The 144,179-nt window shown below is 42.1% G+C and overlaps 3 protein-coding genes across 3 annotated transcripts in view; 1 reads left to right on the top strand and 2 right to left on the bottom strand.

Annotated features, from left to right (window-relative positions):
• kmt2ca (lysine (K)-specific methyltransferase 2Ca) overlaps positions 1–22,755 on the bottom strand; it is a 254,614-nt gene extending 231,859 nt beyond the window's left edge. Inside the window, 1 exon segment of the mRNA XM_037537221.1 lies at positions 22,737–22,755. The gene's annotated coding sequence lies outside the window, so the exon portion shown is untranslated.
• Positions 22,756–75,304: 52,549 nt separating this feature from the next.
• Positions 75,305–82,080, bottom strand: xrcc2 (X-ray repair complementing defective repair in Chinese hamster cells 2). Its single transcript, XM_017704114.2, has 3 exons — positions 82,019–82,080; positions 78,153–78,234; positions 75,305–76,220 (listed from the first exon to the last, which is right to left on the bottom strand). The coding sequence occupies exons 1-3, from the start codon at positions 82,055–82,057 to the stop codon at positions 75,430–75,432; spliced, it is 912 nt and encodes a 303-aa protein (XP_017559603.1). The 5' UTR covers positions 82,058–82,080; the 3' UTR covers positions 75,305–75,429.
• Positions 82,081–82,907: 827 nt separating this feature from the next.
• Positions 82,908–126,812, top strand: actr3b (actin related protein 3B). Its single transcript, XM_017705627.2, has 12 exons — positions 82,908–83,224; positions 87,557–87,612; positions 92,584–92,708; positions 97,298–97,408; positions 98,539–98,634; positions 102,782–102,889; positions 107,705–107,848; positions 110,819–110,992; positions 111,344–111,436; positions 119,448–119,573; positions 124,147–124,230; positions 125,859–126,812. The coding sequence occupies exons 1-12, from the start codon at positions 83,181–83,183 to the stop codon at positions 125,952–125,954; spliced, it is 1,257 nt and encodes a 418-aa protein (XP_017561116.1). The 5' UTR covers positions 82,908–83,180; the 3' UTR covers positions 125,955–126,812.
• Positions 126,813–144,179: the final 17,367 nt, after the last annotated feature.

The following is a 144,179-nucleotide window of genomic DNA, read 5'->3' as shown; positions in this document are numbered from 1 at the left end:
ACTGGCTTCATAGCTTACACTCGTGGGCAGTTACAGTGAGAACCCATGTGTTGTGGAATGAAAGAAGATCCTAACAGACGATTAAAAGTTGGCCTCAAATTCAAATATCACAACTAACGCTTCACCGCTGAGCGTTTCAACTGGAAACGCTGCTCCGTGGATTTAGATGCGACTCAACGACACTGATCATGATACAAGAGTCACGATACACTACAATACTATGGCTTAACACACCAGACGGTCAGATATTCTTGGTCAATTTTTACCTTAAAATTTGCTCTATAATAATAATAATAATAATAATAATAATAATAATAATAACAATAACAACAATAATAATAATAATAATAATAATCATCATTTGTAATTAAATCACATATATGGCAATGTGTACAGCTATACATGCAGCTTTTATTCCATAACATTACGGTACTAAACACTGGAACAGTGCAATACTGTGCCCATATATAAAATGAACACGCTCGGTCGCTCGTTGACCCTGTGCGGGAGGCAAATCCAGCCAAAAGAAGTTAAAATTAAAACCACAAAACGTTTAAAATGTAAACCTCTTTTTGCCATTTCTTTGTCCCAACATCTGCACAAACATCCCGCCAAATATGAAAGTGAAATGCCGACATCTGAAGCCGTTTGTGACAAAAATAAAAGTACATTTAAAACTCATTTCATCACAGTCGGTATTCCGGCGTTTCACCGCCAAATCTAAAACGATGAGGCTAATAGAGAAAAGAAAACCCCAGCGTCGCTTTGGCTGCGGCTTTTCTTCATGAAACGCGGAACACGCGTCAGAACTGAAACCAAAACACACCGTTTGCTTTATTCCTGTCATATCAACTGGTTTCATATCTGACGAAATTAAAATTAAAATGGATAAAGTGACAGTTTGGGATGGTTTTTCGGCGTCGACGTGGCAAACGAACACCGGCGCCACCTGCTGGCGATCTGCTTTTCATTTCCCAAGTTTTAGTTTTCAAACTGACCAACGTGCAAATATATGTTAATTAGTACTAGGCGGGGCTACATTTTAGGAAACCTCAGACCTCTGAGTCAGAACAGCATCATTCCTCAAGGTAAACGACTCGGAGTCTCGAGGAGAACCACCGTCATGTCTCAGATCTGGTGACCAAATGGCCTCAGAAATAACAAAATATTATGCTGGCTTTTATATCGAGACACAGTTCTCCAGGTTATATGAGCCAGTATTTGCTCGACCAGGCTTGCGTTTGGTCTGATGCCTTTTCTCTGAGGCAGTTTGGTCTGACAGCGTCTGCTCTGATGTTCAGTTTCAGCAGATCTGGGACATGATGGTCGTTTTTCTTGAGACTCTAAGACTTTGAGGAACGATGCCGTTCTTTCACTTTTCTTTTTGCCTCCCATGTATCCGAGACGGACCGGTGCAAAGTGGAAATTTGTGCTGTGGCCTACAAGTGTCTTCAGAAACCGTGGCTCTCTGGACCAGAGCGGAAAAGCACTGCCCTGACCGCAAGAAAGCTCAAGGGCCAGCGTCCGTCGTGTTACGGGGGCATTAGTAGGCAACTCCCGCCTCTGTGAAGGCGCCATTAAAGCATTTGGGCGTATTTTTGGAGATTACGCTGCCTTGATGACGCGTCTGTTCGGTCAGATCCGACGCCGCTCGTTTCAGCAAGACAATTCAATATAAACAGCGTGGCCTTTCAGTGAAAGCGCAGGGGTTCAACTGACCGGCCTGCAGTGTCCTACTGAAAAAGTGCGGCACATTGTGAAGCGCGATAAACAAGAGACTCGGAACTGCTGAGCGTCGTAATCGTCATCAAGCAAGAACGTGAAACAAATAAATAAATAAAAATCCACTTTCACAACAACTACTGACGTCTTTAGATCACAACTGCTGATCTACTGAAAAACGAGTGCTGAAAGCTGCTGGGACAGAAGTGACAATCGTCTCCCTGACCCAACTCTGTGGAGAAAAGAAAGAAAATTAAACTAAATAAATATTTAATTTTTTTTATTTTCTTCACAAAGTTGCGTAAGGGAGAGAATATGCACCCTCACACACACACACACACACACACACACACACACACGTTGTGAGAAGAAAACCTCATATCTCCATTTTTTACACACACATACATTATATTATATCACACACACACACACACACACACACACACATACACACACACACAAACATACATACATAAATACACACCCACACCCACACCACTGCTGTTGGAAGAAAACCTCGTATCTCCATTTTCCAGTTTTTGACATATTTTCAAAAGGACCTGTTGCCCTTTACATTCTGTGTAAATTTAATGATGAACGGAGCAAAAGAAACGGCCCAAAATGACTTGGAAAGATGTCTGGATCCATAGACTTGCATTAAAACTACAGTATGTTTTTTCTTTCTCCTGTAAATAAATAAGTAAAAATCAACCCTAACTCATCAGAGCATGTTTACCACACTGGATGTTCGTCAGTGTTGGTTTTTATGCACATGCTCGCCACGGAAAAGTACACTTATAAATAAATATCGATACAGCCATCAATACCAAAACAGACACCACCAAAGCAAAACATGTGCTGTACCAAAAACTCCTTTAAAAATAAAATCACAATAATAACTTCCATAAATAAATAAATAAATAACTGTAAGGTGCACGCTTAATGACAAGTTCATGCTTAAACTGAACCTCATTTGCAAAAAGCCTAAAACAACAATGATTAAAAGAAAGAAAAAACCTGAGACACTTCTGCATCATCACCTGATAGGTGTGGACCGCTCTGAAGGGATAGACAGACCACAGGGAGGAAGCAGAATGAACTTTCTTCCTCTGTAAACGCAAAGGCAGCAGCACAGGTAGCGGTCAGTGAGAAGACACCCGGCCCCTATGTTCATATCCAATACGCACCTGTCCTGCTGTTCATCATATCACAATAACAAGAAACCTACTACTCATTCTGTCTGATTTCAGCTGGTTTTCAGGTGTTTTGCCTGCTGTGATCTTGTGTTTTACAGCAGGATCAGTCTCGCTGAGCGATTACCAGCCTGTCAACTAATGTTGGGACGCAAAAAGGTGCTTTGGAGGCAAAACTCCAGCTCCCGCAGAGCCAGGCTTGCAACCACCAAAAAAAAATGTAATAAATAAATAATAATAATTTTTTTTTTTTTTTTTTTTTTTTTTTTTTAAATGTGGTCAACGGTCATCCAGAAAACACTTCCTGCTAAAAAGTTCAAGTGCCTAACTGGGTCATCCACTGCACGTTCAAGGCAAATACGAAGTCCCTACAGAGCTAAGAGACTTAACATTCCAGCCCTATGTGCTTCACCCCACGTCCAAATTAAAACACGGCTTTATCAGTCAGCGCAGCTTGAATTAAGGACACGGTGGTCCGTAATGGAAAACTGTAATAATCAAAAGAGCAGAAGGGGGAAAAAAGTTGCTGAAAGTGGTCCTGGAGTTGAGCTGATGGCTAAAACCGCATCAGCTGGGTGGCGGCGAACGGCGATTGGCTGATTGGATACAGGCCGATTCAAAAAGATGAATCCGAATTCAAATCAGATGCATTTCACTTGTCAGTCATTACAGATCAGATCAGTGCAGTGAGCTGTAAACGGTTTAAATAAGCATAAAGTTTATTATGTAGTTTTACAAGGTCTCAGTCTGAACCTCCTCCAGCTGTACGGACGACACCAACACCACAGTCAAACTCAGCCCAGACTGGATTGAGTGTTGGGTGTCGCTGCTCTCACGGCTCTTTCAGTGGGATTTCGGAGATCGTCCAGTGCTGTGGAACCAACCACAAACGCTCTGAGCTGTTGGAGCTTCACTGCCCACGAAAGTCACGCTGCACAGTTATGACGGATTCACTCTTATTGACGTGGAGAACGCAGAACGCAGACTGAAGGGAGCCGTCTTCTGACGACAGAAACGATGAGCCCCTCTTACAGCTGGATTGTGATTGGTTCCTAGACGCCTCATGGTTGTAAAAATATGGTGCTTCGAAACCGGATCAATCGTTTTGAGTTACCCTGTAATAAACTGATAAAATTAAGTCAAGACACAACTTCTGAAAAACTTCTGCAGACCCCTGAGTGCCCTGCTGTAATTAGACTAACACAGCATCTGTGATCCAGCCAATGCTAAAGCTTCAGCCGTTACTCTGTACATAAGGGGGATGCGCCCAAATCCAACTAAGTATCGTTTCCTAATATTTGTTTCGTGATTCATCGAGACTGTTTTTTCAGACCGAGTTCAGCTACGTGTTTTTAAGCACTTGCCGATACCAATTTTGAGTTACTCTACTCAGAACTGTAAGCGTAGAAGAGCGCAATGCACCTTTACAGATAAACCAAGGCAGAACGCAGAAGGGCGGACTTCGTTCCACGGGAAAGCGCTGCTGTACAGCCGTAAACACAGTGAGCTCAGCTCTGCGTTCGCAGACATGAGCCTCCATCGCCTACACATGTAACAGCGGTTAGACGGAACCGAGCCCGTCCTGTGATGTTTAGACCTGCAGGCCACTGGATGAGCTAACCAAGCTAGAAATGCTGGTAACCTCAGCTTGGGAAGGGGGCTTGGGATCCGAAGACCACGGAAGGTTTTATTTCCAGTTTTGATTTCAGCTTTCTGTCACTCCAACACCAGCTGCTCGACTTCACTTCCTCAATTTGAGTCGCTGCCACCTAAACTGGCGTCAGTGCGGCTCCCGACAGACGGAACACACCACTTTATTAGGTACACCTTGCTAGTAAAAGGTTGGACCCCCTTTCGTCTTCAGAACTGCCTTAATTCTTCATGACACTTTCAACAAGGTGCTGGAAACGTTCCTCAGAGATGTTGGTTGGTTATTTGAGTTCCTGCTGCCTTCCTATCATCTGGAACCAGTCTGCCCGTTCTCCTCTGACCTCTCACATCAACAAGGTATTTTCGTCCACACAACTGACCGCTCACTGGACGTTTCCTCTTTTTCGGACCGTTCTCTGTAAACCCTAGAGATGGTTGTGTGTGAAAATCCCAGCAGATCAGCAGTTTCTGAAATACTCAGACCAGCCCGTCTGGCACCAACAACCACGCCACGTTCAAAGCCCCTTAAATCCCCTTTCTTCCCGTTCTGATGCTCGGTCTGCACTTCAGCAAGTTGTCTTGTCCACCTCTACATGCCTAAATGCACTGAGTTGCGGCCGTGTGTGTTAACAAGCGACTTAACAGGTGTAACTAATAAAGTGGCCGATGAGTTTATATAAAATAGACACAAAGCTAAGATTTTGAGCACGGACGCCTGTTTCTTAATATCAAAGAATTAAAAGGAACAATATGTAATGTTGTGACTGTATTAAATCACAGAATGACCGCAATCCGTCATTAGACATTTAAGGAAACATGCCAAGTTTAAAGGCTGGCTTCTCCGCTCACAGTGCTACAGCCAGCACGTTCTCCTCTGGAACTTCTCTACCAGAGTGTTTTCGTCTGCGATCCTGCCCACTGCCCATTTCAACACCCTGGGTTGCCAGTTGTGAAACAAACTAGCAGGCAAACACAGCATGCTGCAGTTATGGGAGCAATCGGAAAAAACAGATCCCAAACTAAAGATCCTCATCACCCTCCTAAGAAGCTCAAAGAGCAGAGACGTAGAAGAACGCGAGTAAATATTAAAGGCGCATTTGAAAAGATGGACACAACTCAGAGCTCAGAAGGACTAAAGCGACGTTCACATTACCAGGATGAAGCGGCACAAACCCGATTTTTTGCCTTAAATGTGACTCAGATCTGGTGTTTTCAGGGCATTCATTCATTCACGTGACGTTACTGAGCTAGATGTGCACATGAGGGTCATTTCAGGACACCGGTTTGTCCACATTAATGACATTTGAATCAATTACCTGAATGAGTGTGAACCATCGTGTCCGAGGGATCAGATTTGAGCAAAAAAAATAAATAAATAAATAAATAATAATTCAGGATTTGATCAAGGAGGACTAGTGAACGTAGCCCAAGACAGATGCCGAGTTGGCTGATTTTCTCCTGGACCGGTAAAGCAGTGAGTTAGCTAAACTTAACTAATATATCACAGCTGCTAGTAGGAATGGGCATCTTAAGTTATTTTGACATTCAAAGCTTCTTGCTCTAATTTTTACGTTCCACATTAACTGTTGCTGCAGTAAAATTGAGGCTCCTGATTTAAGGCGGAATGGGGAAAATTCAAACAGGAACCTGATGAATAGTCTGAGGTGCCAGAAGCGCTGCATTACTTATAGTGGAACAAGAAAACTCAAACAAAAAGCTGGCGGACAAGAAGCTGACTTCCTGTACTCGCTGCCTTGTAGACGATGACTCAAAACGATTCACCCGATTTCAAAGCGCCATATTATTACAACCGAGAGGTGCCTAGGAACCAATCACAATCCAACTGAAAGAGGTCATTGAGTTTCTGACGGTCAGTATGGCAGTGAACCTCCAACAGCATTCATTGGTGGTACCAACAGGTCCAATAAAAAGGTCACCAGCATCACCAGATCTCATGCCGTGTGACTTTTTGCAGGGGAACGTTAAGGATTCTGTTTATGTGCCGCCCAACAACACTGGACGACCTCCGAAATCACACCGAAAGAGCCGTGAGTGCATCGACACCAGACATGTTCAATTGAGTATGGGATGAACTTGGCTATGGCGCTGATGTCCGTACAGCTGGAGGAGGTTCACACTGAACACTTGTGAAGTTACGCGATAAACTTTATGGTTACAGTTGAACCATTTACACTTTACTGAAGTGTTCTGCAACGATTTACAAGTGAAATAAATCATTTTGAAGTTGGATGAATCCTTTTAAAATCACCCTGTATTTTTGAAGCAGTGGGCTTTTGTTTTCAGGATAACAGGCTCAGCTTCGGTTAGTGTACGTAGTCACCCATGAACCCAGCCAACATCGACAAAGTTAAATAAATAAATAAATAAAATTAAATAAATAAATAAATAAATACACGAGGAGGTTCACCATTTGCGAACAGTAAAAACATTGCAAACGTACACATTAGCTGACCAACGAACAGCCTATGACTCGCCACCGCTGGTCAACGTTTAACCTTGCGCTTGTTCGCTAGGTCCTAAATCTGGCAACCCGCGTGAGCTTCAAGTCCGAGGAGGAGATAGCGGGAGCGGCCAACTCTGTCCAATAATCTGAATCTGAACCCCAGTATCCTTTTAAAAACACTTGCCGTCAGTATTAGACATTTCTGCTGGTGGTACCGCACGTTGCAGTGATAAGGCACCTCAACACTGCAGTGGTGCGAATCTACCCCCCCCCAACAGTCCAGTGTGCACATACATCACCTGCACACAACCGCTACAGACTATGCCTACAACCATTTCCACATCACACTCGATCAGTCAAAGCTTTTCTCCACTGGTATCCCAGCTTACAGACACACAAGCTCAGAAACACGAACATCTTTCCGTCCTACAAACTGAAATTAGCTCCTATGTGGCCATCCACACACTGGACGACCACACGGAGAACCCTTCTCAATAATAACAGCCGTCTGCTAGCCTCGGGCTCCGTGTCCCCTCCTTCATTTCTTGCCAGATCACACTCTGATAGGCTGTGTTCTGAGGCTGGAAGTGTAAGCCAAGTATTCTCTGTACTCTGCGCCTGCCAGTGGTAATAATCCCACCAAGAGACTCTGACTTTAATAACCAGCCAGTAACACACATTCTATGGATGGCTGACTCCTTCAGTAAGTGTAGCTGGTTGCTTTGATAGGTTCCTCGTGACATGCAGGGGTGTAAAACGCATCTGAAGGTGGCAATTCGACTGCATCGATTTTGCAATGTTAGACCGCAGATTAAGCTGGCCGCGTGTTGACGTTTGGTCACTGCTGGTCAAACTGCATGTTTTGTAGAGTGAAACTACATCAACAGATCCTCCACCGAGAACACACGCCGCATTTTAATGCACAGTTTCTATTGACTTACAGACTTTAACATATTGGAATAAACATAAAACGTAGAAAAGCATTAATACTAAACAGTATTATTATCTTAACGTGTTAAACTCGGCAAATAAACAGAAACTGTGGACTAAACTTTGCAGAAACGTCATTGAAGTCTGTTCTCTGCACAAGACGAGTTCACATTACAAGCCTCATCGCTCAAATCCGATCTCTCCGACACGGCGGTTCGCGCTCGTTTAGGCAAGCGATTCAAATCCGTCATTAATGTGAACGAACCAGCGTCCTGAAACGATCGGAGCGTCTCATTAAGGCCGCATGGCCACAAATCAGATCAAATCCAAAGCCCATATGAAAGTGGCTCAGGTCGGATTTGAAAAGATCAGATGTGCGTCCACACAGCCCTGAAAACATCAGATCCGCGTCACATTAGGGCAAAAAAATCAGATTTGTGCCACTTCAGCCTGGTAATGTGAACGCAGCCTTAGGCCTTGTTCAGACACGCAACTCAAATCCAACTTTTCGGGATATCCGATCTGAGCGGGACACACTTTCAGCAATCGGAAGAGCCGAAAATAAATAAATAAATAAATAAATAAATAAATAAATAAATACCCACATGAACTCCAGATCCCCGACAACAGGATTCAAGTCACATTTGTATGTGGTTTCAAATCCGATTTGACTCTGATATCAGGACATGTGACTCCGGTCGATCGGTCAGATCAGATTTCATGTCGATCAGGTCGCAGCAGTTCATGACGTCTGAATGCGAAACAAGTCAGAGAGTCTGTCGAGCAGGTCAACCTGCACACTTTAAAAAAAAAAAAAAGGTTCTATGTCAAGCTTGTAACAATAGAAGAACCCTTTTTGGTGCTATATAGAACCCTTTCCAAAAAAGGTGCCATATAGAACCTTCTACGACACATTCTCTCTCAATCTGAAGAACCATTTCACGGTGCAACAACAAACCCTTTAAAACCATGCAAAGGGTTCTTTGAGTGTTCATGGTTCTACATAGAACCCCCCCAACTATAGCCTGTAATGATACAGGTGGTATTGCTAATGTGGGAGATCTTATGAAGCAGTCAGTCGTTCTCTGAAACAGGTAAAAACAGGCCCAAGGACCTTTTTGAACAACCACCTTGCAACTCCAAGGTCAGGTGTTCTGCATTATAAGATTTCACGTTAAAATTGAAAGAAGCTGTGTTAGTCAGTCAGAACGGGGAAAAAAAACCTAAATTAAAACTCTTGCTAAAATACAACGCGTGCGGGTTCTACCGGAAGTCACCATGGAAAGCCTGAAATAATGATATACAAATCTGAGGCATCAGGTCCAATACCACAGGAGTGCTCCGGCCCACAGCATACGTCTTGTTATAGATCATTACTTACGCAGTTTTCTTCAAGTCACAAGAGCTGCGATTTTAATACCAGCCTACATTTTCAGCTCGTCTGATTAAGTTAACTTCTTCAGCTCCGTCATGTTCTTCATAACGTACATATTCCATAAGCTCCATTCAGAAGCTGGGCGTCGTGTGAGGCTGTAGCTCTTCTCTCCAGTCTAATAGACGGTGATGTCATTTTAAACCCTTATAATAAAAGAAGCTGAACTTTGTTTTTCTACTGAAAGTCGACCCGTTTTTCCCCAAATCTGGGCTCTAAACTATAAACAGACGGCGTCTCTTCAGTGATCTGCTCTGGAAACATCACTTTTAGAAAATAACACAAAGAGCGTCGGAGATTTTTGGCTTTCAGCGGTAAATTTTAAGCATATAGTGATGAGTAGATCATAAAACATGCTCCCCTCAAATTAACAGAACTTTTAGAAAAAAATTAATAACAAAAATTTGCGTTATTTCATACAGTTAGTGAACAATTTACCTTACGATTTGGACACGTAAATTCAGATGGACAAACCAAAATATACCTTGGAGACTAGGAGGTTAAGTAGGGAAATTTCATGTAGCTACAAAGAGCTTGTGAGCTGGCAGTATATAACACTACATTCAGCATTCAAGAGCAGGCTTGTCACGAGAACCGACGCTTCGGTACCAAGCAGAGGCCAAAATTCTTGACGTGACGGTAGTCGTTTTCCTACTGAGGATGCAATTCTCCCAGCCCCGTTTTTCAGTTTTTGGCATAATTCGAAAAGGCCTTTAAACTGTGTGCAAATTTCACGAGGAATGGACCAAAAGAAACGGCCCAGAATGACATGGAAAAAACTCTGGTTCCATCGACTTACAATTAAAAGTACTTACATTAAAAGTAAAGTAGGTTTTTTTCCTTCTCCTGTAAAGTTACGATTTTAAAGACACGCCTATGAGGGCTGCAGTCTGCCGTTAAATGCCAAAGGGATAAAAAGACGACCTAACGGGACGTAAACAACAGCACGTGGAACAAGTGCTGGTCTAAGAGACAAAGAGAGTGGTGTAAGGAAATGCTCTGCTTTCAATCAAGGCAGACCAACACAGATTAATAACAGATTCACAAAAAAAAAACTGTAGCAAACGATGCCATCAAACCGTTCAGACGAAAGGAGGAAACTCTTCCAACTTCCGACAACAGATATCCATCCTTACCCTCAGAATTCACGGTGAGTGAGTCAGAATTCATATTAACGCCACATTCACAACACACCTGTGTTATCCTTGTCATCCTGAAACACGTCATCATTGTTTTTGCTTTAGACAGCTGGCACTTCTGTGTAACTGTGTTCCACACAACACAAGCAATGGCTAAACACTAAAGGCTACCACTGGGCTAGACGTTAAGATGCTGTGCAAAATGTAAGTAAAAAAACGCAAAGTTGTGCAAAACGCTCATCACATATGCTGCCATCCAGATGACGTCTTTTTCGGGGAAGGCCTTATTCCAGCAAGACAACGTCAAACCACATTCTGCATGTATTACAACAGTGTGGCTCCACAGTAAGACAGTCTGGGTGCTAAACTGACCTGCCTGCAGTCCAGACCTGCCACCACTGCGAAGCTTTGGCACATTTGGAAATGAAAGATATTACAAATGAGACTCTGAACTGTTGAGCAGCTGAAACCCTGCATGAAATAATAACAGTAAAAAATTTCACTCTCAAAACTACAGCAGAGTCTCCTCTGTTCCAAAACGTGGTGTTAAAAGAAGAAGTGATGAAACAAGGTGGTAAACACTGATTTTGGCATCAAGGTCAACATTTGATTTGTTGACTGCTTTAAATGAAATACAGGGTTTGACTGATTTGCACACTGAGTTTGGTTTTTATTTACTATCTGCACAGCATCCCAACTTTTCGGGAAATGGGGTTGTTGTATGTTGCCTTCTACCGTTGGTCGGTCATCAAAATACAACGTTAACGTTTTTAATAAATATTCCCAGACTAATGATCCGTCACCATATTAATAAACCTAAACTACTTCTATGACTACAGAACGTCTGTGCGTTACATTGTGTGTGCAGCACCTACTGCTTTCTTACAGGTCACCTCATAACTGAAATCTCATTATTGCCAGCCGGAGGAGGACGTCTACTAGGAGAGGCAGGAGCAAAGTCAATAAACACAGCCAACCACATCAGAATCTTTTCAGAGGCACAGAAAGTACGTTTTTAATAAATGTGTGTTGAAGTACCTGGGAAACATTGTCTTCTTTGTGTATTGGTATTAAATTGGGTACCAAGAATCGTGGCGTTTCACCGGTATCAGCATCGCCTACTAAACCTCTAGTATCATGACAAATCGATTTAAGAGTCAAGTCCAAAAACACAATGGATGTGAAAAGAGAGGCCTGGATATGCTGCTGCTACTACTACTACTACTACAGCAAATACAACAACTACAGCTACAAAAGCAGCAGCAGCAGCAGCAGCAGCAGCAGCAGCAGCAGCAACAGCAACAGCAACAACAACAACAACAACAACAACAACAACTACAAAAGCAGCAGCAACAACAGCAGCAAATACAACAACTACAGCTACTACTACTACTACTACTACTACTACAACAACAACAACCACTACAACAACAACCACCACAACAACAACAACAACAACAACAACAACAACAACAACAACAACACCAGCAGCAAATACAACAACTACAGCTACAACTACAGCTACAAAAGCAGCAGCAAATACAACAACTACAGCTACAACTACAACTACAAAAGCAGCAGCAACAACAGCAGCAAATACAACAACTACAGCTACTACTACAGCTACAAAAGCAGCAGCAACAACTACATTATTCAAGTCTTAATCACAATTTTGCAACTGCAGCTGGAAATTTTCCCCCCAAATCTATCAGCACTATTAACAGCGTGGGCGTTTGAGGACGACTGCCACTTATTTGATACGCATCAACTGCTGTTATGAACCCTAAAATACTTTCCTTGAAAACAGAAAAATATCTTCATCCCCAGTTGTCAGTTCTATTGCATCTATCCTGTGTATCAATAGGGGGGCAACGATTAATCGCCTTAGTCGACTAAAATCGACGACCAAATTAGTTGGCAACTAGTTTAATAGTCGACCGCTGGGTGACATCATTACGCGTCTCTCTCACGTTCGCTAGGAATGTCCTGATATTACCGCTTACTGGAGAGTTGCCGGCAGCCTCAAGAACAAAATCCTCAAAAGCGTGGGAGCGATTCACACTAAACGCTAAAAGCAGAAGAGTAAAGAACAAAAGGCCGGCGGCTGCACTAATCGAGGCTGATTTGTATTTGCTCTCGGAGGAGATCAAGCCTCTCACAGGAGCACGGAGGCGTGACTTTACTCTGTTTCAGTAAAGACCTGCGACTGTAGACTTCAGCTGTACAGTGTAGACAGACAGTGGGACACAGACCGCACTGCTCGAAATAAATAAACTCTAAATTTAGACAGATTTTTTATTTATTTAACTAAAGGAAAACTGGGGGCAGTCATGGGCTGGAGGTTAGGGAACCAGCCTCGTGACCGGAAGGTCGCCGGTTCAATCCCCAGAGCCGACGGCACATGACTGAGGTGTCCTTGAGCAAGACGCCTAACCCCCAACTGCTCCCCGGGTGCTGCGGATTGGGCTGCCCACCGCTCCGGGCAGGTGTGCTCACTGCCCCCTAGTGTGTGTGTGGTGTTCCACTTCATGGATGGGTTAAATGCGGAGGTGGAATTTACTCATTGAGTGACTAATTAATCTTAATCTTAATTCAGTTCCATTATATTTTATTGCTGCTACTTTGCAGTGAATTCTTCAACATTACTCATCTTCGTCTTCACCGTTAATTAGCAAATGCATAAAAAAAAGCTCAATTTAAAAGCTAATAGCTACATAAAAGCTACTTGGTAATGTAGCGATTCATAATCAGAATAATCGATTATTCGTTTCAGTAATATCTGTAGATTATTCGACTATCAAATTAGTCGTTTGTTACAGCCCTGGTACTCAATGTAAGGGGGAATTCAAAACACTTATGAACATTTATGACACTTTATATGATTGACACATCGCTGTGAAATCAGATTTATGGCCCCGGGTGTCATCACCACTCAGAATTTAACAGGTAGAAGGTAAGAACGCACACGAGGCTGAACCCAACTACGATTGAACTGCATAAGCAGATGGAGTCACTAAACCACGACATAATCCTTTACGACTGGAAACAAACCAAGTGATTTACAGTAGCAGTGAGACTTCTCCCAGAGTTACAGTAGACATGCTCCAGACATCAACTGAGAACATCGCTTTCAGTTTCACGGCTTGTGATGAACCTTCGCCAATCAGGCGACTTTCACGTTACAGGCCTTGCCGCTCCGTTCTGACTTGGCGCTCTGGTCTTCCTGCCTTGATGGCTCACATTAGCATTCGTGACTCATATCGGTCATTAACGCGAAGACGCCTGCGTCCAGAAACCACCCCTGAGCACTTTATCACGTTACCATGGAATTTTTCCCCAAATTTCTGTACAATTCAACCATTAAGATGCAATCAAACTCCGAGTGGTTTGGTGTGAAACGCTCAGAGAAACTGTTCACAGTGGTGGTGATGGGAACCAGACATCTGAAGAGTCTAACGCCTCTAAAAACTCCCTCACAGAAAGTCATTAGAAGAACGCTTCCTGCTCAGAGGGCTCATCTCCTCTCAGACTGAAGAGAGCAGTCTTCCACTGACAGCCAGCAACTCCATGACCCCGTCCTTCAACTGGACTGCGATCGGTTCCTACCGCCGCCTCACGGCTGTAAAAAATAAGGCGCAGTGAAACCGGACGAATCTTTCTGAATCTCCCTGCATTGACCTGGGCTTCAAAATCCATTCATGACTGAGGAAGTAGGTGAGAGGTAACAACACACATCCACACTCAGAAGACTTTTGTAGGTGCACTGGCGGGTTTGCATATTAAATAAAACGGCTGTGTGTATTTATAGGCATCACTGTCCCCCGGTTCCCATCACCACCACTAAAGAACTCCGAGCCGTTTCTCTACAACGAGCCACTTCACACCAAACCTCTCCGAATGGCTTCATATTTCAACCATTTAATTACGGACATGTCGAAAAAGACGCCCCTGCTGTCCACTACTAATGTTAAACGACAACCGCAGCGATATACAAGCGCGGCGAGGTGTGACGAAAGGGAAAAAGGGAAGGAAACGAACAAATTCTGATCCGACCCTTTTCACTTTGATCACTTGTCCATATATTAGACATGCATTTACTTTGTGTGGTGCGTTAAAGCAAATAAACAGATGCCGCGTTCGAGCCTGAACACGGGGGGGTTTTCAACAAGAACGTCTGGGGACAGCAATGAGGAATTGAGCTCGATGTCGGTGGCAACCCACTCGCAAAAGTTTCAAAACAAGCCCAGCAACTTCTAAAGATGGAGCTCAAAGCAGTGGGCGATGACGTGCTCGTCAACGCCGTCCGGCAGAAAACAAGCCTGTTACTCGCCCCTGCCAGCCAAGTTATTATGGCTGAGGAGTTCCACCAAAAACTCCAGCTGAAAAACGCACACAACAGAAATAAAGCTCTTTCTAATTGGCCTGTCTGACTTGTGTTATCACTGTATTCCAGATGTTAAAACAGCATGGACTAGTGGAATCCGGGGACAGGGCTTTGGGGCAGATCGATCGCCAAAAACTTGACAGACCGTCTCCAGGTGTGCATCCTCACTGTGACCTCTCTCCGTCGGACAAATCGCTTCCACGGAAAAATCCGTTTTTTGACAGAACTGCCCTCAGCCTGCTGGCGCCGTGTTATATTTAAGCAACAGAACACGAGAGAGAGCGCGTTACGGCAAAATAACGTCACGGCTGTGTAGCGATAACTCCCTCCTCCAGCGCTCTGCTGCTTTAATACAGCAGTTAAATAAACACAGTAAGAAATGAATAAACTGGCCGTGAACGTGGCGTTTAATACGTTTTAATGTTCAGCTCCTTCCTCCTAATTATAGCTCCTTAACGAGCAGCTTGGTGTTACGTCAGAGTAACGAGCTCCACCCACTCGCCGCTCAGCCGGCAGTTCGTTCTCCAGCTCCTTACACTAAATTCCCAAACTGTCGTCACCACTGAGCAGCTTTTGTTTTTTACTGGGTCAGTTTTACGGCTCAGTCTGATTTGGTCCGACTCTGAAGATCAGACACGTCTGGCGAATGGTGTTGGGTTCATTTCTGGCTGATTCCAGGTTGTTCAGCTGTTCTTCTGTCACAGCTGCCGACTGAAAAGCCGCTCAGTGGTGACGACAGTCTGGAAATTAGTGTCGTCTCGTCTTCAGAGTCGGAGCAAATCGGCTGTCGGTCAGATGAGATCGTAAAAGCGCCCGTTTTCTGTTTGTGGCAAAGTAAGAAGTAAAAACGTTCACATGGCTTGAGCGTCTCCTACGGCTGTCCAAGTCGTTGCTTAGCAACGGCGTCTCAGCCAATCAGCTGGCGTGGCCGGAACTGACCGTTGTATAATAAACCACCACAGTGCTCTGCTGAAGGACCTCCCAAGTTTAGACATCATTTCCTCTTAAAACACACAAGAAGTGCCACCCACAGCATTCGACTGGAGAGGGAGTGCCTCTCCGACAGTGAAAGCGTAACTGCAAGCAGGATGCGGAGCGCCACGGCAAATCGGGATCGTCATCCTCTTAACATGCCAGAGTCACTTTGCTTTTCTGTATCAACTTTAACAACCAGTATTCACAGAAACGCAAACGCACACATTTTGCATCTGAATTTGAATGATGCCTTTAATAATGATGTACACTCGCACGGGAAACGCAACTGTAAAGACTAAATTAGCATTTTCAAATTTGCATATGACTTTGAATAAAGTCCAGAATACGCTGCCACGTGTACATGTGCCTGACTGTCACTGCTGCGAAATTTAAGGTGGAATGGGAAATTAGAAGAAGCCAACATCGACTCGCACATGGCGCAGCCGACACGAGTCAGGCAGTACAAGCGCATGTCCATGTTAAAGTTAAGGCCAACTCCAATTCCTTTACGTCTGCTGCCTCAAGAATTTGGACGAGGGCTGAAAGAGCGAGTCGCGATTTAGGAGAGTGCAGTTTTTAATTGGCTACAAGTGCATGTTTTTAAAATGACAGGCTCCATCATCAAAAACACGGTCTTCAGCTTTAAGAGGGGAAAGTTAACCCTAAAAACCAAACCTCCATGTTTTGTGACATCACAACCACAAACTGCTGGCTTTCTGGTTGCTACATTAAGGGGTGAAACCTCAAGCCAGAAAATATGGATTTCCTGGTTTTCTGGGGTTTTAAATAATAAAAATAAAAAAAAAACGGGTCTGAACTTTCTAAAGTTTTATTTATAGACAATAATCACAATTTAAATCAGTCGCAATATTAGTCAGAAATTTCTACCCAAATCATTCGGCCCTAATTTGGACCACTTCGAACACCACAGACTAGACAGCGGCAGGAAATCGCTGCTGTCGAAACAAAACCTTGCAACGGTTACAGGAGAAGGAAAAAACCCACTTTACTTTTAATGCAAGTCAATGGAACCAGACATCCATCTCCACCCCCCCCCACCAAGTAATTTTGGGCCATTTCTACACACAACGTAAAGGGCAACAGGTGTTTTCAAATTATGCCAAAAACTGAAAAACGAAGTGGAAGTGGAGAAGCGTGGTTTTGTTCCAATAGCAGCAAAACACACACACACACACACACACACACACACACACACACACACACACACACACACACACACCAGATCTGGGCCACTTCAACCGAGTAATGCAAACAAAGCCACAGCAAGATTTGTAATAAATTCAATGTGGTCACCGTTTTTATGAGGCCACACTCCCACATTTGTCGTGCTGGTAGCAGACTTTTCTGGCCCTGAACCGAACTGTAAACTCACTGCCACGTTCACAACACACAACACAATGTATGACACCTGCCGATATCTGCAGGCGTCTGGCGGCAGCTTGAAAAGCAGCCCAGAACGTGCAGCAGTACAGCGCGAACTTAATGGTAAACGTGTTCGTTCTCTCTCATATTAAGAGGCCGGCTGCAGTAAATCTAGACTCGCTTCCTGATCTGAAGAGTGAGGCCACGCTCACACCTGGCTCAGAGGGGTGAACACACGTGCAGCCCAGCCAGTCACAGGCTGCCCTGCACTGCCGTGGAAAACAGGTCCGTTCACCGCAGCCCAGCCACAGCTGACTGCAGCTACAGCAGAGCGAGGGACTTGCTTCAACACCGGGTGCAAGAAAGGCAGAGAGGTTATCCGCAGGTTAAGAGAATGAATAAAAACTTAATTAATTAATTAAACAAACAAACAAACAAACAAACAACAGATTTTACCGATTTCACTAACCCGGCTATGATGAGTTTCTCATCTTTTACTTCACTTACAAGACGTCCCTGTATCAACTAGAGGATCCCCAAATCTTACACACACACACACACACACACACACACACACACACACACACACACACACACCTTCTAAACAGCGGTCATTGGTTGGAAGGCAGGAAACACCCTGGACAGGTCGCCAGTCCATCACAGGGCAGACAGACAGACGTACACATCCATACATACACAATTTAGAGTGTCCATTTATCCTGACTGCATGTCTTTGGACTGTGGGAGGAAACCGGAGTACCGGGAGGAACCCCCAACCAGACACAGGAAGAACAGGCAGACTTCACACTGAAAGGACGTTGGTCGCCCGGCCGGGGAATCGAACCCAGGCCCTTCTTGCTGTGAGGCGACAGCGCCAACGTGCTGCATCTTACACTAGCTCACCTTAGACATACACATTTTATTGGGAAACCTTCTACCGGCAAGGTGTGCTCACACGGTCAAACGTGCACCCAGAGCACACAGAACCGGTCACGTTCAGTGTTGAACAAACACCTGACCCAACCGACCACGAACGGCTCAAAGTTCATGCACCCGATGATCCGTCCCCGATCAATACAGTTACACTGGCGGGCAAACAGAGCAACAACGGCCTGTGGTTTCATCACAAGTGCACGGCTTTCTCCAATGGGTTTATGGGTTAATTTCAGAGCTCAGCCCCCCGATGACGCAGTGACAGCTCTGCAACTGAGCAGGACTTCAACTGATAACGGTTTCTAGAATTGATTAATCCATCGACTGGGGGTCGGCCGATCACCAGCCTGATCAGCGTCTTTGGCTTCGCTCACACAGCAGGTAAAAGTGGCCCTCGCAGCTCAGTTCCAAGGGGTTAGGGTGACACTCAAAAACAAGGGATGTTTCCCCACACACACCTCAGTCTATCCATACACAGTGACAGTCGCCAAAAATCAAGACTTCTGAAATTACTCTGCGCATGTCTGGCTTTAGAGGACATTCAACTGCAGCTCAACCAGCCAAAAAGGCATAAAACTCCTCAGGTGACCTCTTTGGCTGCATTAGCCTGGGATGTGAATGCAGCTGTCACTGCGCTACAGACCCTGATTTTGAAAGCTGAGGATCAAAACTATGAAACATACTTTACTTACATCTGTACAGAAACACTTTTCTGACATGGAACAAAACCAGCTGTTCTCTACTGCAGCGCTACTCCATCCAAGGTAACTAATGCAACGTAACTAACTAAAGCACTTAAAATCAGCTACAAAAGTCAGAGGAGACTCATCGCAGCCGCTCCGTGTTCGGAAAGGTTTCAAACGACACGGCCGAATGTCGGAGGCTGCAGCGTCGGACAACAGTCTAAAGAATCCGAGGGCAAGAACCAAAGGAGTGGCCGTGGCTGAATGACGTGTCCTTTTCACGGCGAACCCCAACACACTGTGGGTGATGGGCCCAGCGGTCAACCACTGGAACTTCATAACCGCTCCTGTGATGCTGGCGACGGCGAAACTGAAGCTCCGGGAGCGACTGGCGTTCGTTGACGTTCGTGGTTGTTTACCTCTGGACGAGCCTCGCGAGGCTCGGTTCTTTTGCGCTTGCGGGTCGGTTTAGGAGCTGATCTGTTCAGACTGACGTGGCAGACGGATCACATTTAAAAGACACTCTGAACAGCCAAACATAAACAACGGGATCTGGTGAGAAAATCAGATTCGGGCCACTTTCACCTGCTGTGTAAACGTGGCCTAGCTGTCAAATACAGCACAGACCCTATTAAAATGATCAGAGTTTGTTAAGTTGAGATGCCAAATTCAAACGTGTTCGTCAGAGAAATCTTATATCTGATATGTGAGCACGGTGAGAGCTGCCGGCTCATGTGGGCCACCGTGGCTTGAAGCCTGACAGCTCCTCCCCCAACTTCAACCGGCCACGAACAAGCTGACTGGTGAGGTTACAGTCAGGTGTGACGGTGGCTTTAAAGGGAAACTCCACCGCTTTTTCAAAAATTATTTCACTGCAAAGAAACTTAACCACTCACTTCTTTTCAGTGGTGGTGACACGAACCAGGGCTCACAACATCTACAACATAAATACAGACATTTTATTTAACGCTCAACATCCCCAGTGGACCTACACCCGTCTTCTGAGCGTTCCTGTGGAAAGCTGATGTGAAACTAAAAGAAAAATCTGAAATTAACGACAGCCTTTGGCTTCACTTCTACACCAAAAATGGGCTTAGAGAATTGCATTTAAGGCCAAAAACGTATCGTAAAACTGACGTCTCAGACATCAGGCAGTCTATTCATAGCTATTTCATGGAATAGCTTTCTGTGAGGGAGCTTTTAGACGTCTGGTTCCCATCACCGCCACTGTGAACAATTCTGAATTGGGCAAGTTTCTCTAGAACAGAGAATTTCACAGCAAACCACTCTGAACGACTTTGGTCTCATCTCAGACTGCTTACAGCGAACTCCTGGAAAAATCGGTGGAGGTCTGAAAACAAACCGCTGAATAACAAGGACACCACTATTTTACAGGCTACTTCACATTTTCTATCAGAAATATCACCAAACAGTGACCCACAGCTAAGAATATCTCAAAAAAACACGACTAAACCGAAGAGCAGCATTACGCCACATTAACATCACGACACAGTGGTACTGATGTGACTCCAGGTGGGTGTACGGTGGGCCGATATAGGCGGGTGCTCAGTCATATGCTGCTGCCTGCAGGCCTGCGAGCTCGACTGTGGAGCACGGCTCGTTGACTTTTTCGGTTGATGGGATGGAGGGACTACCAGGACGCCTCTAATAGAGTCAGGACACCCTCCTATCTCTACAATAACCTACAAACCCTCCTCAGAACCCCAGTGACGTGAAAGCTCACTTTACCAGCCTAGAAACAACCCACTTAAGGCGGCACTGGACTTCCAGAAGATAACGGGAGCTTGTGCACTGTCCGAATTAAGCCAAACAGTTCAAATCAATAACCTGGTGTCCTTTAGAGCGGACTACCTAAACCAGCCTCAAACGTGAAGAGAACTCCTTTCTTTGGACCACAGCTGCAAAAAAGCCTTGAAAAAGAACAGACTGAAGCGCAAACTGTTCACAGTGGTGGTGATGGGAACCAGACGTCTCAGGAGTTGAATGCCTCCGAAAGCTCCCTTACATAAAGAGATCACGTTAAATGCTTGGACGTCTACTGTGTGACACCGGAGACTTCGTTTAATGATCAAGCTTCGGCTCAAATGTATTTTAACCCACTCATTTCAACCTACACATGGCGGAGGAACACATGCAGGCCGTCGTGAGGCAAAATAGTCCCAAAATAAAGCTTTACGACTAATTTTACCATCACCAACATCGCATAAAAACCTCTGAAGACTCGTGGAGGTTCACTGGAGGTTTTGTACAGTAAATAAAGTGTCTATATCTGTGCTGTAGACACTGTGAGCCCTGGTTGCCATCACCACCACTATAACGAAATCAGAATTAGTAAGTTTGCCTACAGTAAACCGCTTCACACCAAACCACTGAGAGTGGCTTTAAGAATCAAGGGCTGAATTATAGTGAAATTTGAAAAGATTGGTGGACCGTCCCTTTAACAGGCTTAATCCAATGAACTCGAGGCTTCAACGACAGTCCACAGGGCAGATAAACAACTTTTTTGGTCACAAACAAGAAAAGGGGTTAAAAACACGTCACGTTTTGTTTACCCGTCTCCAGATAACGTTCACAGAGGCATAAAGAGGCCGATAAAACTCTAAACTTGGTGGGTTTTTTTTTGTCTGGTTATTTCCTCACGACCCTGCCTGGGGAGAAATAAGTTGACACTTTCGTTTGGGTAAGGGAGGGCGGGGGTGACGGGGCTGAAGTTGGCTTCTTAATAGGAATTTCCCGTTCCACCTTAAATGGTGCAGCAGTTCCATTCTGGCGCCGGAGCCAGAATGGAACTGCTGCACCATTTAAGGTGGAACGGGAAAATTCGAGCAAGAAGCTGGCGAATAGGAAGCTAACTTCAGCTTCAGCTGGGGGTGTGCTGCTGCCGGCTCGTCTATCCTCCAAACACTAAAAGGGAGAGGAATTTAGGACAAACCTGTAGGCAAAATAAGGCCGCGTATGCGTTTATACACCACACCGAGACACTTGGACGGTGTTTGTTCACTCGTTTGTTTACAACGACCAACATTCATATCACTTTCCGTAGTCTTCTAGCTGCGCACACGCTGGAAACGCTACGGTTAACGCTATAACGCGTTAATACGGGCTTTATAACACAACCTGGCTGAAGTTGGCTTCGTATTCACCGGCTTCGTGTTCGAATTTCCCCGTTCCACCTTAAATGGCGCAGCAGTTACGTTCGGGCGCCCGGGCTTCGCGAACGTAACTGCTGCACCATTTAAGGTGGACCGGGAAAATTCGATCACAACAGGAGAAAACTCCTCGGCCGTTTTCCTTCGCGCAAACGTTCAGCACAGCGACTCGAAGCGACACGAAACAAACCGCGGAGGAGAGAAAATAAAGCGTATCTTACGGAATTGATGCGATTCTTGTTGTTTTTCTTTCCTTCCTTCCTTCCCAGCTTCCAACTTAATTCAGCACGTAATCCGACAACAAACTTTTCCCGAAGCTCTCATACGGACTGGATGTTCGGTCGGATGCTTCGGGAAGAAACATTCCTCGTTTCGGGTGAGGGAGAAAACAATGCAGATTAGGCGGACAGTTTTCCTCCAAAATAAAAAACTGACAATTTGAAAGTTGTAGCGTTTTTACTCCATCATGGTGGCCATGTTTAAGAGGGGACCGCAGCACCGCCTCTCGTCCGCGCGGGCAAATAGGCCCGCGTTAAACGTTTCTCTTGGCGTCGGCCTTCAAAGTCGAAGATAACTCGAACCGGCGCCGGGCGAGCCAATATAGCACGGGTTAACGATGCGGGGGGCGAAACAACCGCGGAAAACGCCGTAAACGGAGAACGAAAAAGTCTCGCTGACCCCGCGGATGAAGACAGCCAGGGCTCACACTACGGTGAAACGCCTTTTCAGTCATCGCCGGGGGGTTGAGAAAGCGCGGAGCTGGAGTTCCAACGCCGTACGGATCGGATCCACGCAGTGAGCGATACGGTGGCGTGTTGATTTCGCCGTGTCCTTCTTCAGCTCGGTGGCGTGGAACCTCGGAGAACCCACCAACAGAACAACTCGATCTAGATCTTTCCCTGTTTTATGTTATTTAAGAATGTTACTTCAGTCTAAACACTTTAGCATTAAGGTTCTTCAAGAGTTCTTCAATAAAAGGAGCGGTCCTATTTAGAACCACGAGTTCTGTGTAGAGCCACCTTGCTGAAAACTGCCATTAGGTTCTAGGATCTAGGATTAGGATCGAAGCTGGATGGTTTGGCTTGGTTTAATGGTTACCGCTAGGTTCCTGTAGGACACCTATTAGGTCCTATTAGGAAACCATCCAATACGTCTAGATAAGTTCCGGAACACCTTTAAACCACTGGAGTCCTTTACGCTGTGATATTAGCCCATCAGGAACACACTAAACACCATTAGGGACTGTTGGAAACCACCAGGAACCAAGAGAAGCTTCTTCAATGGTTCTTTAATAACCATTTCTTGCTTTAAGGGTTCTCTGCGTGGTGAAATGGGTCTTGCGGCTGTTGGAGAATGGTGGTTTTATATAGGATCTTTTTGAACATGGTTCTGTATAGAACCAAAAAGGGTTCTGCTGTTGTTACGGTGTCAACATTGTAACCATAGAATCCCCCCTTTAACGTTCTATACATTCAATACATCCTACATTCAATCATTGGTTATAAGTCTGAAGAATGGTTTCATCAAGCGAAGAACCCTTTAAGCATGAACTGGTTCTATATAGAGCCATCTTTTGTTAAGAGTGTGCACAACTCATGGTTCCTCATAGATCCATTGCCTTCACTTTAGAACCCTTGAAGAACCATCTTTTTAATGAGTGCATGGAAGTCATGGCTCTAAATAAAACCATTCCTTTTGCCAATTAAACTCTTAAAGAACCATTTTCAAAAGGGTTCTATATAGAACCAAATACAACACATTCTCAACCCGAAGAACCATTTTAACCATGCAAAGAACTATTTAAGCATGAAATGGTTCTATATCAAACTCGTGGTCCTAAAAAGAACCATTGCCTTTACTAAAGCACCCTTCAAGAACCATCTTTTTAAGAGTGTAGAACCATTTCCAAAAAAGGTTCTATATAGAATCAAATACAAGACATTCTCAGTCGGAAGAACCGTTTTTGCCATGCAAAGAATCATTTAAGCATGAAATGGTTCTATATCAAACTCATGGCTCTACATAGAACCATTGCCTTTACTAAAGAACCCTTGAAGAACCGTCTTTTTGGGAACTCCAGTTTAACCCCTCACCTTTAAAGCTCAGTCAGGTTCACAGCAGCTCATCTGTGTTCAGTGGGTGAAATGATGATGATGTTAGTCCATATACTGACCGTCCTCCTGGGAGATGCCCTACCCTGGACTTCACCTCACTGGCCACTTTATTAGAAACCCCTACCTTACAGGCCAGTGGTCACCAACCCTCCTCCTGGAGAGTTAAGTTCCAGTCTGCATCTAACAGGCTCCCACCTCACTGGCCCAACACTGATGCACCTGATCCAGCCAATCAGTGACTGAAGACGAAGTTCACCATCTGGAGCAGGTGTGGCTGATTGTGGTTGAAACTGGACTCCACAGGGAGGCAGATCTCCAGGACCAGGGTTGGAGACCACTGTTATAGGCCCAGACAAGGGGCCCTGAGCACAAGCCAGGAGCGGGTCCTCCTGGAGACACATGATATCTTGGCCATATATGGACAACATATCTAATATTTTCCATTTGTGAGATTATTGTGAAAATATTAATAATTTTATTAAATTTTTAAGCAAATTTCTTACTTTATTGAGTAAAATTATCTCTCTACTCTGTTAGAAATGAAGGTTCTGTGTGGGCACATTTTTCAATCATCAAGGTACAAATAACATAAATGTTCCCTCAAAGGTTCTACAGCAGTTTTAAGGCCTGATTATGAACCTTAAATCAGGTTCTCCAGGTGAAAAGTTGGTATTTGTACCTTTTCATAACCGAATGTTTTAAAACAGAGCAATAAAATTAAAAGCCTGGAGGCGAGGCGAGGCGGGGTGTGTGGAGTCAGTACAGCTTAGAAAACGTCATTTCAGTGGAGTATGGTTCAGTTATGTTCCCTGACTAAAGGTACTGAGATTGGGTACCACCCCAGAGACAGTCTAGTACCTTTATTTCTGATGGTGTATACTGGCATTTTGAAAACAGTGAGGTGCTTCAGTACAGAGTACTGTAAAATTACAGGAATGAGTTCACGTTTTCCAAGAAATCATAAGTAACGTAATCCTGTTGTATGTTGTAATGAATGATCTTCTTCTGTGTGTAACTCCTGAACACTGGAGCGATCTATCCGGACGTAAACACTAGCGTTACGTTCGATCTGCTGGGCCTGTGTAGCTCTCAGTTTTCCTGGTCTTTGTGTTTCTCAGCTGCACTTGCATAACTTTAATTTACCCTCTTAACACTCAGAAGAACCTCCTCAAAGAACCTGTAGACTATCGCTTAATTACCTTGTTCACACTGTCTTCACACAGTGGTGTCATCCATTACAGCTATTTTAAAAGAGTATATCAGGCATAACGTTATGACCACCTCCTTGTTTCTATGCTCATTGTCCATTTTATCAGCTCCACTTACTGTATTGGTGCACTTTGTAGCAGGGGTTTTACTCGATATGACTACTAGGATGAGAGTGGACCACCACCCAAAAATATCCAGCCAAGAGCGGCTCTGTGGTCAGAAACCTAGATACCTCCCACTGAGGGCTTATTTACTGTATAGCTGAGCCAAAACACAAATCTGACTGAAAAACTTAGACTGCGAAAACAAATCGCTGTTGTCAGAACAAAACCTCGTATCTTCATTTCTGTCGATTCTCAGTTTGTGACACAATTTGAAAAGGCACGTTGGCCTTTATATTGTGTGTGGATTTCAAGAAGGATGGACCAAAATAAATGGCCGAAAAAGACTGGTTCCATTGACTTACATTGAAAGTAAAGCATGTCTGGTCCTTGTCCTGTAAAGTTACCATTTCGGAGATACGAGGTTTTGTTCCGATAGCAGTGAAATGCTAATAATAATAGTAAATTTAGTAGTAAAATTCAGTCAATTCAGATCAGAATTAACTGTTAAACTTGCAAAAATAAAATAACTTACAGAATAAGGAAACATTCCGCCTGGAAAAGGACCTCCAGTTAGGGGAAGGGACCTGCCCCAGTTGGAGGAGTTTAAGTATCTCGGGGTCTTGTTCACGAGTGATGGGAAGAGGGATCGTTAGATCGGCTGCAGACTGGGAAAGGCGGACGCAGTAATGTGGTCACTGTACCGGACTGTAGAGGTGAAGAGGGAGCTGAGCCTACATCCCGACCCTCACCTGTGATCATGAGCTCTAGATAATGACTGAAAGAATGAGATCGCGAATACAAGTGGTGGAAATGAGCTTTCTTTGCAGGGTGGCAGCTACACTCTACTGATAGGGTGAGGAGTCCGGTCATCTGGGAGGAACTCGGAGCAGAGCCGCTAGTCATCTACATTGAGAGGATCCAGTTGAGGGGGTTCGTCTGATTAAAATGTCCCTTGGGCGCATCCTGTCGGAGGTTTAACAGGTACAGCTGACAAGACCCCGAGGTCGTCCTAGAGCCGGCTGGAGGGATTATATCTCCAAGTTGGCCTGGATGCAACTCTGGAATGAATGAATAGTAGTTAAAAAATAATATAAATAAATAAATAAAAGAACAGAACATGTAAAACAATGACTAAAATATACCAAAATCATATTAAAAGTTTACTAAAATAAAAGAATAATGAAAAGTAAACAGTCGGCTGAGTGGAGGTGGTTAAAGGTGAAGTTTTAGAGTTTCCTGTAGTGAATTCCAGCTCACTGGTGCTCTGCAGACAGAAGCAGATTTTCCTAGTTCAATAGAAGCTCTCAGCACCTGAAGTGTGATCCAGTCACTGCAAGGAGTCTGATAAGTTGCCTTATTTACACTGGGCATTTCTGTGGCGTTCAAAGGCATATGGGGCAGTCATGGGTGAGGCAGTTGTGGGCTGGAGGTTAGGGAACCAGGAAGGTTCGATCCCCTGAGCTGACAGTCCATGACTGAAGTGTCCTTGAGCAAGACACCTAACCCCCAACTGCTCCCCGGGCGTCGCAGACAGGGCTGCCCACCGCTCTGGGCAAGTCTGCTCATTGCCCCCTAGTGTGTGTCTTCACTAGTGTGTATGTGGTGTTTCACTGCACGGGTGGGTTAAATGTGAAGGTAAGAATCCGTATTCTAAAGGAGCCATTGGTAAAATTTATAGTATAATGAATACTCTTAATATGGGACCACTGGCTCGCGTGAAGAGGCTGTGGAAAAGGACCTGGCTACAGGAATAACTGAGGATGTCTGGCAATCTATATTGAAAAATATTCATCTATCTTCGATATGTCAAAGACATCGACTGATCCAATTTAAAGTGGTCCATAGATTGCATTGATCCAAAGTAAAACTGGCAAAATTTAAACGTGACATAGATCCTCACTGTGATAGATGTGAAGTTGAGCCTGGAACTCTGTACCACATGTTTTGGCTTTGTCCAAAACTTGAAGATTTTTGGAAGTCTATATTTAGGTTTATCTCTGATATATTGGGGACAATAATAGAGCCTGATACCATAATCTCTATATTTGGCATTGCACCACAGTATTCTCATTTAAATCAAAATAATAAAATCCTTATAGCCTTTACTACTCTTTTAGCTCGAAAGCAAATACTACTTAAATGGAAAGATAAGTCCCCTCCAACTTTTAAAATGTGGTTTATTGAAATTTCATACAATTTGACTATGGAAAAAATAAGGTATTCTATAAGAGGTTGTGCCTACAAATTTTTTGATATCTGGCAACCGGTTTTGGATCAAATTAAGGAGATGGATCCCTCGCTAATCTTACTCACAGGAGTAATGTACATATTTTGTAATTTATCATTTTTTTTCTTCTCTCCTTTTTAAATACTAATACTTTATGAATCTTTTCAAATCTATATTTGCATTTGTGCAACATTTGGGGGTTGTTTTGGGTGGGGGGGTTGAAATAATGACAAAAAATAAAACGTGTATTATATAGTGTATTAATGCTTAAGATTAATGCATAAAAACACTTTGAAGAGAAATGTGAAGGTAAAATTTCCCCGTTGTGGGACTAATAACAGTCACTTAGTATTAATCATAATATGGTCAATAAAGAAGCCAACACACAGCCAGAGATCGCTAGCTAACCTTTTCATACTGTACACAATGATGGGTCTGTATGGCTCACCAGTAATGAATCTTGAAGCAGAGAGTTTTCAGAGTTAGTGTTGCTTCAGTAATTTTTCCTTGTGTCCATTGGAAAACAAGGTTTGTTTCAGTACAGGAAACCAAATTTTTGCCTCAGATCACATATAAGCTTGATAACGTGGTATTAAGAAGCGCATTTGTCGTCCATCCATATGCCAAGATATTTATACCCATTATCTCTTTCAATGTGAGATCAGTTCAGGACTGTAATTTTAAAAGTGTTAAAATCAAAGTTAGATGCTCTGGAAAAGATTCAAAAGTTTTATTGTCATGTGCGCAGCAGAACAGGCAGTCACACTGTACAATGAAATTCTTACTTTGATTTTCCTCCATTCAACAAATATATTCTTAATATAACCTTAGAAGAAAATAGAAAAAACTGGAAATTTAAGAATAACACTAAACACTATAATACAAAAGTGAAAAAGGACAGTTTTATTTGCAAAGTTGAAAGAAAAATTTACATGTGCATATGTGCAAGTATGTAGAGCAGTGGTTCATAAAGTGCATGTTGCAAGTAACAGATGTAAACAGTAGCATTCTGTCCAGTAACAGATGTAAACAGTAGCATTCTGTGCAGTAACAGATGTAAACAGTAGCGTTCAGTGCAGTAACAGATGTAAACAGTAGTGTTCTGTGCAGTAACAGATGTAAACAGTAGTGTTCTGTGCAGTAACAGATGTAAACAGTAGTGTTCTGTGCAGTAACAGATGTAAACAGTAGCATTCTGTCCAGTAACAGATGTAAACAGTAGCATTCTGTGCAGTAACAGATGTAAACAGTAGCGTTCAGTGCAGTAACAGATGTAAACAGTAGTGTTCTGTGCAGTAACAGATGTAAACAGTAGCATTCTGTGCAGTAACAGATGTAAACAGTGGTGTTCTGTCCAGTAACAGATGTAAACAGTAGTGTTCTGTACAGTAACAGATGTAAACAGTAGTGTTCTGTGCAGTAACAGATGTAAACAGTAGTGTTCTGTACAGTAACAGATGTAAACAGTAGCGTTCTGTGCAGTAACAGATGTAAACAGTAGTGTTCTGTACAGTAACAGATGTAAACAGTAGTGTTCTGTCCAGTAACAGATGTAAACAGTAGTGTTCTGTGCAGTAACAGATGTAAACAGTAGTGTTCTGTCCAGTAACAGACATAAACAGTAGCGTTCTGTGCAGTAACAGATGTAAACAGTGGTGTTCTGTCCAGTAACAGATGTAAACAGTAGCATTCTGTGCAGTAACAGATGTAAACAGTGGTGTTCTGTCCAGTAACAGATGTAAACAGTAGTGTTCTGTACAGTAACAGATGTAAACAGTAGTGTTCTGTGCAGTAACAGATGTAAACAGTAGCGTTCTGTGCAGTAACAGATGTAAGCAGTAGTGTTCTGTGCAGTAACAGATGTAAACAGTAGTGTTCTGTGCAGTAACAGATGTAAACAGTAGTGTTCTGTCCAGTAACAGATGTAAACAGTAGCGTTCTGTGCAGTAACAGATGTAAACAGTAGTGTTCTGTACAGTAACAGATGTAAACAGTAGTGTTCTGTCCAGTAACAGATGTAAACAGTAGCGTTCTGTGCAGTAACAGATGTAAACAGTAGCGTTCTGTCCAGTAACAGATGTAAACAGTAGCGTTCTGTCCAGTAACAGATGTAAACAGTAGAGTTCTGTGCAGTAACAGATGTAAACAGTAGCGTTCTGTGCAGTAACAGATGTAAACAGTAGCGTTCTGTGCAGTAACAGATGTAAACAGTAGCGTTCTGTACAGTAACAGATGTAAACAGTAGTGTTCTGTGCAGTAACAGTTGTAAACAGTAGTGTTCTGTGCAGTAACAGATGTAAACAGTAGCGTTCTGTGCAGTAACAGATGTAAACAGTAGTGTTCTGTGCAGTAACAGATGTAAACAGTAGCGTTCTGTCCAGTAACAGATGTAAACAGTAGCGTTCTGTGCAGTAACAGATGTAAACAGTAGCGTTCTGTCCAGTAACAGATGTAAACAGTAGAGTTCTGTGCAGTAACAGATGTAAACAGTAGCGTTCTGTGCAGTAACAGATGTAAACAGTAGCGTTCTGTACAGTAACAGATGTAAACAGTAGCGTTCTGTCCAGTAACAGATGTAAACAGTAGCGTTCTGTCCAGTAACAGATGTAAACAGTAGAGTTCTGTGCAGTAACAGATGTAAACAGTAGCGTTCTGTGCAGTAACAGATGTAAACAGTAGCGTTCTGTGCAGTAACAGATGTAAACAGTAGCGTTCTGTGCAGTAACAGATGTAAACAGTAGCATTCTGTGCAGTAACAGATGTAAACAGTAGCGTTCAGTGCAGTAACAGATGTAAACAGTAGTGTTCTGTGCAGTAACAGATGTAAACAGTAGCATTCTGTGCAGTAACAGATGTAAACAGTGGTGTTCTGTCCAGTAACAGATGTAAACAGTAGTGTTCTGTACAGTAACAGATGTAAACAGTAGTGTTCTGTGCAGTAACAGATGTAAACAGTAGTGTTCTGTACAGTAACAGATGTAAACAGTAGCGTTCTGTGCAGTAACAGATGTAAACAGTAGTGTTCTGTACAGTAACAGATGTAAACAGTAGTGTTCTGTCCAGTAACAGACATAAACAGTAGCGTTCTGTGCAGTAACAGATGTAAACAGTGGTGTTCTGTCCAGTAACAGATGTAAACAGTAGCATTCTGTGCAGTAACAGATGTAAACAGTGGTGTTCTGTCCAGTAACAGATGTAAACAGTAGTGTTCTGTACAGTAACAGATGTAAACAGTAGTGTTCTGTGCAGTAACAGATGTAAACAGTAGCGTTCTGTGCAGTAACAGATGTAACCAGTAGTGTTCTGTGCAGTAACAGATGTAAACAGTAGTGTTCTGTGCAGTAACAGATGTAAACAGTAGTGTTCTGTCCAGTAACAGATGTAAACAGTAGCGTTCTGTGCAGTAACAGATGTAAACAGTAGTGTTCTGTGCAGTAACAGATGTAAACAGTAGTGTTCTGTCCAGTAACAGATGTAAACAGTAGCGTTCTGTGCAGTAACAGATGTAAACAGTAGCGTTCTGTCCAGTAACAGATGTAAACAGTAGCGTTCTGTCCAGTAACAGATGTAAACAGTAGAGTTCTGTGCAGTAACAGATGTAAACAGTAGCGTTCTGTGCAGTAACAGATGTAAACAGTAGCGTTCTGTGCAGTAACAGATGTAAACAGTAGCGTTCTGTACAGTAACAGATGTAAACAGTAGTGTTCTGTGCAGTAACAGTTGTAAACAGTAGTGTTCTGTGCAGTAACAGATGTAAACAGTAGTGTTCTGTGCAGTAACAGATGTAAACAGTAGCGTTCTGTCCAGTAACAGATGTAAACAGTAGCGTTCTGTCCAGTAACAGATGTAAACAGTAGCGTTCTGTCCAGTAACAGATGTAAACAGTAGAGTTCTGTGCAGTAACAGATGTAAACAGTAGCGTTCTGTGCAGTAACAGATGTAAACAGTAGCGTTCTGTGCAGTAACAGATGTAAACAGTAGCGTTCTGTCCAGTAACAGATGTAAACAGTAGCGTTCTGTCCAGTAACAGATGTAAACAGTAGAGTTCTGTGCAGTAACAGATGTAAACAGTAGTGTTCTGTACAGTAACAGATGTAAACAGTAGTGTTCTGTGCAGTAACAGATGTAAACAGTAGTGTTCTGTGCAGTAACAGATGTAAACAGTAGCATTCTGTCCAGTAACAGATGTAAACAGTAGCATTCTGTGCAGTAACAGATGTAAACAGTAGCGTTCAGTGCAGTAACAGATGTAAACAGTAGTGTTATGTGCAGTAACAGATGTAAACAGTAGCATTCTGTGCAGTAACAGATGTAAACAGTGGTGTTCTGTCCAGTAACAGATGTAAACAGTAGTGTTCTGTACAGTAACAGATGTAAACAGTAGTGTTCTGTGCAGTAACAGATGTAAACAGTAGTGTTCTGTACAGTAACAGATGTAAACAGTAGCGTTCTGTGCAGTAACAGATGTAAACAGTAGTGTTCTGTACAGTAACAGATGTAAACAGTAGTGTTCTGTCCAGTAACAGATGTAAACAGTAGTGTTCTGTGCAGTAACAGATGTAAACAGTAGTGTTCTGTCCAGTAACAGACTTAAACAGTAGCGTTCTGTGCAGTAACAGATGTAAACAGTGGTGTTCTGTCCAGTAACAGATGTAAACAGTAGCATTCTGTGCAGTAACAGATGTAAACAGTGGTGTTCTGTCCAGTAACAGATGTAAACAGTAGTGTTCTGTACAGTAACAGATGTAAACAGTAGTGTTCTGTGCAGTAACAGATGTAAACAGTAGCGTTCTGTGCAGTAACAGTTGTAAACAGTAGTGTTCTGTGCAGTAACAGATGTAAACAGTAGTGTTCTGTGCAGTAACAGATGTAAACAGTAGTGTTCTGTCCAGTAACAGGTGTAAACAGTAGCGTTCTGTCCAGTAACAGATGTAAACAGTAGTGTTCTGTACAGTAACAGATGTAAACAGTAGTGTTCTGTCCAGTAACAGATGTAAACAGTAGCGTTCTGTGCAGTAACAGATGTAAACAGTAGCGTTCTGTCCAGTAACAGATGTAAACAGTAGCGTTCTGTCCAGTAACAGATGTAAACAGTAGAGTTCTGTGCAGTAACAGATGTAAACAGTAGCGTTCTGTGCAGTAACAGATGTAAACAGTAGCGTTCTGTGCAGTAACAGATGTAAACAGTAGCGTTCTGTACAGTAACAGATGTAAACAGTAGTGTTCTGTGCAGTAACAGTTGTAAACAGTAGTGTTCTGTGCAGTAACAGATGTAAACAGTAGCGTTCTGTGCAGTAACAGATGTAAACAGTAGTGTTCTGTGCAGTAACAGATGTAAACAGTAGCGTTCTGTCCAGTAACAGATGTAAACAGTAGCGTTCTGTCCAGTAACAGATGTAAACAGTAGCGTTCTGTCCAGTAACAGATGTAAACAGTAGAGTTCTGTGCAGTAACAGATGTAAACAGTAGCGTTCTGTGCAGTAACAGATGTAAACAGTAGCGTTCTGTACAGTAACAGATGTAAACAGTAGCGTTCTGTCCAGTAACAGATGTAAACAGTAGCGTTCTGTCCAGTAACAGATGTAAACAGTAGAGTTCTGTGCAGTAACAGATGTAAACAGTAGCGTTCTGTGCAGTAACAGATGTAAACAGTAGCGTTCTGTGCAGTAACAGATGTAAACAGTAGCGTTCTGTGCAGTAACAGATGTAAACAGTAGCATTCTGTGCAGTAACAGATGTAAACAGTAGCGTTCAGTGCAGTAACAGATGTAAACAGTAGTGTTCTGTGCAGTAACAGATGTAAACAGTAGCATTCTGTGCAGTAACAGATGTAAACAGTGGTGTTCTGTCCAGTAACAGATGTAAACAGTAGTGTTCTGTACAGTAACAGATGTAAACAGTAGTGTTCTGTGCAGTAACAGATGTAAACAGTAGTGTTCTGTACAGTAACAGATGTAAACAGTAGCGTTCTGTGCAGTAACAGATGTAAACAGTAGTGTTCTGTACAGTAACAGATGTAAACAGTAGTGTTCTGTCCAGTAACAGACATAAACAGTAGCGTTCTGTGCAGTAACAGATGTAAACAGTGGTGTTCTGTCCAGTAACAGATGTAAACAGTAGCATTCTGTGCAGTAACAGATGTAAACAGTGGTGTTCTGTCCAGTAACAGATGTAAACAGTAGTGTTCTGTACAGTAACAGATGTAAACAGTAGTGTTCTGTGCAGTAACAGATGTAAACAGTAGCGTTCTGTGCAGTAACAGATGTAAACAGTAGTGTTCTGTGCAGTAACAGATGTAAACAGTAGTGTTCTGTGCAGTAACAGATGTAAACAGTAGTGTTCTGTCCAGTAACAGATGTAAACAGTAGCGTTCTGTGCAGTAACAGATGTAAACAGTAGTGTTCTGTACAGTAACAGATGTAAACAGTAGTGTTCTGTCCAGTAACAGATGTAAACAGTAGCGTTCTGTGCAGTAACAGATGTAAACAGTAGCGTTCTGTCCAGTAACAGATGTAAACAGTAGCGTTCTGTCCAGTAACAGATGTAAACAGTAGAGTTCTGTGCAGTAACAGATGTAAACAGTAGCGTTCTGTGCAGTAACAGATGTAAACAGTAGCGTTCTGTGCAGTAACAGATGTAAACAGTAGCGTTCTGTACAGTAACAGATGTAAACAGTAGTGTTCTGTGCAGTAACAGTTGTAAACAGTAGTGTTCTGTGCAGTAACAGATGTAAACAGTAGCGTTCTGTGCAGTAACAGATGTAAACAGTAGTGTTCTGTGCAGTAACAGATGTAAACAGTAGCGTTCTGTCCAGTAACAGATGTAAACAGTAGTGTTCTGTCCAGTAACAGATGTAAACAGTAGCGTTCTGTCCAGTAACAGATGTAAACAGTAGAGTTCTGTGCAGTAACAGATGTAAACAGTAGCGTTCTGTGCAGTAACAGATGTAAACAGTAGCGTTCTGTGCAGTAACAGATGTAAACAGTAGCGTTCTGTCCAGTAACAGATGTAAACAGTAGCGTTCTGTCCAGTAACAGATGTAAACAGTAGAGTTCTGTGCAGTAACAGATGTAAACAGTAGTGTTCTGTACAGTAACAGAAGTAAACAGTAGTGTTCTGTGCAGTAACAGATGTAAACAGTAGTGTTCTGTGCAGTAACAGATGTAAACAGTAGCGTTCTGTGCAGTAACAGATGTAAACAGTAGCGTTCTGTACAGTAACAGTTGTAAACAGTAGTGTTCTGTGCAGTAACAGATGTAAACAGTAGCGTTCTGTGCAGTAACAGATGTAAACAGTAGTGTTCTGTGCAGTAACAGATGTAAACAGTAGCGTTCTGTCCAGTAACAGATGTAAACAGTAGCGTTCTGTCCAGTAACAGATGTAAACAGTAGCGTTCTGTCCAGTAACAGATGTAAACAGTAGAGTTCTGTGCAGTAACAGATGTAAACAGTAGCGTTCTGTGCAGTAACAGATGTAAACAGTAGCGTTCTGTGCAGTAACAAACAGTAGAGTTCTGTGCAGTAACAGATGTAAACAGTAGCGTTCTGTGCAGTAACAGATGTAAACAGTAGCGTTCTGTGCAGTAACAGATGTAAACAGTAGCGTTCTGTGCAGTAACAGATGTAAACAGTAGCGTTCTGTACAGTAACAGATGTAAACAGTAGCGTTCTGTGCAGTAACAGATGTAAACAGTAGAGTTCTGTGCAGTAACAGATGTAAACAGTAGCGTTCTGTGCAGTAACAGATGTAAACAGTAGCGTTCTGTGCAGTAACAGATGTAAACAGTAGTGTTCTGTCCAGTAACAGATGTAAACAGTAGCATTCTGTGCAGTAACAGATGTAAACAGTAGTTTTCTGTGCAGTAACAGATGTAAACAGTAGCGTTCAGTGCAGTAACAGATGTAAACAGTAGTGTTCTGTGCAGTAACAGATGTAAACAGTAGCGTTCTGACAGCAGCAGTACAGTGTATGAAAGGTGCAGTTGTTGAGTGCAAGGTCAGCCAAAAGTTAAACCAGTTTTGTGGGGTGGTAGTGAGTGAGGTATTCACAAGCCTGATGGTCTGTAAATAGAAACTGTTTGTCAGTCTTGTAGTCCTGGACTTTACACTCCTGTAGCATCTGTCTGAAAGTAGGAATGTGAAGAGTCTGTGCTGTCGATCGTACTCCTGTAGAAGGTTCTGATAATTTTGGCTGGCATGCCAAATTTCCTCAGCCTTCTCAGAAAGTACAGTCGCTGCTGGGACTTCCTGATGATGAGGTGTGTGTTGTGAGACCAGGTGAGATGCACACTGATGTGGATGCCAAGGAACTTGAAGGTGTTCACCCTCTCCACCTCAGTCTCACCTATGTACAGGGATGTGTGCAGCTCCCGCTGCCTCCTTGGATCAACAATCTTTTCCTTGGTCTTGTCTGCATTTAAGGAAAGATTGTTGTCATGAAACCAGGCCACCAGCTCAGCCACCTCCTTCCTGTGTGCTGTCACTTCCCCACCAGTGATCAACCCAGTAACTGTAGCATCATCAGCAAACTTGATAATGCTGGTGTTGTTCTGGGAGGCCACACACTCATACATGGAGAATGTGTACAGAAGGGGGCTCAACACACAGCCCTGGGGGACCTCTGCTGACTCTGACTGACTGGGGTCTATCTGTTAGAAAGTTCAGCACCCAGTTGCAGAGGGCGTGTGTCAGTCCGAGGGTGAGGAGCTTTTTTGAGAGTTTATATGGGATGACCATTTTAAATGTTGAGCTATAGTCAATGAAGAGCATTCTGCCATACGTGTCCTTTCCCTTCAGGTGTGTGAGGGCTGTGTGAAGGGCAATATTCACTGCATCGTCTGTGGACCAGTTCTGACGGTGTGCAAACTGGAAAGGATCTATAGGGTTTCGGAATGGTCTCCTGGATATGAGTCATGACAATTCTCTAAAAGAACTTCATCATGATTGGGGTTAGTGCAACAGGGCGATAATCATTTAGGCAGGTCACAATGCTTTTCTTTGGGAGGGGCACGATGGTGGTGGTCTTGAAGCAGGATGGCACGAAAGCTTGTTTGGAGGACAGATTGAATATATCCACAAACACGTCAGCCAGTTCTGATGAGCAAATCCTGAGTGCACGCCCGGGGATGCTGTCTGGGCTGGTTGTTCTCCATAGGTTTATTCTCTTCAAGGTCCTGCACATCCACTGATGTCACAGTAAGTGATGTGTTCTGTGTAGCCATAATGTCTCTCAGTCGGCCAGGGTTGAGGGCCTCGAAGCGAGCAAAGAACTCATTCAGCTCATCAGGTAGTGTAGTGTGGCTGGTTGTAACGACCCTGCTCATCTGTTGGTAGTTGGTGATGTGCTGCAGTCCTTGCCACGTGTGCCGGGAGTCTGCGGTGGTGTAGTAGCCTTCCAACTTCAGCCTATACTGTCTCTTGGCCTCTCCGATAGATCTATGCAGACCATATCTGGACCTTTCGTAGTCTTCAGAGAAATGCAGCATGGTGAGTATGTAGCATGGACTGAACTTCATCGTTTATCCAGGGTTTCTGGTTGGGGTATTTTCTGCAGCGCTTTGTAGGAACAACGCTTTCAATGCAGCTGCTGATGTAGCCCATTACCCCAGAAGCATAGTCCAAAAGATCAGCAGTACAGTCCTGTCTAATAGCAGCAGTTCTGAACACATCCCAGTTTGTACTGCAAAAGCAATCCTGAAGCACTAGGTCAGATTCTTCATTCCACACTTTGATAGTTTTACTCACTGGAAGTGCTTGCTTGAGGAGTTGCCTGTAAGCCGGGTAGAGGAACATGGAGATGTGGTCAGACTGTTCAAAGTGCACCCGAGGCACAGCCCTGTAGGCCCCCCTCATGCTGCTGTAGACTTGGTCAAGTATGTTACTCTCCCTTGTCGGAAAGCTCATGTGCTGATGATACTTGGGGAGGACAGAGGAAATCTGCAACAAAACCTTAAGATGGACGATAAACCCTCGAAGGAAAACGAAGATGCCAGCAACAATGCTAGCAACCTCACTGGACATGAAGCTATGGAAGCTATCCAAGCTAATATCATTAGCGAGATACAGGGGATTCGTTCGGACATGAAAAAAGAGCTTGGCGAAACGGTGGGACTGTTGAAAAAGGAACTGGTAGACTTTAGAGAAGAAGTCAACCAGAAGCTGAACTCTATCGGGTCTGACCTGAAAGAAATTGAGGAGACTGAGCGGCGAGTAGCTGAAATGGAAGAGTGGAGCGCTGAAGCTAAGCAGGTGCTCTCTCATGTCTTAGAGCTCCAAGAGAATACCCAAGCTCAGCTAACAGAGCTGGAGGCGCGTTCACGCAAAAATAACATACGAATACACGGAATTGCGGAGGGAGTGGAGGGAGACAATATGGAGGAATTTCTAGAAAAGTTTATCACAACAGAGTTATCTCTTCCCAGCACTGCCACCGGTCCCTTGGACCTAAACCACCACAAGGTTCCAACCCAAGGTTTATAGTGGTCTGTTTTCAGGAATATAAAACAAAAGAACTGGTTCTCCGATCTGCCTGGAAAAAGAAAGAGATACACCACAGAGGCAAAAGAGTTTTCCACAATCAGAAAAGAGCTTAATGAAAAGGGACTCCGTTTCCAGACGCTTTATCCGGCGAAACTCAGGGTCTTTTTTGACAACGGGCCAGTTATCTACAACAGCACACCAGAGGCAAGAGAGGATTTGAAGAAAAGGGGAATGGACTCCCTGGACGTGGAGGTCCCAGAGCGAGGCACTCTTACGACGAGAATGAGACAACTTTCATGAGAAGCTCTGTGGACACCGCAAAGCTCGTCTGATGCACATTCAGGAGAAGCTAAGAAAATTTTGTCATTGCGGCGACACAACACAAGAACTTCCCAACATGATGGACTGAGTGGCTTCCAAGAAAAAGGAAAAAAGAGAGAGAGAGGAATAAAAGAAAAGTCTGGTAATAGTAATTAGTAATTTTTTGTTATGATATATAAAATACGAGAGAATTTCCTGTTGGAAGCATAAACCTTGAAACCGACCGTATGTCTGGTAATTGATGTTTGCGTTTTATGTGCACTGCTCTGATCCTAAATGCTCAGAAATATCAGGTGGCACTAGGTAGGGCTCCTTCAGTTTTAAGGGCTTCCCTTCCTAACCTAGAAGTTGAGTTTACACTTCAGAGATGGAGGTCACCGTTGTTAAATATGAATGTTTGTAAGTTAAGTTTCCTTCTGGTTTTTAGGCAAATTCATTGCTCAGGTTACCGTGTGATATTTAAATATTTAGGTGAAGAGTGAAATGCAGCATCAAGAATATAAAGTAATTTCTCTCAATGTTAATGGGTTACATAATCCTATCAAACGAAGTAAGGCAATATCTAAAATGAAAAAAGAAAAGCAAGACATCATTTTCTGGCAAGAGACACACCTTTCAAATAGTGAACATGAGAAGCTGTTGGGGTTTAAGAACCTATATTACTCTTCTTTTGAAAAGAAAAATACAAGAGGGGTAGCTAGACTTATCTCAAACAGAATAAATTTCCAGTTTTCCTCACAAATTACTGACAAAGTAATCATGATCATAAAGAAATTACACTGCTGAATGTGTACAGACCACCAGGCAGTGATAAACAGTTAATTAAGAAGATTTTTAACATGATATCTTTGGAAACATCAGGGGTGCTGATATGCGGGGGTGATTGTAATATCCATCTACACCCCTCATTAGATTCTTCAAGTAGAACAAGAAAGATTAACCCTGACACAACATATATTAATAAATTGCTCAAAGAATCTGGCTTGGTGGATATCTGGAGGGATCTCCATCCACTTGATAATTGATTATTTCTTTATGTTTAATTAGAGAGACACAGGATTCAGAGTTGTGATATAGGGGTAAGGGACATCTCTGACCATGCAGGTGTATATTTAACACTACATTTAGACAACAAACCCAAAGAGACCCTATGGAGACTTAACACCAGTCTTCTGAATGACCCTCAATGTTTAAAATATATAGAGAAAGAATTTGAAGAGTATGATTAATAATAATAATGGAATGGTAACTCCCAACATATTGTGGGATGCCGCAAAAGCTGTTATTAGAGGCAAACGTATAATGTGGACAGCTCGCAGGAAAAAGGAAAAAGAAAAACAAATTAGAGATTTAACTGAAACATTAAAACACCTGGAAAGTAAACATATGATACATAATGAAACCAGTGTTTTAAACCAGATTCAAAATACAAAGCAACTTTTAAATGATTTATATGAAAATCAAATAGAGCGGAAATTGAAACTAATTAAACAAAATTATTATGAGAATGGCCCAAAATGTAAGAAAATATTGGCGTGGAGATTACGTAAACAACAAGCAGAGAGATGGGAATAGGAATTGAACAAAATAGAAAATGAACTCAGGAGATAACAGAGGAACCCTGCGATGGACTGGCGACCTGTCCAGGGTGTATCCTGCCTTCCGCCAGAAGACTGCTGGGATAGGCTCCAGCACCCCCCCGCGACCCTGACGGAGAAGCGGCTTAGAAAATGGATGGATGGATAACAGAGGAAGAAATAAATAAAGCTATATCAAGATTGAAAACTAATAAAATGTCAGGTGCCGACGGTTACCCGTCGGAGTGGTATAAAATCTTTAGAAAGATATTGATACCGTTACTTAAGGACTGTTTTAATTATGTTCTTGAGGGGGGAGAGCCCCCTTTGTCCTGGAGACAAGCAGTAATCTCAGTAATTCCTAAAACAGGTAAAGATAAAACAGAATGTGGTTCCTCTAGACCTATTTCTGTTCTAAACATCGATTATAGGTTATTTGCATCAATACCAGCAATACGATTAGTAGATATTATCCCAGACCTGATAGACACAGATCAAACAGGTTTCGTAAAAAACAGACATACTCAGGACAATGTGAGACGTGCTCTTCACCTCATATGAGAAACAGCCAATCTGATCCTTTAGTTCTTAGTCTGGACGCCGAGAAGGCATTTGATTCCGTTCGATGGGAATATCTATATTTAGTTCTTAAACAATTTGGTTTTGATAATCAAATGATTAACTGTCTGAAATGCTTAATGCTCCAACAGCCAGAATGAAAATAAATGGGAATCTATCCAAAACAGTATCTCTTGAAAGGGGATGTCGACAAGGATGCCCTCTTAGCCCCACATTCTTTGCTCTTTTTATCAAACCATTAGCACAGGCAATTAGAGAGGATACAGATATAACAGGCGTGTTGATTATGAATACAGAATATAAAATATGTCTGTATGCAGATGACATACTTTTGACCCTGACTAAGCCAGATGCCAGTTTACCTAAATTGTTGTCTTTGCTTAAAAGATTTGGAACATATTCAGACTATACACTGAATTAACATAAAAATCAAATTCTTACTTTTAACTATAATCCACAGGTAAAAGTTCACAAAAGGCAAATATTTAAATGGGAAAGCCCTGCGATGGACTGGCGACCTGTCCAGGGTGTATCCTGCCTTCCGCCCGAAGACTGCTGGGATAGGCTCCAGCACCCCCCCGCGACCCTGACGGAGAAGCGGCTTAGAAAATGGATGGATGGATGGAAAGTACCATAATTAAATATCTAGGTGTGCGAATACCTAAGGACCTATCTGGTATTTATATGCATAACTACACCCCACTAACAGTTGAAATCAAAACAGACTTAAATCGTTGGTCATTGCTGCCGATGAGTATGTCCAACTGAATAGATGCTATAAAAATGAATATATTACCTAGGCTGCTCTTTCTTTTTCAATCATTACCTGTGGAAGTACCTCTCAAACAGTTTCATGAGTGGAAAAGAATGATCTCAACCTTTATTTGGGGAAAACAAAAACCAAGAATTAGACTACAGACATTACAGCTACCCAGGGAACGGGTGGAATGGCCTTACCCTGCTTAGAAGACTATTACAGAGCGACACAGTTACGTTTTCGGTATGTTGGTGTGACCCGGGACATGACGCAAAATGGAAAGATTTAGAACAAAGCCAATTGAATATACCCTTGCCACCTATACTAGGTGATAAGAATCTTTTAAAGGAACATCTAGATAAAGTGACCAGCTGGATTGCTGTCCCTCTAAATATGTGGTATAAAGAAATTAAAGATCCAGAATTTACGTTGGATAACATATGACACAGAATTCACGCCAGCTAAACTGGATGCCAGATTTAAATATTGGATGAATAAAGGCATAACTTCATACTGTACAATATCTGCCGAAAAAGGTCTAAATACCTTTCAACAACTTACAAAAATATATAATTTGGAGAAACATGATTTCTTTAGATATCTTCAAATGAGATCTTATTTTGACAAGAACATTAAAACGGTGGGAGAAAAAGGAATGACTTTAATTAAGATATTTATCAGCTCATATAAAGGGAACACCAACCGAGGATTAATTTCAAGAATTTACTCGTCTCTACAGCTGGAAATGGGTCTTTCCACAATGTACATTAAGTCAAGATGGGAGAAAGAGGCCGGTATAAAGTTATCTGAGGATGACTGGCTAAACATTTGTAGGATATTGTCTACTACCTGTAGCTCAGGTCTTTGGAGGGAATTTACTTGGAAACATTTTAAGATTTTTTATAACCCCGAATATTAAAAAATTACAAAGTAACAATCCAATACATGGTCAGTGTTGGAGAATGTGTGGTAATACGTCCACTGGTCATTTTCATATTTTTTGGGAATGTCCAAACATTTCTACTTACTGGGTAAAGGTGGTAAAGGAGATCAGAGCAATAATTCATTTTGAACTTAATTTTGATTTCACTGTCATTTACTTGGGGAACATACCAGCTGAATTGAGAAAACAGGATAGATACTTGTTACAAATTTTATTAGCAGGTAGTAAAAAGGCAATAACTAGGAAATGGCTAAGCACAGAATCCCCAACACTCTCTGAATGGGTAGAAATCATTCAGGAGATTTATGGTATGGAGAGAATGACTTTTTCATTGAGACACGCCTCTAACAGATGTGAAAGATACTGGAGAAACTGGACATCATACTTGGCTCTGAAATGATATACCTGCTCATGTAATGCTGCTTGTATTCTGACCACACATATGTGTGTGTATATGTGTGTATGAGGGTCCCCCCTCCCCTTCTTACCACTCTGTAATTGCTAATGATCCACCAACATTGAAGCTTTGCAGCTATGTAACCTTGCTGAGGACAAAAAAGGACAAAAGATATATAGAACAATGTAACTCTTTTTCTTTATATATGCATGTATGTGGAAAGCATTTCAACATTTTTCTAAGGGTTCCTGACTTTTTCCGATCTGCCTTTTTTGTTGTTGTTGTTTTTTTTTCCCTTTCCCCCATGTCCACTGTCAAAATCCAATAAAAATAAAGTTTAAAATAAAAAAAAAATACTTTTGTTTAGCAGGCAGCTCAAAACCTCTGTGTGTCACTGGTGTTATATGCTTTATTGGCTGGCTAATTAAAATTTTGTGAAAATAATGCCAAGTATCATTTTATTACTGATTTTAAAAACTTACACAAGGTCACCTGATCAGCTAACGAGTCAGCCAATTTACAGAATACTCAGTTTTGACCTGAAAGTCAATGGAGTCACTGTCACTGGAGTCACCGTCACTGGAGTCACCGTCACTGGAGTCACTGTGACTGGTGTTGCACCATATTCATACATCACCAGTGACCGTAAAATATGAGATGTTAATAGACATATTAAGATTATTCAGTTTTGGTCTGAAAGAAATTGATTGGGTAACACTTAAAATGAATGCCACATTTGTGAGCATTTATAAACACATTCATAACATGTTATAATGCATTCATAAGGCATCATAAACATGGCTATAAATATTTAAAAAATGCATTACATGTTATAGCCATGCTTATCATGCATTATGAATTGTTAACATAATGTATTATAAGTGCTGTTCATAACAAATTATAAGAGCTCATAAGTCGTATTAGTCCACTCTGAGTAAAGCGAAGCGTACTGGACTAAAGCCTCCTCCAGGGTTCAGACTGAGGCTTCAGGTTGAAGTATTTACTGAAGGATTTACTGAAACACTAAAACACAATAAAGCTCATTACAGGCTTCAGATGTCAGAGTTTAGACTAGAGCTGCCATCAGTGTTTCACCCAATGTGGGAAAGTTCACCACTGTTAATGTTCACCACCGTTAATGTTCACCACCGTTAATGTGCACCACCGTTAGCCTGGCACTAATTTAACACAGCATATCCAATATTTCACTGTTTGGAGCGTCTGAATATTCAGGACTGAAGCCCCAAAGATGCTGCCCTAACAGCACCAAGCTGGGACTGACTTCTTTGGCACTGGCAGTATAACAGGTTATTAACACTACTTATAATGCATTATATTAACAATTCATAATGCACAATAAACATGGCTATACAGTGCAATAAATTTTTAGAAATATTTATAACCATGATTATAAGGCCTTATGAATGCATTATAAATGTGTTAATACATGCTTACAAACATAACATTCTAATATATCTACCTGTATTCCCACTCCAAATGGACAATGACCCGTGTATGTTTAGTTTGTAAACTCAGAGTTTATCTTTGGACTTTGGACGGTTGCTGTGATGTTGCAGTGTTTCCTAATTTGGGCTCTAATAAGTCTTTATCCTTATCGTGAAACGTCTGAGTGGTAAACGTTTCACATAATTAAGACAAAGATAAATAGATAAATGACTTGTGTGTCCAATAAAAAACAATGTCATGGACGTCTGAGTCACGATTTAAGTGAATCAATGTTTAGCCAGTCAAAATATTTAGCACAGTTAAGCAGCACTAAAAATAAATAGGAATCAAACCCGACACTCACCCACACCAGCTTTGTGCCTTAATTGATCTGACATTGAAGCTCTGTTATTTGTCTGGAAGTGGGAAATGGGGGGTTCATTAAAGGTCAAGGATGCTGGTGAGGATGTGCAAAGCAGTCCAGGTGCAGGGGGAAATGGGCCTCGGCGAATGAAAGAGGGAGCAGTGTGTGAAAGACAGCGTTTCAGTGATTCTTTCACTGCGCTGCTTCCACACATTTCCTCCCACTGACTGATCTGTGTGCGAGTCCGGGCGCATGTGACTGGGGAAAGTGACAAAAGAGTGTCCTCTGACCGAAAGGCAGTGACGCCGCTGTGTTTACCAGTCGGATTAATTAGATCAGTAGCCTGTAATTCAGTTACTTCGCTTTATCACAAGACCCACAAGAAACCATGTAATAATCATCAGAGGACTGAACGGGTACAAACGTAAAGCCTGCCGTACCTGCGAGAGGCAGAGCTAGGTAAAAAATAGAAAGATGAAGAGGAAAGAGTGAGAAAGATGAGGCAAAAAAGAGACAGCAAGAGAGAAAGAACAAAGAGACAGCAAGAGAGAAAGAGAGAAAAATTAAGAAGAAAGACTGAGAAAGAGATAGAGAAAGAGAGAAAGATAAAGAGGAAAGAGTGAGAAAGAGAGAGAAAGAGAGAAAGATAAAGAGGAAAGAGTGAGAAAGAGAGAGAGTAAAAGAGAAAGATGAGGAAAGAGTGAGAAAGAGAGAGAAAAAGAGAAAAATGAAGAGGAAAGAGTGAGAAAGAGCGAGGAAGAGAGAAAGATGAAGAGGAAAGAGTGAGAAAGAGAAAGAAAAAGAGAAAGATGAAGAGGAAAGAGTGAGAAAGAGAGAGAGGAAGAGAGAAAGATGAAGAGGAAAGAGTGAGAAAGAGAGAGAAAAAGAGAAAAATGAAGAGGAAAGAGTGAGAAAGAGCGAGGAAGAGAGAAAGATGAAGAGGAAAGAGTGAGAAAGAGAAAGAAAAAGAGAAAGATGAAGAGGAAAGAGTGAGAAAGAGAGAGAGGAAGAGAGAAAGATGAAGAGGAAAGACTGAGAGAGAGAAAAAGAGAAAGATGAAGAGGAAAGAGTGAGAAAGAGCGAGGAAGAGAGAAAGATGAAGAGGAAAGAGTGAGAAAGAGAAAGAAAAAGAGAAAGATGAAGAGGAAAGAGTGAGAAAGAGCGAGGAAGAGAGAAAGATGAAGAGGAAAGAGTGAGAAAGAGAAAGAAAAAGAGAAAGATGAAGAGGAAAGAGTGAGAAAGAGCGAGGAAGAGAGAAAGATGAAGAGGAAAGAGTGAGAAAGAGCGAGGAAGAGAGAAAGATGAAGAGGAAAGAGTGAGAAAGAGAGCGAGGAAGAGAGAAAGATGAAGAGGAAAGAGTGAGAAAGAGCGAGGAAGAGAGAAAGATGAAGAGGAAAGAGTGAGAAAGAGTGAGGAAGAGAGAAAGATGAAGAGGAAAGAGTAAGAAAGAGAGCGAGGAAGAGAGAAAGATGAAGAGGAAAGAGTGAGAAAGAGAGCGAGGAAAAGAGAAAGATGAAGAGGAAAGAGTGAGAAAGAGAGAGAAAGAGAGAAAGATGAAGAGGAAAGAGTGAGAAAGAGAGAGAGGAAAAGAGAAAGATGAAGAGGAAAGAGTGAGAAAGAGAGAGAAAGAGAGAAAGATGAAGAGGAAAGAGTGAGAAAGAGAGAGAAAGAGAGAAAGATGAAGAGGAAAGAGTAAGAAAGAGAGCGAGGAAGAGAGAAAGATGAAGAGGAAAGAGTGAGAAAGAGTGAGGAAGAGAGAAAGATGAAGAGGAAAGAGTGAGAAAGAGTGAGAAAGAGAAAAATGAAGAGGAAAGAGTGAGAAAGAGAGAGGAAGAGAGAAAGATGAAGAGGAAAGAGTGAGAAAGAGTGAGAAAGAGAAAAATGAAGAGGAAAGAGTGAGAAAGAGAGAGGAAGAGAGAAAGATGAAGAGGAAAGAGTGAGAAAGAGAGAGAAAGAGAGAAAGATGAAGAGGAAAGAGTGAGAAAGAGAGAGAAAGAGAGAAAGATGAAGAGGAAAGAGTGAGAAAGAGAAAAATGAAGAGGAAAGAGTGAGAAAGAGAGAGGAAGAGAGAAAGATGAAGAGGAAAGAGTGAGAAAGAGTGAGAAAGAGAGAAAGATGAAGAGGAAAGAGTGAGAAAGAGAGCGAGGAAGAGAGAAAGATGAAGAGGAAAGAGTGAGAAAGAGAGCGAGGAAAAGAGAAAGATGAAGAGGAAAGAGTGAGAAAGAGTGAGAAAGAGAGAAAGATGAAGAGGAAAGAGTGAGAAAGAGAGCGAGGAAGAGAGAAAGATGAAGAGGAAAGAGTGAGAAAGAGAGAAAGATGAATACAACATTGACTAGTAAATTACACACACTTTCACACCAGCATCACTGCTGTGCTGAGAATGGACCTCCACCAAAATAATGTCACAAGCCGTCCTGAGATCAGAAACTGACCAATGGTGAATGCAATAGAGGGGGGGCTAATAAGTTGTACAGCAACAGACAGGCTACAGCAGGGGTCACCAGTCTTATCCACGAAGGGCTGGAGGGGCTGCAGGATTTCATACTAACAAAGTGTAAGCAAACCTTACACAACTAAATCACCTGGTAGGAGGCTGAGACCAACTGACCAAACAGGTGGAATCAGACATGCTCCGGCTTGACTGCACTGACAACCTGCAGCCACATCAGCCCTTTGTGGGCAGGACTGGTGATCCCTGAGCTACAGTCTGTAATTGGATTCAGACTTCGAGTCAAAACTGCCATTAAGTTGCAAATTATTATTTTTTTAGTAGACATTTCTGAGCAGATTATGTATAAAATGCTCAGCTGGCAGAAGAAAGAAGAAAATTAAAGGAAAATAAGTGACTTTTTAAAACCACGGTTCAGTCCAGGCCTTGATTTTTGAGCCTGGGTGGCGAATAAGCAAAAAACAACAACAACAACAATAACAAAAAATAACAGGGAAAGAGTTCCAGGCTTTATTAAATCACAACAATTTAGAACATCAAAGAGACGAACACTAAAGAACATGTTATACTTACTGTATAGCCGCACTTTGTAGTTCTACAGTTACAGACTGTAGTCCATCTGTTTCTCTGATACTCTGTTACCCTGTTCTTCAGTGGTCAGGACCCCCATGGACCCTCACAGACCAGGTACTATTTGGGTGATGGATCATTCTCAGCACTGCAGTAACACTGATGTGGTGGTGGTGTGTTAGTGTGCTGGTCTGAGTGGATTAGACACAGCAGTGCTGCTGGAGTTTATAAGCACTGTGTCCACTCACTGTCCACTCTATTAGACACTCCTACCTCGTCGGTCCACCTTGTAGATGTAAAGTCAGAGACGACAGCTCATCTGCTGCTGCACAGTTTGTGTTGGTCAACCTCTAGTCCTTCATCAGTAGTCACAGGACACTGTTGGCTGGACATTTCTGGTTGGTGGATTGTTCCCAGTCCAGCAGCACTGCTGTGTCTGATCCACTCAGACCAGCGCAACACACACTAACACACCACCACCACTGGTTGGGGGAACCGCAGTCGTCATAACTGGATGTTACAATCACAGTTTCAGTCTCGGTTTCATATGTATGTGTGACTGTGCATGTGTGTGTGTGTGTGTGTGTGTGTGTGTGTCTCTGACTATTAGAGCCAAGCCTTCAGTTCTTAAATTTAAACAATAAATTGCATAACTCAAAAAAGAGGGAGATAAAACCCCACCTCAGTAAACTGCTAATATATCCTAGCATTCCTATAGAATTCTGGTTGTTTGTTAGCACTAAGCCAATGGTGATTGGCATGGGCACTTTCTGATGAGACTGAAGCTTCCTAACCAAATTTTCTGTTCCACCATTAAAGGCACCAGAATGAAACCGCTGCACCGTTCAAGGTGGAACAGAAAGTTCAACAAAAAGGCAGTTCTACATTAAACGCAGACATCCGAAGCTTATAAAAGACGTCCCATTTTTAGCTTGAACCTTGTAACAGACACATTATCATACACTATATTGCCAAAAGTATTTGCACGTCTGCCTTCACACGCATATGAACTTGAGTGACATCCCATTCTTAATACATAGGGTTTAATATGATATTGGCCCACTCTTTGCAGCTACTCTTCTGGGAAGGCTTTCCACAAGGGTTAGGAGTGTGTTTATGGGAATTCTTTCAATCATTCTTCCAGAAACACATTTCAAAGTTGGGAGCATGAAATTCTCCAAAATCTCTTGGTGCTTGAAGCGTTAAGAGTTCCTTTCACTGGAACTAAGGGGCGCAGCCCAACTCCTGAAAAACACCCCCACACCATGATCCCCCCTCCACCAAACTTTACACTTGGCACAATGCAGTCAGACAAGTTCCGTTCTCCTGCAAACCGCCAAACCCAGACTCATCCATCAGATTGTTAGACGGAGAAGCGTGATTGGTCACTCCAGAGAACACATCTCCACTGCTCTAGAGTCCAGTGGCGGCGCTTTACACCACTGCATTCCACGCTTTGCATTGTGCTTGGTGATGTAAGGCTTGGATGCAGCTGCTCAACCATGGAAACCCATTCCATGAAGCTCTCTACGCTGTTCTTGAGTTGATCTGAAGGCCACATGAAGTTTGGAGGTCTGTAGTGATTGACTCTGCAGAAAGTTGGTGACCTCTGCGCACTATGCCCCTCAGCATCCGCTGACCCCGCGCTGTCATTTTACGTGGCCGACCACTTCGTGGCTGAGTTGCTGTCATTCCCAATGGCTTCTTCTTCTTTCTTCTTCTTCTTTCAGCTGCTCCCTTTAGGGGTCGCCACAGCGGATCATCTGCCTATTCCCAATGGCTTCTACTTTGTTATAATCCCACTGACAGTTGACTGTGGAATATTTAGTAGTGAGGAAATTTCACGACTGGACTTGCTGCACAGGTGGCGTCTGATCACGGCTCCACGCTGGAACTCACTGAGCTCCTGAGAGCGACCCATTCTTTCACTAATGTCTGTAGAAGCAGTCTGCAGGCCTAGGGGCTTGGCTTTATACACCTGTGGCCATGGAAGTGATTGGAACACCTCAATTCAATGATTTGGATGGGTGACTGAATACTTTTGGCAATACAGCGGCTCCCCAGGGATGTGTGCTCAGCCCCCTTCTGTACTCCCTGTATACACATGACTATGTAGCCAACCACACCTCCAATATCATCTTCAAGTTTGCTGATGACACCACCATCCTAGGCCTCATCACTGATGGAGATGAAACAGCCTACAGAGATGAGGTCAGCAGTCTGTCAGAGTGGTGCCATAACAACAATCTCTGTCTCAACATCAGCAAAACAAAGAAGATGATTGTGGACTACAGGAAGCTACAGAGGCGAGGTCACTCTGCCCTGTTCATCAACGGAGCCGAAGTGGAGAGAGTCAGCAGTGTGAAGCTTCTCTGCGTACACCTCACTGATGACCTCACCTGGACCCGCCACACCAACATTATTGTGAGATCTGCCCGTCAGTGTCTCTTCATCCTGCATGGGTTCAGGAAGTTTGGTCTGCCTCCTCAGATCCTCACCAACTTCTACAGATGCACCATAGAGAGCATCCTCACAGGCTGTATCACTGTCTGGTACAGCAGCTGCACCTCTATATTTTGTGTATATTTCTCTATATTTTCTGTATTTTTTCTCTATATTTTCTGTATTTTTTCTCTATTTTGTGTATTTTTTCTCTATATTTTGTGTATATTTCTCTATATTTTCTGTATTTTTTCTCTATATTTTCTGTATTTTTTCTCTATTTTGTGTATTTTTTCTCTATATTTTGTGTATATTTCTCTATATTATGTGTATATTTCTCTATATTTTCTGTATTTTTTCTCTATATTTTGTGTATATTTCTCTATATCTTGTGTATTTTCTCTCTATATTTTGTATATATTTAATCTATTTCCACTTGTTCATTTTACTTTTACTCATTTACTTTCTGTAGAGTGATGAGATGAGCCTCACCACAAGTATTTCAATGCATAAATGTTCTGACATGTTGTGCGAATGACAAATAACTTGAAACTATTTTACCTTGTAGCAGCTTCAGATCTAACAAATTAAAATTTCTAACATCAAATCTGTCAGCATTTAATTAATCCACTCTGTATTTTAATGCACTCTACCGCCTCTTCAAAGGGGACGTAACCTGCAATTTTCTTGTCCACATTTTTTTGGGATTTTTATGTATCCAAAATGATCATATTTAATTTTTACAATTAATTAAACAGGCAGCTCATGTTGCTGTGCCTTATACATGTAAATGATCCCAGTTCTGATTGGCTGTGCTGTACTGTGCCTTATTAAATTAAAAAAGTCCAGGATGAAACATTCCTTATAACTTCAGCATGAGTGGGCGGAGCTAAACCGCTGTGGGCTGAATACATGTCAGTTGTTTGTTTTTTCCATGATGTCTGTGCTCTTGATAGCAGCTCTTGTGCTGGGGGTGGGCTTTAGTTGGGGGATTAATCCTCACTCTCCCTAACTCTGTGTACGCTGTGTGCTCATGTTGGGTAGATCTAACCTGCATGCTCCCAACTCAGCTTAGATGCTTGAGTACTTGTACCACCTGGACTTTCAAACAGGTAAGAGGTATGCCTGTACATTTGCACCACGCAAGAGTCTTCTACACTCTTTAAAAAGGGGTTCTTCAAGGTTCTACACAATAGTTCTTTATAAAACCATGAACACTCTAACAATCATTTGCATTTTTCTGCTGTTGTATATAAGCTTGACATTGTAACAATAGAACAACTCTTTTTGGTGCTATTTAGAACCATTATTAAAAAGGTTCTATATAGAACCATACACAACACAGTTTACAGCAATCTGAAGACTAATTGTACAATGCAAAAAAACCTTTAAGCATACAAATGTTCTTTAATTGTTCATGGTTCTATAAAGTACTATTGTTTTTGCTAAAGAACACTTGAAGAACTGTCTTTTTTTAGGACTGTAGGTCAGAGGGTGAGTGCCGTCCCTTGATTTCCATTTGATGTCGTCCATTTGTTTATTGGCCATATTATACTAGTAACAGTTGCTATTTCTTGTACAATCCTAAATTTCTGAGGTAAATCGAGATAAGATCAGGTCATTTGGATAAGGTCTACACACTGAAGGGTTATTTGACCAAGCCGTTTTTTTGTTTCTGTTTCTGTTACTTACCTTTCTTTTCATTAGTTCTCGGTACGTAATGTTATTTTTATCATTGCATTGTTTCATGTTAAAATGTAACATTTGGAGGATTTTTTCTGTGTTTTTATTCTCACCATAATGGTGCTTCCTCTTCAGGTTTACCAGTTCAACCTGTAGCCTTGAATGCTCTTTGGGTGAATACCAGCCTCAAGCAGTTTCGGAACAGAATGGCAAGGATACTTGAAGCCAGTTGAGTGATTTCAGAAATGAGTGAGTCTTTTGTTGCCCTTCAATACTGTATGAGGAAATGAATAAGACAGTATGTAGCCATTGAATATGCACCCATTTGTTCATTATTGTCTGAAACAATCCATTTAAAATAACACCATTGTTCCACAGTTCATGCCAGATGAATAGCTGTAAAATAAATATAATATCAAATAAAAGGTAGAGCTAGGCAATGAAACAATAACAATAATTCCCGGGATATACTGTAACTTTTCCTCAATAGAGTGATAAGAAAGGTTTGATAAATTATATATATATATATATAAAGTATAATACACCATTCTCACACTTCCATGTTCGAGCGAAAGCCCAGGTGGCATTTTCAACTGCAAGGAAAGTGACACTACTCTGCTGTCGCCAGGAGAGGGCGCACTTCCAATTTTTCAATATGATTAGTGAGGGAGGGGTGACGAGTAAAATGAGTCTTTAGCAGTCAAGTCTGAAACATGGAGTCATACATTCCCTGTTTCAGTGGAGTGACAGGCGATCTGTTCTCCTATGACCAAGTGTGAGTGACAAGAGAAGTAGCGTAAGTACAGTGAACTCACCTCTTTCTGTACATCCTAACAAGCTTTAGCAGTGTTAAATCACGTCTGCTCCTCACAATCAAAGCGGTTACAGCGATCAGTCATATTTTAGTATTAGTGCATTCCCAAGCAGCGAAAGTGAAAGAGATAAGTTGGTTCGTGGGAGTTACAGCCCTGATTTAAATGAAAGTGAACTGAGGAAGGTGTGAGGTATTGGAAAGCAGGACAATGCTCTCTTTCCAGGCTAGCTGTTTTTAGCAGCTGGCTAACTTGTTTGAGTACTGTGATATGCTCTGATATAGTAAGTAAGTAAGTGATACTTTTTTGATCCCACAACCGGGGAAATTCCACCTCCGCATTTAACCCATCCGTGAAGTGAAACATCACATACACACTAGTGAACACACACACTAGGGGGCAGTGAGCACACTTGCCCGGAGCAGTGGGCAGCCCAATCCAGAGTGCTGGGGAGGAGTCAGGGGTTAGGTGTCTTGCTCAAGGACACCTCAGTCATGTGCTGTTGGCTCTGGGGATCGAACCGGCGACCTTCCGGTCATGAGGCTGGATCCCTAATCTCCAACCCATGACTGCCCCTGTTCAAGCGTTCTTTAACAGAGAAAATGGTTTGATATAGAACCATAAACACTCAAAGAACTCTTTGCAAGTTTAAAGGGTCTTTGCATTGTGCATAATGACAGAGGACAATAGCAGAATTCTTTTTGGTGCTACATAAACTCTCAGAAATAAAGGTACTAAACTGTCTCTGGGGCAGGACCCCTGGGGTGGGAACCTCAAGGGTACATCTCTGTACCTTTAGTCAGGGAACATAAGTACCATAATCCACTGAAATGATGTTTTCTAAGCTGTACTGACTCCACACACCCTGCCTCGCCTCCAGGCTTTTATTCTATTGTTCTGTTTTAAAACATTTGCTTATGAAAAGGTATAAATTCCAACTTTTTAACCTGGAAAAAACTTATTTAAGGTTCACAATCAGACCTTAAAACCAACTGCTGTACCTTTGAGGGAACATTTGGCATCATCTTGCCTCAAACTGAGTAAGAGGTAACTGGCTATTTACAAGTCATTTATAATTATGCCTTAACAATTAGGTACAGATGTAGCAGCAGCATTCAAACACAGTGCGAGGGGACTTGCCTGCCTCAGCGTCTTCACCTCATATTATTACAGCACAGATTGACCACAATCAAAACAATTATTAAGCCAATAGGTTTTTGGAGCAAAAATCTGCTGATTTCACTCTTGGCTGCTTCTGACTGTGCATCGCTAACTCTGAGTTATTAAGACTGAGTTACTGTGACAGAAAGGATGTTTGTTGTTGGTCATACCGAGCCAGTGCAGCACGCGGTTCAACGTCAGCGCAGCAGCGTAAAACTTTGGGAGAGTCTGTTCAACATAAATGATGAACTAACCTAACTTTGTGTAAATAGAGCTCAATATAGAAATATGTCCACATATGCAGTCGAGACTGACGCGGCTTTTTTCTGAATTTCTACAAACACCATTTCATTTTATAGTAAATGAGTTTGGGCTGGTTTATGTTTATGAACAGACGCCTACAGATCAACATAGTAAAGGAGCTCATCTGTGATCCTGAGTTTAAAGCCAGTTTTTATTCAACTTAAACTTGGAACTAAGTTGTAAATAAATCTGAAACTGAAACTTTGCTTGTGTGTAAAAAGTGATTTCAGAGCCACTCGGTTCTCCCTGATGGAAACTGTTTACCTTCAGTGTTTTGTGCTTCTGATCATTTTAATAGACATCAGAGTCACTAATTAATGACGTTCTATTAAAAGACTGGTTTACCAAGAGAGACGCTGGAGGACTTTCACCTGAAATGAGTTCATGAAGCCAGTCTGGTTATAAAAATGATAACAGGACATCAGAGCCAGAATTACTCTTTTAGTACTTTTACTTTATACTTAAGTACATTTGAAGGTAAATACTTTAGTACTTTTACTCAAGTTGGAGGTCTAAAGGGAGGAACTTCTACTTTTACTGGAGGAATATTTTACCTTGTGTGTCTCTGCTTTAACTCCAGTACATGATTTGTATACTTTGTCCACCTCTGGAAAACGCCTCATTCCAGATGTAGTGAAAATCAACACACCATTTAACACAGTTAAATTTGGCATTTTTAAAGTTTCTAAATATTTTAACATGTTCCACCAAATATATATACAGGGATGGAGGAGTGGCTGAGTAGCGCGCTACTTTTTGTAGCTAACTACATTTTATTTGAGCTAATAGCCGCAGTGTCTGCAAATGTTTGTGAAGTTATAGCGATAATTTTCACTACAGTTTCACGTCGAAACTACAGTGTACGTTGTACACGTCGCCCTGCTACTAATATACGCATCAGCCATCTGAGACCTGTTATACCATCAGAAACCAAAAGCCACACTTAATGGTTTCTTTCACAAGGATACGTTCAAATAGATGGTTTAACCGTAAACCAAGGCTGGTTTTCACCTCAAGTTTAAAATATAATGTTGGCCCAACGCAAATTTGTTTGAAACCCACATAAAATGACGGTCAGGTTGATTACCCTAAAGTTTGGTAAGAAAAACCACAAGGGTCATGAACCTGTAGCCGCTACAGCTGTTAGCTACTATTCATAAACTCCAGCTGTTAGCTACTATTCATAAATTCGTAGCCGCTACAGCTGTTAGCTACTATTCATAAACTCGTAGCTGCTCCAGCTGTTAGCTACTATTCATAAACTCGTAGCCGCTCCAGCTGTTAGCTACTATTCATAAACTCGTAGCCGCTCCAGCTGTTAGCTACTATTCATAAACCTGTAGCCGCTCCAGCTGTTAGATACTATTCATAAACCCGTAGTTGCTACAGCTGTTAGATACAATTCATGAACCTGTAGCTGCTACAGCTGTTAGCTACTATTCATAAACCCGTAGCCGCTCCAGCTGTTAGATACATTTCATGAACCCGTAGCTGCTACAGCTGTTAGCTACTTTTCATAAACCCATAGCCGCTCCAGCTGTTAGCTACTATTCATAACCCGTAGCTGCTACAGCTGTTAGATACATTTCATGAACCCATAGCTGCTACAGCTGTTAGCTACTTTTCATAAACCCGTAGCCGCTCCAGCTGTTAGCTACTATTCATAAACCCGTAGCCGCTAAAGCTGTTAGCTACTTTTCATAAACCCGTAGCCGCTCCAGCTGTTAGCTACTATTCATAAACCCTTAGCCGCTCCAGCTGTTAGCTACTTTTCATGAACCTGTAGCTGCTACAGCTGTTAGCTACGTTTCATGAACCTGTAGCCGCTACAGCTGTTAGATACATTTCATGAACCTGTAGCCGCTACAGCTGTTAGATACATTTCATGAACCTGTAGCCGCTACAGCTGTTAGCTACTTTTCATAAACCCGTAGCCGCTACAGCTGTTAGCTACTTTTCATGAACCTGTAGCCGCCACAGCTGTTAGATACTTTTCATGAACCTGTAGCCGCTACAGCTGTTAGATACATTTCATGAACCCGTAGCCGCTACAGCTGTTAGATACTTTTCATAAACCTGTAGCTGCTACAGCTGTTAGCTACTATTCAAAAACCCGTAGCCGCTACAGCTGTTAGCTACTATTTATAAACTCGTGGCCGCTACAGCTGTTAGCTACTATTCATAAACTCGTAGCCGCTCCAGCTGTTAGCTACTATTCATAAACTCGTAGCCGCTCCAGCTGTTAGCTACTATTCATAAACCCGTAGCTGCTACAGCTGTTAGCTACTATTCATAAACCCGTAGCCGCTACAGCTGTTAGCTACTTTTCTTAAACCCGTAGCCGCTCCAGCTGTTAGCTACTATTCATAAACCTGTAGCCGCTCCAGCTGTTAGCTACTATTCATAAACCTGTAGCCACTCCAGCTGTTAGCTACTATTCATAAGCCCGTAGCCGCTACAGCTGTTAGATACTTTTCATGAACCTGTAGCCGCTACAGCTGTTAGATACTATTCATAAACTTGTAGCCGCTACAGCTGTTAGCTACTATTCATAAACTCGTAGCCGCTCCAGCTGTTAGCTACTATTCATAAACTTGTAGCCGCTCCAGCTGTTAGCTACTATTCATAAACTCGTAGCCGCTACAGCTGTTAGCTACTTTTCATAAACCCGTAGCCGCTCCAGCTGTTAGCTACTATTCATAAACCTGTAGCCGCTCCAGCTGTTAGCTACTATTCATAAACCTGTAGCCACTCCAGCTGTTAGCTACTATTCATAAGCCCGTAGCCGCTACAGCTGTTAGATACTTTTCATGAACCTGTAGCCGCTACAGCTGTTAGATACTATTCATAAACTTGTAGCCGCTACAGCTGTTAGCTACTATTCATAAACTCGTAGCCGCTCCAGCTGTTAGCTACTATTCATAAACTTGTAGCCGCTCCAGCTGTTAGCTACTTTTCATAAACCTGTAGCCGCTACAGCTGTTAGCTACTTTTCATAAACCCGTAGCCGCTCCAGCTGTTAGCTACTATTCATAAACCCGTAGCCGCTAAAGCTGTTAGCTACTTTTCATAAACCCGTAGCCGCTCCAGCTGTTAGCTACTATTCATAAACCCTTAGCCGCTCCAGCTGTTAGCTACTTTTCATGAACCTGTAGCTGCTACAGCTGTTAGCTACGTTTCATGAACCTGTAGCCGCTACAGCTGTTAGATACATTTCATGAACCTGTAGCCGCTACAGCTGTTAGATACATTTCATGAACCTGTAGCCGCTACAGCTGTTAGCTACTTTTCATAAACCCGTAGCCGCTACAGCTGTTAGCTACTTTTCATGAACCTGTAGCCGCCACAGCTGTTAGATACTTTTCATGAACCTGTAGCCGCTACAGCTGTTAGATACATTTCATGAACCCGTAGCCGCTACAGCTGTTAGATACTTTTCATAAACCTGTAGCTGCTACAGCTGTTAGCTACTATTCAAAAACCCGTAGCCGCTACAGCTGTTAGCTACTATTTATAAACTCGTGGCCGCTACAGCTGTTAGCTACTATTCATAAACTCGTAGCCGCTCCAGCTGTTAGCTACTATTCATAAACTCGTAGCCGCTCCAGCTGTTAGCTACTATTCATAAACCCGTAGCTGCTACAGCTGTTAGCTACTATTCATAAACCCGTAGCCGCTACAGCTGTTAGCTACTTTTCTTAAACCCGTAGCCGCTCCAGCTGTTAGCTACTATTCATAAACCTGTAGCCGCTCCAGCTGTTAGCTACTATTCATAAACCTGTAGCCACTCCAGCTGTTAGCTACTATTCATAAGCCCGTAGCCGCTACAGCTGTTAGATACTTTTCATGAACCTGTAGCCGCTACAGCTGTTAGATACTATTCATAAACTTGTAGCCGCTACAGCTGTTAGCTACTATTCATAAACTCGTAGCCGCTCCAGCTGTTAGCTACTATTCATAAACTTGTAGCCGCTCCAGCTGTTAGCTACTATTCATAAACTCGTAGCCGCTCCAGCTGTTAGCTACTATTCATAAACCCATTGCCGCTCCAGCTGTTAGCTACTATTCATAAACCCGTAGCTGCTACAGCTGTTAGCTACTATTCATAAACCCGTAGCCGCTACAGCTGTTAGCTACTTTTCTTAAACCCGTAGCCGCTCCAGCTGTTAGCTACTATTCATAAACCCGTAGCCGCTCCAGCTGTTAGCTACTATTCATAAACCCGTAGCCGCTACAGCTGTTAGATACATTTCATGAACCCGTAGCTGCTACAGCTGTTAGATACATTTCATGAACCCGTAGCTGCTACAGCTGTTAGATACATTTCATGAACCCGTAGCCGCTACAGCTGTTAGCTACTTTTCATAAACCCGTAGCCGCTCCAGCTGTTAGCTACTTTTCATGAACCTGTAGCCGCTACAGCTGTTAAATACATTTCATGAACCCGTTGCCGCTACAGCTGTTAGCTACTATTTATAAACTCGTAGCCGCTCCAGCTGTTAGCTACTATTCATAAACCCGTAGCCGCTACAGCTGTTAGCTACTTTTCATAAACCTGTAGCCGCTCCAGCTGTTAGCTACTATTCATAAACCCGTAGCCGCTACAGCTGTTAGCTACTTTTCATAAACCTGTAGCCGCTCCAGCTGTTAGCTACTTTTCATAAACCTGTAGCCGCTCCAGCTGTTAGCTACTTTTCATAAACCTGTAGCCGCTACAGCTGTTAGATACTTTTCATGAACCTGTAGCCGCCACAGCTGTTAGATACATTTCATGAACCTGTAGCCGCTACAGCTGTTAGATACTTTTCATGAACCCGTAGCCGCTACAGCTGTTAGATACATTTCATGAACCTGTATCCGCTACAGCTGTTAGATACTTTTCATAAACCCGTAGCCGCTACAGCTGTTAGCTACTTTTCATAAACCCGTAGCCGCTAGAGCTGTTAGCTACTTTTCATAAACCTGTAGCCGCTACAACTGTTAGCTACTTTTCATAAACCCGTAGCCGCTACAGCTGTTGGATACTTTTCATGAACCTGTAGCCGCTACAGCTGTTAGATACTTTTCATGAACCTGTAGCCGCTACACCTGTTTGCTACTATTCATAAACCTGTAGCCGCTCCAGCTGTTAGATACATTTCATGAACCTGTAGCCGCTACAGCTGTTAGATACTTTTCATGAACCTGTAGCCGCTACAGCTGTTAGATACTTTTCATGAACCTGTAGCCGCTACACCTGTTAGCTACTATTCATAAACCTGTAGCCGCTCCAGCTGTTAGATACATTTCATGAACCTGTAGCCGCTACAGCTGTTAGATACTTTTCATAAACCCGTAGCCGCTACAGCTGTTAGATACTTTTCATGAACCTGTAGCCGCTACAGCTGTTAGATACTTTTCATGAACCCGTAGCCGCTACAGCTGTTAGATACTTTTCATGAACCTGTAGCCGCTACAGCTGTTAGATACTTTTCATAAACCCGTAGCCGCTACAGCTGTTAGATACTTTTCATGAACCTGTAGCCGCTACAGCTGTTAGATACATTTCATGAACCTGTAGCCGCTACAGCTGTTAGATACATTTCATGAACCTGTAGCCGCTCCAGCTGTTAGCTACTTTTCATAAACCTGTAGCCGCTCCAGCTGTTAGCTACTTTTCATAAACCCGTGGCCGCTACAGCTGTTAGCTACTTTTCATAAACCTGTAGCCGCTACAGCTGTTAGATACTTTTCATGAACCTGTAGCCGCTACAGCTGTTAGATACTTTTCATGAACCCGTAGCCGCTACAGCTGTTAGCTACTTTTCATAAACCCGTAGCTGCTACAGCTGTTAGCTACTTTTCATAAACCCGTAGCCGCTACAGCTGTTAGCTACTTTTCATAAACCCGTAGCCGCTACAGCTGTTAGCTACTTTTCATAAACCTGTAGCCGCTACAGCTGTTAGCTACTTTTCATGAACCTGTAGCCGCTACAGCTGTTAGATACATTTCATGAACCTGTAGCTGCTACAGCTGTTAGCTACTATTCATAAACCTGTAGCCGCTACAGCTGTTAGATACATTTCATGAACCTGTAGCTGCTACAGCTGTTAGCTACTATTCATAAACCTGTAGCCGCTACAGCTGTTAGCTACTTTTCATAAACCCGTAGCCGCTACAGCTGTTAGATACTTTTCATGAACCCGTAGCCGCTACAGCTGTTAGCTACTTTTCATGAACCTGTAGCCGCTACAGCTGTTAGCTACTTTTCATGAACCTGTAGCTGCTACAGCTGTTAGCTACTTTTCATAAACCCGTAGACGCTACAGCTGTTAGATACTTTTCATGAACCTGTAGCCGCTACAGCTGTTAGCTACTTTTCATAAACCTGTAGCCGCTCCAGCTGTTAGCTACTTTTCATAAACCTGTAGCCGCTCCAGCTGTTAGCTACTTTTCATAAACCTGTAGCCGCTCCAGCTGTTAGCTACTATTCATAAACCTGTAGCCGCTCCAGCTGTTAGCTACTATTCATAAACCCGTAGCTGCTACAGCTGTTAGATACATTTCATGAACCTGTACAGCTGTTAGATACTTTTCATGAACCTGTAGCCGCTACAGCTGTTAGATACTTTTCATGAACCTGTAGCCGCCACAGCTGTTAGATACTTTTCATGAACCTGTAGCCGCTACAGCTGTTAGATACATTTCATGAACCTGTAGCCGCCACAGTTGTTAGATACATTTCATGAACCTGTAGCCGCTACAGCTGTTAGATACTTTTCATAAACCCGTAGCCGCTACAGCTGTTAGATACTTTTCATAAACCCGTAGCCGCTACAGCTGTTAGCTACTTTTCATAAACCCGTAGCCGCTACAGCTGTTAGCTACTTTTCATAAACCCGTAGCCGCTACAGCTGTTAGATACTTTTCATGAACCTGTAGCCGCTACAGCTGTTAGGTACTTTTCATAAACCCGTAGCGGCTACAGCTGTTAGCTACTTTTCATAAACCTGTAGCCGCTACAGCTGTTAGATACTTTTCATGAACCCGTAGCCGCTACAGCTGTTAGCTACTTTTCATAAACCCGTAGCCGCTACAGCTGTTAGCTACTTTTCATAAACCTGTAGCCGCTACAGCTGTTAGATACTTTTCATGAACCCGTAGCCGCTACAGCTGTTAGATACATTTCATGAACCTGTAGCCGCTACAGCTGTTAGCTACTTTTCATAAACCTGTAGCCGCTACAGCTGTTAGATACTTTTCATAAACCTGTAGCTGCTACAGCTGTTAGATACTTTTCATGAACCTGTAGCCGCTACAGCTGTTAGCTACTTTTCATGAACCTGTAGCCGCTACAGCTGTTAGATACATTTCATGAACCTGTAGCCGCTACAGCTGTTAGCTACTTTTCATGAACCCGTTGCCGCTACAGCTGTTAGCTACTATTTATAAACTCGTAGCCGCTCCAGCTGTTAGCTACTATTCATAAACCCGTAGCCGCTACAGCTGTTAGCTACTTTTCATAAACCTGTAGCCGCTCCAGCTGTTAGCTACTATTCATAAACCCGTAGCCGCTACAGCTGTTAGCTACTTTTCATAAACCTGTAGCCGCTCCAGCTGTTAGCTACTATTCAAAAACCCGTAGCCGCTACAGCTGTTAGCTACTTTTCATGAACCTGTAGCCGCTACAGCTGTTAGCTACTTTTCATAAACCTGTAGCCGCTCCAGCTGTTAGCTACTTTTCATAAACCTGTAGCCGCTACAGCTGTTAGCTACGTTTCATAAACCTGTAGCCGCTCCAGCTGTTAGCTACTATTCATAAACCTGTAGCCGCTCCAGCTGTTAGCTACTATTCATAAACCCGTAGCTGCTACAGCTGTTAGATACATTTCATGAACCTGTACAGCTGTTAGATACTTTTCATGAACCTGTAGCCGCTACAGCTGTTAGATACTTTTCATGAACCTGTAGCCGCTACAGCTGTTAGATACTTTTCATAAACCTGTAGCTGCTACAGCTGTTAGCTACTATTCAAAAACCCGTAGCTGCTACAGCTGTTAGATACATTTCATGAACCTGTACAGCTGTTAGATACATTTCATGAACCCGTAGCCGCTACAGCTGTTAGCTACTTTTCATAAACCCGTAGCCGCTACAGCTGTTAGCTACTTTTCATGAACCTGTAGCCGCTACAGCTGTTAAATACATTTCATGAACCCGTTGCCGCTACAGCTGTTAGCTACTATTCATAAACTCGTAGCCGCTCCAGCTGTTAGCTACTATTCATAAACCCGTAGCCGCTACAGCTGTTAGCTACTTTTCATAAACCTGTAGCCGCTCCAGCTGTTAGCTACTATTCATAAACCCGTAGCCGCTACAGCTGTTAGCTACTTTTCATAAACCTGTAGCCGCTCCAGCTGTTAGCTACTTTTCATAAACCTGTAGCCGCTCCAGCTGTTAGCTACTTTTCATAAACCTGTAGCCGCTACAGCTGTTAGATACTTTTCATGAACCTGTAGCCGCCACAGCTGTTAGATACATTTCATGAACCTGTAGCCGCTACAGCTGTTAGATACTTTTCATGAACCCGTAGCCGCTACAGCTGTTAGATACATTTCATGAACCTGTATCCGCTACAGCTGTTAGATACTTTTCATAAACCCGTAGCCGCTACAGCTGTTAGCTACTTTTCATAAACCCGTAGCCGCTACAGCTGTTAGCTACTTTTCATAAACCTGTAGCCGCTACAACTGTTAGCTACTTTTCATAAACCCGTAGCCGCTACAGCTGTTGGATACTTTTCATGAACCTGTAGCCGCTACAGCTGTTAGATACTTTTCATGAACCTGTAGCCGCTACACCTGTTAGCTACTATTCATAAACCTGTAGCCGCTCCAGCTGTTAGATACATTTCATGAACCTGTAGCCGCTACAGCTGTTAGATACTTTTCATGAACCTGTAGCCGCTACAGCTGTTAGCTACTTTTCATAAACCTGTAGCCGCTACACCTGTTAGCTACTATTCATAAACCTGTAGCCGCTCCAGCTGTTAGATACATTTCATGAACCTGTAGCCGCTACAGCTGTTAGATACTTTTCATAAACCCGTAGCCGCTACAGCTGTTAGCTACTTTTCATAAACCCGTAGCCGCTACAGCTGTTAGCTACTTTTCATAAACCTGTAGCCGCTACAACTGTTAGCTACTTTTCATAAACCCGTAGCCGCTACAGCTGTTGGATACTTTTCATGAACCTGTAGCCGCTACAGCTGTTAGATACTTTTCATGAACCTGTAGCCGCTACACCTGTTAGCTACTATTCATAAACCTGTAGCCGCTCCAGCTGTTAGATACATTTCATGAACCTGTAGCCGCTACAGCTGTTAGATACTTTTCATGAACCTGTAGCCGCTACAGCTGTTAGATACTTTTCATGAACCCGTAGCCGCTACAGCTGTTAGATACATTTCATGAACCTGTAGCCGCTACAGCTGTTAGCTACTTTTCATAAACCTGTAGCCGCTCCAGCTGTTAGCTACTTTTCATAAACAAGTGGCCGCTACAGCTGTTAGCTACTTTTCATAAACCTGTAGCCACTACAGCTGTTAGATACTTTTCATGAACCTGTAGCCGCTACAGCTGTTAGATACTTTTCATGAACCCGTAGCCGCTACAGCTGTTAGCTACTTTTCATAAACCCGTAGCTGCTACAGCATTTAGCTACTTTTCATAAACCCGTAGCCGCTACAGCTGTTAGCTACTTTTCATAAACCTGTAGCCGCTACAGCTGTTAGCTACTTTTCATAAACCTGTAGCCGCTACAGCTGTTAGCTACTTTTCATAAACCTGTAGCCGCTACAGCTGTTAGATACTTTTCATGAACCTGTAGCCGCTACAGCTGTTAGCTACTTTTCATGAACCTGTAGCCGCTACAGCTGTTAGATACATTTCATGAACCTGTAGCTGCTACAGCTGTTAGCTACTATTCATAAACCTGTAGCCGCTACAGCTGTTAGCTACTTTTCATAAACCCGTAGCCGCTACAGCTGTTAGATACTTTTCATGAACCCGTAGCCGCTACAGCTGTTAGCTACTTTTCATGAACCTGTAGCCGCTACAGCTGTTAGCTACTTTTCATGAACCTGTAGCTGCTACAGCTGTTAGCTACTTTTCATAAATCCGTAGACGCTACAGCTGTTAGATACTTTTCATGAACCTGTAGCCGCTACAGCTGTTAGCTACTTTTCATAAACCTGTAGCCGCTACAGCTGTTAGCTACTTTTCATAAACCTGTAGCCGCTCCAGCTGTTAGCTACTATTCATAAACCTGTAGCCGCTCCAGCTGTTAGCTACTATTCATAAACCCGTAGCTGCTACAGCTGTTAGATACATTTCATGAACCTGTACAGCTGTTAGATACTTTTCATGAACCTGTAGCCGCCACAGCTGTTAGATACTTTTCATAAACCTGTAGCTGCTACAGCTGTTAGCTACTATTCAAAAACCCGTAGCCGCTACAGCTGTTAGCTACTATTTATAAACTCGTGGCCGCTCCAGCTGTTAGCTACTTTTCATAAACCTGTAGCCGCTCCAGCTGTTAGCTACTTTTCATAAACCTGTAGCCGCTACAGCAGTTAGATACTTTTCATGAACCTGTAGCCGCTACAGCTGTTAGATACTTTTCATGAACCTGTAGCCGCTACAGCTGTTAGATACATTTCATGAACCTGTAGCCGCCACAGCTGTTAGATACATTTCATGAACCTGTAGCCGCTACAGCTGTTAGATACTTTTCAGAAACCCGTAGCCGCTACAGCTGTTAGATACTTTTCATGAACCTGTAGCCGCTACAGCTGTTAGCTACTTTTCATAAACCCGTAGCGGCTACAGCTGTTAGCTACTTTTCATAAACCTGTAGCCGCTACAGCTGTTAGCTACTTTTCATAAACCCGTAGCCGCTACAGCTGTTAGCTACTTTTCATGAACCTGTAGCCGCTACAGCTGTTAGATACTTTTCATGAACCCGTAGCCGCTACAGCTGTTAGATACATTTCATGAACCTGTAGCCGCTACAGCTGTTAGCTACTTTTCATAAACCTGTAGCCGCTACAGCTGTTAGATACTTTTCATAAACCTGTAGCTGCTACAGCTGTTAGATACTTTTCATGAACCTGTAGCCGCTACAGCTGTTAGCTACTTTTCATGAACCTGTAGCCGCTACAGCTGTTAGATACATTTCATGAACCTGTAGCTGCTACAGCTGTTAGCTACTATTCATGAACCTGTAGCCGCTACAGCTGTTAGCTACTTTTCATAAACCCGTAGCCGCTACAGCTGTTAGCTACTTTTCATGAACCTGTAGCCGCTACAGCTGTTAGCTACTTTTCATGAACCTGTAGCCGCTACAGCTGTTAGCTACTTTTCATAAACCCGTAGCCGCTACAGCTGTTAGATACTTTTCATGAACCTGTAGCCGCTCCAGCTGTTAGCTACTTTTCATAAACCCGTAGCCGCTACAGCTGTTAGATACTTTTCATGAACCTGTAGCCGCCACAGCTGTTAGATACATTTCATGAACCTGTAGCCGCTACAGCTGTTAGCTACTTTTCATGAACCTGTAGCCGCTACAGCTGTTAGATACTTTTCATAAACCTGTAGCCGCTACAGCTGTTAGCTACTTTTCATAAACCTGTAGCCGCTACAGCTGTTAGCTACTATTCATAAACCTGTAGCCGCTACAGCTGTTAGCTACTTTTCATAAACCTGTAGCCGCTACAGCTGTTAGCTACTTTTCATGAACCTGTAGCCGCTACAGCTGTTAGCTACTTTTCATAAACCTGTAGCCGCTACAGCTGTTAGATACTTTTCATGAACCTGTAGCCGCTACAGCTGTTAGCTACTTTTCATAAACCCGTAGCCGCTACAGCTGTTAGCTACTTTTCATAAACCCGTAGCCGCTACAGCTGTTAGATACTTTTCATAAACCTGTAGCCGCTACAGCTGTTAGATACTTTTCATGAACCTGTAGCCGCTACAGCTGTTAGCTACTTTTCATAAACCTGTAGCCGCTACAGCTGTTAGATACTTTTCATGAACCTGTAGCCGCTACAGCTGTTAGCTACTTTTCATAAACCCGTAGCCGCTACAGCTGTTAGCTACTTTTCATAAACCCGTAGCCGCTACAGCTGTTAGATACTTTTCATAAACCTGTAGCCGCTACAGCTGTTAGATACTTTTCATGAACCTGTAGCCGCTACAGCTGTTAGCTACTTTTCATAAACCCGTAGCCGCTACAGCTGTTAGCTACTTTTCATAAACCCGTAGCCGCTACAACTGTTAGCTACTTTTCATAAACCTGTAGCCGCTACAGCTGTTAGATACTTTTCATGAACCCGTAGCCGCTACAGCTGTTAGCTACTTTTCATAAACCCGTAGCCGCTACAGCTGTTAGCTACTTTTCATAAACCTGTAGCCGCTACAGCTGTTAGATACTTTTCATGAACCCGTAGCCGCTACAGCTGTTAGATACATTTCATGAACCTGTAGCCGCTACAGCTGTTAGCTACTTTTCATAAACCTGTAGCCGCTACAGCTGTTAGATACTTTTCATAAACCTGTAGCTGCTACAGCTGTTAGATACTTTTCATGAACCTGTAGCCGCTACAGCTGTTAGCTACTTTTCATGAACCTGTAGCCGCTACAGCTGTTAGATACATTTCATGAACCTGTAGCCGCTACAGCTGTTAGCTACTTTTCATGAACCCGTTGCCGCTACAGCTGTTAGCTACTATTTATAAACTCGTAGCCGCTCCAGCTGTTAGCTACTATTCATAAACCCGTAGCCGCTACAGCTGTTAGCTACTTTTCATAAACCTGTAGCCGCTCCAGCTGTTAGCTACTATTCATAAACCCGTAGCCGCTACAGCTGTTAGCTACTTTTCATAAACCTGTAGCCGCTCCAGCTGTTAGCTACTATTCAAAAACCCGTAGCCGCTACAGCTGTTAGCTACTTTTCATGAACCTGTAGCCGCTACAGCTGTTAGCTACTTTTCATAAACCTGTAGCCGCTCCAGCTGTTAGCTACTTTTCATAAACCTGTAGCCGCTCCAGCTGTTAGCTACGTTTCATAAACCTGTAGCCGCTCCAGCTGTTAGCTACTATTCATAAACCTGTAGCCGCTCCAGCTGTTAGCTACTATTCATAAACCCGTAGCTGCTACAGCTGTTAGATACATTTCATGAACCTGTACAGCTGTTAGATACTTTTCATGAACCTGTAGCCGCTACAGCTGTTAGATACTTTTCATGAACCTGTAGCCGCTACAGCTGTTAGATACTTTTCATAAACCTGTAGCTGCTACAGCTGTTAGCTACTATTCAAAAACCCGTAGCTGCTACAGCTGTTAGATACATTTCATGAACCTGTACAGCTGTTAGATACATTTCATGAACCCGTAGCCGCTACAGCTGTTAGCTACTTTTCATAAACCCGTAGCCGCTACAGCTGTTAGCTACTTTTCATGAACCTGTAGCCGCTACAGCTGTTAAATACATTTCATGAACCCGTTGCCGCTACAGCTGTTAGCTACTATTTATAAACTCGTAGCCGCTCCAGCTGTTAGCTACTATTCATAAACCCGTAGCCGCTACAGCTGTTAGCTACTTTTCATAAACCTGTAGCCGCTCCAGCTGTTAGCTACTATTCATAAACCCGTAGCCGCTACAGCTGTTAGCTACTTTTCATAAACCTGTAGCCGCTCCAGCTGTTAGCTACTATTCATAAACCCGTAGCCGCTACAGCTGTTAGCTACTTTTCATAAACCTGTAGCCGCTCCAGCTGTTAGCTACTATTCAAAAACCCGTAGCCGCTACAGCTGTTAGCTACTTTTCATGAACCTGTAGCCGCTACAGCTGTTAGCTACTTTTCATAAACCTGTAGCCGCTCCAGCTGTTAGCTACTTTTCATAAACCTGTAGCCGCTCCAGCTGTTAGCTACGTTTCATAAACCTGTAGCCGCTCCAGCTGTTAGCTACTATTCATAAACCTGTAGCCGCTCCAGCTGTTAGCTACTATTCATAAACCCGTAGCTGCTACAGCTGTTAGATACATTTCATGAACCTGTACAGCTGTTAGATACTTTTCATGAACCTGTAGCCGCTACAGCTGTTAGATACTTTTCATGAACCTGTAGCCGCTACAGCTGTTAGATACTTTTCATAAACCTGTAGCTGCTACAGCTGTTAGCTACTATTCAAAAACCCGTAGCTGCTACAGCTGTTAGATACATTTCATGAACCCGTAGCCGCTACAGCTGTTAGCTACTTTTCATAAACCCGTAGCCGCTACAGCTGTTAGCTACTTTTCATGAACCTGTAGCCGCTACAGCTGTTAAATACATTTCATGAACCCGTTGCCGCTACAGCTGTTAGCTACTATTTATAAACTCGTAGCCGCTCCAGCTGTTAGCTACTATTCATAAACCCGTAGCCGCTACAGCTGTTAGCTACTTTTCATAAACCTGTAGCCGCTCCAGCTGTTAGCTACTATTCATAAACCCGTAGCCGCTACAGCTGTTAGCTACTTTTCATAAACCTGTAGCCGCTCCAGCTGTTAGCTACTTTTCATAAACCTGTAGCCGCTCCAGCTGTTAGCTACTTTTCATAAACCTGTAGCCGCTACAGCTGTTAGATACTTTTCATGAACCTGTAGCCGCCACAGCTGTTAGATACATTTCATGAACCTGTAGCCGCTACAGCTGTTAGATACTTTTCATGAACCCGTAGCCGCTACAGCTGTTAGATACATTTCATGAACCTGTATCCGCTACAGCTGTTAGATACTTTTCATAAACCCGTAGCCGCTACAGCTGTTAGCTACTTTTCATAAACCCGTAGCCGCTACAGCTGTTAGCTACTTTTCATAAACCTGTAGCCGCTACAACTGTTAGCTACTTTTCATAAACCCGTAGCCGCTACAGCTGTTGGATACTTTTCATGAACCTGTAGCCGCTACAGCTGTTAGATACTTTTCATGAACCTGTAGCCGCTACACCTGTTAGCTACTATTCATAAACCTGTAGCCGCTCCAGCTGTTAGATACATTTCATGAACCTGTAGCCGCTACAGCTGTTAGATACTTTTCATGAACCTGTAGCCGCTACAGCTGTTAGCTACTTTTCATAAACCTGTAGCCGCTACACCTGTTAGCTACTATTCATAAACCTGTAGCCGCTCCAGCTGTTAGATACATTTCATGAACCTGTAGCCGCTACAGCTGTTAGATACTTTTCATAAACCCGTAGCCGCTACAGCTGTTAGCTACTTTTCATGAACCTGTAGCCGCTACAGCTGTTAGATACTTTTCATGAACCCGTAGCCGCTACAGCTGTTAGATACATTTCATGAACCTGTAGCCGCTACAGCTGTTAGCTACTTTTCATAAACCTGTAGCCGCTCCAGCTGTTAGCTACTTTTCATAAACAAGTGGCCGCTACAGCTGTTAGCTACTTTTCATAAACCTGTAGCCACTACAGCTGTTAGATACTTTTCATGAACCTGTAGCCGCTACAGCTGTTAGATACTTTTCATGAACCCGTAGCCGCTACAGCTGTTAGCTACTTTTCATAAACCCGTAGCTGCTACAGCATTTAGCTACTTTTCATAAACCCGTAGCCGCTACAGCTGTTAGCTACTTTTCATAAACCTGTAGCCGCTACAGCTGTTAGCTACTTTTCATAAACCTGTAGCCGCTACAGCTGTTAGATACTTTTCATGAACCTGTAGCCGCTACAGCTGTTAGCTACTTTTCATGAACCTGTAGCCGCTACAGCTGTTAGATACATTTCATGAACCTGTAGCTGCTACAGCTGTTAGCTACTATTCATAAACCTGTAGCCGCTACAGCTGTTAGCTACTTTTCATAAACCCGTAGCCGCTACAGCTGTTAGATACTTTTCATGAACCCGTAGCCGCTACAGCTGTTAGCTACTTTTCATGAACCTGTAGCCGCTACAGCTGTTAGCTACTTTTCATGAACCTGTAGCTGCTACAGCTGTTAGCTACTTTTCATAAATCCGTAGACGCTACAGCTGTTAGATACTTTTCATGAACCTGTAGCCGCTACAGCTGTTAGCTACTTTTCATAAACCTGTAGCCGCTCCAGCTGTTAGCTACTTTTCATAAACCTGTAGCCGCTCCAGCTGTTAGCTACTATTCATAAACCTGTAGCCGCTCCAGCTGTTAGCTACTATTCATAAACCCGTAGCTGCTACAGCTGTTAGATACATTTCATGAACCTGTACAGCTGTTAGATACTTTTCATGAACCTGTAGCCGCCACAGCTGTTAGATACTTTTCATAAACCTGTAGCTGCTACAGCTGTTAGCTACTATTCAAAAACCCGTAGCCGCTACAGCTGTTAGCTACTATTTATAAACTCGTGGCCGCTCCAGCTGTTAGCTACTTTTCATAAACCTGTAGCCGCTCCAGCTGTTAGCTACTTTTCATAAACCTGTAGCCGCTACAGCTGTTAGATACTTTTCATGAACCTGTAGCCGCTACAGCTGTTAGATACTTTTCATGAACCTGTAGCCGCTACAGCTGTTAGATACATTTCATGAACCTGTAGCCGCCACAGCTGTTAGATACATTTCATGAACCTGTAGCCGCTACAGCTGTTAGATACTTTTCAGAAACCCGTAGCCGCTACAGCTGTTAGATACTTTTCATGAACCTGTAGCCGCTACAGCTGTTAGCTACTTTTCATAAACCCGTAGCGGCTACAGCTGTTAGCTACTTTTCATAAACCTGTAGCCGCTACAGCTGTTAGCTACTTTTCATAAACCCGTAGCCGCTACAGCTGTTAGCTACTTTTCATGAACCTGTAGCCGCTACAGCTGTTAGATACTTTTCATGAACCCGTAGCCGCTACAGCTGTTAGATACATTTCATGAACCTGTAGCCGCTACAGCTGTTAGCTACTTTTCATAAACCTGTAGCCGCTACAGCTGTTAGATACTTTTCATAAACCTGTAGCTGCTACAGCTGTTAGATACTTTTCATGAACCTGTAGCCGCTACAGCTGTTAGCTACTTTTCATGAACCTGTAGCCGCTACAGCTGTTAGATACATTTCATGAACCTGTAGCTGCTACAGCTGTTAGCTACTATTCATGAACCTGTAGCCGCTACAGCTGTTAGCTACTTTTCATAAACCCGTAGCCGCTACAGCTGTTAGCTACTTTTCATGAACCTGTAGCCGCTACAGCTGTTAGCTACTTTTCATGAACCTGTAGCCGCTACAGCTGTTAGCTACTTTTCATAAACCCGTAGCCGCTACAGCTGTTAGATACTTTTCATGAACCTGTAGCCGCTCCAGCTGTTAGCTACTTTTCATAAACCCGTAGCCGCTACAGCTGTTAGATACTTTTCATGAACCTGTAGCCGCCACAGCTGTTAGATACATTTCATGAACCTGTAGCCGCTACAGCTGTTAGCTACTTTTCATGAACCTGTAGCCGCTACAGCTGTTAGATACTTTTCATAAACCTGTAGCCGCTACAGCTGTTAGCTACTTTTCATAAACCTGTAGCCGCTACAGCTGTTAGCTACTATTCATAAACCTGTAGCCGCTACAGCTGTTAGCTACTTTTCATAAACCTGTAGCCGCTACAGCTGTTAGCTACTTTTCATGAACCTGTAGCCGCTACAGCTGTTAGCTACTTTTCATAAACCTGTAGCCGCTACAGCTGTTAGATACTTTTCATGAACCTGTAGCCGCTACAGCTGTTAGCTACTTTTCATAAACCCGTAGCCGCTACAGCTGTTAGCTACTTTTCATAAACCCGTAGCCGCTACAGCTGTTAGATACTTTTCATGAACCTGTAGCCGCTACAGCTGTTAGCTACTATTCATAAACCTGTAGCCGCTACAGCTGTTAGCTACTATTCATAAACCTGTAGCCGCTACAGCTGTTAGCTACTTTTCATAAACCCGTAGCCGCTACAGCTGTTAGATACTTTTCATGAACCTGTAGCCGCTCCAGCTGTTAGCTACTTTTCATAAACCCGTAGCCGCTACAGCTGTTAGATACTTTTCATGAACCTGTAGCCGCCACAGCTGTTAGATACATTTCATAAACCTGTAGCCGCTCCAGCTGTTAGCTACTTTTCATAAACCCGTAGCCGCTACAGCTGTTAGATACTTTTCATGAACCTGTAGCCGCCACAGCTGTTAGATACTTTTCATGAACCTGTAGCCGCTCCAGCTGTTAGATACATTTCATGAACCTGTAGCCGCTACAGCTGTTAGATACATTTCATGAACCTGTAGCCGCTACAGCTGTTAGCTACTTTTCATAAACCCGTAGCCGCTACAGCTGTTAGCTACTTTTTATAAACCCGTAGCCGCTCCAGCTGTTAGATACTTTTCATAAACCTGTAGCCGCTACAGCTGTTAGCTACTTTTCATGAACCTGTAGCCGCCACAGCTGTTAGCTACTTTTCATAAATCTGTAGCCGCTACAGCTGTTAGATACTTTTCATGAACCTGTAGCCGCTACAGCTGTTAGCTACTATTCATAAACCTGTAGCCGCTACAGCTGTTAGCTACTTTTCATAAACCCGTAGCCGCTCCAGCTGTTAGCTACTTTTCATGAACCTGTAGCCGCTACAGCTGTTAGATACATTTCATGAACCTGTAGCCGCTACAGCTGTTAGCTACTTTTCATAAACCCGTGGCCGCTACAGCTGTTAGATACTTTTCATGAACCTGTAGCCGCTACAGCTGTTAGATACATTTCATAAACCTGTAGCCGCTCCAGCTGTTAGCTACTTTTCATAAACCCGTAGCCGCTACAGCTGTTAGATACTTTTCATGAACCCGTAGCCGCTACAGCTGTTAGATACTTTTCATGAACCTGTAGCCGCTACAGCTGTTAGATACTTTTCATGAACCTGTAGCCGCTACAGCTGTTAGCTACTTTTCATGAACCTGTAGCCGCTCCAGCTGTTAGATACATTTCATGAACCTGTAGCCGCTACAGCTGTTAGCTACTTTTCATAAACCCGTGGCCGCTACAGCTGTTAGATACATTTCATGAACCTGTAGCCGCTACAGCTGTTAGATACATTTCATGAACCTGTAGCCGCTACAGCTGTTAGCTACTTTTCATAAACCCGTGGCCGCTACAGCTGTTAGATACATTTCATGAACCTGTAGCCGCTCCAGCTGTTAGATACTTTTCATAAACCTGTAGCCGCTACAGCTGTTAGCTTCTTTTCATGAACCTGTAGCCGCCACAGCTGTTAGCTACTTTTCATAAACCTGTAGCCGCTACAGCTGTTAGATACTTTTTATACCCTGCTGCGCCATTTAAGGTGGAACGGAGCAGTTCGAGAACGACAAACGACTTCAGCTTCGCGAGTTGTTGCAGATTAAACGTAAGGAAATGAGGAAACGAGTGATAATGAACGTAAATGAGTCCATCAATTTCCAAAATGATCGATGTTCGTCACAAATCTCTCCTTGCCGTTTCGTCATCTGCGTTGCTGTGTGTCAGTTTTCAGCGCTAAAGGGTGAATTAGCAGTCATACTGTAACTTCAGCATTATTGTGAAGTGTTAGAACTGTGTCATAACGATTTTTCAGAAAAGCAGGACTGTTATCTCTACAGCAGTGGAGAGATTATTCCGGCCTGATCCTCAGCCCAAGCGGAGTCGGTCACTGACGAGGATCTCGAGGCTGAAGTGTTGCTGAAGTTTGACTCTGAATGTCGGTCTATCTTGCTGAAATGTTTAAATTGGAGCAGTTTTATTTCAACAGTTGACAATGATTTGCACAAAGTTCTCTGGTCTGTTTTCGGTTATTTTTGTTGACTTTTGTAAGGAAAATCCTGGGATGACTGACTTTGCCTTTAGTCTAATTTTTGTTGGACATCACGCCTTTGGGTCTGTAAGTTTGATTGTTGGTTGCACTTTTTGGTGATGTTTTTATATTTTTCAGTTTTTGACATAATTAGAAAATATCTGTTACTCTTTATATTCTTTGTAAATTTTATGATGAATGGCCTAAAAGAAATTACCCAAAATGACATGGGAAAAATTCTGGTTCCATTCACTTACATTGAAAGTAAAGCATGTTTTTTCCTTCTCCTGTAAAGTTACCATTTTGGAGATACAAAGTTTTCTTCTGACAGCAGCGAGATTAGAAATAAGTCATTTTGGTATCCACTGTCTTGAATGAACTCACAACACACACTAATTCAAATGTCCTTCATTAAATTTAAGGGTTTTATAGCAAAATAACACAGTAACCAGTGAAAACATTTATTGATACAGAAAATTTGTTTTAAAATATGTGAACGAAGAGTGTTGAGACACCACAGTGACCTCTAGATCTAAAGACGTGAGTTTTAATCTCATTCCTGAGGACCTGCGGATTTGCACAGTGGGACAGCATAGCATCCTTATAATAATGGCAAATCCCTTCCAGCGGTCAGGTCTGCCAGAGCAGTAGCCTGTACAGGGCAGTCATGAGTGCCAAAAGCACTTCTTAGAAGTCTCAATCACAGATTTTAGAGTTTTCCATTTTCCAGCTTATCTGAATCGCTTGATAAATCACAGAAGAGTTTAATCAGGGAAGTTAAACCTGAGAAAACACAAAACCCTCAACGGTCCATTTCCTCTCCAATGCTGGTCTGATGCCACTGTCACAGTGGCTGCTGTGATACAACCACGTCCCTCTGAAATGTCAATCTTATGTGAGAAGGTCCTAAATTGGATTTTCTCCAATTTTTCAAAATCTCTGCACAAGGAAATCATTACAAGGGACATCCAGAGCAGCTTGGTGTGAAATGCTCTGTTCTAGAGAAACCTACAGTCAGAACTGTTCACAGTGGTGGTGATAGGAACCAGACATCTGAAGAGTTTAACATCTCTAAAATCTTACTGCTTCAAGTCTTAGACCTTGTTTTATCATAGCTGTGAGAGAATGTTTTGGCCTAAAACGTTCACTGTGGAGGGGTACATGCAGGGTCATGTGGTCAGGCAAAATAGCCCCCAAAGAAAACTTCAGATTTTCCACTATTTTACCACCATCAACATCATCAATAAACACCCAGAATATGTGTGTAGGTTCACTGGTGGCTTTGATAGTATATAAAATATCTATTTGTGTTGTAGACATTGTGACCCCTGGTTCCCATCACCACCACTGTAAAGTCAGTAAGTTTGTCTACAGTGAACCATTTCACACCAAACCGTGCTGAATGAGTTTGTTTACTTCTCATCAATTGAATCTCAACATTTTTTGAAAAATCAGTAAAGTTCCATTTTAACTTTATTGCAACAAGATTTTATTGTAGGTCATTTTGGACCATTTCTGGTGGTCTGTTCACCATGAACTGCACACAGTGCTTAGGTGCAAAACTCTAACATGACACTGGCAGTAAACATACACTCATTCACTGCCCTTCAATGAACTTAATCCCGTCTTCTGTGACATAAAACGTGCATTTTTTAACACCTTTTGTCCTGACTGTGCTACACGCAACTGTGAACACCTGTTTTTGATCCACAGGACTTCGCTCACTTTTCAAGAACACCAGTCTCTGTGTCAGGATCCTCTGCCATGTTCTGCAAAGATACGGCTTGTCGAAGTCCGTAAAGTTCCTCCAGGAAGGAGTAGAGCCGCTCGCTTCCGATGACCCATGTGGCGTGGAGCCGGCTGCAGACGAGTAGTTCCTCATAATAGCATGTGTAGTGGCAAAAACCACAATGCCGTAGTCTCTGCGGAACTTATTCAGCAGCTCGGCGCATTTCCTCAGGTTAGCCTCCTGCCGGGCCAAACTTTCGCCCCCGCTGCTGCGGTCCACCCAGTAGAAGGCGGAGATGCTGTCTATGACCAGCAGGCAGAGAGCCGGCCGGCTGCAGAACGTGCCTTCCAGGTAGTGAAGCGTGAGGAGCAGCTGGACCGAGCTGGAGCAGTGGACGACGGAGAGCCGCCGCAGGCAGGAGCGCACCGCCTCCTCTGTCTCACTCTCAGCGCTGTCTGCGTTTTCTTCGGCTGTCGGGGTCAAGCGGGCCTCCAGGATGCTCACCAGCCTCAGCATGTCGAAGTGGTAGTCTGTGTCTATAAAGACCACCTCCACTTCCAGCCCCCCGCTGTCCTTGGGGAGGACGCAGTGGATCATAAAGTGATACAGCATCTCAGTCTTTCCGCTCCCCTCAACTCCGTGAAATTCGACAACATCACCTGGACGCAAAAAGAAAATGTACATTTGTCTTTTTTGTCTTCAACGTTCCAGTTTCCATCACACTGCTATCATTACCATTATGGAAAAAGATGACATGTATTTATATATATTTGAAGTACATTCCAAACACCACAATGCATTTCAGAATATTTTGCCATATTAAACAAATACATTTTGAAATATATTTCCTTTAAAACATTTGGGGAAATAATATCTACAGAAATATACCACAGAAAAATAAATGTATGTAAACGTATTTATCAGATATATTCGAAAATGTACGAAAATAGCCAAAATATTGTATAATGCACTTTACTGTTTGATAACATTTGAAATGAATGTATTACAGTATCTTAATTTTAAATATTAGTAAATGAATCTTTAACATGACAAAAGCAAGTGTTGGAGGTATTGATACTCTGTGAACATGCATTTATGATTTGATATCCTGTTTATTTGAAACACATTTCGTGTGTCTTACTACATACATACATGATTAATACAAAGTATAAAGCAAAACACAGAAACATTAATTCAGCTCATATATATTTGGCTCTATCTGTAACAGTTGGTAAAACCACATATTATGAAAAAAATAAAAAAATAAATAAATAATAACAATTAAAAAAAAAAATAATAATAATAATTATATATATATATATATATATATATATATATATATATATATATATATATATATATATATATATATATATATATATATATATATTTGACCAAAACATTTTTTGGCCATTTTCATACATTGCAAAAATATATTTGATGTATATATTTGGAAAACACATTTAAAAAGACATCTGAAAAATGTATTTAATAAATAAACATTTTTGGCCATAAATTACTTATTTATAAAATATCTGATAAATTCAATATATATATACAACAAATATGCAAATATAAATACAATAATAAAAACACGACAAAAAGATCAAAACAGAAGTCAGAACTGTTCATTCAGTTCATGTACATTCAGTTCTATCTAAACCCTGTTAAAACTATATAGAAATGAAAAAAAAAAAGCAATAAGAAATATAAATAAGGCCATTTTATAAATAAGGCCAAAAATACACTGATCATTTCATATGTTGCAAAAATATATTTAATAAACACGTTTGGAAAATACATTTTAAATGCATTTAAAATGAGATTTAATAAATATTTATGTTTGCTATTATCATACACGGCAAAAATATAATTACTAAACACAATATATTTTTTCCACATGGGTAGCAGTGAAACACCAAAGTGAAGATACAATAGATGCTGGAAAAAGTATAAAACGACTTACGAGGCTTTTTTATTATGATAGCAACGATATGCACAGAAGTTTGAGCACCCGGTAGTTACTTGACATTTTGTTGATTTTCTGAATAAACTTCGAACACATTTAAATATACCATTTTTTCTGCAAACTTAAGTTTAACAAACAAGAAAAAAAGAAATCAATAGAAAATGCTTCATAACTTTTACACAAGCATTTTATGTCTTACTTTTTCCCAGTTTATTAAATTGAGTAAATAAACAGTAACTGTGCACTAAGATGTGCAGAAGCATGTCTCTGCAGAGGATGCGCAACTTACTTTCACTGAAATAGTCAACAAAATGTCCATTTGGCCAGGGGTGCCCAAACTTTTGCTGTATCATTGTATACAGTACGGAGCCCCACTGGTGACATCCTGTATAAATAAAAGTAATGCACGGTCACGACTTAGTACGGCGTGGAAACAGGATAACTAAGTTGTGGCCACGACTTAGTAAGCTGTGATTTCGTTCCCACGCCTTACTAAGTCATGGCCATGCATTAGGATCTCGTTCCCACGCGTTACTAAGGTGTGGTCACGCATTATTTTTTATTTATACAGGATGTCAGCAGCGGGGCTCCGTAATACAGTGACATGAGGCTGAATCATTACCTTGTGCCGGTCCACCGTCTTCAGGAAAAACATGCTGACCGATGTCTTTCAGTGACTGTCGCCCTGCAACTCTGGCTAATAGCTGTGGATGATAAGAAACGCATGATTAAGTTGTAGCAGCTTGACAGAAATAAGACTAGATCAGTGCTGAATACTGCGAGAAGAAAAAGGTCCATATATGAGTTTGTATAAACAGCACAGAGCTTAGTGCTACATTTAACTGTCCATCTAGGCCCACATGAGCTGATCTCCCTGTTAGAGGACATAAAACTCTGGCTAATAGCTGTGAACGAGCCCCTGAAGACCTGAGCTTCAGACCCCCGACTGAAAACATTTAGTGACAATCTGACACCAGTTCAGGCTGACCGCTAGCTAAGAGACTGTCTGATGGACAAACACAAAAGGTGGACTGTAACCAAGTAAATGTAATTCATTACTGTACTTAAGTAGTTTTTTTGTGTATCTGTACTGTGTATGAAAACGTAACGTCAAAACGAAAGATGTGCAAAGCAAGAACACCAATTAATTTCTACAAACACCATTTCATTGCATAGTAAATGAGTTTGGGCTGGTTTATGTTTATGAACAGACGCCTACAGATCAACATAGTAAAGGAGCTCATCTGTGATCCTGAGTTTAAAGCCAGTTTTTATTCAACTTAAACTTGGAACTAAGTTGTAAATAAATCTGAAACTGAAACTTTGCTTGTGTGTAAAAAGTGATTTCAGAGCCACTCGGTTCTCCCTGATGGAAACTGTTTACCTTCAGTGTTTTGTGCTTCTGATCATTTTAATAGACGTCAGCGTCACTAATTAATGACGTTCTATTAAAAGACTGGTTTACCAAGAGAGACGCTGGAGGACTTTCACCTGAAATGAGTTCATGAAGCCAGTCTGGTTATAAAAATGATAACAGGACATCAAAGCCAGAATTACTCTTTTAGTACTTTTACTTTATACTTAAGTACATTTGAAGGTAAATACTTTAGTACTTTTACTCAAGTGGAGGTCTAAAGGGAGGAACTTCTACTTTTACTGGAGGGATATTTTACCTTGGGTTACTCTGTCTGCTCATTATACACCACCATCACTGAAATGTTTTATCTGACGAGTTTTCATCAACATTAACAGTCGATGGTGATAAGAGGGGGCGGTGGAGATCGCGTTTGCAGCGCCTGGGCTTTTTAACCGCTGTTAGGAAAAACATGTCAAAGCACTGTTTTCAGTGTAGATAAACTAGACGTGACATCATTACGCCAGTTAAAGTGAACCAAGCTGCCGATCGCTGCATAAAACAACAGAAACAGACGGTTAAACAGAAGACGTTCTGGGTTTTTATCTTAAAGTTAAGATGTTTAGGACATTTTGGCAACTGAGGGTGATTCTGGGACACCGTTTTCTGATCTGGAAATAAGAGATTATAGAATTAAGAGCTGTTGTTCTGTAACGGTTTCAGTCCTAACTGGAATTGCCTTGACAACAAAGCAGGTCCACAGAGAGGAGAAGGGCGTCTGAACAGGCCTCAGTTCCTTCACTCCAGTATCTGTCCAGAGGTTTGTATTCACATGTTCATCCAACGTTTTTTTCTAAAATCAAGGGCGTTAATTGTCTCTCTTTGCAGCCTCTGGTCGTCCGGGAAGGCATGATGGAACATTGTGGAGGACTACAAATATCTGGGTGTGTATATTGACCATAAACTGGACTGGGCTAAAAACAATGACACCCTCTACAGGAAGGGCCAAAGTCATCTCTATTTTCTGAGGCATCAGAGGTCCTTCAACATCTGCTGGACTATGCTCAGGATCTTCTATGAGTCTGTGGTGGTGATCCTCTATGCTGTTGCATGCTGGGGAAGCAGGCTGAGGGTGGCAGACGCCAACAGACTCAACAAACTGATCCACAAGGCCGGTGATGTTGTGGGTGTGGAGCTGGACTCGCTGACGGCCGTGTCGGAGAGGAGGACGCTGTCTAAGCTGCAGGCCATTATGGACAATGGCTCCCACCCACTCTACGACACGGTGATGAGACACAGGAGCTCATTCAGACTCATTCTACCGAAATGACCACAGAGCACCACAGGAGGTCATCCTTACCTGTGGCCATCAAACTCCATAACTCCTCCCTTTATGTACAATAACTCAGAGGTTTTATACAGTATGTCTCATACTTATTATCACAGTCACTGCCACTTTAATGTAATTGTAAGAATTTAAACTTGTACATATGGCAATTTTCTCTTTTTGTCTTAAATTATTAAAGAGTTTATTCTTTTAAATAAATGGTTGCAACTGTAACAACTGCAATTTCCCTCTGGGATCAATAAGGTACTCTGATTCTGACTGCTTGGATTCAGATTGGATCTGACTGCATTCAGTCACAAGACAAAAGCATTAGTGAGGTCAGGAGCTGATGTTGGATGATCACTTGTGGATCACAATCAAATATTAATAATAATAATAATATCACAACTGACAAATGACATGTTTTTGTTTTACTGTTACAGCTCATTACAGTGAAGACATAGACTGATGAGGGCCTCGATTTCACAAAAAAATATGATATTTTCAGTGCTGCGCCTATTCCAATGTGTACACTCTTTAAAAAACATGGTTCTTCAAGGGCTCTTTAGTCAGGAAAATGGTTCTATATAGAACCATGAACACTCAAAGGGACTTCTGCATGCTTCAGATTGATGGAGAATGTGCTGTAGATGGTTCTGTGTAGACCCTTTTTGAGTAGTGCTCTATGTAGCACCAGAAAGCGGTCGTCTATTGTTACAAGCTTGACACAGTCACATCTTAACCATTTAATCAAGGAGAAATTTTGAAAAATCGGTGGAGTTCCCCTTTGTGAAGCCTGAAGTGACGAGTGTGCATGCATTCTCTCTCTTTTTTCTTCTCCCTCCCTCTGTTTCTGTCTCTCTATCTCCCTATCTTTCTTTCTCTCTCTCTCTCTCCCTGTTTATCTCCCTCCTTTTCTCTCTCTCCCTCCCTCCCTTTCTCTCCCTATCCTTCTTTCTCTCTCTCCCTCCGTTTCTGTCTCTCTATCTTCCTATCTTTCTCTCTCTCTCCCTGCCCCGTTTATCTCCCTATCTTTCTTTCTCTCTCTCCCTCCGTTTCTGTCTCTCTCTATCACCCTATCTTTCTTTCTCTCTTTCCCTCCGTTTCTCTCTCTCTCCCTGTTTCTGTCACTCTCTCTCCCTGTTTATCTCCCTCTTTCTCTCTCTCTCCCCTCCTCTGTTTATCTCCCTATCTTTCTTTCTCTCTCTCCCCCTGTTTCTGTCACTCTCTCTCTCTCTGTTTATCTCCCTATCTTTCTTTCTCTCTCCCTCCCTCTGTTTCTGTCTCTCTCGCTCCCTCTGTTTCTGTCTCTTTCTCTCCCTGTTTCTGTCTCTCTCTCTGTTTATCTCCCTATCTTTCTTTCTCTCTCTCACTCTCTCTGTTTCTGTCTCTCTCTCCCTGTTTATCTCCCTATCTTTCTTTCTCTCTCTCTCCCTCTGTTTCTGTCTCTTTCTGTTTCTGTCTCTCTCTGTTTATCTCCCTATCTTTCTGTTTATCTCCCTATCTTTCTTTCTCTTCCTCTGTTTCTGTCTCTCTCTCTCTCCATGTTTCTGTCTCTCTCTCTCTCCATGTTTCTGTCTCTCTCTCTCTGTCTCTTTCTCCCTGTTTCTGTCTCTCTCTCTCTCTCTCTCCCTCCCTCTGTTTCTGTGTCTCTCGCTCCCTGTTTCTGTCTTTCTCTCGCTCCCTGTTTCTGTCTCTCTCTCTGTTTATCTCCCTATCTTTCTCTCTCTCTCTCTGTTTCTGTCTCTCTCTCTCTCTCTGTTGGACAGGTTTGACGTTGAGACTCCACTCTGTTATAATCAGGTACCTGAGCTCCAGTCTCCGCCATCCTCACCCTCTCCGTCATCTCTCCGCCATCCTCACCCTCTCCTTCATCTCTCTCGGCTCATCCCATCAGTTACCGCGCAAAAACAAACACACTTCTGCTTCCGGGCATACTGCAAACCACTCGTCAAAATAAAAGCCCTTAACCCAGAACTGCCTGTAAACTTTTACAACGGCGACGATCAGTCAGCCTCATTGTTGACAAAGGATATTATTATAAATAAGATTAAAAAATATATAAAATGTGTGTGTGTGGCGTGTGTAACGGCAAGGGATTTTTGCACAAAAAATCGTTAAATTATTAATTAAAAAAAAAAAAAAATATATATATATATATATACACACACACACACACACACACACTCACACACACACAGATGGGTACTTTCAGAGTGAGCATCCTCAGCGGGTTCCTGGTATGTCAGCGGGTTCCTGGTATGCTACATTAGCTACCAACACATGACTGTTACGTTTTTCTATCCAAAGTGGACCATTATCATATTTATTTATACGTCTGGCTCATTTTTATCCACTAAAACAACAGCTAACGTGAGAAAAGGTCATTTTTGACGTCTCTCATCGGCGCAGTGGTGGTGGACTGCCTCCTGGTGGTTGGAGAAGAGCAAGCAAACTAAAGCCAGTAAACACAGTTCGCATGTTGTGGTAACGTTTTGGCTGTTTTACAGACGCGAAAACGTGCAGATGTCCCATACACGGCTCACTGAAACAAAAAAAAGTCTGTTTTCTTTATCGGTCGATTTCGCCAGCTCCTCGTCCGAATTTTCCCGTTCCACCTTAAATGATGAGCGTTTATATTCTGGAGCGTGAGGCTTGCTCAGTCGTAACTGCTGTAACTTTTAAGGTGGAACGGGGAAATCCGAGGAAGGAGCTGGCGAATAGGAGGCTGGCTTCAGCCAGCATGTTTCTATTTTTTCCCCTCGCCCTTTACTCGGGAAGTACTCTCTCCCCCTCTCACGGAGAAATAATGAAATAATAAAGAGGGCTGTGGGCGTATAAGGCAGCGGTAGAGCTCCTCCGCTGCGAAGGTAAATACCCCCTCTGTAGCCGCTGTGGTGGCGGAGTGAGAGAGCAGGGCGCTGCGTTCTGAGCGGAGGCTGGTCGTGCTTGGTGAGCTGGTTCGGGACATGGCAGTGCGCTTACCTCCCTGCGTGATAGACTGCGGGACGGGGTGAGTTATACAGGGCCTTTATTATGGCCTTCAGGCTGCCTGCGTCTCTCTCTCCCTCTCTCTCTCTCTCTCTCTCTCTCTCTCTCTCTCTCTCTCTCTCTCTCTCTCTCTCAGACACGGTTCTTTAGCACAGACGCTGATTCTAAACAGAACCCTTTCCATGCCTAAGAGGTCCTTTGCATGGTGAAATGGCTCTTCAGAGTGATGGAGAAAGTGTTGTCTGTGCCCCTGCATAGAACCCTTTTGTAACCATATAGCTGCATTCTTAAAAAGATGTCTCTTCAGGGGTTCTTTAGTGAAGACAGTGGTTCTGTTTAGAACCGTGAACACCCAAATAACTGTTTGCATGCTTAAATGCCCAGAACCTCTCCTTTAAATGGTTCTATGTAGCACCAGAAAACGTTGACATCATAACACTAGCAGAACCCTTTTTGGTGCATTGTAGAACCACTTTCAAAAAAAGGTTCTATATAGAACCATATAGGTCCGACACATTCTCCAGCAATCTGAAGGCCATGTCACCATGCAGAGGACCACTTTAGCATGCAAGTGGATCTTTGAGAGTTCTTGGTTGTACGTAGAGCTTGTATAAATCTTTATAGATCTATAAAGAACCCTTAAAGAACCATGTTTTGAGCTGCTCTCCTGTCCTGTTGTCTTATCCTGCTATAATAAACGAGGCGAGGTGCGCCGCACGAACTTCATCCACACTGTCTGTTTTTTGTCCCACTTCTGGGCAGCGACAGCAGCAAAACTGGGTCAGGTTTAGTGACGACTGGACAGCGGTAATTCTTTCTTCTTCCACAGCTTCGTCTTGTTTATTTTTCGTTTTCTACTGCCGGGCAGCTGATCACTCTCACTTCACTCGTGAACATCAGTTTGTTTGAGGGGAAATTCCACCGGTTTTTAAAATGTCTGTATAATTCAGAGCTTGAGATGTAAACAGAGTCTCTGTTATAACACGCTTGACATCGTAACGGCAGAGGAACCCTTTTTGGTGCTATCTAGGACCCTTCTCACCCCCCCCCCCCCACCCCCCCCGCACTGTACTCTATTTGAACTGCTCAAATGAAAAACCACATTAATAAGAGTAATCATTGCTTCATTGCTGGATACTTGCAGAACAACCCAAGCCAAGTTAAACCCATGAATAAATCTGGCTGGTAATGCACTGAGCGGGATTTCTCGGTCATTTGGGTGCGTTTTTCCAAATTTCATCTTAATTAAATATTTGAGATGTAAACAAAGTCATTCCGAGTGGCTTGGGGGTGAAGTGGTTTGCTGTAGAGCCACTTTCCATTGATGTCTTTACAGTGGTGGTGATGGGAACCAGGGGTCACCATGTCTACCACACAGATAGAGCCACTTTGTTTACTATCCAGAACCATCAGTGGTTCTGAACCTACACGTGTCTTCTGAGTGTTTATATATAAAAACAGTGGAAAGATCTAAACGCGTAATTTTTCTTTGAGGACTGTTTTGCCTTGCAACCCCCTGCACGTACCTCTAAACCATTAATAGATTAAAATAAATCGATCAGAATCCTTATTAGGCTGAAACCTAATCACAGAACTGTTGTAAAGCAGTGCCTCAGGCATCAGGCAGTGAATTCATAACCATGTCATGTAGGAACTTTCTGTGAGGGAGCTTTTAGAGGCGGACGTCTGGTTCCTATCACCACCACTGTGAACAGTCACTGACTCTCTAGAACTGAGCGTTTCACGCCAAACCGCTCTGAACGGCTCTGATCTTATCCGTTTAAATATGTAGAAACTTTGAGAAATCGGTGGGCTCCCTCTTTAAATAGACCATCCCCGCTTTTGACACAGAACAGTATCTGTGCTAAGATGAATGGTTTGTCATGCAGTAACGACAGGGCAGCCAAGGTCAGTAGTCAATTAGCTGAGATATGGTGTGGGCTGACATCCCCTCATTTACTTACTGCGGGAGATGCAGAGAGCTGTAATATAATCCTGTTATTTATTTAATTAAAACAATGCGTGGGTCTACATGGTGGTCTTTTTTTTAAACACAGCCTCAGCCTGCCTGCCTGACTGTGGAGTCCACACATATAGACCTGTTAACTCTTTATAGCCCATTTCTGCAGTGAGGGGGGAAAATGAACCCTTCTTGTCACTGGAGTGGAACCATCAAGGGCTTTTATTTTACTGTTCTGTTTCAAAACATTCGGTAATGAAAAGGTACATATACGAACTTTTCACCTGGAGAAACTGATTTAAAGTTCACAATCAGACCTTGAAGCCGCTGCTGTACATTTGAGGGAACGTTTGCACTGTTTGTACCTTGATGAAGGAAAAATGTACCTGCATTTCCAACAGTGCAGTTTCCATATACGAACCGTATGGACTGGGGAGTGAAGGGCATGTTTTGAAACTGTGTTAGCAGAGTTTATATCCTGCATCAAACTTTTATTTGATAAAATGAAGGAAATTCTGGTTTGAGCCAAGACAAGTAAAACAGAAACACTTGAAATGCCATTTTTTCACAATTAATTAAATAATCTGATTATACATCCTACTGTTATAGAAGGCACATTGATTAAATTGATTAAATTGCATTATTATTATTATTATTATTATTGCAACAAAAATAGCAATTTATAAAACACAAACAAGCTCATCTGTTCTTTATAGAACCATATAGCTGCACAGAGGTTCTATTGAGAACCATAACCACTCAAAGACCCATTTGCATGCCTAAATGGTTCTTAGCAAATGCTTCTGCATAGAACCTTTTTGAAAATGGTCCTGCTTGAAATTGTAACAATAGCAGAACCCATTTTGGTGCTATGTAGCTACACGCTTTAAAAATATGGGGTTCTTTAGTGAAGACAATGGCGGTACATAGAACCATGAACACTCAAAGAACCATCTGTATGCTTAAATGGTTCCTTGGTGTTGATAGAACTCTGCTGAGCTACAAAACTGACATACAAGCTCATCTTCACTGAGACGGCTGAAAGTGTAGCCTTATTGTAGCCAATGTTTGCTGGTGACACTATATATATATATATTTATATTCTATAACTATAGAGCACCCATATAGCGTAGTACATGTAGTGGAACTGTAGATACTGTAGAATCTATAGAAACAACATTGTGTCTTTATGACAAATCAAACTATATAACATGTTATACAGCAATATATAACTATAGAAGGTGTAACGTCAGGGAGCGATGAGGCGGACGCATGTGCTGAGATGAGCGACTTTTATTAAGGGCAAATCCAGGGTCGTGGTCGATGCAGTCCAGGTTCAAATGACCAGTATGGAGAGCAGGAGGGACAAACATGCATGACAAAATGAACACAGAACTCCAAACAGACCAGAAATAAACAAAACTCTTCAGACAATACATACACTTCACACAGTACAGCCAACAAACTCAACAAACTCAGGAAAACACAGGGCTTAAATACAGGGGTTAACGAGGGACAGGCGGAAACACAGGTGAGAACAATCAGGGGCGGAGTCACAAAACAAGGGGCCGGACTAAAAAACAAAACAAAGAAGCACAAGGACAGGACTGGGAAATAACACAACAGGAGCACATGGACAGGACTGGGGAGGGGCCAGTCGTGACTGAAGGTAACAATTTACTGTAGGGCGCTGTTCAATAGGCTACGTGACATCTACATAAGGTTGTCATGACATATCCCTACATAACTGTTTGCAAAAGCTTATTACAACAGGCATCATCTAACATAGAGCCTACTTCAGCTGACTTTGGTCAAATTAACCTTGCCAATTTAACTTTAACTGGCCAATTTAACCTTTACAGCAAGTGGCATATTTTGAAATAAACATTTATAAAAACATATGTAGGACTATGTAGGTTATCATGATAAGCTTATGTAGATGTCATGTAGCCTTATAAACAGCACCCTACAGTAAAGTGTTACCCTGTATAACTATGAAACACCTCCTCGTCATATATTCTTAGCAGCTTTTCTTGCACAACATAATATAAATGCATATATCAACATAATCCAACGTTAGAAATGATAGAAAAACTGATACTTTCCAGGTAAATACATTCTGGGAATGCAGTCATCCAAATGAAATTTCATAATGAATTAGACTATAGTGCCCTGCGATGGACTGGCGATCTGTCCAGGGTGTGTCCTGCCTTCCGCCCGATGACCGCTGGGATGGGCTCCAGCACCCCCTGCGACCCTGAGGGAGAAGCGGCTTAGAAAATGAATGGATGGATGGATTAGACTATAGTTTTTTGAAAAAAGCTCGAGATGTGGAGAAAAGTTAAGGGGGGGGCTTCTTACTCTGTACTAATAAAGTGTTGTTTTGTGTTTCAGATACACAAAGATTGGCTATGCAGGAAATACAGAGCCGCAGTTCATCATGCCATCCTGTAAGTACTGTGTTTTTAAGATATGGTCAAATACAGGCTACTCATAATAACAATGAGCTCATCCCTGCTTTGGTACTAGAGCAGCTGTGGTTCAGGCAGGCTGTTTAGCGCACCGTGGTGATTTAGTGGTTGGATAGTGTAGTGGGTAACCCCTCTGCCTTCTACGCTGTAGGCTGGGGTTCAATCCCCCTCCTGGGTAAACACCCTACACTATACCAATAAGAATCCTTGGGCAAGACTCCTAACACCACCTTGGCCTGCCTGTGTAAACTGATCAAATTGTAAGTCGCTCTGGATAAGAGCGTCAGCCAAATGCCGTAAATGTAAATGTGATTTAAACTTGGACGTTAACTGATGAGTTGAGTCGTGTGTGATTGAACAGAAACGTCAGCCAGCTGTGCTGAGCATGTTTCAAATGATGCTGCTGTTGTGTCGGTTTGTCAGACTATCCAGTGTTAATATCCAGTGTTAAATGAATAAACAGACAATGGCTGTGAGTGTTCAGCTTTGTTCGGTCCAGCTTGTGCTCATCAGTCTCTTCCATACTGAACTTTATTTCCATAGAAAATGTCGACACAGACTGCATCGTGTTTCCATGGTAACGCGTTTATGGATCAGTTCTGAACATGCGATCGTCGTTAAAATGACATGCGCATTAGTGAGTTGACGTACGTGTCACTTTAACTGCTCCGTACGCTCAGTCTCCTTGCACTAATGTTTATATTTATATTTGCACTATCTACACCCACAGACCTTAATCCTATGTCACTTTAGTGTTCATTTTGGGACCTTCTTATATTTATATTATTGTTTTATTTATTTATTTATTTATTTAACATGTTATTATTATTATTATTATGCTTTATTATTCTATTTTTCTACAATTAGTGCTTATTTTTATGATTAGTGTTTTTTTTAGTATCTATTTAAATTCACACTTTTCCTGTTTACCGTCTATTTAATGTTATTGTTACGCCATGGGGGGTCTGAGAGTAATGTAGTTTCAGGACACTGTATGTCCTGTACATATTGTAGTATTGACAATAAAACAAACTTGACTTGACTTATTTCTCCTTAAAGCAATAAACCCATAAGCACACTACATAGTGCACTACGTAGGAATTTAAAACTGGATCCTGCAGCCCAACGGTGTGAAATACAGCTAAGAAACTGTCATTTGGGACTCAGACACATCCACACCTGATAAACGATGCCCTATTTGGCTGTAGAGGCTAGAATTTCTAAACCTTCATAGGTAGAACACTATTTAGGGAGTACAGAGTCGTTTGGGATACAGCCTGGGTTCACGACAAATGACATTTTTAGACTTGTACAGTGGCCAAGTGGCCACCACTGACGTGGTGGTGGTGGTGTGTGAGTGTGTGTTGCGCTGGTCTGAGTGGATCAGACACAGCAGTGCTGCTGGAGTTTTTAAACACCTCAGTGTCGCTGCTGGACTGAGAATAGTCCACCAACCAAAAATATCCAGCCAACAGTGTCCTGTGGGCAGCATCCTGTGACCACTGATGAAGGACTAGAGGATGACCAACACAAACTGGAGTGTCTAATAGAGTGGACAGTGAGTGGACACAGTGTTTATCCTTTATTAATCCCACACCAGGGAAATTCAGCTCCGCATTTAACCCATCTGTGCCATAACCCCCATATACACACTAGTGAATGAGCAGTGGGCAGCCCTATCCACAGTGCCCAGGGAGCAGTTGAGGGTTAGGTGTCTTGCTCAAAGGCTCTTCAGTCATGTCCTGTCAGCTCAGGGGATTGAGCTGGCGGCCTTCCAGTCGCATGGCTGGGCCAATAACCTCCAGCCCATGACTGAATAAATAACTGTGACATAATTGATGACAGTACTGATGTATATTGTCATGTTGCCCAGTCCTAATTAGCTTTCATCGTTACCTCATAGTCTGGTCACTTTCCAAACACATTCAAGCTTTCTTAAAGGGAAGCCTGTGAAATGAAAGCAAACAGACAGTGTGGCTGAAAACAGTAGTTACTGACAGCAGTACTTTACTGTAATAAGTTTGTTGCCCACTGTATGGCTATATTACCTGGCCTTGTCTCTGCTGTGAGTCCTTTAGTGCTGTGGGAGTGAAATGGTTCTCTTCTCTGCCCACCACTCAGGGTTTTAATTAAACAGGGCCATAGGGAAAAACTAACTAAAGCCTCCTTATCCCTCGCATTACATTTTTCTGTGCCTTACGTTTACATTGCTATTGCTGTTTAAAGTATAGGGATGTTGACTGTTGCTACAAACAGTGTGATTTCGCGAAAGGCTGCCGTCCAGCGCGTTCAGACCAAACGTGAACTTCCACTGTACTACACGACCACAATGATTGTTTAGCAGGATCCTTGAGTGTTCTGTAAGCATATGTAAATGAGCTGCAGATATTGGCGTGGTCTGACAACTGAGCATCATATTATTGTTGAGTATAAACGGATGCAGACTCTACAGGCATATCCTGTGAAGGTGTCGAGTTCACTCATGTTTAGTGATATTGTAATATATTACTGCAATGCAATATACTTCAATGTGAAGATGACTGAAAAAGGGTTCTATATAGCACCCAAAAAGGGTTCTCCTACTGTTACAAGCTTGACATTGTAACAGTAGAAGGACCCTTTTTGGTGCTATATAGAACTCTTTAAAAATATCATGCATGGTTCTTATACAGCACATTCTTAAGGATCCTTTAATGATGTGAAGAACCGAAGGGTTCTTGGTGTTGTATATGGTTGTTTATAGCACCATGTGTCTTTACTAAAGAGCCCTTTGCATGCTTTAAGGGTTCTTTGCATCATGAAAGGTTCTTCGGATTGATGGAGAATGTGCTGTAGATGGCTCTATACAGAACCTTTTTGAAAAAGGTTCAGTTTAGCGCCAAAAAGGGTTCTCCTGTTGTTACAAGCTTGACATTTTCAAAAAGGGTTCTATATCACCCAAAAGGATTCTTATACAGCACATTCTTAAGAACGGTTCTATGAGGCAAAAAAACCCTTTAATCATGCAAAGGGTTATTTCAGTGTTCATGGTTCTACAACCCCAATTCCAGTGAAGTTGGGACGTTGTGTAAAACTTAAATAAAAACAGAATACGATGATTTGCAAATCCTTTTCAACCTGTATTCAATTGAATACACTACAAAGACAAGATATTTAATGTTCAAATGGATAAACTTTATGGTTTTTGCAAATATTCACTCATTTTGAATTTGATGCCTGCAACACGTTCCAAAGAAGTTGGGACAGGGGTGTGTTTACCACTGAGTTACATCACCTTTCCTTTTAACACTCAATAAGCGTTTGGGAAATGAGGACACTAATTGTTGAAGCTTTGTAGGTGGAATTCTTTCCCATTCTTGCTTGATGTCCAGCTTCAGCTGCTCAGCAGTCCGGGGTCTCCGCTGTCGTATTTTGTGCTTCGTAATGCGCTGCACATTTTCAATGGGAGACGGTCTGGACTGCAGGCAGGCCAGTCTAGTACCCGCACTCTTTTACTACGAAGCCTCGCTGTTGTAACACGTGCAGAATGTGGCTCGGCATCGTCTTGCTGAAATAAGCAGGATGTCCCTGAAAAAGACGCTGCTTGGATGGCAGCAGATGTTGCTCCAAAACCTGTATGTACCTTTCAGCATTAATGGTGCCTTCACAGATATGCAAGTTACCCCTGTCATGGGCACTAACACACCCTCATACCCTCACACCCTCATCAGAGATGGCAGAGTTTTAACTTGCACTTGTAGATGGAGCGACGAACTGAGTTCACTGACAGTGGTTTTCTGAAGTGTTCCTGAGCCCATGTGGGAATATCCGTTACAGAATGATGTCGGTTTTTAATGCAGTGCCGCCTGAGGGGTCGAAGGTCACGGGCATTCAGTGTTGGTTTTCTGCCTTGCTGCTTACTTGCAGAGATTTCTCCAGATTCTCTGAATCTTTTGATGATATTATGGACTGTAGATGATGAAATCCCTAAATTCCTTGCAGTTGCACGTTGAGAAACCTTGTTCTTAAACTGTTGGACTATTTGTTCACAAAGTGGTGAACCTCACACGTCCTTGCTTGTGAACGACTGAGCCTTTCAGGGATGCTCCCTTTATACCCAGTCATGACGCTCACCTGTTTCCAATTAACCTGTTTACCTGTGGAATGTTCCAAACAGGTGTTTTTTGAGCATTCCTCAACTTTCCCAGTCTTTTGTTGCCCCTGTCCCAACTTCTTTGGAACATGTTGCAGGCATCAAATTCAAAATGAGTGAATATTTGCAAAAAACAATAAAGTTTGTCCGTTTGAACATTAAATATCTCGTCTTTGTAGTGAATTCAACTGAATATCGGTTGAAAAGGATTTGTAAATCATCGTATTCTGTTTTTATTTATGTTTTACACAACGTCCCAACTTCACTGGAATTGGGGTTGTATATAGAACCATTTTCTTTACTAAGGAACCCTTTGCATGCTTAAAGGGTTCTTTGCATCATGAAAGGGTTCTTCAGATTGATGGAGAATGTGTTGAAGATGGTTCTGTGTAGAATCTATATGAAAAGGGTTCTATATAGCACCCAAAAGGGCATGTTCAGCACATACTTAAGAACACTTTCATGATGCAAAATCCCTTTAATCATGCAAAGGGTTCTTGGTGTGTCCATGGTTGTTTATAGAACCGTTTTCTTTACTAAAGAACCTGAAGACTGAAGAACTTTTTTAAGAGTGTAGAAAGAAATTGTGAATATTACTTGTACAGGTACAGTGGAAATACAGAGGTAGTAAATACATTAGAGTAACAAATATACAATCAATAAGGAATTCAGACTGAATGTATGTAGTGAAATGTACAGACTACTGCTGATCATAATCAACAACGCCTTTACAGTGTAGCTCATTAATAATTTGACTGAGTCAGAATGACTCTGACTGAGTCAGAACGACGTGTATATGACTGTGCTGTCATCCGCAGGCATAGCAATCAGAGAGACAGCAGGGGTAGGAGACCAGGCCCAGAGACGCCTCATGAAGGGGGTGGATGACTTGGATTTCTTCATTGGAGATGAAGCCATTGACAAGCCTAACTATGCAACCAAGGTGATTTAAGCGGTTTGCTATCATTCATTCCTGCATTGTTGCCGAGTTCAGATGAGGTTTTTCTCTGTATCGAAGCGAGAAAACAGAAATGACTAACAGTAGTGCACAGATTACAGTAACAGAATGAAACATTACCAATACAAAGTTTAAAATCAGAGTCAGAATCAAGCTCTATTGGCCCGGTCGGCTGCGCATACAAGGAATTTGGTTTTGGTTACAGGAACTCACAGAGCTCAGTATCAGACAGACATCCACATGTAGGGAATAAGATAAAAATAAATATAAAATATAATAAAATAAAATAAAAGCTGCATTCCTACCATCACACACACACACACACACACACACACACCTAGTCATACCTGTAAACCTTACAATGTGCAAAGTATGAGTCTAAAGTTAAAGTGCTGAGTGCAGCAGCAGTTAAAGGGTGTATAGTGGCAGAGAAAGGGGTCAGTGAGGTGACAGTCAGATAAGTGGGGTCATATGGCAGGTGAGTAAGACATAATTCAGACAAAAAACGTGGCTTATTATAAATCCTGCTTACCAGATTTGTTTATACATCCATACATATTGCACATTGCACTGTAACCTGTTTATAGATCCTTGCATATGGCACAAAATTTACTTGAAGGGTGTCTACATAAACACTTCATAGCATGTTCATGAATATTTAAATCATCATTCATAAAGCTTGAATGTTTTGCATGATATTAATTTGGAGTACTATGTCAGTTTACTGAGAGTTCGTAAACATTTTTTATTTTGAAAAACTATTATTTTCCGTAAAAAGCCTAATTTCTGGACAGCCGAAATAAAAATCGCTTCGTTTTATACCTGCGGTCATTAAGCACTTTGACACACCTCCACACTAAGATTCAGTAGAATGGTTGTTCCTAAGCATATATAAGAATTTAAGAGTAACGTGACATAAAAAACAACAAATGCTTAAGAAGAAAACAGATCATTAAAAATAAATTGAAAGTATAGGTGAAACGTGCCCGAGCATCGAAGCACTTAATGACCAAAGGCATAAGGTGAGGTCATTTTCATTTTGGCTGCCCAGAAATGAGGCATTTTACTAAATAATATTTGAGGACTTTTATTTTGAGAACTGCATCGCAGCAGAATGACATGGTCCATATTAATGTCATGTAAAACTATCTGTCTGTCTGTCTATCTATCTGCCTGTCTGCCTCTATCCATCTATCTATCTAGTTATGCACTGTAAATAATTATGTATTATTTTTATTATTATAGATTTTAATGATTGCACAGAGCAGCTGTTACACACTGGGCACTAAAACACAGAAAAGCCTTTAAACTGTGACCCTCATTACATTAATCAGAAACACACACACACACACACGTTTGCGTGCCCCTGATCTAATTACATGTGATTGCGTTAAAGGTTTGTACATCCACTACTGAGAACACACTTAAATATAGTATTTTTAGCCAATTTACTGCACAGTTTCTGTTTATTTGCTGAGTTTAACATATTGACAAACGATAAAACAAATATAAAATATGCCATAGCTTTTCCACAGGCCACATTTTATATAATGTATATAATATAGATTAAATTCAGCATATTTACAGTAATTGCGTATTAAATTGTCCAGAAGTGGGTTTTCTCTTCAGGTTTTGCTCACTTGTTTTTAACGTCACACAGGGTGCCCAAACTTTTGCATACGACTGAAAATATTTTTTTGGACAGTAACTGAGTAAATGTAATCTGTTACTGTACTTAAGTAGTTTTTTCGTGTATCTCTACTTTACTTAAGTTTTTCCATTCTGGGCGACTTTTTCCTTTCACTCCACTACATTTCGGAGTCTAATATCCGACTTTTTCCTCCTACATTTTGAGAAATCTGTCGTTCCTTTTGGTTTCTGTGTGTATAAAAACGTAACATGTCAAAACAAAAGAAGCGCAAAGCCAGAGCACCAATGATGGAACTAACCGAACCTGTAAAAAGACCACAATATAGAAATATGTCCACATATGCAGTCGAGACTGACGCGGCTTTTTTCTGAATTTCTACAAACACCATTTCATTTTATAGTAAATGAGTTTGGGCTGGTTTATGTTTATGAACAGACGCCTACAGATCAACATAGTAAAGGAGCTCATCTGTGATCCTGAGTTTAAAGCCAGTTTTTATTCAACTTAAACTTGGAACTAAGTTGTAAATAAATCTGAAACTGAAACTTTGCTTGTGTGTAAAAAGTGATTTCAGAGCCACTCGGTTCTCCCTGATGGAAACTGTTTACCTTCAGTGTTTTGTGCTTCTGATCATTTTAATAGACATCAGAGTCACTAATTAATGACGTTCTATTAAAAGACTGGTTTACCAAGAGAGACGCTGGAGGACTTTCACCTGAAATGAGTTCATGAAGCCAGTCTGGTTATAAAAATGATAACAGGACCAGATCAGAGCCAGAATTACTCTTTTAGTACTTTTACTTTATACTTAAGTACATTTGAAGGGAAATACTTTAGTACTTTTACTCAAGTGGAGGTCTAAAGGGAGGAACTTCTACTTTTACTGGAGGGATATTTTACCTTGGGTGTCTCTACTTTAACCCGGGTACATGGTTTGTGTTCTTCGTCCACATCTGTGTTTTGTTTTGTCTTTTTGACTCTCGGCCCATCACAGATGTTGTGCTTCAACCACCCATGACAGAAAGTTTGGTCTCGCAGCTTTTTGCTTGAATTACGTTTGTTGCAAATGCTATTGCAGTCCCAAGAACAGGTCTGGAAATGACAGCTGGTGTCAGAAGGACCCTGGGAAAGACTTATAAGGTTATACGCTTCCCACAGTGTCACCTCTGCTGTTTTCATGATAAAATAAAAGTCCCCTTCCAACACATGTATCTTACACAGTGATATAACGTTATAAAATATATTAGACAGTAATATATTTTTCTCAAATGTCAAAGACATTCCAGTGTAGGCTATGTGATGCCAGCAGGAGGCAGTAAGATGCCGTGCAGCGCTGTGCTGGGGCTGAGAACAGATGCTGGTGTAGTATCAGAAAGCAGTGCTGCAATTTCTGCCACACATAATGACTAATTTTTTACAGTTATCACTTAATTTACAGTAGGGACCTTATAACACATGCATAAGGATTCAATAATGCATTTAAAGATCAATACTTGAGTATTATTGAACTGCTTATATCAGTATTCACAAGGGGTCCTTAGATTATTGAGTGAATTATATTGTATTGTATTAGGGCCTTTATACTAAACTGAAGGACATTTGTTTGATTTATGTTAGTTATCAAGCATTACTACCAACTAATGGAACTTAGAAGGCAGTTCTTTAGTTCAGAACATGATATATTATGTAGTTATATGAAAGATTTTGATGTGCTCAGTGAGTTTTATACATATTTTGCCATATCGCTTTAGTTTGAGGGTACATTTTATAGAACTGATGCAGGACATTCCTAACTAGGCCTTATAAGTTTCATTCTTGGGAGTGATGCTTCATAACAGTGTTATAGACGGAACAAATGTCCTGCATGTTAACTCGGTGCCATTTGCTTCATAAAACATGAAATATGTCATCTCTCCTGGACAAAAGCTGTTTATAAACACTTAAGCTTTGCTTTCTGAATGTGTTATTCAGTACTTATGTATGAGTCATGAAGTCTCTATGTAGGTGGTCATCAAATAAATTGATTAACTGTTATTCACTTTCAACTGTGTTTAAATGCATATGTATCATATATAGAGTGCAGAGACTACCATTCATTTATTTGAAATCCAGTAAAAACAGCCATTAAGTACAAGTTATTTGTTTAATTATCAGTCAAATTATTATTTAAACGATTAAAAGAATTAGAAGAAATGCGACTCTTAACAACCGTGAGAGACCGGGTCGACACCAGAACTGCCCCCATCAGATAAACAGCACTTAAAGCTTTGATCTCTGAGAGAGAGGAGAACATCAAGCTGCTACAGATCTGAAAACATCCACAGGTGTTTCTGTCCATCCTTCCACTGTGAGAAGACCACTCAGCGCTGTGGGTCTGAAAGGATGTGTAGCTGTTCAAGAAGAACCTCGCTGAGAAAAGGAGACGGACACATCAAACAATAGACTGACCACCCCAGAGTCCAGACCTCAACACCACTGAATGGGTTTGATTACTTCAGAAAATCATCAACCAGCTTCTAAGACTGAACTTTGGAGTCGTGTCTGCAGATTCTTTGAAGAACTGAAAGTGAGTCTCCTGAAAAGAGTGGAAGCTGGAATGAAGGCAAAACGTGACTCAATGGACACTGAAAATAACTGGTATTATATTTAGTTGGTTATGTTTTCTGATTTTTTTCAGATGCTGAACACTAAATAACATAATTAATGGCTGTTTTGCCTGGACATGAGTAAATGAATGGTAGTCTCTGAGTTTTGCACAGTGCTGTATGTTATTTTATTGTAATTTCACTTCATTTCTGTTGTTCCCTTCATCATAAAATGTTCACACACTGTAAGGAAAGTCTATCGTTTTTCAAACGGTTCTACAAAATAGGAAAACTATTGTGAGGTTCATGATGAGTGTGTGTTTGTGCGTGTGTCCTAGTGGCCCATCAGGCACGGTATAATCGAAGACTGGGATCTGATGGAGAAGTTCATGGAGCAGGTGATATTTAAATACCTGCGAGCGGAGCCTGAGGACCACCACTTTCTCATGGTGAGAACTCTGATACATTGTTATGTGCTGCTTTTAAACCTATAGAGCAGAGGTCAGTAATAGGCAGACCGCGGTCCAAGTCTCGACCCAGACACTGTCCTATGCGGATCTGGACCTACAACTGATAAACTATGGAGAATTATTTCATTTTGTGGTTCTATTTTAATCACCGTAACATTTCTAGTCCTTACGGTACTAGTTTAGCAGCCCAGGAGACTCACTGACCAATCGCATGCGTTGTAAATATCATGTGACGCTACTCAACCAGTCAGATCTGTGCATTACAATGAGCACTGAGACTCGAGTGAGTGACGCCACACAGGGGAGGGACGAGCCGAGACACAGCAGTCGGAGAAGAAAGTGAGTCAGAGGGAGGTTATTTCACATGGCGCGATCTAAAAAGAGAAAACTGACAATAAATGTTATTGAAGTGGACCCTTATTTATCCCACAACGGGGAAATTCCACCTCCGCATTTAACCCATCTGTGAAGTGGAACACCACATACACACTAGTGAACACACACACACTAGGGGGCAGTGAGCACACTTGCCCGGAGCGGTGGGCGGCCCTATCCGCAGTGCCCAGGGAGCAGTTGGGGGTCAGGTGACTTGACCTCAGTCACATACTGTCAGCTCTGGGGATGGAACCGGCTGGTTCCCTAACCTCCACTTCAGTAAACAGTATATGGCGCTGAATCATAATGCAAGTTAGACATTATGATGTTCTGGACCTTTGAGGGAATTTTCTTTAACTGGACCCTACAGAATTTTAATTAAACACACCTGGTGTAGAGTAAAACCTCGCAGTGGTTACTTTGTATGGAAAACCAGCAACGATAACGAGAGGAAGATTCTCCTCACCGTCTGTTTACAGAGGCTCTCAGGTAGAACATTAAGTGCTGTTAGCACATAATGAATCGTGTCATCTCATCTTTCCTACAGCAGCATTGTTATTTTGTCCTGAAAGAGGATTTTCCCGCTTTGTGTTTTCTTTGCTTCTGAGGAGCAGACTCCAGCTTTTGATCTCCATATTTGGCTTCGTGGAAGATAGACTTGTTATGAGCTGTTTTTGTGTGTTCATATGAGTTGTTTGAACTGACTGTATTTCCCTGTCATTTGTCCTCCTCAGACAGAGCCTCCACTCAACACCCCGGAGAACAGAGAATATTTAGCTGAGATAATGTTCGAAACGTTCAATATTCCAGGCCTCTACATCGCCGTCCAGGTAAAACCCAAAAGCATTTGGAGACGGAACATTTCTTTTGTTAGTCTACCACTGTGTACTGTAAACGTTCTTTTTCATGCTTCATTTCTAATAGAATGGTTTTGTTCCAAAATGCATTAGAGACCTCTTTCAAGAAGTTCCCTCTTTGACGTAATATATGTTTTTGGGAGTGGGCTTTAGGCACAGGGCCCCTTTTGCTCATTCTAGGTGTCTAGGCCTCTTTTACTGCCCTGTTGTGGCTTCACAGCAGAATCGGATTTGTAGGTAAAAGTAAAATAATCCTTCTTTGCAGTGAAATAAAGCTCTGCTGATCAACAGTTCAACAGTTTTAACAGTAAATGGTCTTAAATGCTGGAGTTAACTGCCAATGTAGAACTGCTAATTCACCTCTCGCCTAGCTGGTAGCTAACAAAAAGGCAAAGAGAGAGATTTAAGATGAACATTGAAAATTTACAGACGAATGGACTTATTTGCATTCATAATCACTCCAGCTGGTTTCCTGATACGTTAATCTGCAACGAGAAACTGACAAAGATTAAGAAGTCACAAAGGCGAGGTCCGATTCTCATTCCCCAGCTTCTTCTTTGGATTCTCCTGTTCCACCTTAAATGGTGCAGCAGTTACATTCCCGGCGCGTCAGGCACCATTTAAGGTGGAGCGGGAAAATTCGAACAAGAGGCTGCCAAATGACAAGCTGACTTCAGCCTCGTGAAAAAAAAAAAACAATGTTGAGAGACACTTTACAAGAAACTATTCTACTTTTGGGGAAAAGTTTCCTGCTGGAGATGTGAGAAAAGCGGTTATAGCTGAGCTGAAACTTAAAGCAGAGCAAAGCAAGTCTGCATTTTTAGTTTGATTAAATTTGACAGCATATACTACCATATTAGCATATATATACTACCATATTAGTTTGATTTTTTGCTGAAAGGACCAAATGGCACTTCTTAACATTTGGGTTGAAGACCCCTGATCTAGGCAAAAGACAGGAATGGCACCCCCAAGAAGCACTTTTTAAATTTCTTATGTGTTTTTAAGTGATGTGAAGTTTAATATTTTTCATTTTGAGGGTGTTATTAGATTATTTAACTTATTTCTAGACTTTTTAAGATGAATTGGTTTCATTAGATGAAATAATCTCACTATACCGGCAGATCATTTTGACTATTTTAAGAAATAATGAGTAATTATTTTGTATTTTTTTCCTACATGAGCTATGTATGTTAACGGTAAAGCCTTTTCTGTTCTGACTGAAAAAAGTTTAAAAAAAGCTTTGGGAGTTTTTGCTCTCCTCCCTGTTGTTGCTTAGCTCTGCTGCGCTTGGATGCAACATTTAATTTGACTTTCCCTCTCAACATCCGGAAAATCGCACCAAAGAATCTCCTCTCCTGATGTAATTATTGCTTAATTGTCTTGTTCGTTTCTCTCTGTATGTATGCAGTTGTATCATAATGTAACAGCATAGAATAATCCTTTATAAAAGTGACTCGTGCGGGTGGGTGGGAGAAGGGGCAGCATTTAAAATCACAAATTACAGCCATTTTTAAAAATGTGTGCGTATATATTGGATTAGGTTCTTTAACTCAACATGTACAGTGAATCTAATTTGGCTCAGGAGGGCTAGAAGCTGAATAGATTTGCCCAGTGCAAAGACAGCCGCTGTTTATACATAGCAGATATACGAATATATTATTAAGTGATTAAGTGATACTTTTTTGATCCCACAAACAGGGAAATTCCACCTCCGCATTTAACCCATCCGTGAAATGAAACACCACATACACACTAGTGAACAGACACACACACTATGGGGCAGTGAGCACACTTGCCCGGAGCGGTGGGCAGCCCTATCCACGGCGCCCAGGGAGCAGTTGGGGGTTAGGTGTCTTGCTCAAGGACACCTCAGTCATGGACTGTCTGCCCTGGGGATTGAACTGGCAACCTTCTGGTCACAGGACCACTAACCTCCAGCCCAACACTGCTCCCCTGAATGATCTATTATGGTTAATACCACCTCTGTTGGAGAAATATAGATGTGTTTTTATTGAACAGCAGCAGAAACCTATTATATGCAAAATTGTTCCAAATGGATAAACAGCATTTTGGAATGAAACTTTTTATTTATTCTTGAAGAGTTTTGTGTGAAACTGTCTGTTTGGTACACAGGAGTTTTATTGGGCAAATCCATGGTCATAGTCCAAGGTCAGATGGCCAACACGGATAGAATGATAGGCAGACATGACGAAATAAACACAGAATACAGATACTATACTACAAACAGAACAAGCAAAGCACGTCAAACAACGTACATACAGAGACCTGCAACCACACAGGGGAAAGCACAGGACTGAAATACGACAGGGCTAACGAGGGAAAACAGGACACAGGTTGAAACACAGGTGGGAACAATCAGGGACGGAGTCACGAAACAAGGGGGCAGGACAGTGAAGTTATCAAAACAAAGAAAGCACATGACAGGACTAAAAGGTAAACAAAAGCACATGAGGAGTGGGGACGGGCCAATCCTGACACAAATGATCTGGATTAAAGATGAGCTCCAGTGTCAAATTTAATCTATCAGGTGAAACGACGTTCTTTTAGATGAACTATTGTTTAAAAAACTATTTAAAGTACAGAAATTCATGCAGTCATTAGTAAATCTGATCGCAGTGTCCAGTGTCATGGCTCATTTTTTCTATGCTTCCATTGTTCTATTGTGCACCTGTTCTGGCCCAGAGTTTAGGGTTTAGGGGACGCCTCCCAAAATATTCCACTGTTGAAATTCGAATGATGTCATGCATCATTCAAGTACTGAATGGTGTTTGCCTTTAAGCAGAGTCTTGGACTGATGCCAATATTGTAAGGGTCAGATCTACTAACGTTTTGCACACCATATTTTGGTGGTCAAAAGTAACTGTCTGACTGTATATTTGTATATTTGATATATATATATATATATATATATATATATATATATATATAATATATATTACATTATATATATTACTATATTTGAAAATCTCTGCTATCCAGCGATGTTTGAAGGAAAAATATATTGACTTTGGGACTTTTTTGTAAACAATAGGGCATATTTCAGGTGATTTTCAAGAATACCGTTCATTTTTTCCCATAGAGCAAATACGTGTTAGGAGTTCTTTATTTGGGCAAAAAGTATTTATTTTGGGATATAAAGTAAGTTTTTGCCCTAAATATAAAAGTATGGACATATACCTACCAGAAACAAAGGAAAAAACTATTGTAAACAATTAAAAAATAATAATAATTATGATGTACAGTTTGGTTTATTTGCATAAAATTACATAACCTGCTAAATTGGCTGCCTCCACCAGCACAAACTGCCTGTAGATCAATTCTGTTTAGTGCCTCTCTTAGTAAACCTGCCCCTAATAGTATAGTCTTGGCTTTGGCTTAGAGCGGGGGCCAGGTAACTGTCCCATTAAGTGTGTATCATCCAAAATAAGACGTATTGGATCAAGTTCATGTTTGTAACCAAAGCACTTCTGCTTGGCCAGTTGTTTTCTCTCTGCTGACCTCACACTGGCGGAAGCTCAATTGCACTATCAGTCTGCAAGCAGACAATGAAGAGGCACAAATTAGCTTGCTGTTTAATTAGTTTAGCAATGCGCTGGAGATTACGTGAGCGTAGCAGGTGAAATCAAAGGGCTCAAAATAATGAGCTTTGATCATTTAGCTCAGCAACTGTGAGAGAAAGAAGTACAGAGTGTTATTTTTAGAGGCTTGTTTTTCCTTTTCGTGGTGAGAAGACAATTTCCTCTAACTGGTGCTTTAGGTGCTTTTATGGCCACTTCAGCTGAAAGATGGGAGAAAGCTACATTATTTCTAACAATGCTGTGTGTGATATGAGTTCAATCTGTAAGTGTTTTTCTTTATGGAATAACAGTGGCTGAACGTGTGATTTACGGCTGTCTACAAAGGCCACGAATTATAAAAGCCACTCATGCCCTACACAGTGCACTTTGTAAGGCATAGGAATCTACTCAGGATCATTGACTTTGACGATCTTCAAACATACCACTCAAGCAGTGATTGCAGCTGCCAAGGCAGCCATTACAATGTAAAGGTAAACTGTGTCCTGTGGAGCTGAGCTTGTGCCTCTGGTGACCTGCAGGCTGTTCTGGCACTGGCCGCTTCCTGGACATCCAGACAAGTCGGAGAGAGAACGCTAACAGGAATCGTCATTGACAGTGGAGATGGAGTCACTCATGCCATACCAGTGGTAAACAAGACTTTACATTACTGTCTATAATTACTCACAGTCATTATTCGAGAGCTTACAGCAACAGTGTGTTTCTATGCATGATGCTTATCAAACGTCTCTTTTTGCATTATGTTTCATGCATTTGAGTCTGCTGCATCTGTAGCTCATGGTTGATCGTCACATATAAAACGTTTGACATGGTTTATGTTCTTAGTAAAAGAACAGAAACTCTTTGCCTTGTTCATGCATTATACAACAGTTAGTTCCGGCTACGTGAGCTGATTGTGAGCTGTAATTGTGCTGTTATTTTGCCGTAACATCACAGGTTTTTCACAAACACTATCACTCCGCTGAGACGCTGTTGCTAAGCAACGACTTTGACAGCTATAGGAGACGCTCAAGCCATTTGATCGTTTTTCTTCTTACTTTGCCACAAACAGAAAACGGACACTTAAGATCACATTTTACTGACAGCCGATTTGGTCCGACTCTGAAGACGAGACGACACTAAAATCCCAAATTGTCGTCACCACTGAGCAGCTTTTCAGTCGGCAGCTGTGACAGAAGAACAGCTGAACAACCTGGAATCAGCCAGAAATGAACCCAGTACCATTCGCCAAACTAAACAGGCTGTAATGCTTTGCAGACTGGCTGGAACAAAACAACATTAATATTAATCTGGCAGAAAGCGACAAAACTGAGCTGAACTTGATATTTTGGCAGTTTTATGGCTCAGTCTGCACTTCAGAAGGCGAGGCTAACAGCAGGCTGTGCAGCGAGTGGGCGGAGCTCGTTACTCTGATGAGCAGCTCGTTAAGGAACTATAACTTGGAGGAGGGAACTGAACATTAAAACATTAAACATTTGCAGCCCAGTTTATACATTTCTTATAAAAGCAATAGAGACACTGTGATGATCTACGACCAAATCACGTTATTTCACGATGACACACTCCCTCTTGTGTTCTATTGCCTAAAGAGAAGTCAGTGGGCAGTTGTAATAGTTTCTATTGAATGTTACAAGTTTTCTCTTGTTTTCTAAGTACAGGAAAATACTGTCAGAAGTAATTGACAGTGCTACAGATGGGATTAGACTGAAAAATGCTGGAGTATTACTTTAAACACAAGTTGCTTACGCCAGAGATGCTGTTGACTGACTCCTGACTCGTCTTGAACTCGTCCTTAACTGACTAACGACTTTACTCACCAAAGACTTACCAACCCCATCAACTCGTCAACCTGATCAGTGTTGGGAGATTTTTGTTTACAACAGGGCCTGAGCACCTCATTTAGGCATGTCTATAACTGTGTAGGCATGTCTATAACTATATGTCTATAGAGTGTGTGTCTATAACGTTTGACTTAATAAGTCAAATAAAAAAGGCATTTATATTGACATTATAAATCATTGTTATGACTAATAAGTCAAAATTTTGAGAGCGAAACCACTCAACTTGAACTCGTGACTTAACTCTGCTCAGAAATGAAGAATTGTTTAATTTCAGCCGGCCTTATTTTCCCGAGCTTGTTCTTAAATGTGTTCTCAATGCCTGCAGCTAATAAGAGGACTGAGCTAAAGCTCTGCACTCTGAGACTTGTACCCTACATACTCGACTCAACTCGACTCGGACTCTCATGAAGCGACTGAACATCTCTGGTATGTGTACTGGAGTTAAACGCCAGTGGGGCCGGTTATCATTATTTCGTTTAGATTCCGCTGTTCCTTTTTACAGCTTATAGCATTTTTATTTATTGTATTCACTCAATGTAGCAAAAGAGGAGCTTTTAACCCTCAGTTTAATGTGTCGTAATATGTCCATCAGAGCTCAAAGGAATGGGACAGTTTCAGTAAACACCCTGCTATCTGCAGTGCTGTTGGTCATTGGGCAGCACTTTGAGGAAACACATGTAAGGCTAGATCCTCCTCATCCTGTTAGAAAAGCTGCTTTAGCAGATTTAATGGTCCCCAGTTGTAGCAGGTTGGCGAAGTTCTTCCATTCCTGTTGTTTTGAATCTGTATGTGCATTGTTGGTACACATTATTTGAAACATTTTTCTCCCAAGTAGTGTAAAGACCCTGCATAGTTTCGCTGTGTCTTTGTGCCTGAATTCCAGTGTACAGTACTGTGCAACAGTCAGAGACCACCCTCCATTTATTTAATTTCTGGATGAAATTGCCATTAAGTACAAGTGAAAAAAAAACCCAGTTATAAGATAATCAACTTACATAAGGAAGGGAAAAATCAGGAAAATAGGAAAAAAAAGATTGAAACTGAAGTTCAAGAAATGATTAAAGGATGCAGACAAAATGGGACTAGTAAAAATCCTGGAAGAGCTGGTTGACACCAAAACTGCCCCATCAGATAAACAGCACTTAAAGCTTTGATCTCTGAGAGAGAGGAGAAGACCAAGCTGCTTCAGATCTGAAAACATCCATAGGTGTTTCTGTCCATCCTTCCACTGTGAGAAGACCACTTAGCGTTGAGGGTCTGAAAGGATGTGTAGCGGATCAAGAAGAACCTCACTGAGAAAAGGAGACGGACACATCAAACACAGAATCTGAACAATGGACTGACCACCCCAGAGTCCAGACCTCAACACCACTGAATGGGTTTGATTACTTCAAAAAATCAACCAGCTTCTAAGACTGAGCTTTGGAGGCGTGTCTGCAGGTTCTTTGAGGAGCTGAAAGTGAGTCTCCTGAAGAGAATGGAAGCTGGAATGAAGGCAGGCAACACATACTGAAACGTTTGATATTAAATTTCTTTGTGATTTGTTAAATATATTTTCTTAATGGCTGTTTTGACTGGAAATGATAGATGTGAAGCGTGGTGTCTACCTTTTACACATTGCTGTATATTTAGTAATACAAACGATTCTACACTCTTGTTAAAGGAATAGTTAAATAGAAGAAAAATGCTCTCACCCCAAATGTACATCTTATGGACAAAATTATGTGGAAAGATTAGGCTTCACGATGGCTGCTACTGCTGCTTTCAGCTACACTAGTGTACTTTTGCCCATGTTTATATAGAACAGTGTGTCAAACCTCACAGGCAGGTCTATAGACCATTTTCACACTTCTGTGCTCGTTAAACGGTAGCGTTAAATGGCTTCTGGTGTAAACTCCGAAAGAGTTTCTAATGCACCAATAATTCATTTACATTTAGGGCATTTTGCTGACGATCTTATCCAGAACGACTTACAGTTTGATCGTTTTACACAAGTAGGCGAAGGCGGTGTTAGGAATCTTGCCCAAGGACTCTAATTGGTATAGTGTAGGGTGCTTACCCAGCTGGGGGATTGAACCCCAGTCTACGTGGTTGGTTAGTATAGTGGTTAACACCTCTTGCCTTCTACACTGTAGGCTGGGGTTCAATCCCCCACTGGGCAATCACCCTACACTATACCAATAAGAGTCCTTGGGCAAGACTCCTAACACCGCCTTGGCCTACCTGTGTAAAATGATCAAATTGTAAGTCGCTCTGGATAAGAGCGTCAGCCAAATGCCGTAAATGTAAATGTCTACAGTGTAGAAGGCAGAGGTGTTTACCCCTACACTACACCAACCACAATTCAGCTGAAGCCTCACCTGAATTTTCACTCGATCCAGTTTTAAAATGTTCAGCTTCAGCTGAAAAGCTCTGCTGGTCATGTGTCACTTTCAACGAGGTAGCCAATCAAAAAAGAGTAAAACTGATCTGTAGAGTGAAAACGGGCTGTACAGCAGGACGGATTTACTCACACTTGGTGTGTTTAAAATACTGGAGATGGTTGTCACAGAGGTTTGATTAGAAACCCTGAGAAACCGACTCCACTGTAGCTCGGTGATCGGTAACTGTTCAGTTTCAGGACAGCGGTTACGCTGTTCAGGGCACTTGTTAATGTTGCTAAAATTTACTTGGACTGAGTAGGACAAACTAAACCTGGTGGCCTTTTTCTCCTCCAAAATAAAGTGCAGTGAGGTCTGTTTAGGGATTTGTGTTGTGGTGTTGAACATAATAATCCACTCTGCACCTTCTCTGCTTGGCAAAGCCTGTCTCAGGCCAATTCCTCACAGCTCCGATGCAGATTTTTGCAGAATACATTTTGTCTAAAAGCACCTGCTTTGATACGAAGATACACTTTCAGACGTAGTATGTGTGGCTCTGTTGTCTGCCGCATTGTACTATTGTGGCGAAGCAAAGAAGCCAGAGGCAGGAAAGGTGCTCATTTTGGCAGTTGATTGAACTCACTCACCAAGACATACATTCCTTTTTTAAAGAGACCAACAGTATTGGGAGCCTGCCCCACATGCTGAAAGCACACAGACTCAGCCATGAAACACCATAACGGGAACTAGGCCGCAACCTGGGGCCATTCTGGGGAACATAATGCTCCGCCCCCTAATTACCAGCGCCGTCAGGGCGCCACACTATGTTTACCGGGCTGCCACTAAGCACCACACAGTGGTAAACAGAGTGCACAGCTGCAGATGTGTAGACTTATACAGTGTTCAAATGTTTTATGTCAGACTAGCCTTTCTGCTCATGTTAGAGAAGCTACCAGACATGCAAACTGCTCTTCTACTAACTGAGCTTAGGCCGGAGGGCGATTTTTGAGGGATGCTGAAAACCAGAGACCCTCCATCGCCGCTCTGTCAAACAGTGCAGGCAGAAGTTCCATAACACTACTATTTACAGCCGGATGTGACGACATAGTGACTGTGAAAAGGGTCTATTGGAGGTGATTGAACAACTTCTTGAACAGATTGACTGCATTTGGAGTGAGAGGAAGCCGTGTAAAATGGTCAGTTTAATGGTCTGCTTATTGTGTTTTTCTGTTTCGTCTCTTAGGCAGAGGGGTATGTAATTGGGAGCTGTATAAAACACATCCCTATAGCGGGCCGAGACATCACCTACTTCATTCAGCAGCTCCTCAGGGAGAGAGAGGTCGGGATTCCTCCTGAACAATCGCTGGAGACGGCAAAGGCAGTCAAGGTGAGTAACGCATACAGAATATTCCCCATTCTTTTTCTGTCTCTCTATCCTTGTCTGTTTTTCTCTTCGCCACAGCCTCGTTTCCTTGCATATGATAAGTACCTCAAACACCCACACCCATTATCATCTCTTCTCTCTGCGTGCTCTCAGTGTGCTGTGATTGTATCAGTGAAATGAGATTACAGAGCTGCGTTTTGCTGGCTGCAGATGTCAGCTTCAGAATGTGCTGACAGGATTCAGATACTCTGTGCTGTGTTAATAATATTGCTGCTCGCCTTTTTGCACTGGTGTTTACGTGCTGGTTGGGTAAGCAGATAAGAAACAGTGCTTTTATGTAACCTGATGTTGTGTAGAACCCAGGTAAACTATTTCCTCAACATTGCTCTGAAGGTACACTGCCAGTCAAAAGTTTGGGCACACCCACTTTTTTACGATTTTATTTATTTGTATACATTTCTGCAACTTAGAACAATAACAAACACATGAAAACTGTGAAATAGTTCATATGAAATTACTCCAGTCAGAAATATACAGGTGAATGCGCAGGTTTTATCAACCCAGTCAAATTAAATGTGTTATTTTTCTAACGGTTGGTATGCGGATAAGTCCATGGGCCTAGCCCGGAAAAGGATAGCATGCCAAGGATGGCATGGGGGAAAGGACCTGCCCCAGGTAGAGGAGTTTAAGTATCTTGGGGTCTTGTTCAATAATGCGGTCACTGTACCAGACTGTAGTGGGAGATGAGCCATAAAGCGAAGCTCTCTGTTTACCAGTAGGACTACATACAAGCGACAGATATGAGCTTTCTTTGCGGAGTGGCAGGCTACATTCTACTGATAGGATGAAGAGCTCGGTCATCTGGGAGGACCTCGGAGTAGAGTGTCTTCTCCTCTACATTGAGAGGATCCTGTTGAGGTGGTTCAGGCATCTGATCAGGATGCCCACTGGCCACCTCTTGGGGGGTTTACCAGGCATAGACTACTGGGACAAGACCCTGGGGCCATCCTAGGACCTGCTTGAGGGATTGTAGCTCCAAGTTGGCCTGGGAGCGTCTTGGGGTACCTGGAATGGGCTGGAGGAAATTGCGGGGGACAGGGCCGTCTGGGATTCTTTGCTCTTCCAGCTGCTATCGTGACCGTATCTGGACTAAGCAGTTAATGATTTAGTGCATGATTCTATTTGTCTGTTGAGATTAACATACTAAGAAAAAGTGTTAATGTTTACACAGGCCACTTTTTTTTCAATATGTTAAATTCAGTAAATAAACAATAAGGTGACACTTTATTCTGAGTGGTCCTGAAACAAACATGAAACAAACACTCACCAGACTCTCAGTAACATTTCAGTAACATATGAGGGTTAGGATTAGGTTTTAGGTTAAGGTTAGCATTAGGATTAGGGCCAGGGTGAGGATTAGGATTAGGGTTTGGGTTGAGGTTAAGGTCAGGGTTAGGATTAGGTCCAGGGTGCAGATTTAGGATTAGGGTTTGGGTTGAGGTTAAGGTCATGGTTAGGATTAGGTCCAGGGTGCGGATTAGGGTTTGGGTTGAGGTTAAGGTCAGGGTTAGGATTAGGTCCAGGGTGCGGATTAGGGTTTGGGTTTGGGTTGAGGTTAAGGCCAGGGTTAGGATTAGGTCCAGGGTGCGGATTAGGGTTTGGGTTTGGGTTGAGGGTAAGGTCAGGGTTAGGATTAGGGCCAGGGTGAGGGTTAGGTGTTGGGTAAGGTTGGTAAGGTTAGGTTTTGCGTAATGGAAGTAACACCAGTAACAAAACATCTACTTAATGTAAGTAATGTATCAACAGAACATCTACAAGATATTTACTTCAGTGTATTCAGATGCTGCAGTACTTAAGTGCTTAAGTGTTTTTAATCATTCCACTCCAAATAAAGTGTTACCAACAGTAATTGTGCATTCAAATGTGCAGATGTGTTTTCTCTGTAGAGGATGTGTCACTTCACTTCACTTAGAAAAGCAACAAAAACATATGACAGGGGTGCACAAACTTTATATACGACTATATATGTAGTAAATCTAAAAAAAGACTGGTGTATTTTAAGGAGTGAGCTCTGGGGGAAAAAAAGCAAAACAGTAGGTTCAATCCTGCTTGGAATGTTGTTGTACAAGCTGTACATTTTGTAGTGGTGTCTGTTTGAACTTTCTTCAAGGAGATGAAAAGCCTCCACTTTGGTGGATGATGGTGTAGAAATCTACTTTTCACTCTGCGCATGCAAGGAATTTAACTTCATCACCGTGTTTACAATCTCACTCGCTTCATTTCCGCCTTCCGAACCCCAGTTGAATTGGGTCAGCACTGCTCATGGAGCTACTGTTGTCTCATAAAAACTCCATGAGGGAATGATATTCTATAAAATGACCTGATTGACCCCCACTGGACCACCATGCAAGACTCCACCATCATTCTCAACAGTTAACAACATGCGTCGAGGGTTTGTTTGTTTTCAAGCATTAACACAGCCGAATGTTGGTTATATTCTTTGGGGGCAGTTGTGGACTGAAGATGGGAACCAGCCTTGTGACCGGAAGGTCGCTGTTTGATCCCCTGGGCTGACAGTACGTGACTGAAGTGCACTTGAGCAAGACACCTAACCCCCAACTGTTCCCCGCGTGTTGCGGATAGGGCTGCCCACTGCTCCGGGCAAGTGTGCTCACTGCCCTCTTGTGTGTGTGCATTCACTAGTGTGTATGTGGTGTTTCACTGCACAGATGAGTTGAATGTGGAGGTGAATTTCCCCGTTGTGAGATTAATAAAAGGTAACGTAGTCTTAATAAACCCACCTTTTCAAATATGATCTGTTGTCTATGGGAAATTAAATACAATGAAATTAGCATAATACCATTTTTTAACTGATAGCACTGGTCAAACAATTGTTTACTTGTGGGTTCATGGTTTCTGGTCTTCAGTACAGTGTTCAGATTTCATTTTATGCGTGTGGTCTTGTTTCGGTAGGAGCGGTACTGCTACATCTGCCCAGACATTGTGAAGGAGTTCACTAAGTATGACATGGACCCAGGAAAATGGATAAAGAAGTACAAAGGCATCAACGCCATAAGCAAAAACGAGTTTCACATAGACGTTGGATATGAACGCTTTCTCGGGCCGGAGATATTCTTCCACCCTGAAGTAAGAGCAATCTCTTTGGCACTGTATAGGTACACTGAGTAGACTTTTTTTCCATTAAAATGCAATGAAATGCAAAAAATGAATATATAGTGAGATGTGGTTATGAGAAGGTTCTCAGCAGTTCGTGAGCTGGGAGAATTGCTTTCTTTTCTGCAGTAGCAAGAGTAGAAAGTGCTTTCTTTTCTTGTATTGTCACAAGCCACAGAGTCAACAATGTGAAAGTTAGTGAGACAGTGAGATACCAAATGGACATTGAAGCATTGGGACTGCACACATAGCTTGAGCTTGATGGTGAGTTCAATGTGTACTGAAAAATGGATGTATTCATTTCAGTGCTTGTTTATTTTTCAGTTTGCCAACCCTGACTTCATGCAGCCCATTTCGGACGTTGTGGATGAGGTCATTCAGAATTGTCCAATAGATGTGAGGAGACCTCTTTACAAGGTCTGTCAGTTTCACATATATATGTTGTATATACTGTGTGTATATGCAGTCATAGGCAAAAATGTAACAGTCAAATGATGTTTTGTTGATTTTCTAAGTGACAATAAGTTAACACAGCCTCGCTTAACTTATACATGGTGTTTTTCTGCAAATGTAATTTGAACATTTAACATTTTAACAACATTTCCTGCTAATTTTATTGTACAATTTCTATTTATCTGCAGAATTTAACATACAAGGAGAAACAAAATAAAATGAGCCATTCCTTGTGCACAGGCCACATTATGTTTTTTACTCAGTGTATTAAATTCGGCAAATAACAAGTAACTTTTAATTAAAACGTTCAGAAGCGTGTTCTCTTCAGTGGATGTGTTAACTTAACTTTCACTTAGAAAATCAACAAAATGTGCCAACACGCAAGAAGCGCTGAAACCTTTTGTTGTGTATGTTGTGAATATTAAAAGATGCATTTGAAGAATAATTGGGAAAAATGATTCATAAAGAAGAGAAGAAGCTTCCATCCTTTGTGGAATGTCATTGTACAAGCTATAAATTTGGTATCTATCAGACTGTTCATCCAGAAGAAGAAAGGCCTTCACTTCTGTGGTGGATGATAGAAGTAGAAATCTGTTTTTCACGCTGCACATGCTACACGTATCTTCATCACTGATATCGCAGATGAAAATCAACAAATAATTAGCCCAGGGGTGCCAAAACGTTTGCATTTGACTACAATTATATATAATCTTCTTTACTTATTAAAGTAATGAGGAATTCTGGCCAGCCTTTGTTGTGCAGCTGACCTTGAGGCTAGTAGGGCTAGTTAGCATGATTTCCATTTGCATAATGCTAACTGGCAGGTGTTTCATTCATTATTACCTCTTCCCAAGATACAGTTTATTTGTTTCATGTATATTACAGTTTGCCTCCTCCTGGAAATAATTAAAGGAATACGTTTTCAGTCTGTTTAATGTGGCTGACCTTGAAAGTTAGCGTGATTGACGCTTGCTAGCTGCTGCTGCTGGCTTACGTTCATTATAAGCGCTGTTAGCATTTTGTATTCTTTTAACCTCTGTGGAGAATCCCCATGTTCCACTGGCTTCTTAAAAGAGGAGCTCTTGATCTTGTCACTGCTGATTAGGAGCTGTAAAACTTGCTAAAACCTGCATCACTGCAATCACCTCTACTGCTCTGCTTTTGCAATGCTAATTTAGGCTTGTCCTGCTAAGTTGTTCTAAGTCATGAAGGGTTTAAAAGGAGCAAACACGGTTGAAGTGAACTTTGTTGTGTCGGTTTGTCCTTTTTCGATTTGACAACTAGGGGTCAGTGTTCATCCACCAAGCTCTCCTCCACCCTCTCAGCGGAGAGCACACCTATTGCCTACAAATGGCTTGAATGATAGCCCAAGGCCGTGGGTGAAAGCTCACTGCTGAGCTGCTTTGTACAAGTTTAGGTTGACTTTCAGCTCTTCCACGTTGCAGTTTAACTCTAGTATGTTCAATTTTTCATCTATGTTTACTGCGCCTATCTACAGATGCATAACACAGGTTCTGTGCTCTGTATTGCTAGTGTGCTAGTCTGGCCTACATACTGTGAATAATAGACAGAACGAATGTTCATTCATGGACGTTCATTATTTATCATTCACCAATAACTGTTCCGCCTTCGGATTTTTCAAGGTAGTTAGGTTTCAAGGTAATTAACCTTCGACTGAGTTGCTATAATCGGATTGATTATTTTAGAAGTACTTGTAAGAACGTAGTTCAGTGGTCTAGGCCAGAGCTCGGCAACCCAAACATGTTAAGTAGAGCCATTTTGTCCTTTCAACAAAAAATCAAACCGCCTTGAGAGCCACAACATTTTATGTCCATTTTACCATTTTGGCTGTAATTATGTCTCAGTATGTGCTGATTGCCTAGTAAAGGCTAAAAAATATAAGTGAAAACACAGACTTTCTTTGCTCTGCTTAAAGCTTTAGCTCAGGTACAGCTGCTTTTCTCACATCTCCAGCAGGAAACTTTTCCTCAAAAGTAGAATATTTTGTTGTAACATGTCTCTCAATGTCCGACCTTTTTACGAAGCTGAAGTCACTTCTCACTTCTCGCCAGCTTCTTGTTCTAATTTTCCTGTACCACCTTAAATGGTGCCTGAGATCGCCACCGTGCAACTTCTGCACCGTTTAAGGTGGAATGGAAAATATGAACAATAAGCTGGCGGATGAGAAACTGACTTTGCGGCTTTTTAGTGTTTTGAGTTTCTCATTGCAGATCAAATGTATCAGGAAAGCAGCTGGAATGATTATGAATGCAAATACGTCCAGTTGTCTCCAAATGATCAATGTTCTTTCTCTTTGTCTTTTCGGTGCTACTAGTAGAGGTGGGTAATCCAGGTCCAAAATTTAGTTCCAGGATTTTGTTCCAACTGCTTGACTTCTCTAATTTGCTTAAAATAGCAGCAAAGTTATTCAGGCAGTTGGAACAAAATCCTGGGGAGGGTTTTTACTTTTTGGAGAGATTGGCTCTAGGCAAGATTGTTATCTGTGTGGCTGTGGTGACCAGCACAGCGCGACAGCCTTCAGGGTTAAAGGATCAATAAGCAGTTCTACATCAACTCCAGTGTTTAAGACCATTTATTGTTAAAACTGTGTCGAACGATCAGCAGATCTTTATTTTATATTACTTTATTGTATTTTTACCTAAAATCTAATTCTGCTCTGGAGCCACAACAGGTTAGTAACAGAGCCACATGTTGCTGACCCCTTGTCTAAGGGATATCTAAAAATTATTAGCACAGTACTTTCTTGTGAAAAAATTTAGACCCAGCCCCACACTGATGTCCGCTGCAGGTTAGATCTAGATCTGCTAGCATATATGATTTTTAGCATTATCTTTTTTATTGAAAATGTTTAAAGAAATCACGTTAGATAATATAATATTGAGTAACACAACATCTTTTGGTAATAAACTTCAGGTTTTGAAAGCTGCGATCACATGCAGTTGTGAGCTCCTGCTGGTGTGGGTTCATGGCTGTTTCTTCTTATTTGTGGCTGTTTCTTCGCCTTGTGCGCTAACAGCTCCCCCTGGTGGAGAAACTTCAGAAGCATGTTGATTATCTCTTTTGAATCATCATCAGGTGAATTATTGCTGATTCAGCCTAGCAGGATTATTGCAGTTGCCCTTTTTTCACTCATTGACTCTAAATTCATTCAGTATATCCAGTTCCTGTAACGCTAATGACTTAACTTTCGTTTGGACGGCAACCAAGTCTTCTCCTCTGTGGCTGCAACTGTGGGAACGATTTACTTCAAGCAGCATCGCAGATACAGCCTTCATTGTAGTCAAGTATACATTGTGTGCACACTATGTTTTTAATCCAGAGGCACTTAGGCTGTCTGGGCAAACAAAGCAAACAATGCTTCAACAGAATCCAATTTTGCTGACTGATAATTAGGTGCTAATATAAAGCAGCTTATCACATTGAAATAGTAAGCTTTGATTTGCATGCGAAATGAGCGGCAGTCAGTGTAATCAATATAAAAACATTTGGACGTTGAAAAGAAAGCGTTGAAAGACTTGTGGTCTCATTGTCTCTATTAAAAGCATTGAAATATCTCAATAGTCCAGAGCATTTGGCTGTAAGATGATGCTTTTAAAATTCTCAGAGCAGTTAAATAAGCATGGCAATTAATGTTCACTTTGGTCACATTTTACTGGACGTATGTTTTGTTGAATCCTATTTGTTGGGCCTCAAATTTATGTGCTAGAGAAATTAAATGGTTGTCATCTGCAGTGAAGCATTTGGATGACCCGGTCCATCTCCCTTTTTCTGATGGCGGCGATGTTCTTCAGATTTGGCTAATCTAAACCACACAACCTCTTAACATTGTTAAAGAAAGATAGACCCCTTACCTTTGCTGATGCCAGGATTTGCTGTAGATCCCTTATTATCACTACTTGTCGATGTGAAGCTGAGGTCAGCCTGGGGTCACTCACCTTCCTGGAGATGTTCCAGGTCTCAAATTGGCCTTGATGATAGGATTGAGCGGAATCCACTTATTTCAAACCTTCTAACTGTCTTCAAGTATTACTGCGGTGTACTGTATTGTGTAAAAATGTAATAGTAAATAACCTAAAACTTTAGTACATTTATCAAATAAGTGAACGCAGTACACTGTTTTCAAGCCATCGTTCAATAAATGTCAAACCATCTGTCTAACCATCGCTGAATGTTAAACAGTGCTGCTAACTAGGAGAGAGGAGCTGATTTGCGTTAGCTTAGCGAGCATGAAAACAGTTCTGCTCAACACAGAACATGTTTCATTCTGAACTAACGCACTGACAAGTTTAGATGATTAAAATCTGAGGGAGTGAAGTTGAGCAGCTGGTGCTGAAGGGACAGAGAGCGGTTAAATTTAGGCTGTTTTGTGGTGTTTCGATCTGTAGCCTGATTAGCTAACAACGTTAGCTTAGCAAGCAGGCTACATTCCCACGCAGTGCCTCACACCACAGTACAGGTTTGATTCTGACTACCTGGTGCCATCTAAACAAATGTAGATGGTAAAAATTAACATCTGAGAGCTACTGAAGTAACAGAAATCCGAAATGTAACCTGTTCTGCGGTGTTTGGACTTTAGCATTTTGGCTAAGCTAACTATAGCTCAGTTTAAGTGATAAGTGATAAGTGATACTTTTTTGTTTGAGAATATGCTGTAGATGGTTTTATATAGAATCTTTTTGAAAAGGGTTCTAAACAGCACCCATAAACGTTCTATTCTTACAAGCTTCTAACAATAGAAGAACTGTTTTTTGATGCTACATTCTTAAAAAGGTTCCTCAAGTGTTCTTTAGCTAAAAATGGTCCTATAAAGCACCCTGAACACTCAAAAAAAACTGCAAGATTAAAGCGTTCTTTGCATCAAGAAAGAGTACTTAAGAATGTGCTGTATGTGGTTCTATATAGAACCTTTTTGAAAAGGGTTCTAAATAGCAAGCAGAAAGTTCTTCTGTTGTTACAGTGTCAAGCTTGTAACCCATTTGGGTGCTATATAGAACCCTTTTCAATCTGAAGAACGCTGTCATGATAAAAAAAAAAGAACCCTTTTATAATGCAAGAGTGTTCATGGTTTTCCTTTACTACATTACCCTTGAAGGTAATCTTTTTTAAGAGCATGTATAGAAACATTTTTTAAAAAGGTTCTATATAGAACCATATACTACACATTCTTCATCAATCTGAAGAACATTTTGGAGAGCGTGCTGTTGATGGTTCTATATAGACCCTATTTGAAATGATTCTATATAGCACCCAGAGGGGTTCTTCTATTGCTATAAGCTTGGCATCATATCAAATAAAGAACCCTTTTGGGTGCTATATAGAACCGTTATCAAAAAGGCCTTATATGGAACCATCTGCAGCACATTCTGAAGAACTCTTTCATGATTCAGTGAACGTTTTACTCATGGGAATTGTGCTTTGAGTCTTCATGGTTTATACAGCACCATTTTCTTTGCTAAAGAACCCTTGAAGAACCATCTTTTTTTAGGAGGGGACTTCTCACCATTGGGTACAGGAGCTTGATTTACAGGCTGGCGTATGTGAGCATGTTTGCTGTTTGATATGTACCAGACTGAGTCTGTGCAGCAGGACTAAACTAAAGCCTGCGAGATCCCAGGCCTGAGGTTTGCATTAGGCCTCTGTAGTTCACTGGGAGATTGTCTGTCGCTCTTACTTTCACGACTGCCGTTTGAACCACCATCTATTTTCAGATTTTAAACCACTCAGCCATGTTCTACACCATTAAGGATGGTCCATTACCTTTATTTCCCCCCCAATATGTGTGGCAGTATATATAGGGGATATCCTGTGGGACATAACAGGCCCCCACTATACCGTAGGGCCCAAAAACAATTAGTGTTCTAAAAAAAGTCCCGGGTTTCAGAGGGAACTTATACTAAAGGCACTACATTCAGGATGATGTGAATAGGACGCCTTTAAAAAAGGGCTCTTTAGTAAAGAAAATGGTTCTATATAGAACCGTGAACCCTCAAAGAAACTTTTGCATGATTAAAGGGTTCTTTACGTCGTGAAAGCGTCCTTCACGTTGCCGGAGAATGTGTTGTAGATGGTTCTATGTAGAAACGTCATTGAAAAGGTTTCTGTATACACTCTTATGTACACACTAAAAAAGACGGTTCTTTAGCAAAGAAAATGTTTCTGCAAAGAACCGCGAGCACTTAACGAGCCCTTTGCATGATTCAAAGGTTCTTTTCATCATGAAAGGGTTCTGGAGTGCAGTAGATAGTTCTATATAGAACTTTTTTGATAAGGGTTCCATACCCAAAAGAGGTCTTCTGTTGTTACAAGCTTGACATTGAAACAATAGAAGAGCCCTTTTGGGTGCTATATAGGACCCAAAGAAACACTCAAGGAACCCTTTGCATGATTAAATGGCTCTTTTTATCATGAAAGGGATCTTCAGTTTAATGAAGACTGTGCTGTAGATGGTTCTATACAGAAACCAATGTGTAGAATGTTCTTTGAAATGGGTTCTATACAGCACCCAAAAGGTGAAAAATCTTTTTGGGTGCTATATAGAACCGCTTTTAAAAAGGTTCTATGTAGTACCAGCTACAGCACATTCTTAAGCACTCTTTCAAGGTGCAGAGAACACTTAAATCATGCAAAGGGCTCTTTGAGTGGTCATGGGTCTTTATAGAACCATTTTCTTTGCTAAAGAGCCCTTGAATAACTATGATTTTAAGAGTATAAGCGTGTAGCACCAGAAAGGGTTCTTCAACTGTTACAAGCTCAAAGCACCCATTGCTGGTACTATATGCCTATATATTTATTCAATTCAATTCAACTTTATTGTCATTATACAATACAGGGTAGTACAGTGTAACGAAACACTATCGGGCTACTTTTCCAGTGCAGTAATAAAAGATGCATAGTAAACAGTGCAAAGACAAAAGACAGTAAAAGACAGACAAAATGTGCAGAGTCAGTAGGTACAGGTGTCGAACGTAGACAAGATGTGCGTAGGCGAGTGTTATAGGTGTACTGGACGCATAGACAGTTAGTGCATGGTCAGATATTCAAGTGTATCAGGTATATAGACAGAAGTGTGCTGGTGAATTGCAGTACAGACAATGCAGCAGTACTATTTATAAAGAGATGTAAACAGTGATCTGTATATAAAGTGTACAGTGCAGGTGGAGAGTAGCAGCATAATGTCCAGGTAACATCTTAAATAAACAGTTACAGTATAAATATATAAATATACTAGAAATAAGGCTTCGCCAGATATGAAGTGCACAGCATACTGTCCTCTGAGCTGGTGGAGCTCAGTGTGTAGTGTGCTGGGTGGTCAGGCTGGTCAGTAACAGACTGTAGTGTTGTTGTTAAGCTCAGGTTGATGCTGCCGGTGTGACCAGTTTGACTGCTCAGGGATAGAAACTGTTCTTGAACCTGGTGGTTCTGGCTCAGATGTTCCGGTACCTCTTTCCGGATGGCAGAGGATGGAGCAAGGGGTGGCTGGGATGTGTGGGGTCCGAGGATATGTTGGTGGCTTCCCTCTCACATCGGTTGTCCTCTATGGGTGGGAGGACAGCTGCGGTGATGTGTTGAGCAGTTTTGACCATCCTCTGCAGGGCCTTGCGTTCAGCAGCAGTGGCGCTGCTGTACCAGACGGTGATGCAGCTGGTCAATATTTATATGTTTATCATTTATATATGTTTACATATAGGTGCCCTTTTTGAGAGTGTACTGGCTTAAATCAACATTGGGCATCAAACGTATCCAAGAAAGTGTATTTCTCTTTCCCACCACTGAAGGACTTTGAGCACCTGATTATCAGAAGTATAAGTGTTTGCAGGGAGGAACTGAGAAACTGAGGAACTCCTCACTGTGTGTTTAGTTTATTGTGTTCCAGATGTGAGGCTGGCTCTGTTACACAGCTGTGAGGCCCTGCGTGCACTACTGTCTGTTTCTCTGACTGTTTCTTCTGTGTTAGAACATTGTGCTGTCTGGAGGATCCACCATGTTCAGAGACTTCGGCCGGCGGCTGCAGAGGGATCTGAAGCGCGTGGTTGATGCCAGACTCAGACTGAGTGAGGAGCTCAGCGGAGGCAGAATAAAGGTCAGCGTTCAGATTTATGTCTTTGGAAAGCAACAAGGGAAAAAGATGGTCCTTCAAGGGTTCTTTACTGAAGGCAATGGTTCTGTTTGGCTCTGTATTGAATCGTTTCATGCTCAAATGGCCCTTTGCATGAAATCACTAGATTGATGGAGAATGTGTTGTGTATGGTTCTATATAGCACCAAAAAGGGTTTTCCTATTGTTACAATAGAAGAACCTTTTTTGGTGCTACCCTCTTAAAAAAGGTGGTTATTCAAGCATTCTTTAGTAAAGAAAATAGTTATATAAAGAACCATGAACACTCAAAGAACCCTTTGCATGATTAACGTGTTCTTTGCATCAAGAAAGAGTACTTAAAAATGTGCTGTAGATGGTGCTATATAGAAGCTTTTTGGAAAAGGTTCTAAAGAGCACCCAAAAAGGTTCTTCTATTGTTGCGATGTCAGGCTTGTAACAATAGGAGAACCCTCCTGTATGTATTTTTTTTAAGTTCTATATGGAACCATCTACAGCATGGTGTCCATCAGTCTGAAGAACCATTTCATGATGCAAAGAACCCCTGAATCATGCAAAGGATTCTTCAGTGTTAATGGTTCTTTGTAGAACTATATTTCTTGCCATCTTTTTAAGAGTGTCTATTAAACCAGTTTCAAAAAAGGTTCTATACAGAACCATAGACAACACATTCTTCAGTCTGAAGACCTACTAGTTGCTCTTGTTTTTGAGGCCAAAGAAGTCAAAAGTAATCAGCTTCTGTTCATTTATTAATTTTATTGGATGCCCAAAAAATGAACCTTATTTTGATTTTTATACACTGATGCCTCTTCTCTTTGAAAGTGAAGGAGGGTGTGGTGTAGCCCCACTGGCCCATTTAGACCAGACACCCCTCTAACAAGGCACCTTAAAAAGTTTGCTAGACCTTTGCTAACTGCAGTGTCATTCTCAGTGGGCTTCATTTGAGAGTGTGCCTTTGTTCCCAGGACTGTTCATCCTCTTACTTCTTTAAATAGAACATCACATCTTGATATGGTACACGAAAGAGGCTTACGAAGGGGTTTCTAAGATCATGGTTAGGGTCCCGAGGTCATCAGAGGTCTTATGACGGACAATGAGAAGCAGATTTTTCAAATAGAGATGCATTTGACCTCAGCTAACCTAAAAGGCAATGAGCTATTTAGGTAGCTATGCAAACTTCGTAATGTAGACTATTTTGTAAATACCAGGGAAATATGGGTCAGTTTCCAAATTTCAAATAAAAGCCCTGGCAACACAGAGATGACCCCTTTCCATTTGTACTTAATCATGCTAGTCTGTAGTTGTGCCTTTCCCTTTCACATACTCTGTGTTTTAGCACCACCCTGCTTGCTTTCACTGGCTTTGTTGAGCTCGGTTCAGCTCACACATACAGCCTTTTTCATAGCAGCTCTACAGAGGCCTAATGAGCCATTAGGGCCCAGATCTCTAATGAGCACGTTGAGGGTGGAAGTGACTGGAAAACTCTTTGAAAGGAAGCAATAAAGCAGAGCCTGAGTGAAGTTTTCCAAACTGTGCAGTTTGGAAACAGGGTTGCCAGCTCCATCTGATGGCAAGCTGAGAGGTTCTGAGGGAAAGGGGTCTCTTTCTGCAGGGCTTCTCGTTAACCCCTCTATCATGATCTCTGTGGTTCATCAGATTAGCTAGCTAGTTTAGCTAGATTGATCTTGCTCTTGAAACTGTAACAAGTGGGAGAGGCAGTGGTGGTGACCCCACCACATTTTGGGTTCCTCCAAAACCCCAGAAGGCCGTGGTGAGTTCCTTTAGTCTCAAGGCCAATTCTTGAGGGATGGCAACCTTGGTTGGAAAAAATACAATAACACAAAGTCATCTCTTTGTCAAAGTGCGGATCTTGGAAGGGTTTCCTCTTCATGCAGAGGTGGGTAGAGTAGCCTAAATCTGTACCTGAATAACTTAAAGATCACTTAGAGTTCACAAACGTGTCTTCTTACATGTTCCTTTTTCCTTAACTACACATTTATGGACAAAAAAATTGAGATAAATTATTCTTCAAAAAATGTACATTTTCTTTCTTGACTTTTCTCTTAATAATAACTGTAACCCTGAAGGTTGGCACGCAGACTGCTGGTCCCCATAGCAAAGCAGACAACAATCTCGTATCTAGTAGCTAACGAACAGGCAAAGAGAAAGACGAACATTCATAATTTGGAGATGAAGGGATTTGTAATCACTCCAGCTGGTTTCCTGATGCATTTAATCTGCAATGAGAAACTGGCAAACACTAAAAAATCACAAATCTGAATCAGCTGCTTGTTTGCCAGCTTCTTGTTGAATTTTCCCGTTCCACCTTAAATGGTGCAGCCGGTAGATTCTGGCAGCTCAGTCACCATTTAAAGCGGAACAGGAAAATTCAAACATGGCAAGTGAGAAGCAACTTCAGCCTCGTAATAATCGAACAGTGAGTGACAGTTTACAAGAGACTAGTCCACGTTTGGAAAAGTTTCCTGCCAGAGATGTGAGAAAAGCGACTATAGCTGAGCTAAAGCTTAAAGCAGAGCACAGTGAGTCTGAGGCCGTGGCAGGATAGAGTTGAAGCAAATCATCTATATAGGATGGCGCCACGTCATTTAATGATTTAAAATTGTAGTCTGTACTATACAGGAAGCCAGTGTAAGGATGACAAAATGGGAGTAACCTGGTCCCATTTTGTGCCTGTGAGAAGGCGAGCTGTCGCATTTTGGACTAACTGCAGATTATTGAGGACTGACACCCAAATACAGGTGATTGCAGTAGTCTAAGCGAGGTGTAATGAACTGTGAGTGTGGCAAGAAAAACCTGCAGTGTGGAAGGGAGAGCTGCAGTAAAGAAGGACGGGGAAGCCTTTATATCGAGAGCCAGTGCCTCAGACTACTGGCTACCTTAGACCAGATCTTAGAGACAGCAGGGCAGTTGCAAAACATATGCAACTACTTTGTTACTGCATAGACCAGTGGTGTCAAACCCAGCCACTATAAGGGTCATATTTAAAAATCTCAGCAAATCTGTGGGACATTTTGATCATGACCATGATCTGAACTGGCCATTGTATATTCAGAATATGCCAGATCTGCAACGGCAAAATAGGCACTGAATAATTACACTGAATAATTATTCAAAAATAATTCAAAATAAAAATAAGAATGTAGTGTATATAGAAGCATCTTCAAAAAAAGGTTCTATATCTTTTCGTGGTGCTGTTGTATAACATAATCAGCTTCTGTTCATTTATTAATTTTATTGGATGCCGAACAATGAATCTTATTTTGCTTTTCATATATTGATGCCTCTTTTCTTTGAAAGTGAAGGAGGGTGTAAATAATTTTTTTAACTGCCTATTTGCATGAGCTAGACCCCAGGCTTCTTTTCTTGGATGCTGCTGGCCCACAGATTGCGGGTCAGAACACACACTATGTTGCAGTGCATACTGGGGACTGTAGTGCATCAGGGTAAAACGGGCTAATAAGAATAGAAAATGAAGATAATTTTGTGGTATCAGGCCTTACTTGGCCTGCGGGCCTTGTGTTTGACACATAGTTGTCAGTGTTACTTATCGGTTATCAGTACATTTCACTTGATGGCGCTTCAAGGGTGGTACAAACTCCGAATAAGCTTGAAATGAATCAGCGAGATTCTTAATAAGGAAAAAGTATTGCTCTGAGCTCCCTTTCCTACACTGCAGAAGCAGAGAACCTGATAGAGCGGGCACTTAAATACACGAAGCCAAACCCCGACCCTGGACAAGTATTTGGTCAAAGGGTAAATGGATAAGGGAGCATTCAGAGGGATTTTACAGGCAAGCAGTATGGAATAAATCTGTAAAAATAAGTGTGTTCTGAGAGAGAGGTTTCTTTCTGTCTTATGTTTCTATATTCATGTAATATTAAAGCACCATATTGGGTTCCATGAAGGTTGCCCATCTAAAAGAAATGCATGATTTTGCCAAACAGGTGAAGATGCTGTATAGAGAGGTGCTTTGATGTAATGAAAAATATGAATGAGTTCTTAAGAGGAGATTTGAGAACTTACATTTTGTACAAGAATTGCATTTAAGAACATTCATATAAACTTCTCTCTGTTTGTTTTAGGATCCCTCGTTTTTTTCTTAAAAAAGCTTTTGTGAACCCAGCCCCTGCAGTAAAATGCATAAAACGTCCAGCATCTATTAGCACATAAACAGAAGTTTGTTAGACTTTATTTTTCACATTTGTAAACTCTTTGGTCCAAAATTAAGCTCAAAAGTCAGAGTTATGAGCAATTTTTGAAAAGCAGTACAGATGCCTCCACCTTCATAACGTAATAAGGTTGAGGACAATAATGGAATTAGTAACTAAATGTTAATGGATGAAACGTAGATTAACGTTCCTCACAAACAAACCTGAGTAGAAGTAAATGGGTTGTCATTTTGAACTGCATATCCATCACAATTTGACTCAGTGTTACTACCCATTCTGTCAGTGTCTGTTCAGGTTCTCTGGACTTGGTGGTTTTGGTGCTGTAGGGTGTTCTTTAGTGTTAGTTCATTGTCTTTTTCTTCCTCGCAGCCAAAACCAATGGAGGTGCAGGTGATCACTCATCATATGCAGAGATATGCTGTCTGGTTTGGAGGATCCATGCTGGCTTCCACGGTAACAATCACCTGCTGTTCAAGCAGACACAAACATGCCACTGTTGTCGGAAGAAAACCTTTTTTTGATGTTTTTCAGTTTTTGACATCATTTGAAAATACCTGTTGCCTTTTATAAAGTGTGTAATTTTAATGACCATTGGACCAAAAGAAACGACCCAAAATTACTTAGAAAAAGTCTGGTTCCATAGACTTACATTAAAAGTAAAGTATGTTTTTGCCTTCTCCTGTAAAGTGAAGTTTTCTTCCGATTTTTCATGTGTTGCATGCAGTGAGTCACATTTATATTTGTATATAGATGCACCAAAATAAGTTATGATAAAATACAGCAATTCTCAGTAAATAGTTATATTTACAACATGATAGTCAAAGACTCTCTGTACTCCTGCTTATTTCATGCATCTTGAGTATCAGGTTTGTGTCTGATCGACATTATTATGTGGCGTGGTGACCACACTGTCGCCTCACAGCAAGGTGGGCCTGGGTTCGATTCCCCGGCCGGGCGACCTCCTCTGTGTGGAGTTTGCATGTTCTCCCCGTGTATGCGTGGGTTTCCTCCGGGTTCTCCGGTTTCCTCCCACACTCCAAAAACATGCAGTCAGACCAATTGGATGTGGTAAATTGCCCCTGGTTGTGAGTGACTGTCTGTGTCTGTCTGTCTGCCCTGCAATGGACCGGCGACCTGTCCAGGGTGTATCCCCCGCGACCCTGACAGAGAAGCGGCTTAGAAAATGGATGGATGGATGGATGCATTTGAATTAGAGTCTGTTTGCACCTTGCATTAAAGCCTGTTTAAACTTCAGCTGATTCCATTTACACTTCTCAATAAAATGTGTCTCCAGGCCTAAGATCACTATGCACAGTGCCAAGTGTCGGCTGGAGTGGTGTAAAGCTCTCTGGAGGGCTCTGTAGAAACATGTTCTCTGGAGTGATGAATCATGCCTTACTATCCTCAACCTCAGTGAAAACATTTGGGATGAATTGGAATGTCGATTGTGACTCAGGCCTTATTGTCCAACATCAGTGCCTGACCTCACAAATGCTCTTTTGACTGAATGGACACAAAGTCCCAACGACACTGTGAAAGGAAGGTCAATCCCATATTAATGCCCATGTTTTTAGAATGGGACGTTCAGCAAGCTCATAAAGGTGCGATGGTTAGGTGTCCATATAACATGTATTTATGTACTTAAATATTTCCATGTATTTGCTGTATATACCATTACAAACTGAGCTGCTTTCAGTTCAGAGTCTCTGGTTCAGTGGCCTACTTTACCAGTCTGTGCTTCATGCTGGTTAGCTGAAATAAAGCTCCAGATTGATTCATCTTTACCTCACTTCATTTGGTTCTCACCATTTTTATACATGAAAAGAGGGAAAACAAAGAACAACACAGGTTGTTGTATATGAGTTGTTCTGCATATCACTCGCCATACAGTAATCAGACCTCAGTCTGACAAAACGCAGGCTCCTTTTAGCATAACAAGATTTTAACTGCATGCATTCAGATTTTTATAGCTTCTAGATTTTAGAACCAGGACTATCCATATCAAAACGAATGTTTTACACTGTTGCAAGCATCTTTTTATTTCTTATATTTGTTATATTTTTCCTGTGTTTTCATTTCAGCCCGAGTTCTTCCAAGTCTGCCACTCTAAGAAAGACTACGAGGAGCATGGCCCCAGCATCTGTCGCCATAACCCGGTGTTTGGTATCATGTCCTAACGCTGGAGCTCCTGTAGAAGCAGGCCTGGATTCAGTCAGCTCGTCTTACCTCCTGCACTGTGCTTCAGTTGCCACTCCACCTCTACAAAAGATTCAAGCTTAAAACCTACAACAACAACAGCAACAACAGAATGAACAGAGCTTTTGTGTTTATCACTGAAAATGTCAACCAACCCGGCGGGGTTACCTGCACTGAGGGGGCAGATTCAGCCTAGAGTCCATTCAAAATGTTCAAAATTACAAACGCAGCTTTAAAGTCCAAACAATAAAAAAAAAAAAACCAAAACAACAACATATGCATAAAGAGGGACGTCCTCAGGTGAAGCCATACACTGATGACTGTTTTCTTTGCTGTTTTTTTTTGCGTTTGGTTTGAAGTTTAAGGATTGTTTTTCTGAGCAGTCCACACTGAACGATTGAGCTGAATGTGATGATGGTGTACATACGAAGAGATAACTCTATATTATACGACAGTCATAAAGAATAGTTTATATTTCTAACAGAGATCATAGTTTATGAGAAGGGGGGACGACCTGAATATTCATGACGTAACACATGGATTTGAAGTTATAATAATAATAATAGTATTATATTCTTACTAGAAAAAAAAGAAGGATTGAGTAAACTTTTATTTAAATGGATATTTATTCAATTATTTTTGTCCATTTTCTGTCTGAGGACATATTATAGTCTAACTTATTGAAGCCAGATAGCCTGTTTTCCCTTAAATGTGCATTATTTATGCATTTTAGTTCAACACTGGCAAATATAGAAGCAACGAGGTTTCGACTTCAAGAGCTTAGAGTGAAGAGAACCTGCTGTTTGAAGATAATGTGAATAAAACACTTTTCACCTTCAGATCTTCACGCTGAGATTTTTGCATTTTCTCTCTCTTTCCCTCTCTCTCTCTCTCTCTCTCTCTCTCTCTCTCTCTCTCTCTCTCTCTATTTCTCCCTATTTCTCCCTCTCTCTCTTTCCCTCTCTTTCTCTCTCTCTCTCTATTTCTCCCTCTCTCTTTCCCTCTCTCTCTGTCTCTCTCTCTCTTTCCCTTTCTCTCTCTCTCTCTCTCTCTCTCTCTCTCTCTATTTCTCCCTATTTCTCCCTCTCTCTCTTTCCCTCTCTTTCTCTCTCTCTCTCTCTCTCTCTCTCTCTATTTCTCCCTCTCTCTTTCTCTCTCTCTCTCTCTCTCTCTCTCTCTCCCTCTGTCTGTCTCTTTCCCTCTGTCTCTGTCTCTCTCTCCTCTCTTTCCCTCTGTCTTTTTCTCTCTCTCTTTCCCTCTCTCTCTGTCTCACTCCTCCCACTTTCTCTCTCTCTCTCTGTCTTGCTCCTCCCACTTTCTCTATCTCTCTCTCTTCCTCTCTCTTTGTCTTTCTCTCTTTCCCTCTCTGTCTTGCTCCTCCCACTTTCTCTCTCTCTTTCTCTCTGTCTCGCTCCTCCCACTTTCTCTCTCTCTCTCTCTCTCTCTCTCCCTCCCCCTCCCTCTCTCTCTTTCCCTCTCTCTGTCTTTCTCCTCCCACTTTCTCTCTCTCTCTCTCTCTCTCTCCCTCCCCCTCCCTCTCTCTCTTTCCCGCTGTCTTTCTCCTTCCACTTTCTCTCTCTCTCTGTCTCGCTCCTCCCACTTTCTCTCTCTCTCTCTCTCCCTCCCCCTCCCTCTCTCTTTCCCTCTCTCTCTGTCTTGCTCCTCCCACTTTCTCTCTCTCTCTCTCTCTCTCTTCCTCTATCTTTGTCTTGCTCTCTTTCCCTCTCTGTCTTGCTCCTCCCACTTTCTCTCTCTCTTTCTCTCTGTCTCGCTCCTCCCACTTTCTCTCTCTCTCTCTCTCTCTCTCTCCCTCCCCCTCCCTCTCTCTCTTTCCCTCTCTCTGTCTTTCTCCTCCCACTTTCTCTCTCTCTCTCTCTCTCTCTCTCCCCCTCCCTCTCTCTCTTTCCCTCTCTGTCTTTCTCCTTCCACTTTCTCTCTCTCTCTGTCTCGCTCCTCCCACTTTCTCTCTCTCTCTCTCCCTCCCTCTCTCTCTTTCCCTCTCTCTCTGTCTTGCTCCTCCCACTTTCTCTCTCTCTCTGTCTCGCTCCTCCCACTTTCTCTCTCTCCCTCCCCCTCCCTCTCTCTCTTTCCCTCTCTCTCTGTCTTGCTCCTCCCACTTTCTCTCTCTCTCTCTTCCTCTATCTTTGTCTTGCTCTCTCTCTCCTCTCTCCCACTTTATTTCTTTTTACTTCATTCATCCTCTGTCTACCTATCTATCCCTCTCTCGCTGTTTCTCAGTCTCTATCTCGCTCTTTCTTTCCTTTCTCCCAGTTTATTTCTCTTACTTCTCTCTTTCTTTCCGTCTTGCTTCCTTCCACTTTGTCTCTCTTTGTCTCTACTTCCTCCCACTTTATTTCTCTCTTTGCTTTGTTCTCTCTTTCTGTTTCTCTCTCTTCCTCTCGCTCCTCCCACTTTAACTGACTCTCTTTTCTCAATCTCGCTCCCTGATTCTCTCTTTGTTTTTTCTCTCTGTCTCGCTCCTCCCACTTTAACTCTCTGTCTTGTTCTGTCTCTCTCTTTATCCCTTCTTCCTCCCACTTTATTTTTTCTTTGCTTCATTCTCCATCTCTCTCATTCCCCTCTCTTTCTCTCTCTGCCTCACATTCCACCAACTTCAACTGTTTCTCTTTTCTTAGTCTTTCTCTTTTCAATCTTCCTCTCTTGCTTTTTTTAATCTCTCTCTTTGACTTTTTCTTGCTCTCTGACATTCTTTCTATTTCTCTCTTTTCTCAGTCTTTCTTTCTTTTCTTAATATGTCTCTCTCTGACTCTCTTTCTATTTCTCCTCCCACTTGAACTCTTTCTCAGTCTCTCTTTCCCTGACTTTCTCTCGTTCTTTTCTCAATATTGCTCTCTCTCTGACTTTCCCTTTCTCTCTCTCTCTCTCTCTCTCTCTCTCTCTCCCCTCTCTCTCTGACTTTCCCTTTCTCTCTCTCTCTCTCTCTCTCTCTCTCTCTCTCTCTCTCTCTCTGTGCCTAAATCCATTGCTGAAATGATTTTTAATACCAAATCCCTGCTGACAGTATAATTTAGTCTAAGATTAGGTTTAAATCATGTCCAGGAGATAATTCTCTCTCGCACTGTCCCTTTTGACTGACATAGTATTTTTTATAATTAACGTATATTTGAAATGATTCAGGGTGAATCTCTGCCTGTACTTAGTCTAAATCATCCTGGATCTACCAGGCTTTCACTTCCCACTCCACAAATCCAGACTAGCACTGTTCAAAGAGCAGGTGTTTCCAGACCCGGATGCCAGCAATGAGCTAGCAGCTAAATTCAGCTCTAACTGAACCTGCTTATAGTAAAAACATCCACAGAGCAAAAAGCTTTCAAACCACAAGTGCTGCTTTTTTGAAAATTCAATTACTCATTTTAGTTCCAGCTCAATCTAATACGGCATATGGAATCTGAAATGCTTAGTTAGGGTGTGTGTGTGTGTGTGTGTGTGTGTGTGTGTGTGTGTGTATTTGTGTATATATATATATATATATATATACACACTGATATACACTGCTCAAAAAATGAAGGGAACACTCAAATAACACATCCTAGATCTGAATGAATGAAATATTCTCATTGAATACTTTGTTCTGTACAAAGTTGAATGTGCTGACAACAAAATCACACAAAAATCATCAATGGAAATCAAATTTATTAACCAATGGAGGCCTGGATTTGGAGTCACACACAAAATTAAAGTGGAAAAACACACGACAGGCTGATCCAACTTTGATGTGATGTCCTTAAAACACGTCAAAATGAGGCTCAGTATTGTGTGTGGCCTCCACGTGCCTGTATGACCTCCCTACAACGCCTGGGCAGCTCCTGATGAGGTGGCGGATGGTCTCCTGAGGGATCTCCTCCCAGACCTGGACTAAAGCATCCGCCAACTCCTGGACAGTCTGTGGTGCAACGTGGCGTTGGTGGATGGAGCGAGACATGATGTCCCAGATGTGCCCAATCGGATTCAGGTCTGGGGAACGGCGGGCCGGTCCACAGCTTCAATGCCTTCATCTTGCAAGAACTGCTGACACACTCCAGCCACATGAGGTCTAGTATTGCCCTGCATTAGGAGGAACCCAGGGCCAACCACACCAGCATATGGTCTCACAAGGGGTTTGAGGAACACATGGATTTGAAGTTATAATAATAATAGTATTATATTCTTACTAGAGAAAAAAAAAGAAGGATTGAGTAAACTTTTATTTAAATGGATATTTATTCAGTTATTTTTGTCCATTTTCTGTCTGAGGACATATTATAGTCTAACTTATTGAAGCCAGATAGCCTGTTTTCCCTTAAATGTGCATTATTTATGCATTTTAGTTCAACACTGGCAAATATAGAAGCAACGAGGTTTCGACTTCAAGAGCTTAGAGTGAAGAGAACCTGCTGTTTGAAGATAATGTGAATAAAACACTTTTCACCTTCAGATCTTCACGCTGAGATTTTTGCATTATCTCTCTCTTTCTCTCTCTATTTCTCTCTCTTTCCCTCTCTCTCTCTCTCTCTCTCTATTTCTCCCTCTCTCTCTTTCCCTCTCTTTCTCTCTCTCTCTCTATTTCTCCCTCTTTCTCTTTCCCTCTCTCTCTGTCTCTCTCTCTCTCTGTCCCTTTCTCTCTCTCTCTCTCTCTCTCTCTCTCTCTATTTCTCCCTCTCTCTCTTTCCCTGTCTCTCTGTCTCTCTCTCTCTCTCTCTCTCTCTTTTTCTCTCTCTCTCTGTCTCTCTCACTCCTCCCACTTTCTCTCTCTCTCTCTGTCTCACTCCTCGCACTTTCTCTCTCTCTCTCCCTCCCCCTCCCTCTCTCTCTGTCTTGCTCCTCCCACTTTCTCTCTCTCTCTCTCTCTCTCTTCCTCTCTCTTTGTCTTTCTCTCTCTCTTTCCCTCTCTGTCTCGCTCCTCCCACTTTCTCTCTCTCTCTCTCTCCCTCCCCCTCCCTCTCTCTCTTTCCCTCTCTCTCTGTCTTTCTCCTCCCACTTTCTCTCTCCCTCTGTCTCGCTCCTCCCACTTTCTCTCTCTCTCTCTCTCCCTCCCCCTCCCTCTCTCTCTTTCCCTCTCTCTCTGTCTTTCTCCTCCCACTTTCTCTCTCCCTCTGTCTCGCTCCTCCCACTTTCTCTCTCTCCCCCCCCCCCCCTCTCTCTCTTTCCCTCTCTCTCTGTCTTGCTCCTCCCACTTTCTCTCTCTCTCTCTTCCTCTATCTTTGTCTTGCTCTCTCTCTCCTCTCTCCCACTTTATTTCTTTTTACTTCATTCATCCTCTGTCTACCTATCTATCCCTCTCTCGCTGTTTCTCAGTCTCTATCTCGCTCTTTCTTTCCTTTCTCCCAGTTTATTTCTCTTACTTCTCTCTTTCTTTCCGTCTTGCTTCCTTCCACTTTGTCTCTCTTTGTCTCTACTTCCTCCCACTTTATTTCTCTCTTTGCTTTGTTCTCTCTTTCTGTTTCTCTCTCTTCCTCTCGCTCCTCCCACTTTAACTGACTCTCTTTTCTCAATCTCGCTCCCTGATTCTCTCTTTGTTTTTTCTCTCTGTCTCGCTCCTCCCACTTTAACTCTCTGTCTTGTTCTGTCTCTCTCTTTATCCCTTCTTCCTCCCACTTTATTTTTTCTTTGCTTCATTCTCCATCTCTCTCATTCCCCTCTCTTTCTCTCTCTGCCTCACACTCCACCAACTTCAACTGTTTCTCTTTTCTTAGTCTTTCTCTTTTCAATCTTCCTCTCTTGCTTTTTTTAATCTCTCTCTTTGACTTTTTCTTGCTCTCTGACATTCTTTCTATTTCTCTCTTTTCTCAGTCTTTCTTTCTTTTCTTAATATGTCTCTCTCTGACTCTCTTTCTATTTCTCCTCCCACTTGAACTCTTTCTCAGTCTCTCTTTCCCTGACTTTCTCTCGTTCTTTTCTCAATATTGCTCTCTCTCTGACTTTCCCTTTCTCTCTCTCTCTCTCTCTCTCTCTCTCTCTCTCCCCTCTCTCTCTGACTTTCCCTTTCTCTCTCTCTCTCTCTCTCTCTCTCTCTCTACCCTCTCTCTCTGACTTTCCCTTTCTCTCTCTCTCTCTCTCTCTCTCTCTCTCTCTCTGTGCCTAAATCCATTGCTGAAATGATTTTTAATACCAAATCCCTGCTGACAGTATAATTTAGTCTAAGATTAGGTTTAAATCATGTCCAGGAGATAATTCTCTCTCGCACTGTCCCTTTTGACTGACATAGTATTTTTTATAATTAACGTATATTTGAAATGATTCAGGGTGAATCTCTGCCTGTACTTAGTCTAAATCAATCTGGATCTACCAGGCTTTCACTTCCCACTCCACAAATCCAGACTAGCACTGTTCAAAGAGCAGGTGTTTCCAGACCCGGATGCCAGCAATGAGCTAGCAGCTAAATTCAGCTCTAACTGAACCTGCTTATAGTAAAAACATCCACAGAGCAAAAAGCTTTCAAACCACAAGTGCTGCTTTTTTGAAAATTCAATTACTCATTTTAGTTCCAGCTCAATCTAATACGGCATATGGAATCTGAAATGCTTAGTTAGGGTGTGTGTGTGTGTGTGTGTGTGTGTATTTGTGTATATATATATATATATATATATATATATATATATATATATACACTGATATACACTGCTCAAAAAATGAAGGGAACACTCAAATAACACATCCTAGATCTGAATGAATGAAATATTCTCATTGAATACTTTGTTCTGTACAAAGTTGAATGTGCTGACAACAAAATCACAAAAATCATCAATGGAAATCAAATTTAATAACCAATGGAGGCCTGGATTTGGAGTCACACACAAAATTAAAGTGGAAAAACACACGACAGGCTGATCCCACTTTGATGTGATGTCCTTAAAACACGTCAAAATGAGGCTCAGTATTGTGTGTGGCCTCCATGTGCCTGTATGACCTCCCTACAACGCCTGGGCGTGCTCCTGATGAGGTGGCGGATGGTCTCCTGAGGCATCTCCTCCCAGACCTGGACTAAAGCATCCGCCAACTCCTGGACAGTCTGTGATGCAACGTGGCGTTGGTGGATGGAGCGAGACATGATGTCCCAGATGTGCCCAATCAGATTCAGGTCTGGGGAACGGGCGGGCCGGTCCACAGCTTCAATGCCTTCATCTTGCAAGAACTGCTGACACACTCCAGCCACATGAGGTCTAGCATTGTCCTGCATTAGGAGGAACCCAGGGCCAACCGCACCAGCATATGGTCTCACAAGGGGTTTGAGGATCTCATCTCGGTACCTAATGGCAGTCAGGCTACCTCTGGCGAGCACATGGAGGGCTGTGCGGCCCTCCAAAGAAATGCCACCCCACACCGTTACTGACCCACTGCCAAACCGTTCATGCTGAAGGATGTTGCAGGCAGCAGATGGCTCTCCACAGCGTCTCCAGACTCTGTCACGTCTGTCACATGTGCTCAGTGTGAACCTGCTTTCATCTGTGAAGAGCACAGGGCGCCAGTGGTGAATTTGCCAATCCTGGTGTTTTCTGGCAAATGCCAAGCGTCCTGCACGGTGTTGGGCTGTGAGCACAACCCTCATCTGTGGACGTCGGGCCCTCATACCATCCTCATGGAATCGGCTTCTAACCGTTTGTGCAGACACATGCACATTTGTGGCCTGCTGGAGGTCATTTTGCAGGGCTCTGGCTGTGCTCCTCCTGTTCCTCCTTGTACAAAGGCGGAGGTAGCGGTCCTGCTGCTGGGTTGTTGCCCTCCTACGGCCTCCTCCACGTCTCCTGGTGTACTGGCCTGTCTCCTGGTAGCGCCTCCAGCCTCTGGACACTACGCTGACACACACAGCAAACCTTCTTGCCACAGCTCGCATTGATGTGCCATGGATGAGCTGCACTACCTGAGCCACTTGTGTGGGTTGTAGAGTCCGTCTCCTGCTACCACGAGTGTGAAAGCACCACCAACATTCAAAAGTGACCAAAACATCAGCCAGAAAGCAGAAAGGTACTGAGAAGTGGTCTGTGGTCCCCGCCTGCAGAACCTCTCCTTTATTGAGTGTGTCTTGCTAATTGCCAATAATTTCCACCTGTTGTCTGTTCCATTTGCACAACAGCTGTGAAACTGATTGTCAGTGTTGCTTCCTAAGTGGACAGTTTGATTTCACAGAAGTTTGATTTACTTGGAGTTATATTGTGTTGTTTAAGTGTTCCCTTTATTTTTTTGAGCAGTGTATATATACACACACACACACACTATATTTCCAAAAGTATTCGCTCATCTGCCTTCACATGCATATGAACTTGAGTGACATCCCATTCTTAATCCATAGGATTAAATGTGATATCTGCCCACCCTTTGCAGCTATAACAGCTTCAACTCTTCTGGGAAGGCTTTCTACAAGGTTTAGGAGTGTGTTTATGGGAATCTTTTACCGGTCTTCCAGAAACACATTTCTGAGGTCAGACACTGATGTTGGACGAGAAGGCCTGGCTCACAGTCTCCGCTCTAATTCATCCCAAAGGTGTTCTATTGGGTTGAGGTCAGGACTCTGTGCAGGCCAGTCAAGTTCTTCCACACCAAACTGGCTCATCCAACTCCTGAAAAACAGCCCCACACCATGATCCCCCCTCCACCAAACTTTACACTTGGCACAATTGCAGTCAGACAAGTACCGTTCTCCTGGAAACTGGCAAACCCAGATTCATCCATCAGGTTGCCAGACGGAGAAGTGTGATTGGTCACTCCAGAGAACACGTCTCCACTGCTCTAGAGTCCAGTGGCGGCGCTTTACACCACTGCATTCCACGCTTTGCATTGCGCTTGGAGATGTAAGGCTTGGATGCAGCTGTTCGGCCATGGAAAGCCATTCCATGAAGCTCTCTACGCTGTTCTTGAGCTGATCTGAAGGCCACATGAAGTTTGGAGGTCTGTAGCGATTGACGCTGCAGGAAGTTGGTGACCTCTGCGCACTATGCCCCTCAGCATCCGCTGACCCTGCTCTGTCATTTTACGTGGCCGACCACTTCGTGGCTGAGTTGCTGTCGTTCCCAATCGCTTCCACTTTGTTATAATCCCACTGACAGTGGACTGTGGAATATTTAGTAGTGAGGAAATTTCACGACTGGACTTGCTGCACAGGTGGCGTCCGATCACGGCACCACGCTGGAATTCACTGAGCTCCTGAGAGCGACCCATTCTTTCACTAATGTCTGTAGAAGCAGTCTGCAGGCCGAGGGGCTCGGCTTTATACACCTGTGGCCATGGAAGTGACTGGAACACCTGAATTCAATGATTTGGATGGGTGAGTGAACACTTCTGGAAATATAGTGTGTAAGTGTGTGTGTGTGTGTGTGTGTATATGTGTACATATATATATATATATATATATATATATATATATATATATATATATATATATATACATACACATACATACACACTATATATGTGTCATACACTATTATACACTGCCACCACAACTGATTCATTAGTCTTCAGCATAGACTCTTCAAGTCTCCGGAACTGTACTGAAGACACAACACCTTCCTCAAATTATGTTTTGATAGTGGTGGTGGAGAGCGCTGTCAAATGCACTCAGCCTAACCATTCAGTGACCCCTCATGCCCTGTGGAAGCGGGTACTGTCAACCTGGAAGAGAAAGACCACCACCACCAAGGTAGAATTGTTTCATCTTAAGAGAAAATAACTTCATATTGATTTTTTACTTGTCCAACTAAAAAATGACCTATGAGTTTGGAGAAAATCTAAGCAAAAGCACCTCATGAAGTCCAGGATTTTATGTTTTAAACCAGACTGTAAATGTTAGTTAGCGCTTATATGTTATAAAAATATGTACGTCTCATATGTATTATATACATGTAGGCACTTATTATTACTGTCCTGGGCAAAAAAATGGGCCAAGCCCAAAACTGATGGTTTAAATTTAAACCCTATGGAGAGTATTGGGTCTCACATTCACCCTTATACCCTGAAGTAAAAAGACATAGGTAACATCAATGAGCTGTGACGTCAGCATCAGGGAGTAATTTGGTTCGGAAAATCACCCAAAATCCTGATATGATTGCTCTGCTTTTAGACTTCATATTCCAAAAAGGGGTTAAAACAGTGCCATGATTCACACATCAGATCACTCATGAGACTCTGCCTCACCATCCAGAGTGATTTCATCTACCTGTGACCGTCCATCAGCCAGAAATCCAGCTCCAAGATCACCCAAACCAACTCACTACCGCTATATTAGTTCTGTGCTTTTAGCCTTCATTTTATAAAGAAAGGGTAAAAATAGTGACGTGATTCTCACCAGAGCACTCAGAGGAACCGGCCATCACTAGCCAGAGTGAGAGAACCCAGCTCTGACATCCCACAACCAGAAATACAGCACAGACACACAGCCAGATCACTGTAGCACCTGCTATTAGCTCTCTGCTTTAAACAGAAACTAGCTCGGCAATGTGTTTCAGCTGTTTGAAGCCATCAGTGCTGTGTGGAATAATGCGGACTCTTCTTTCTGTAAAAGACTGCAAATTCACACCCAACATTTGAAGAAATCAAAGAAAAGCTTTACAATGTTTAGTTACTTCACCTATTTGTTTAATGATTTATTGTTAAGACCATTAAAACCTTTTTTGGCTTTTTGCCCAGGAGTTTATATTGTCTGAACAAAACCTTGTATTTTGTTTTTTAATCTTCAAGTTACTATAACAGAGATTCTATATCATTGGGGTTCGTTCAGTGAGCTTGAATTCTCACACGTTGTAAAGGTCAGCTAGAGCTCATGAAAAAGTGAAAAATAATATATCGATGCTGTCAGAGCAAAACCTCACATCTCCAGATTAGTAACGTAATGGTTCACAAGAGAAGCAAAAAACATGTTACTTTCAATGTAAGTCAATCTAACCAAACGTTTGTCCGATTAATTTTGGCCCATTTCTTTTGGTCTATTCATCTCGAAATTCCCAAACAATAATTAAGCATTTTCAAAATGGTCAAAAACTGAAAAACGACAAGGGGTTGGTCCGACAGCAGCGATGTGTTAGAACCTAAACCTGACTTTAACATCAGTGACTAACACACAAAGTTCCTTTGCTCTCACTTTAAAAAATGAAACATGTACAAAGCATTTGGTCGCCGTTTTTCTCTGCTTTTCCTACAAAAGAAGCCCTGAAAGTCTATTAAAACAAGTGTGCACACACCGCATGGCCTGCAGCCTGACAGAAAGCCCTATTTAAGATTTCTCACAGCCCGCTGAGGTGGTGCCGTCTCTGAGCGCTCAGCGCTAAACTCAGGCCGGATCACGCTGAAGCGGGCTACCTGCAGGGCCTCCTAAAAGCCAGCGCTTCCTCTTGTGCCCTAATTAACACCCCAAGGCATTGGCTGTGCTCAGAAGCCCCTGCTCTCTCTCAGCTCTGCCCTTTCTTCCCTCTCTCCAGCTCCCAGAGCCTTTGATTGGGCCTGCAGCTCCTGGAGACAGCTTGTTGAAAGCCTCCTATCTGAGGACTTACCTTTTGTGCCTAGAGCAGACCAGCTAAGCCTTATTTAAGCCTTACCTGCCTACGAGTAATTGAGACTCACCATCATTGTAGGCTAACAGAAGAAGAGGCCTCTGCTACCGTGGGCTAAATTCAATATATGTCAGAGAGAGAGGGAAAGAGCAATTGTCTTTGGACTACTTATCACTTTGTCTCAGATCATATTACTGTATGCATGTTCATAAAAGGTCCATTGATTTGAAACTCCACAGAGAGCCTGCCATCATCTCGCGAAGAAAAGGCGAAGTCATATCAAGTCGCTGTCGTTCTTAAATGATTATTATCTCTAATATTTATTTCCAATATTGCTTTGGCAGGTCCGTGCCTGAGCCCACCCCAGCCTGTCGTAAATTTCTAAAAGCATAATGTAGCTTTCATGGGGCGATCAATAGCTAGATACTGCACAAATCTGTCTGCGCTGTATTATGGAAAGGCAATCTCTGTGCTGATGCTGTGGATGAATAGGCTTCAGTACTATCTTGTCTTTAAATGGCTGCAGCTTTTTAAAACCATTGTGTCCTGCAATCAGTCTGGCCTGCTGTCTACACAGCTTGTTGGTTAAGTCCTCCGGGCCCTGCTGAGTGTGTGATAGCATGTATATTTTGAAGTGAAGCAGTAACCTTATTAGATCCTCTGAATCCAGCACTATTCTGTCTGTTTGTCATTTAAAACGCAGTGTGCGGCTAAAAATGAATATTTAATGATGTTTAGCAGCCAGCAGAAATATTTTAGATCACATGTGACTATTTCCTTCTCGTTTTTGTTGTCCTTGTTTTTTATGCTGTTTACAGGCTCATTATTCCTCCATTCCTCCAATTCTGTGGTCCTGTGATATCACTGCCCTGAACATTTTTAGTATATATACACTATATTGCCAGAAGTTTTCGCTCACCCATCCAAATCATTGAACTCAGGTGTTCCGATCACTTCCACGGCCACAGGTGTATAAAGCCGTTTGGTGGAGGGGGGATTATGGTGTGGGGTTGTTCAGGAGTTGGGCTCGGCCCCTTAGTTCCAGTGAAAGGAACTCTTAAAGCTTCAGCACCAAGAGATTTTGGACAATTTCATGCTCCCAACTTTGTGGGAACAGTTTGGGGACGGCCCCTTCCTGTTCCAACATGACTGCACACCAGTGCACAAAGCAGGTCCATAAAGACATGAATGAGCCAGTTTGGTGTGGAAGAACTTGACGACTCAACCCGATAGAACACCTTTGGGATGAATTAGAGTGGAGACTGTGAGCCAGGCCTTCTCGTCCAACATCAGTGTCTGACCTCAGAAATGTGTTTCTGGAAAAACAGTCAGAAATTCCCATAAACACACTCCTAACCCTTGTGGAAAGCCTTCCCAGAAGAGTTGAAGCTGTTATGTTATACAAATATATACATACATATATATATATATATATATACACACCAATAAGGCGTAATATCATGACCATCTCCTTGCCTCCTTGTTTCTGTGCTTATTGTCCATCTTATCAGCTCCACTTACTGTATAGCTGCACTCTGTAGTTCTACAGTTACAGACTGTAGTCCATCTGTTTCTCTGATACTCTGTTACCCTGTTCTTCAGTGGTCAGGACCCCCATGGACCCTCACAGAGCAGGTACTATTTGGGTGGTGGGTCATTCTCAGCACTGCAGTAACACTGACGTGGTGGTGGTGTGTTAGTATGTGCTGTTCTAGTCTGAGTGGATTAGACACAGCAGTGCTGCTGGAGTGTTTAAACACTGTGTCCACTCACTGTCCACTCTATTAGACACTCCTACCTCATCAGTCCACCTTGTAGATGTAAAGAGTTTTTAAACACCTCACTGTCACTGCTGGACTGAGAATAGTCCACTAACCAAAGATATCCAGCCAATATCCTGTGGGCAGCGTCCTGTGACCACTGATGAAAGTGGTCAGGATGACCAAAACAAACTGCAGCAGCAGATGAGCTGTCGTCTCTGACTTTACATCTACAGGGTGAACTGACGAGGTAGGAGTGTCTAATAGAGTGGACAGTGAGTGGACACAGGGTTTAAATACTCCAACAACACTGCTGTGTCTGATCCATGTTAGAGCAGGAAATGGGGCTACATCCCTGTCCCTCTTGGCCACACGATCAGTTACATCCCACTGTTGAAGTTGAAGTGAATAAATCCTAAAGTCTGAAAATCAGTGTGGAATATTAAGAATGGTCACCACTGAACACATATTGTCTGCAATTGTTCCTTTGTTTATTTTTGGTATTTTAATAAAAATATCATGATTTTACGTGTGTATAACAGTTCAGAGCCGTGAGTGTGAATCTTGTACCAAGTAGCGTTTTTGAATTCCGCTCAAACTTGATAAAATAGTTACTACGGAAACAATCACTACTGAAACCTTTGATAAAGTTTCAGGAGTGTTCTGATTGTTTTGATTGTGGCAAAATGGAATGTACAGTCATTTGTTTGAATTAAATAAACAATTATTAAGATATAGGGTCACTGTGATTTTTAAACATAATAAAACTATGAAATAACATTCAGGATTTTGACCCATAAAACATAATAAATAAATGACTGTATATCATCAGTGTTGGAAAAAAACTTTGTATCTCCCAATAGCAACATTACCAGGAAAGGAGAAAATTAGAAGGAAAAATGAAAATGAAATTTTAACACAGTGTGAAGGGAAACTGAGCTTTTCATGTTATGCAGAACGAGCAAAAATGACAAAACCACTATGTTAATGAATGAAACCAAATAATTTGGCACCATGTTAATAAGTTTCAGTGATGCATTGAATTGTGTCCTGAAATGCTGTAATTGAACTTTGACCCTTTAGAAGCAGTGATTTGTGTTTTCCTCACGTTTCCCTCTAGAGGGACCCGTCACTAAAGGCAGCGTCTCCTCCTTTGGCTTGGAGTCGGTGTCTAATTAGCACATAATGGCACCACTCAGACACAGCGCTGCCCTAAACGCTGCATCAAGAGGATGCCCAGATGCTCAGCAGTGGAGAGGTTCACACTGCACAGGCCAGCGGAGTGAAGGCAGAACTGAGCTCTGTCCGTTTTAACTGCTGGACAGAGTTTATACCAGATCTTTCTGTCTCGTCTTTCTTTACTCTGTCTCTCTCCTCTTTCCCTCGGTCTCTCTGTCTCTCTTTCTCTCTCTCTGTCTCTCTCTCCTCTCTCTCCCTCTGTCTCTCTTCTCTCTTTCCCTCGGTTTCTCTCTCTCTCTCCCTCCGTTTCTCTCTTTCCCTCTGTCTCTGTCTCTCTCTCTCTCTCTCTCTCTCTTACCCTCTGTTTCTCTCTTTCCCTCTGTCTGTCTCTCTCTCTCTCTCTCTCTCTCCTCTCTTTCCCTCTATCTCTCTCTCCCTGTCTCTCTCTTTCCCTCTGTCTCTCTCTTTCCCTCTGTCTCTCTCCTCTCTCTCCCCCTATCTCTCTCTTTCCCTCTGTCTTTCTCCTCTTTCCCTCTGTCTCTGTCCCTCTCTCTCTCTTTCCCTCTGTCTGTCTGTCTCTCTTTCTCTCTCTCTCTCTCTCTCCCTCTGTCTCTCTCTTTCCCTCTGTCTCTCTCTCCCTCTGTCTGTCTCTTTCCCTCTGTCTCTGTCTCTCTCTCCTCTCTTTCCCTCTGTCTTTGTCTCCCCGTCTCTCTCTTTCCCTCTGTCTCTGTCTCCCTCTGTCTCTCTCTTTCCCTCTGTCTGTGTTTCTCTCTGTCTCTCCCTCCGTCTCTCTCTCTCTTTCTTTCCTCTCTCTGATCTGTGACATCAGCTTCTCGCTCTTTTCTCTCTCTCTCTCTCTCTCTCTCTCTCTCTCTCTCTCTCTCTCTCTCTCTCTCTCTCTCTCTCACTTCAGAGACATAAGCTTACACAGGGGGTAGAATATTCATATGTGCAAGATGTCAGTCTGTATATGTAAGTATAGATTTGCCAGACTGAAGTTACAGTAAGATCAGAGTCTGTTGAGGTGTGGATGAGGAGTGGATTGTCTATGGAGACCATCATGATGATGACTCAGAGGTGCAGTGACAGGCCTATAGACCGACACACCAGCATCACTGGCTGTTCAGCAGCCTGACGGCCCGGGGGAAGAAACTGTCTGGTCTGGTTCTGCTCTTTACATTCATACACACGTACATTTGTAAATGTGTGTGAGTGGGTGAGTGAATGAGTGAGAGAGCAAAAGCAAGAGACAAAGAGAAATGTGTGCATCTGTACGGGGCCTCTTACAAGCTAGTCGATCTGTTCTGGTCTCGTTTACTCTTGAGTGACCTACAGCGCAGTCAACCGAGTCCAAAAACAATCCTTCAGCCAAATATTTGCAAGACTTCACTCAGTGTGTGATAGCAGTGACCTACAGCTGCTGAAGCTGGAGAGTCCTGAGGTGCCGCAAAGAATTAAATGTACTGAAAGCTTAATATTGAGATATATACATTCAAAGCCACATGTCTTGTACATTACGTATGCAGTGTATAATTCATCTCCGCTAAAGGCGTCTCATGAATAGAATGCAGAACTGGTCTGTCAGCTCGTCTTCTGCGTGTTTCATTTGTTAGATGATCCATATTTGACCTAGAAAATGTGATTTCTCAGGCTGGTGGTTGGCCCTACAGCTTCACTGACTCTCCCTGAAAGAGACGCGTTCTGCTGCTGTTGCACACTCAAGCAGAACTCTCCGCTATTAGTACGTGTATTTGTGCTTCCACAATGATTACAAATGTGTGGAGCCCATTCTCTAATACATTTGGCTTGGATAGTGCAGAATCTTAATAAATGACCCCATTTAGCTCAATTTAGAACGAATTTATTATGAATTTCACTTCATTATATTTAAGCCAAGTGTGTGCTTTCCACTGAATCAGAGGAACGTAACGTTAGATTGATGAAATATCGGGCCATGATATTGTTTAAACGGCTCAGTGTAATGATCTCACCCTGGCCGTGTTGGACTCCAGAGTGTAGGCTGTGTGGTGTATGATACATCACTGTCATACCGAGAAATATTAATCAGTTTTCTTTGGCTTTTTTAATAAATATTTACAGACTGAGCCACACTCAATTGTTCCTCAGCCGTGAGTAATGGCACTGTCCCATTCAAACCCCTGCTCACTTCCCCTTACAGGATCACTACAAGCAACACTATTATAGAGCACTATTTTCTTCAATGTTCCCATCTGTTCTAGAATCTTCTCCTCCTTCCACACCGTTACAAAGTGTTCTCCCTTTTTACACGGTTCTAGAATGTTCTTACGCACTTACACCTTTGTGTTCTCCCCTATGTACCCTGTTCTAGAATACTGTTCCACTATTTGTACTGTTGTAAGATTGACTCCCTCCTGTATCCCCATTCACTGTGCTCTAAAATAGTCTCCCCTTCACACTGCTGTAGAATGTTCTCCCAAGTTCACAATGTTCTATGAGTGTTCTATGATCTCCCAAATTTGCACTGTTCTAGAATGCTCTTTCCTATTCAGACTGTTCTAGAATTCTCTCCCATATTGGCATGCGTCTAGAGTATTCTCCCTCCTTTAATGCTGTTTTGGAATGTTCTCACCCATTCACACTGTTCTATGTTCTCCCAAACTTGCACTGTTCTAGAATGTTCCCTCCTGTTCTCTCTGTTCTAGAATGCTCTCCCCATTTGTACCATTCTAGGATATTCTTACTTTATCCTGATTCCCTGCATTCCAAAATGTCCTCCCCATGCACACTGAATGGGCAATGAACAGAATTGTTCTAGAAAGTTCTCTCCCTTTACGTTATTCTAGAACGTTTTCACTCATTCACACTGTTCTGTTTTCCCCAACTTGCAGCGCTCTAGAAAGTGCTATCTCTGTTTATACACATTCCCTGCAATCTATAATGTCCTCCCCATGCACACTGTTCTAGAATGATCTGCTCATTCACACTACTCTAGAATGTTCTCCTCATTCACATTGGTCTAGAATGTTCTCCCTCTTTTAACACTCTTCTAAAATGTCTCCTCCATTCACGCTGTTCTAGAATGTTCCCCCCATTCACATTGTTCTTATATGTTCTCCCTCTTTTAACACTGTCTTAAAATGTTGCTCTCATTCACACTATTCTAGAACATTCACCGATTAGCACGATTCTGGAATCTTCCCCCATGAACACTGTTCTAGAATGTTCCCTCCATTCACACTGTTCTTAGATGTTCTCCCTCTTTTAACACTGTCTTAAAATGTTACTCATTCATATTGTTCTAGAATATTTTCCCATTAGCAAGATTCTAGAATCCCCCCCCCATCCCGGCACCACTGTTCTAGAATGTTCCCTCCATTCACACTGTTCTTAGATGTTCTCCTTCTTTTAACACTGTCTTAAAATGTTACTTATTCATGTTGTTCTAGAATATCCCCCATTACCAAGATTCTAGAACCCCCCCCCCCCCCCCCCCCCCTCCGGCAGCACTGTTCTAGAATGTTCCCTCCATTCACACTGTTCTTAGATGTTCTACCTCTTTCAACATTGTTTTAAAATGTTACCCTCATTCACACTGTTCTAGAATATTCCTCCATTAGCACCGCTCTAGAATCCTCCCCCCATCAACACTGGTTTAGAATGTTCCCTGCATGCACACCGTCTTGTTTGTTGGTTCTTTTGTCTTGAGAGGCTTGCTCAGCTCTTTAAGTGCTTTTTTTCTTCTCCACAGATGAAAAGTAAGAAGGCAACAGGTTACAATCTGAGAATATTAAGTTTAATTTAAAAG

This window comes from Pygocentrus nattereri, chromosome 3, assembly GCF_015220715.1.
Source record: "Pygocentrus nattereri isolate fPygNat1 chromosome 3, fPygNat1.pri, whole genome shotgun sequence".
Lineage (NCBI taxonomy): Eukaryota > Metazoa > Chordata > Actinopteri > Characiformes > Serrasalmidae > Pygocentrus > Pygocentrus nattereri.
This window is presented reverse-complemented; position numbering and strand designations above follow the sequence as displayed.

Bases quoted from the DNA above. Each gene is read 5' to 3' on its own strand.
- xrcc2 (XM_017704114.2), bottom strand. From the start codon at position 82,057: ATGACGGAGAGGGTGAGGATGGCGGAGACTGGAGCTCAG. The intron at 78,235-82,018 runs GTACCTGATTAT...TATCATCCACAG, and splicing joins TGGCGGAGACTGGAGCTCAG to CTATTAGCCAGAGTTGCAGG. The intron at 76,221-78,152 runs GTAATGATTCAG...TTTTGCGTCCAG, and splicing joins AGACGGTGGACCGGCACAAG to GTGATGTTGTCGAATTTCAC.
- actr3b (XM_017705627.2), top strand. From the start codon at position 83,181: ATGGCAGTGCGCTTACCTCCCTGCGTGATAGACTGCGGGACGGG. The intron at 110,993-111,343 runs GTAAGAGCAATC...TTTATTTTTCAG, and splicing joins AGATATTCTTCCACCCTGAA to TTTGCCAACCCTGACTTCAT. The intron at 124,231-125,858 runs GTAACAATCACC...TTTTCATTTCAG, and splicing joins GATCCATGCTGGCTTCCACG to CCCGAGTTCTTCCAAGTCTG.